At 57.8% G+C, this 135,021-nt stretch overlaps 2 long non-coding RNA genes across 4 annotated transcripts; both read left to right on the forward strand.

Moving 5' to 3' along the window:
• The first annotated feature begins 44,137 nt into the window (after window positions 1–44,137).
• Window positions 44,138–98,217, forward strand: LOC135310991 (uncharacterized). Its single transcript, XR_010370901.1, has 12 exons — window positions 44,138–44,290; window positions 44,407–44,516; window positions 51,881–51,990; window positions 64,602–64,935; window positions 65,052–65,161; window positions 72,526–72,635; window positions 80,134–80,243; window positions 92,043–92,234; window positions 92,313–92,376; window positions 92,493–92,602; window positions 97,623–97,981; window positions 98,073–98,217. It is a non-coding gene; the product is annotated as an uncharacterized LOC135310991 (long non-coding RNA).
• Window positions 98,218–119,140: 20,923 nt separating this feature from the next.
• On the forward strand, window positions 119,141–120,930 carry LOC135310992 (uncharacterized). 3 transcript variants are annotated; one of them, XR_010370904.1, is made up of 5 exons: window positions 119,141–119,170; window positions 120,206–120,365; window positions 120,587–120,655; window positions 120,745–120,800; window positions 120,886–120,930. It is a non-coding gene; the product is annotated as an uncharacterized LOC135310992 (long non-coding RNA). The 3 variants fall into 3 exon arrangements; XR_010370903.1 differs by lacking the exon at window positions 119,141–119,170 and adding an exon at window positions 119,452–119,600; XR_010370902.1 differs by lacking the exon at window positions 119,141–119,170 and having other exon boundaries at window positions 120,073–120,365.
• The last annotated feature ends 14,091 nt before the right edge of the window (window positions 120,931–135,021 follow it).

Consider the following 135,021-nt stretch of genomic DNA (forward strand, 5'->3'; position numbering starts at 1 on the left):
CGTCCGGTTTTTGCCCGGAGGCCCTTTCCGCGGGCCGGATCCGGTCCGGTTTTTGCGCGGCGGCCCGTTCCATGGGCCGGATCCGCTCCGGTTTTTGCGCGGCGGCACCGATACGGTCCGGTTTTTGCGCGGCGGCCCGTTCCGCGGGCCGGATCCGATCCGGTTTTTGCGCGGTGGCTCCGCTCCGGTCCGATATTTGCTCGGCGGAAGTTCCGCGGGCCGCATCCGCTCCGGTTTTTGCGCGGCGGCCCCGATCCGGTCCGGTTTTTGCGCGGTGGCCCGTTCCGCGGGCCGGATCCGGTCCGGTTTTTGCGCGGCGGCCCCGATCCCGTACGGTTTTTGTGCGGCAGCCCGTTCCGCGGCCCGGAGCCGCTCCGGTTTTTGCACGGCGGCCCCGATCCGCTCCGGTTTTTGCGCGGCGGCCCGTTCCGCGGGCCGGATCCGCTCCGCTTTTTGCGCGGCGGCCCCGATCCGCTCCGGTTTTTCCGCGGCGGCCCGTTCCGCTGGCCGGATCCGCTCCGGTTTTTGCGCGGCGGCCCCGAGCCGCTCCGGTTTTTGCGCGGCGGCCCGTTCCGCGGGCCGGATCCGCTCCGGTTTTTTCGCGGCGGCCCCGATCCCGTACGGTTTTTGTGCGGCAGCCCTTTCCGCGGGCCGGATCCGCTCCGGTTTTTGCGCGGCGGCCCCGAGCCGCTCCGGTTTTTGCGCAGTGGCCCGTTCCGCGGGCCGGATCCGGTCCGGTTTTTGCGCGGCGGCCCCGATCCCGTACGGTTTTTGTGCGGCAGCCCGTTCCGCGGGCCGGAGCCGGTCCGGTTTTTGCGCGGTGGCTCCGATCCGGTCCGGTTTTTGCATGGTGGCCCGTTCCGCGGGCCGCATCCAGTCCGGTTTTTGCGCGGCGGCCCCGATACGGTCCGGTTTTTGCGCGGCGGCCCGTTCCGCGGGCCGGATCCGCTCCGGTTTTTGCGCGGCGGCCCCGGGCCGCTCCGGTTTTTGCGCGGCGGCCCGTTCCGCGGGCCGGATCCGCTCCGGTTTTTGCGCGGTGGCTCCTATCCGGTCCGGTTTTTGCGCGGCGGCCCGTTCCGCGGGCCGGATCCGCTCCGGTTTTTGCGCGGCGGCCCCGATCCGCTCCGGTTTTTGTGCGGCAGCCCGTTCTGCGGGCCGGAGCCGGTCCGGTTTTTGCGCGGCGGCCCCGATCCTGTCCGGTTTTTGCGCGGCGGCCCGTTCCGTGGGCCGGATCCGCTCCGGTTTTTGCGCGGTGGCTCCGATCCGCTCCGGTTTTTGCCCGGCGGCCCGTTCCGTGGGCCGCATCCAGTCCGGTTTTTGCGCCGCGGCCCGTTCCGCGGGCCGGATCCGCTCCGGTTTTTGCGCGGCGGCCCCGATCCTGTCCGGTTTTTGCGCGGCGGCCCGTTCCGCGGGCCGGATCCGCTCCGGTTTTTGCGCGGCGGCCCCGAGCCGGTCCGGTTTTTGCGCGGCGGCCCGTTCCGCGGGCCGGATCCGCTCCGGTTTTTGCGCGGCGGCCCCGATCTGCTCCGGTTTTTGTGCGGCGGCCCGTTCCGCGGGCCAGAGCCGGTCCGGTTTTTGCGCGGCGGCCCCGATCCTGTCCGGTTTTTGCGCCGCGGCCCGTTCCGCGGGCCGGATCCGCTCCGGTTTTTGCGCGGCGGATCCGAGCCTGTCCGGTTTTTGCGCGGCGGCCCGTTCCGCGGGCCGGATCCGATCCGGTTTTTGCGCGGCGGCCCCCATCCTGTCCGGTTTTTGCGCGGCGGCCCGTTCCGCGGGCCGGATCCGCTCCGGTTTTTGCGCGGCGGCCCCGAGCCGGTCCGGTTTTTGCGCGGCGGCCCGTTCCGCGGGCCGGATCCGCTCCGGTTTTTGCGCGGCGGCCCCGATCCGCTCCGGTTTTTGCGCGGCGGCCCGTTCCGCGGGCCGGATCCGCTCCGGTTTTTGCGCGGCGGCCCCGAGCCGGTCCGGTTTTTGTGCCGCCGCCCTTTCCGCGGGCCGGATCCGGTCCGGTTTTTGCGCGGCAGCCCCGATCAGCTCCGGTTTTTGCGCGGCGGCCCGTTCCGCGGGCCGGATCCGGTCCGGTTTTTGCGCGGCGGCCCCGATCCGCTCCGGTTTTTGCGCCGCGGCCCGTTCCGTGGGCCGGATCCGCTCCGGTTTTTGCGCGGCGGCCCCGAGCCGGTCCGGTTTTTGCGCGGCGGCCCGTTCCGCGGGCCGGATCCGCTCCGGTTTTTGCGCGGCGGCCCCGATCCGCTCCGGTTTTTGCGCGGCGGCCCCTTCCGCGGGCCGGATCCGCTCCGGTTTTTGCGCGGCGGCACCGAGCCGGTGCGGTTTTTGCGCGGCGGCCCGTTCCGCGGGCCGGATCCGCTCCGGTTTTTGCGCGGCGGCCCCGGGCCGGTCCGGTTTTTGCGCGGCGGCCCGTTCCGCGGGCCGGATCCGCTCCGGTTTTTGCGCGGCGGCCCCGAGCCGGTCCGGTTTTTGCGCGGCGGCCCGTTCCGCGGGCTGGATCCGGTCTGGTTTTTGCGCGGCGGACACGATCCGCTCCGGTTTTTGCGCGGCGGCCCGTTCTGCGGGCCGGATCCGGTCCGGTTTTTGCGCGGCGGCCCCGATCCGGTCTGGTTTTTCCGCGGCGGCCCGTTCCGCGGGCTGGATCCGCTCCGGTTTTTGCACGGCGGCCCCGATCCTGTCCGGTTTTTGCGCGGCGGCCCGTTCCGCGGGCCGGATCCGGTCCGGTTTTTGCGCGGCGGCCTCGAGCCTGTCCGGTTTTTGCGCGGCGGCCCGTTCCGCGGGCCGGATCCGGTCCGGTTTTTGCGCGGCGGCCCCGATCCACTCCGGTTTTTGCGCGGCGGCCCGTTCCGCGGGCCGGATCCGCTCCGGTATTTGCGCGGTGGCTCCGATCCAGTCCGGTTTTTGCGAGGCGGCCCGTTCCGCGGGCCGGATCCGCTCCGGTTTTTGCGCGGCGGCACCGAGCCGGTCCGGTTTTTGCGCGGCGGCCCGTTCCGCGGGCCGGATCCGATCCGGTTTTTGCGCGGTGGCTCCGCTCCGGTCCGATATTTGCTCGGCGGAAGTTCCGCGGGCCGCATCCGGTCCGGTTTTTGCGCGGCGGCCCCGATCCGGTCCGGTTTTTGCGCGGTGGCCCCTTCCGCGGGCCGGATCCGGTCCGGTTTTTGCGCAGCGGCTCCTATCCGGTCCGGTTTTTGCCCGGAGGCCCTTTCCGCGGGCCGGATCCGGTCCGGTTTTTGCGCGGCGGCCCGTTCCGCGGGCCGGATCCGCTCCGGTTTTTGCGCGGCGGCACCGAGCCGGTCCGGTTTTTGCGCGGCGGCCCGTTCCGCGGGCCGGATCCGATCCGGTTTTTGCGCGGTGGCTCCGCTCCGGTCCGATATTTGCTCGGCGGAAGTTCCGCGGGCCGCATCCGGTCCGGTTTTTGCGCGGCGGCCCCGATCCGGTCCGGTTTTTGCGCGGTGGCCCCGAGCCGGTCCGGTTTTTGCGCGGCGGCCCGTTCCGCGGGCCGGATCCGCTCCGGTTTTTGCGCGGCGGCCCCGATCCGCTCCGGTTTTTGTGCGGCAGCCCGTTCCGCGGGCCGGATCCGGTCCGGTTTTTGCGCGGCGGCCCCGATCCGGTCCGGTTTTTCCGCGGCGGCCCGTTCCGCGGGCCGCATCCGCTCCGGTTTTTGCGCGGCGGCCCCGAGCCGGTCCGGTTTTTGCGCGGCGGCCCGTTCCGCGGGCCGGATCCGCTCCGGTTTTTGCGCGGCGGCCCCGATCCGCTCTGGTTTTTGCGCGGCGGCCCATTCCGCGGGCCGGATCCGGTCCGGTTTTTGCGCGGCGGCCCCGACCCGGTCCGGTTTTTGCGCGGCGGCCCGTTCCACGGGCCGGATCCGCTCCGGTTTTTGCGCGGCGGCCCCGATCCGCTCCGGTTTTTGCGCGGCGGCCCGTTCCGCGGGCTGGATCCGGTCCGGTTTTTGCGCGGCGGCCCCGATCCGCTCCGGTTTTTGCGCGGCGGCCCGTTCTGCGGGCCGGATCCAGTCCGGTTTTTGCGCGGCGGCCCCGATCCGGTCTGGTTTTTCCGCGGCGGCCCGTTCCGCGGGCTGCATCCGCTCCGGTTTTTGCGCGGCGGCCCTGATCCTGTCCGGTTTTTGCGCGGCGGCCCGTTCCGTGGGCCGCATCCAGTCCGGTTTTTGCGCCGCGGCCCGTTCCGCGGGCCGGATCCGCTCCGGTTTTTGCGCGGCGGCCCCGATCCTGTCCGGTTTTTGCGCGGCGGCCCGTTCCGCGGGCCGGATTCGCTCCGGTTTTTGCGCGGCGGCCCCGATCCGCTCCGGTTTTTGCGCGGCGGCCCATTCCGCGGGCCGCATCCGCTCCGGTTTTTGCGCGGCGGCCCCGAGCCGGTCCGGTTTTTGCGCGGCGGCCCGTTCCGCGGGCCGGATCCGGTCCGGTTTTTGCGCGGCGGCCCCGAGCCGGTCCGGTTTTTGCGCGGCGACCCGTTCCGCGGGCCGGATCCGCTCCAGTTTTTGCGCGGCGGCCCCGATCCTGTCCGGTTTTTGCGCGGCGGCCCGTTCCGTGGGCCGCATCACGTCCGGTTTTTGCGCGGCGGCTCCTATCCGGTCCGGTTTTTGCCCGGAGGCCCTTTCCGCGGGCCGGATCCGGTCCGGTTTTTGCGCGGCGGCCCGTTCCGCGGGCCGGATCCGCTCCGGTTTTTGCGCGGCGGCCCCGAGCCGGTCCGGTTTTTGCGCGGCGGCCCGTTCCGCGGGCCGGATCCGATCCGGTTTTTGCGCGGTGGCTCCGATCCGGTCCGATATTTGCGCGGCGGCCCGTTCCGCGGGCCGGAGCCGGTCCGGTTTTTGCGCGGCGGCCCCGATCCGGTCCGATTTTTGCGAGGCGGCCTGTTCCGCGGGCCGGATCCGCTCCGGTTTTTGCGCGGCGGCCCCGAGCCGGTCCGGTTTTTGTGCGCGGCAGCCCGTTCCGCGGGCCAGATCCGCTCCGGTTTTTGCGCGGCGGCCCCGAGCCGGTCCGGTTTTTGCGCGGCGGCCCGTTCCGCGGGCATCATCCGCTCCGGTTTTTGCGCGGTGGCCCGTTCCGCGGGCTGGATCCGGTCCGGTTTTTGCGCGGCGGCCCCGATCCGCTCCGGTTTTTGCGCGGCGGCCCGTTCCGCGGGCCGGATCCGCTCCGGTTTTTGCGCGGAGGCCCCGATCCGCTCCGGTTTTTGCGCGGCAGCCCCGATCCTGTCCGGTTTTTGTGCGGCGGCCCGTTCCGCGGGCCGGATCTGGTCCGGTTTTTGCGCGGCGGCCCCGATCCGCTCCGGTTTTTGCGCGGCGGCCCGTTCCGCGGGGCGGAGCCGGTCCCGTTTTTGCACGGCGGCCCCGATCCTGTCCGGTTTTTGCGCGGCGGGCCCATTCCGCGGGCCGGATCCTCTCCGGTTTTTGCGCGGCGGCCCCGATCCGCTCCGGTTTTTGCGCGGCGGCCCGTTCCGCGGGCCGGATCCGCTCCGGTTTTTGCGCGGTGGCCCCGATCCGCTCCGGTTTTTGCGCGGCGGCCCATTCCGCGGGCCGGATCCCGTCCGGTTTTTGCGCGGCGGCCCCGATCCGGTCCGATTTTTGCGCGGCGGCCCGTTCCGCGGGCCGGATCCGCTCCGGTTTTTGCGCGGCGGCCCCGATCCGCTCCGGTTTTTGCGCGGCGGCCCGTTCCGCGGGCCGGATCCGGTCCGGTTTTTGCGCGGTGGCCCTGATCCGCTCCCGTTTTTGCGCGGCGGCCCATTCCGCGGGCCGGATCCGGTCCGGTTTTTGCGCGGCGGCCCCGACCCGGTCCGATTTTTGCGCGGCGGCCCGTTCCGCGGGCCGGATCCGCTCCGGTTTTTGCGCGGCGGCCCGTTCTGCGGGCCGGATCCGCTCCGGTTTTTGCGCGGAGGCCCCGATCCGCTCCGGTTTTTGCGCGGCAGCCCCGATCCTGTCCGGATTTGTGCGGCGGCCCGTTCCGCGGGCCGGATCTGGTCCGGTTTTTGCGCGGCGGCCCCGATCCGGTCCGGTTTTTGCGCGGCGGCCCGTTCCGCGGGCCGGATCCGCTCCGGTTTTTGCACGGCGGCCCCGATCCGGTCCGGTTTTTGCGCGGCGGCCCGTTCCGCGGGCCGGATCCGCTCCGGTTTTTGCGCGGCGGCCCCGATCCGATCCGGTTTTTGCGCGGCGGCCCGTTCCGTGGGCCTCATCCGGTCCGGTTTTTGCGCGGCGGCCCGTTCCGCGGGACGGAGCCGGTCCGGTTTTTGCACGGCGGCCCCGATCCTGTCCGGTTTTTGCGCCGCGGCCCATTCCGCGGGCCGGATCCTCTCCGGTTTTTGCGCGGCGGCCCCGATCCGCTCCGGTTTTTGCGCGGCGGCCCGTTCCGCGGGCCGGATCCTCTCCGGTTTTTGCGCGGCGGCCCCGATCCGCTCCGGTTTTTGCGCGGCGGCCCATTCCGCGGGCCGGATCCGGTCCGGTTTTTGCGCGGCGGCCCCATTCCGGTCCGATTTTTGCGCGGCGGCCCGTTCCGCGGGCCGGATCCGGTCCGGTTTTTGCGCGGCGGCCCCGAGCCGGTCCGGTTTTTGTGCGGCGGCCCGTTCCGCGGGCCGGATCCGCTCCGGTTTTTGCGCGGCGGCCCCGATACGGTCCGGTTTTTGCGCGGCGGCCCGTTCCGCGGGCCGCATCCGCTCCGGTTTTTGCACGGCGGACCCAATCCGGTCCGGTTTTTGCGCGGTGGCCCCGAGCCGGTCCGGTTTTTGCGCGGCGGCCCGTTCCGCGGGCCGGATCCGCTCCGGTTTTTGCGCGGCGGCCCCGAGCCGGTCCGGTTTTTGCGCGGCGGCCTGTTCCGCGGGCCGCATCCGGTCCGGTTTTTGCGCGGTGGCCCCGAGCCGGTCCGGTTTTTGCGCGGCGGCCCGTTCCGCGGGCCGGATCCGCTCCGGTTTTTGCGCGGTGGCCCGTTCCGCGGGCCGGATCCGCTCCGGTTTTTGCGCGGCGGCCCCGATCCGCTCCGGTTTTTGTGCGGCAGCCCGTTCCGCGGGCCGGATCCGGTCCGGTTTTTGCGCGGCGGCCCCGATCCGGTCCGGTTTTTCCGCGGCGGCCCGTTCCGCGGGCCGCATCCGCTCCGGTTTTTGCGCGGCGGCCCCGAGCCGGTCCGGTTTTTGCGCGGCGGCCCGTTCCGCGGGCCGGATCCGCTCCGGTTTTTGCGCGGCGGCCCCGATCCGCTCTGGTTTTTGCGCGGCGGCCCATTCCGCGGGCCGGATCCGGTCCGGTTTTTGCGCGGCGGCCCCGACCCGGTCCGGTTTTTGCGCGGCGGCCCGTTCCACGGGCCGGATCCGCTCCGGTTTTTGCGCGGCGGCCCCGATCCGCTCCGGTTTTTGCGCGGCGGCCCGTTCCGCGGGCTGGATCCGGTCCGGTTTTTGCGCGGCGGACACGATCCGCTCCGGTTTTTGCGCGGCGGCCCGTTCTGCGGGCCGGATCCAGTCCGGTTTTTGCGCGGCGGCCCCGATCCGGTCTGGTTTTTCCGCGGCGGCCCGTTCCGCGGGCTGCATCCGCTCCGGTTTTTGCGCGGCGGCCCTGATCCTGTCCGGTTTTTGCGCGGCGGCCCGTTCCGTGGGCCGCATCCAGTCCGGTTTTTGCGCCGCGGCCCGTTCCGCGGGCCGGATCCGCTCCGGTTTTTGCGCGGCGGCCCCGATCCGCTCCGGTTTTTGCGCGGCGGCCCGTTCCGCGGGCCGGATTCGCTCCGGTTTTTGCGCGGCGGCCCCGATCCGCTCCGGTTTTTGCGCGGCGGCCCATTCCGCGGGCCGCATCCGCTCCGGTTTTTGCGCGGCGGCCCCGAGCCGGTCCGGTTTTTGCGCGGCGGCCCGTTCCGCGGGCCGGATCCGGTCCGGTTTTTGCGCGGCGGCCCCGAGCCGGTCCGGTTTTTGCGCGGCGACCCGTTCCGCGGGCCGGATCCGCTCCAGTTTTTGCGCGGCGGCCCCGATCCTGTCCGGTTTTTGCGCGGCGGCCCGTTCCGTGGGCCGCATCACGTCCGGTTTTTGCGCGGCGGCTCCTATCCGGTCCGGTTTTTGCCCGGAGGCCCTTTCCGCGGGCCGGATCCGGTCCGGTTTTTGCGCGGCGGCCCGTTCCGCGGGCCGGATCCGCTCCGGTTTTTGCGCGGCGGCCCCGAGCCGGTCCGGTTTTTGCGCGGCGGCCCGTTCCGCGGGCCGGATCCGATCCGGTTTTTGCGCGGTGGCTCCGATCCGGTCCGATATTTGCGCGGCGGCCCGTTCCGCGGGCCGGAGCCGGTCCGGTTTTTGCGCGGCGGCCCCGATCCGGTCCGATTTTTGCGAGGCGGCCTGTTCCGCGGGCCGGATCCGCTCCGGTTTTTGCGCGGCGGCCCCGAGCCGGTCCGGTTTTTGTGCGCGGCAGCCCGTTCCGCGGGCCAGATCCGCTCCGGTTTTTGCGCGGCGGCCCCGAGCCGGTCCGGTTTTTGCGCGGCGGCCCGTTCCGCGGGCATCATCCGCTCCGGTTTTTGCGCGGTGGCCCGTTCCGCGGGCTGGATCCGGTCCGGTTTTTGCGCGGCGGCCCCGATCCGCTCCGGTTTTTGCGCGGCGGCCCGTTCCGCGGGCCGGATCCGCTCCGGTTTTTGCGCGGAGGCCCCGATCCGCTCCGGTTTTTGCGCGGCGGCCCTGATCCTGTCCGGTTTTTGCGCGGCGGCCCGTTCCGTGGGCCGCATCCAGTCCGGTTTTTGCGCCGCGGCCCGTTCCGCGGGCCGGATCCGCTCCGGTTTTTGCGCGGCGGCCCCGATCCTGTCCGGTTTTTGCGCGGCGGCCCGTTCCGCGGGCCGGATTCGCTCCGGTTTTTGCGCGGCGGCCCCGATCCGCTCCGGTTTTTGCGCGGCGGCCCATTCCGCGGGCCGCATCCGCTCCGGTTTTTGCGCGGCGGCCCCGAGCCGGTCCGGTTTTTGCGCGGCGGCCCGTTCCGCGGGCCGGATCCGGTCCGGTTTTTGCGCGGCGGCCCCGAGCCGGTCCGGTTTTTGCGCGGCGACCCGTTCCGCGGGCCGGATCCGCTCCAGTTTTTGCGCGGCGGCCCCGATCCTGTCCGGTTTTTGCGCGGCGGCCCGTTCCGTGGGCCGCATCACGTCCGGTTTTTGCGCGGCGGCTCCTATCCGGTCCGGTTTTTGCCCGGAGGCCCTTTCCGCGGGCCGGATCCGGTCCGGTTTTTGCGCGGCGGCCCGTTCCGCGGGCCGGATCCGCTCCGGTTTTTGCGCGGCGGCCCCGAGCCGGTCCGGTTTTTGCGCGGCGGCCCGTTCCGCGGGCCGGATCCGATCCGGTTTTTGCGCGGTGGCTCCGATCCGGTCCGATATTTGCGCGGCGGCCCGTTCCGCGGGCCGGAGCCGGTCCGGTTTTTGCGCGGCGGCCCCGATCCGGTCCGATTTTTGCGAGGCGGCCTGTTCCGCGGGCCGGATCCGCTCCGGTTTTTGCGCGGCGGCCCCGAGCCGGTCCGGTTTTTGTGCGCGGCAGCCCGTTCCGCGGGCCAGATCCGCTCCGGTTTTTGCGCGGCGGCCCCGAGCCGGTCCGGTTTTTGCGCGGCGGCCCGTTCCGCGGGCATCATCCGCTCCGGTTTTTGCGCGGTGGCCCGTTCCGCGGGCTGGATCCGGTCCGGTTTTTGCGCGGCGGCCCCGATCCGCTCCGGTTTTTGCGCGGCGGCCCGTTCCGCGGGCCGGATCCGCTCCGGTTTTTGCGCGGAGGCCCCGATCCGCTCCGGTTTTTGCGCGGCAGCCCCGATCCTGTCCGGTTTTTGTGCGGCGGCCCGTTCCGCGGGCCGGATCTGGTCCGGTTTTTGCGCGGCGGCCCCGATCCGCTCCGGTTTTTGCGCGGCGGCCCGTTCCGTGGGCCGCATCCGGTCCGGTTTTTGCGCGGCGGCCCGTTCCGCGGGCCGGAGCCGGTCCCGTTTTTGCACGGCGGCCCCGATCCTGTCCGGTTTTTGCGCGGCGGGCCCATTCCGCGGGCCGGATCCTCTCCGGTTTTTGCGCGGCGGCCCCGATCCGCTCCGGTTTTTGCGCGGCGGCCCGTTCCGCGGGCCGGATCCGCTCCGGTTTTTGCGCGGTGGCCCCGATCCGCTCCAGTTTTTGCGCGGCGGCCCATTCCGCGGGCCGGATCCCGTCCGGTTTTTGCGCGGCGGCCCCGATCCGGTCCGATTTTTGCGCGGCGGCCCGTTCCGCGGGCCGGATCCGCTCCGGTTTTTGCGCGGCGGCCCCGATCCGCTCCGGTTTTTGCGCGGCGGCCCGTTCCGCGGGCCGGATCCGGTCCGGTTTTTGCGCGGTGGCCCTGATCCGCTCCCGTTTTTGCGCGGCGGCCCATTCCGCGGGCCGGATCCGGTCCGGTTTTTGCGCGGCGGCCCCGACCCGGTCCGATTTTTGCGCGGCGGCCCGTTCCGCGGGCCGGATCCGCTCCGGTTTTTGCGCGGCGGCCCGTTCTGCGGGCCGGATCCGCTCCGGTTTTTGCGCGGAGGCCCCGATCCGCTCCGGTTTTTGCGCGGCAGCCCCGATCCTGTCCGGATTTGTGCGGCGGCCCGTTCCGCGGGCCGGATCTGGTCCGGTTTTTGCCCGGAGGCCCCGATCCGGTCCGGTTTTTGCGCGGCGGCCCGTTCCGCGGGCCGGATCCGCTCCGGTTTTTGCACGGCGGCCCCGATCCGGTCCGGTTTTTGCGCGGCGGCCCGTTCCGCGGGCCGGATCCGCTCCGGTTTTTGCGCGGCGGCCCCGATCCGATCCGGTTTTTGCGCGGCGGCCCGTTCCGTGGGCCTCATCCGGTCCGGTTTTTGCGCGGCGGCCCGTTCCGCGGGCCGGATCCGCTCCGGTTTTTGCACGGCGGCCCCGATCCTGTCCGGTTTTTGCGCCGCGGCCCATTCCGCGGGCCGGATCCTCTCCGGTTTTTGCGCGGCGGCCCCGATCCGCTCCGGTTTTTGCGCGGCGGCCCGTTCCGCGGGCCGGATCCTCTCCGGTTTTTGCGCGGCGGCCCCGATCCGCTCCGGTTTTTGCGCGGCGGCCCATTCCGCGGGCCGGATCCGGTCCGGTTTTTGCGCGGCGGCCCCGAGCCGGTCCGGTTTTTGTGCGGCGGCCCGTTCCGCGGGCCGGATCCGCTCCGGTTTTTGCGCGGCGGCCCCGATACGGTCCGGTTTTTGCGCGGCGGCCCGTTCCGCGGGCCGCATCCGCTCCGGTTTTTGCACGGCGGACCCAATCCGGTCCGGTTTTTGCGCGGTGGCCCCGAGCCGGTCCGGTTTTTGCGCGGCGGCCCGTTCCGCGGGCCGGATCCGCTCCGGTTTTTGCGCGGCGGGCCCGAGCCGGTCCGGTTTTTGCGCGGCGGCCTGTTCCGCGGGCCGCATCCGGTCCGGTTTTTGCGCGGTGGCCCCGAGCCGGTCCGGTTTTTGCGCGGCGGCCCGTTCCGCGGGCCGGATCCGCTCCGGTTTTTGCGCGGTGGCCCGTTCCGCAGGCCGGATCCGCTCCGGTTTTTGCGCGGCAGCCCCGACCCGGTCCGGTTTTTGCGCGGCGGCCCCGATGCCGTACGGTTTTTGCGCCGCGGCCCGTTCCGTGGGCCGCATCCAGTCCGGTTTTTGCGCGGCGGCCCGTTCCGCGGGCCGGATCCGCTCCGGTTTTTGCGCGGCGGCCCCGAGCCGGTCCGATTTTTGCGCGGCGGCCCGTTCCGCGGGCCGGATCCGCTCCGGTTTTTGCGCGGCGGCCCCGATCCGCTCCGGTTTTTGCGCGGCGGCCCGTTCCGCGGGCTGGATCCGCTCCGGTTTTTGCGCGTCGGCCCCGATCCGCTCCGGTTTTTTTGCGGCAGCCCGTTCCGCGGGCCGGATCCGCTCCGGTTTTTGCGCGGCGGCCCCGAGCCGCTCCGGTTTTTGCGCGGCGGCCCGTTCCACGGGCCGGATCCGCTCCGGTTTTTGCGCGGCGGCCCCGATCCGCTCCGGTTTTTGCGCGGCGGCCCGTTCCGCGGGCCGGATCCGCTCCGGTTTTTGCGCGGCGGCCCGTTCCGCGGGCCGGATCCGGTCCGGTTTTTGCGCGGCGGCCCCGAGCCGGTCCGGTTTTTTGCGCGGCGGCCCGTTCCGCGGGCCGGATCCGCTCCGGTTTTTGCGCGGCGGCCCCGAGCCGGTCCGGTTTTTGCGCGGCGGCCCGTTTTGCGGGCCGGATCCGCTCCAGTTTTTGCGCGGCGGCCCCGATCCTGTCCGGTTTTTGCGCGGCGGCCCCTTCCGCGGGCCGGATCCGGTCCGGTTTTTGCGCGGCGGCTCCTATCCGGTCCGGTTTTTGCCCGGAGGCCCTTTCCGCGGGCCGGATCCGGTCCGGTTTTTGCGCGGCGGCCCGTTCCATGGGCCGGATCCGCTCCGGTTTTTGCGCGGCGGCACCAATACGGTCCGGTTTTTGCGCGGCGGCCCGTTCCGCGGGCCGGATCCGATATGGTTTTTGCGCGGTGGCTCCGCTCCGGTCCGATATTTGTTCGGCGGAAGTTCCGCGGGCCGCATCCGGTCCGGTTTTTGCGCGGCGGCCCCGATCCGGTCCGATTTTTGCGCGGCGGCCCGTTCCGCGGGCCGCATCCGCTCCGGTTTTTGCGCGGTGGCTCCTATCCGGTCCGGTTTTTGCGCGGTGGCCCGTTCCGCGGGCTGGATCCGCTCCGGTTTTTGCGCGGCGGCCCCGATCCCGTACGGTTTTTGTGCGGCAGCCCGTTCCGCGGGCCGGAGCCATGTCCGGTTTTTGCGCGGTGGCTCTGATCCGGTCCGGTTTTTGCGCGGTGGCCCGTTCCGCGGGCCGCATCCAGTCCGGTTTTTGCGCGGCGGCCCCGATACGGTCCGGTTTTTGCGCGGCGGCCCGTTCCGCGGGCCGGATCCGCTCCGGTTTTTGCGCGGCGGCCCCGAGCCGCTCCGGTTTTTGCGCGGCGGCCCGTTCCGCCGGCCGGATCCGCTCCGGTTTTTGCGCGGTGGCTCCTATCCGGTCCGGTTTTTGCGCGGCGGCCCGTTCCGCGGGCCGGATCCGCTCCGGTTTTTGCGCGGCGGCCCCGATCCGCTCCGGTTTTTTTGCGGCAGCCCGTTCCGCGGGCCGGATCCGCTCCGGTTTTTGCGCGGCGGCCCCGAGCCGCTCCGGTTTTTGCGCGGCGGCCCGTTCCACGGGCCGGATCCGCTCCGGTTTTTGCGCGGCGGCCCCGATCCGCTCCGGTTTTTGCGCGGCGGCCCATTCCGCGGGCCGGATCCGCTCCGGTTTTTGCGCGGCGGCCCGTTCCGCGGGCCGGATCCGGTCCGGTTTTTGCGCGGCGGCCCCGAGCCGGTCCGGTTTTTTGCGCGGCGGCCCGTTCCGCGGGCCGGATCCGCTCCGGTTTTTGCGCGGCGGCCCCGAGCCGGTCCGGTTTTTGCGCGGCGGCCCGTTTTGCGGGCCGGATCCGCTCCAGTTTTTGCGCGGCGGCCCCGATCCTGTCCGGTTTTTGCGCGGCGGCCCCTTCCGCGGGCCGGATCCGGTCCGGTTTTTGCGCGGCGGCTCCTATCCGGTCCGGTTTTTGCCCGGAGGCCCTTTCCGCGGGCCGGATCCGGTCCGGTTTTTGCGCGGCGGCCCGTTCCATGGGCCGGATCCGCTCCGGTTTTTGCGCGGCGGCACCAATACGGTCCGGTTTTTGCGCGGCGGCCCGTTCCGCGGGCCGGATCCGATCCGGTTTTTGCGCGGTGGCTCCGCTCCGGTCCGATATTTGTTCGGCGGAAGTTCCGCGGGCCGCATCCGGTCCGGTTTTTGCGCGGCGGCCCCGATCCGGTCCGATTTTTGCGCGGCGGCCCGTTCCGCTCCGGTTTTTGCGCGGCGGCCCGTTCCGCGGGCCGCATCCGGTCCAGTTTTTGCGCGGCGGCCCCGATCCGCTCCGGTTTTTTTTGCGGCGGCCCGTTCCGCGGGCCGGATCCGCTCCGGTTTTTGCGCGGCGGCTCCGAGCCGGTCCGGTTTTTGCGCGGCAGCCCGTTCCGCGGACCGGATCCGGTCCGGTTTTTGCGCGGCGGCCCCGATCCGGTCCGATTTTTGCGCGGCGGCCTGTTCCGCGGGCCGGATCCGCTCCGGTTTTTGCGCGGCGGCCCCGATCCGCTCCGGTTTTTGCGCGGCGGCCCGTTCCGCGGGCCGGATCCGCTCCGGTTTTTGCGCGGTGGCCCCGAGCCGCTCCGGTTTTTGCGCGGTGGCCCGTTCCGCGGGCTGGATCCGCTCCGGTTTTTGCGCGGCGGCCCCGATCCCGTACGGTTTTTGTGCGGCAGCCCGTTCCGCGGGCCGGAGCCATGTCCGGTTTTTGCGCGGTGGCTCCGATCCGGTCCGGTTTTTGCGCGGTGGCCCGTTCCGCGGGCCGCATCCAGTCCGGTTTTTGCGCGGCGGCCCCGATACGGTCCGGTTTTTGCGCGGCGGCCCGTTCCGCGGGCCGGATCCGCTCCGGTTTTTGCGCGGCGGCCCCGAGCCGCTCCGGTTTTTGCGCGGCGGCCCGTTCCGCCGGCCGGATCCGCTCCGGTTTTTGCGCGGTGGCTCCTATCCGGTCCGGTTTTTGCGCGGCGGCCCGTTCCGCGGGCCGGATCCGCTCCGGTTTTTGCACGGCGGCCCCGATCCGCTCCGGTTTTTGTGCGGCAGCCCGTTCTGCGGGCCGGAGCCGGTCCGGTTTTTGCGCGGCGGCCCCGATCCTGTCCGGTTTTTGCGCCGCGGCCCGTTCCGCGGGCCGGATCCGCTCCGGTTTTTGCGCGGTGGCTCCGATCCGCTCCGGTTTTTGCCCGGCGGCCCGTTCCGTGGGCCGCATCCAGTCCGGTTTTTGCGCCGCGGCCCGTTCCGCGGGCCGGATCCGCTCCGATTTTTGCGCGGCGGCCCCGATCCTGTCCGGTTTTTGCGCGGCGGCCCGTTCCGCGGGCCGGATCCGCTCCGGTTTTTGCGCGGCGGCCCCGATCCGGTCCGGTTTTTGCGCGGCGGCCCGTTCCGCGGGCCGCATCCGGTCCGGTTTTTGCGCGGCGGCCCCGATCCTGTCCGGTTTTTGTGCGGCGGCCCGTTCCGCGGGCCAGAGCCGGTCCGGTTTTTGCGCGGCGGCCCCGATCCTGTCCGGTTTTTTGCGCCGCGGCCCGTTCCGCGGGCCGGATCCGCTCCGGTTTTTGCGCGGCGGATCCGAGCCTGTCCGGTTTTTGCGCGGCGGCCCGTTCCGCGGGCCGGATCCGCTCCGGTTTTTGCGCGGCGGCCCCCATCCTGTCCGGTTTTTGCGCCGCGGCCCGTTCCGCGGGCCGGATCCGCTCCGGTTTTTGCGCGGCGGCCCCGAGCCGGTCCGGTTTTTGCGCGGCGGCCCGTTCCGCGGGCCGGATCTGGTCCGGTTTTTGCGCGGCGGCCCCGATCCGCTCCGGTTTTTGCGCGGCGGCCCGTTCCGTGGGCCGCATCCGGTCCGGTTTTTGCGCGGCGGCCCGTTCCGCGGGCCGGAGCCGGTCCCGTTTTTGCACGGCGGCCCCGATCCTGTCCGGTTTTTGCGCGGCGGGCCCATTCCGCGGGCCGGATCCTCTCCGGTTTTTGCGCGGCGGCCCCGATCCGCTCCGGTTTTTGCGCGGCGGCCCGTTCCGCGGGCCGGATCCGCTCCGGTTTTTGCGCGGCGGCCCCCATCCTGTCCGGTTTTTGCGCCGCGGCCCGTTCCGCGGGCCGGATCCGCTCCGGTTTTTGCGCGGCGGCCCCGAGCCGGTCCGGTTTTTGCGCGGCGGCCCGTTCCGCGGGCCGGATCCGGTCCGGTTTTTGCGCGGCGGCCCCGAGCCTGTCCGGTTTTTGCGCGGCGGCCCGTTCCGCGGGCCGGATCCGCTCCGGTTTTTGCTCGGCGGCCCCGAGCCGGTCCGGTTTTTGTGCCGCCGCCCTTTCCGCGGGCCGGATCCGGTCCGGTTTTTGCGCGGCGGCCCCGATCCGGTCCGGTTTTTGCGCGGCGGCCCGTTCCGCGGGCCGGATCCGGTCCGGTTTTTGCACGGCGGCCCCGATCCGCTCCGGTTTTTGCGCGGCGGCCCGTTCCGCGGGCCGGATCCGGTCCGGTTTTTGCGCGGCGGCCCCGAGCCGGTCCGGTTTTTGCGCGGCGGCCCGTTCCGCGGGCCGGATCCGCTCCGGTTTTTGCGCGGCGGCCCCGATCCGCTCCGGTTTTTGCGCGGCGGCCCGTTCCGCGGGCCGGATCCGGTCCGGTTTTTGCGCGGCGGCACCGAGCCGGTCCGGTTTTTGCGCGGCGGCCCGTTCCGCGGGCCGGATCCGCTCCGGTTTTTGCGCGGCGGCCCCGAGCCGGTCCGGTTTTTGCGCGGCGGCCCGTTCCGCGGGCCGGATCCGCTCCGGTTTTTGCGCGGCGGCCCCGATCCGCTCCGGTTTTTGCGCGGCGGCCCGTTCCGCGGGCTGGATCCGGTCTGGTTTTTGCGCGGCGGCCCCGAGCCGGTCCGGTTTTTGCGCGGCGGCCCGTTCTGCGGGCCGGATCCAGTCCGGTTTTTGCGCGGCGGCCCCGATCCGGTCCGGTTTTTGCGCGGCCCGTTCCGCGGGCCGCATCCGATCCGGTTTTTGCGCGGTGGCTCCGATCCGGTCCGATATTTGCGCGGCGGCCCGTTCCGCGGGCCGCATCCGCTCCGGTTTTTGCGCGGCGGCCCCGATCCGGTCCGATTTTTGCGCGGCGGCCCGTTCCGCGGGCCGGATCCGCTCCGGTTTTTGCGCGGCGGCCCCGATCCGCTCCGGTTTTTGCGCGGCGGCCCGTTCCGCGGGCCGGATCCGGTCCGGTTTTTGCGCGGCGGCCCCGATCCCATACGGTTTTTGTGCGGCAGCCCGTTCCGCGGGCCGGAGCCGGTCCGGTTTTTGCGCGGTGGCTCCGATCCGGTCCGGTTTTTGTGCGGCAGCCCGTTCTGCGGGCCGGATCCGGTCCGGTTTTTGCACGGCGGCCCCGATCCGCTCCGGTTTTTGCGCGGCGGCCCGTTCCGCGGGCCGCATCCGGTCCGGTTTTTGCGCAGTTGCCCCGTGCCGGTCCGGTTTTTGCGCGGCGGCCCGTTCCGCGGGCCGGATCCGCTCCGGTTTTTGCGCGGCGGCCCCGAGCCGGTCCGGTTTTTGCGCGGCGGCCCGTTCCGCGGACCGCATCCGGTCCGGTTTTTGCGCGGTGGCCCCGAGCCTGTCCGGTTTTTGCGCGGCGGCCCGTTCCGCGGGCCGGATCCGCTCCGGTTTTTGCGCGGCGGCCCCGATCCGCTCCGGTTTTTGCGCGGCGGCCCGTTCCGCGGGCCGGATCCGCTCCGGTTTTTGCGCGGCGGCCCCGATCCGCTCCGGTTTTTGCGCGGCGGCTCGTTCCGCGGGCCGGATCCGCTCCGCTTTTTGCGCGGCGGCCCCGATCCGCTCCGGTTTTTCCGCGGCGGCCCGTTCCGCTGGCAGGATCCGCTCCGGTTTTTGCGCGGCGGCCCCGATCCGGTCCGGTTTTTGCGCGGCCCGTTCCGCGGGCCGCATCCGATCCGGTTTTTGCGCGGTGGCTCCGATCCGGTCCGATATTTGCGCGGCGGCCCGTTCCGCGGGCCGCATCCGGTCCGGTTTTTGCGCGGCGGCCCCGATCCGGTCCGATTTTTGCGCGGCGGCCCGTTCCGCGGGCCGGATCCGCTCCGGTTTTTGCGCGGCGGCCCCGATCCGGTTTGGTTTTTGCGCGGTGGCCCGTTCCGCGGGCCGGATCCGGTCCGGTTTTTGCGCGGCGGCCCCGATCCCGTACGGTTTTTGTGCGGCAGCCCGTTCCGCGGGCCGGATCCGGTCCGGTTTTTGCGCGGTGGCTCCGATCCGGTCCGGTTTTTGCGCGGTGGCCCGTTCCGCGGGCCGCATCCAGTCCGGTTTTTGCGCGGCGGCCCCGATACAGTCCGGTTTTTGCGCGGCGGCCCGTTCCGCGGGCTGGATCCGCTCCGGTTTTTGCGCGGCGGCCCCGAGCCGCTCCGGTTTTTGCGCGGCGGCCCGTTCCGCGGGCCGGATCCGGTCCGGTTTTTGCGCGGTGGCCCCGAGCCTGTCCGGTTTTTGCGCGGCGGCCCGTTCCGCGGGCCGGAGCCGCTCCGGTTTTTGCGTGGTGGCCCCGAGCCGGTCCGGTTTTTGTGCCGCGGCCCTTTCCGCGGGCCGGATCCGCTCCGGTTTTTGCGCGGCGGCCCGTTCCGCGGGCCGGATCTGCTCCGGTTTTTGCGCGGCGGCCCCGATCCGCTCCGGTTTTTGTGCGGCGGCCCGTTCCGCGGGCCGGATCCGCTCCGGTTTTTGCGCGGCGGCCCCGATCCGCTCCGGTTTTTGCGCGGCGGCCCGTTCCGCGGGCCGGATCCGCTCCGGTTTTTGCGCGGCGGCCTCGAGCCTGTCCGGTTTTTGCGCGGCGGCCCGTTCCGCGGGCCGGATCCGCTCCGGTTTTTGCGCGGCGGCCCCGAGCCGGTCCGGTTTTTGTGCCGCGGCCCTTTCCGCGGGCCGGATCCGCTCCGGTTTTTGCGCGACGGCCCGTTCCGCGGGCCGGATCCGCTCCGGTTTTTGCACGGCGGCCCCGATCCGCTCCGGTTTTTGCGCGGCGGCCCGTTCCGCGGGCCGCATCCGCTCCGGTTTTTGCGCGGCAGCCCCGATCCGCTCCGGTTTTTGCGCCGCGGCCCGTTCCGCGGGCCGGATCCGCTCCGGTTTTTGCGCGGCGGCCCCGAGGCGGTCCGGTTTTTGCGCGGCGGCCCGTTCCGCGGGCCGGATCCGCTCCGGTTTTTGCGCGGTGGCTCCGATCCGCTCCGGTTTTTGCGCGGCGGCCCGTTCCGCGGGCCGGATCCGCTCCGGTTTTTGCGCGGCGGCCTCGAGCCTGTCCGGTTTTTGCGCGGCGGCCCGTTCCGCGGGCCGGATCCGCTCCGGTTTTTGCGCGGCGGCCCAGAGCCGGTCCGGTTTTTGTGCCGCGGCCCTTTCCGCGGGCCGGATCCGCTCCGGTTTTTGCGCGGCGGCCCGTTCCGCGGGCCGGATCCTCTCCGGTTTTTGCGCGGCGGCCCCGATCCTGTCCGGATTTTGCGCGGCGGCCCGTTCCGCGGGCCGGATCCGCTCCGGTTTTTGCGCGGTGGCTCCGATCCGCTCCGGTTTTTGCGCGGCGGCCCGTTCCGCGGGCCGGATCCGGTCCGGTTTTTGCGCGGCGGCCCCGAGCCGCTCCGGTTTTTGTGCGGCGGCCCGTTCCGCGGGCCGGATCCGCTCCGGTTTTTGCGTGGTGGCCCCGAGCCGGTCCGGTTTTTGTGCCGCGGCCCTTTCCGCGGGCCGGATCCGCTCCGGTTTTTGCGCGGCGGCCCGTTCTGCGGGCCGGATCTGCTCCGGTTTTTGCGCGGCGGCCCCGATCCGCTCCGGTTTTTGCGCCGCGGCCCGTTCCGCGGGCCGGATCCGCTCCGGTTTTTGCGCGGCGGCCCCGAGCCGGTCCGGTTTTTGCGCGGCGGCCCGTTCCGCGGGCCGGGTCCGCTCCGGTTTTTGCGCGGTGGCTCCGATCCGCTCCGGTTTTTGCGCGGCGGCCCGTTCCGCGGGCCGGATCCGCTCCGGTTTTTGCGCGGCGGCCTCGAGCCTGTCCGGTTTTTGCGCGGCGGCCCGTTCCGCGGGCCGGATCCGCTCCGGTTTTTGCGCGGCGGCCCCGAGCCGGTCCGGTTTTTGTGCCGCGGCCCTTTCCGCGGGCCCGATCCGCTCCGGTTTTTGCGCGGCGGCCCCGATCCGCTCCGGTTTTTGCGCCGCGGCCCGTTCCGCGGGCCGGATCCGCTCCGGTTTTTGCGCGGCGGCCCCGAGCCGGTCCGGTTTTTGCGCGGCGGCCCGTTCCGCGGGCCGCATCCCCTCCGGTTTTTGCGCGGTGGCTCTGATCCGGTCCGGTTTTTGCGCGGCGGCCCGTTCCGCGGGCCGCATCCGCTCCGGTTTTTAGGCGGTGGCTCCGATCCGGTCCGGTTTTTGCGCGGCGGCCCGTTCCGCGGGCCGGATCCGCTCCGGTTTTTGCGCGGCGGCCCCGAGCCGGTCCGGTTTTTGCGCGGCGGCCCTTTCCGCGGGCCGCATCCGCTCCGGTTTTTGCGCGGTGGCTCTGATCCGGTCCGGTTTTTGCGCGGCGGCCCGTTCCGCGGGCCGCATCCGCTCCGGTTTTTAGGCGGTGGCTCCGATCCGGTCCGGTTTTTGCGCCGCGGCCCGTTCCGCGGGCCGGATCCGCTCCGGTTTTTGCACGGCGGCCCCGATCCGCTCCGGTTTTTGCGCGGCGGCCCGTTCCGCGGGCCACATCCGCTCCGGTTTTTGCGCGGCAGCCCCGATCCAGTCCGATTTTTGCGCGGCGGCCCGTTCCGCGGGCCGGATCCGATCCGGTTTTTGCGCGGCGGCCCCGATCCGGTCCGATTTTTGCGCCGCGGCCCGTTCCGCGGGCCGGATCCGCTCCGGTTTTTGCGCGGCGGCCCCGAGCCTGTCCGGTTTTTGCGCGGTGGCCCGTTCCGCGGGCCGGATCCGCTCCGGTTTTTGCGCGGCGGCCCCGATCCGCTCCGGTTTTTGCGCGGCGGCCCGTTCCGTGGGCCGCATCCGCTCCGGTTTTTGTGCGGCGGCCCCGATACGGTCCGGTCTTTGCGTGGCGGCCCGTTCCGCGGGCCGCATCCGGTCCGGTTTTTGCGCGGTGGCTCCGATCCGGTCCGATATTTGCGCGGCGGCCCGTTCCGCGGGCCGCATCCGCTCCGGTTTTTGCGCGGCGGCCCCGATCCGCTCCGGTTTTTGTGCCGCGGCCTGTTCCGCGGGCCGGATCCGCTCCGGTTTTTGCGCGGTGGCTCCGATCCGGTCCGGTTTTTGCGCGGTGGCCCGTTCCGCGGGCCGCATCCAGTCCGGTTTTTGCGCGGCGGCCCCGATTCGGTCCGGTTTTTGCGCGGTGGCCCGTTCCGCGGGCCGGATCCGCTCCGGTTTTTGCGCGGCGGCCCCGAGCCGCTCCGGTTTTTGCGCGGCGGCCCGTTCCGCGGGCCGGATCCGGTCCGGTTTTTGCGCGGCGGGCCCGATCCGCTCCGGTTTTTGCGCGGCGGCCCGTTTCGCGGGCCGGATCCGCTCCGGTTTTTGTGCGGTGGCCCCGATCCTGTCCGGTTTTTGCGCGGCGGCCCGTTCTGCGGGCCGGATCTGCTCCGGTTTTTGCGCGGCGGCCCCGATCCGCTCCCGTTTTTGCGCGGCGGCCCGTTCCGCGGGCCGGATCCGCTCCGGTTTTTGCGCGGCGGCCCCGATACGGTCCGGTTTTTGCGCCGCGGCCCGTTCCGCGGGCCGGATCGCTCCGCTTTTTGCGCGGCGGCCCCGATCCGCTCCGGTTTTTGCGCGGCGGCCCGTTCCGCGGGCCGGATCCGCTCCGGTTTTTGCGCGGCGGGCCCGATCCGGTCCGGTTTTTGCGCGGCGGCCCGTTCCGCGGGCCGGATCCGCTCCGGTTTTTGCGCGGCGGCCCCGATCCTGTCCGGTTTTTGCGCGGCGGCCGTTCCGCGGGCCGGATCCGGTCCGGTTTTTGCGCGGCGGCCCCGAGCCTGTCCAGTTTTTGCGCGGCGGCCCGTTCCGCGGGCCGCATCCGCTCCGGTTTTTGCGCGGCGGCCCCGATCCGCTCCGGTTTTTGCGCGGCGGCCCGTTCCGCGGGCTGGATCCGCTCCGGTTTTTGCGCGGCGGCCCCGATCCGCTCCGGTTTTTGCGCGGCGGCCCGTTCTGCGGGCCGCATCCGCTCCGGTTTTTGCGCGGTGGTTCCGATCCGGTCCGGTTTTTGCGCGGCGGCCCGTTCCGCGGGCTGGATACGGTCCGGTTTTTGCGCGGCGGCCCCGAGCCTGTCCGGTTTTTGCGCGGCGGCCCGTTCCGCGGGCCGGATCCGCTCCGGTTTTTGCGCGGCGGCCCCGAGCCGGTCCGGTTTTTGTGCCGCTGCCCTTTCCGCGGGCCGGATCCTCTCCGGTTTTTGCGCGGCGGCCCGTTCCGCGGGCCGGATCCGCTCCGGTTTTTGCGCGGCGGCCCCGATCCGCTCCGGTTTTTGCGCGGCGGCCCGTTCCGCGGGCCGCATCCGCTCCGGTTTTTGCGCGGTGGCCCCGAGCCGGTCCGATTTTTGCGCGGCGGCCCGTTCCGCGGGCCGCATCTGCTCCGGTTTTTGCGCGGCGGCCCCGATCCGGTCCGGTTTTTGCGCGGCCCGTTCCGCGGGCCGCATCCGATCCGGTTTTTGCGCGGTGGCTCCGATCCGGTCCGATATTTGCGCGGCGGCCCGTTCCGCGGGCCGCATCCGGTCCGGTTTTTGCGCGGCGGCCCCGATCCGGTCCGATTTTTGCGCGGCGGCCCGTTCCGCGGGCCGGATCCGCTCCGGTTTTTGCGCGGCGGCCCCGATCCGGTTTGGTTTTTGCGCGGTGGCCCGTTCCGCGGGCCGGATCCGGTCCGGTTTTTGCGCGGCGGCCCCGATCCCGTACGGTTTTTGTGCGGCAGCCCGTTCCGCGGGCCGGAGCCGGTCCGGTTTTTGCGCGGTGGCTCCGATCCGGTCCGGTTTTTGCGCGGTGGCCCGTTCCGCGGGCCGCATCCAGTCCGGTTTTTGCGCGGCGGCCCCGATACAGTCCGGTTTTTGCGCGGCGGCCCGTTCCGCGGGCCGGATCCGCTCCGGTTTTTGCGCGGCGGCCCCGAGCCGCTCCGGTTTTTGCGCGGCGGCCCGTTCCGCGGGCCGGATCCGGTCCGGTTTTTGCGCGGTGGCCCCGAGCCTGTCCGGTTTTTGCGCGGCGGCCTGTTCCGCGGGCCGGAGCCGCTCCGGTTTTTGCGTGGTGGCCCCGAGCCGGTCCGGTTTTTGTGCCGCGGCCCTTTCCGCGGGCCGGATCCGCTCCGGTTTTTGCGCGGCGGCCCAGAGCCGGTCCGGTTTTTGTGCCGCGGCCCTTTCCGCGGGCCGGATCCGCTCCGGTTTTTGCGCGGCGGCCCGTTCCGCGGGCCGGATCCGCTCCGGTTTTTGCGCGGCGGCCCCGATCCTGTCCGGATTTTGCGCGGCGGCCCGTTCCGCGGGCCGGGTCCGCTCCGGTTTTTGCGCGGTGGCTCCGATCCGCTCCGGTTTTTGCGCGGCGGCCCCGAGCCGCTCCGGTTTTTGTGCGGCGGCCCGTTCCGCGGGCCGGATCCGCTCCGGTTTTTGCGTGGTGGCCCCGAGCCGGTACGGTTTTTGTGCCGCGGCCCTTTCCGCGGGCCGGATCCGCTCCGGTTTTTGCGCGGCGGCCCGTTCTGCGGGCCGGATCTGCTCCGGTTTTTGCGCGGCGGCCCCGATCCGCTCCGGTTTTTGCGCCGCGGCCCGTTCCGCGGGCCGGATCCGCTCCGGTTTTTGCGCGGCGGCCCCGAGCCGGTCCGGTTTTTGCGCGGCGGCCCGTTCCGCGGGCCGGGTCCGCTCCGGTTTTTGCGCGGTGGCTCCGATCCGCTCCGGTTTTTGCGCGGCGGCCCGTTCCGCGGGCCGGATCCGCTCCGGTTTTTGCGCGGCGGCCTCGAGCCTGTCCGGTTTTTGCGCGGCGGCCCGTTCCGCGGGCCGGATCCGCTCCGGTTTTTGCGCGGCGGCCCCGAGCCGGTCCGGTTTTTGTGCCGCGGCCCTTTCCGCGGGCCCGATCCGCTCCGGTTTTTGCGCGGCGGCCCGTTCCGCGGGCCGGATCCGCTCCGGTTTTTGCACGGCGGCCCCGATCCGCTCCGGTTTTTGCGCGGCGGCCCGTTCCGCGGGCCGCATCCGCTCCGGTTTTTGCGCGGCAGCCCCGATCCGGTCCGATTTTTGCGCGGCGGCCCGTTCCGCGGGCCGGATCCGATCCGGTTTTTGCGCGGCGGCCCCGATCCGCTCCGGTTTTTGCGCGGCGGCCCGTTCCGTGGGCCGGATCCGGTCCGGTTTTTGCGCGGCGGCCTCGAGCCTGTCCGGTTTTTGCGCGGCGGCCCGTTCCGCGGGCCGGATCCGCTCCGGTTTTTGTGCTGCAGCCCCGATCCGGTCCGATTTTTGCGTGGCGGCCCGTTCCGCGGGCTGGATCCGATCCGGTTTTTGCGCGGCGGCCCCGATCCGCTCCGGTTTTTGCGCGGCGGCCCGTTCCGCGGGCCGGATCCGCTCCGGTTTTTGCGCGGCGGCCCCGATCCTGTCCGGTTTTTGTGCGGCGGCCCGTTCCGCGGGCTGGATCCGCTCCGGTTTTTGCGCGGTGGCTCCGATCCGGTCCGGTTTTTGCGCGGCGGCCCGTTCCGCGGGCCGGATCCGCTCCGGTTTTTGCGTGGCGGCCCCGAGCCGGTCCGGTTTTTGTGCCGCGGCCCTTCCGCGGGCCGGATCCGCTCCGGTTTTTGCGCGGCGGCCCGTTCCGCGGGCCGGATCCACTCCGGTTTTTGCGCGGCGGCCCCGATCCGCTCCGGTTTTTGCGCCGCGGCCCGTTCCGCGGGCCGGATCCGCTCCGGTTTTTGCGCGGCGGCCCCGAGCCGGTCCGGTTTTTGCGCGGCGGCCCGTTCCGCGGGCCGCATCCGCTCCGGTTTTTGCGCGGTGGCTCTGATCCGGTCCGGTTTTTGCGCGGCGGCCCGTTCCGCGGGCCGCATCCGCTCCGGTTTTTAGGCGGTGGCTCCGATCCGGTCCGGTTTTTGCGCGGCGGCCCGTTCCGCGGGCCGGATCCGCTCTGGTTTTTGCGCGGCGGCCCCGATCCGGTCCGATTTTTGCGCGGTGGCCCGTTCCGCGGGCCGGATCCGCTCCGGTTTTTGCGCGGCGGCCCCGATCCCGTACAGTTTTTGCGCGGCAGCCCGTTCCGCGGGCCGGATCCGGTCCGGTTTTTGCGCGGCGGCCCCGATCCACTCTGGTTTTTGCGCGGTGGCCCGTTCCGCGGGCCGCATCCAGTCCGGTTTTTGCGCGGCGGCCCCGTTTCGGTCCGGTTTTTGCGCCGTGGCCCGTTCCGCGGGCCGGATCCGCTCCGCTTTTTGCGCGGCGGCCCCGATCCGCTCCGGTTTTTGCGCGGCGGCCCGTTCCGCGGGCCAGATCTGCTCCGGTTTTTGCGCAGCGGCCCCGATCCGATCCGGTTTTTGCGCGGCGGCCCGTTCCGCGGGCCGGATCCGCTCCGGTTTTTGCGCGGCGGCCCCAATCCTGTCCGGTTTTTCTGTGTCACTGCATTCTGGGGGTGAGGTTTTTCATCGCTGGCCATTCCAGGTCCGCTTTTACGCCTAATTCATGGCAAGTGTGAACACTTAAAGTTATTTCCAGGTGTCTGCATTCATCGCCCTACAGCACTTTGCCTCGTCGAAAGCTTACTCTTTTACGTGTTTTATCATTATCAGACTTTCCTGACTGGATCTTCCTAAGGACTACAGAGACGACCGGAAGTGCTCGGCTGTAGCCATATTAAGAGTTCCACTGACTCATGTAGGTGTCTGTCCGGGTGACACTGTCTTCCAAATACCGGAAGTACCTTGTAGGATCCTTTTAACTTCTGCGTCGTCTCCGGAAAAGCCCGGTAGGACACCATTAGCTGTTGCCTACGTGAAATAATGTCGCGAAAGCGACTAAATTTTGCGCAGGTGACTGCAGATACCCTGCAGGAAGGCATTAATTTCTGCACCACGTAGTAGAAGAGCGTATCCAAATGACAGCAAGTGTTGACTTACAACGGGAAGATCCCGGCGGGATGACATTAGTTGTCGCATTGACTACCGGAAATGCCAGGCCGGACCCTTTTACTTGTTTTGCCGCCTAACAAAAGTGCCTGGTAGGATCCCGTTAAATGTTTCTGCGGCGAACAGATGTGCCTGGCCGAACCCCGTTAAGTGTTTCACCGACACAGGCGGGTTAACGCATAACCTACCATGTTTGCTCCCACAACTAAGTGGCCATGCCATGACACATTGCCGGGACTCTCCGTCCTCCAGGGACACACGAGCACACACAGGTTGGATCTCTGAACCTGCATAGCCTCCCACTAAGCAAAACCTTCTTATTCCGGGCTACTGCATTTTTCTGTTATATTAGTGCCCCATAGGCCAGATTTTACCCACACCAAAAGGCAATGTCCAAAGTTGTAACTGGGTCTCTGCGACATCTGGTGGAGCAAGCGCATGCAAAAGAATACTTGTGCTTTGCTCCTTGCTCTATGCTAAAGGCGCCTCTTCTAGGGTAAGAGTATTTTTTGCAATAAACACTCAGAACATGGAGCTGCAGAAAAGAAATGGAGTAGAGAAGGGGAAAGAAGCATCTGAACGGCTAAATTGTGGCAGCAGCGCTGAGAGCCAGAGTCACGGTGAGTCCTGGGCCACTGGGGCCCCATTGCCTCTATGTGCGTCCTGGCCCCTCCCTCTCTCCCCTGGCCCCCTCTCTTTACCCGCACCGTCTTTCTCCATCTAGCTCTGAGTGGCTGCATGCCTCCCTGTCTTTTCAGTCCTCCCTCTCTCTGTCCTGTCGCTACTTTTTCTTTCTCTGCCTCTCTCTGCCTGGCTCTGGCTCTGTTTTTTTGTATTCCTCCTGCTCTGTCCTGTAGCCTGTCGGTATTTTGTCTTTCTCTGGCTCTCTTGGTGTGACTCCCTGTGTTACTGAAAAACGTGGTAAAATTGGAAACAACTCTGTAACTCCAATTTAGTATTAAAGAGCAGGGATTCTTTATTCACGGCGCCAGATGCACGGGGGATCGCTCCTCCTAACGTGCGTACCTCACGCACCTTTCCCCTACAATTTATAGCTCAAAATTTTACGTAGTCAGACATATTCATTATTGTCCTGTCTACTGATTGGTACAAACTTGCTCTTTCCTTATGTAAATTACTGCGCAGGCTCGGTTGTCCTCTTCTGAGTAGGTGGTGTTACTTGAGTCGGTGGTGGTCCGTGAGTCGGTGGTCGCGATCTTCCCCCTGCCGGAATTACCTTTTGCCGTCTTGGCTCTTAATCTTGCCAGTCTTGGCTAGTTTTCTCAGTCCGCTACACGAAACCGCGTTTTGTCATCCTTTTCTGACAGAAGCACATTGCCTATTGTTCTGTTCACATTAATGATTACCTAGGGACTAAAATGCAGATCAACAGATACACTGATTCGTACGCTCCATGTTCCCATAGTGTAACAACGTCTCTGGTTGATTGATTTCATCGCTTTGGTTACACTTGTTCCTGTTGTTCTGTTTCTTCTTTTTTGGCTTTGTGTGATCCTGTTTTTCTCTGCCTCTCGCTTTTCCCAGCTCCCCGTCCCTCACTTTTAATGCCCGTTATCCTTCACCAACTCACTCTTCCTTGGTTCCCGTCCCCGTTTCTGAATTCCTCCTGCTTTGCCACGTAGCCCGTGACATTTTCTTAATCTCTCTGTCTGCCTCAACGCTCCCCCCGCGCTTTTTATTCGTCTTCTCTGCTCTGTACCCTGCTACTGTTCTTGCCTTTCTGAGTTCTTCTCTGTCCAGCTCCCTTTCCCTATTCTTGAATTCCTGCTCTTCCTGCACCCACCGCTGTTTCCTGTGATCTCCATCTCTCTGTCCAGCTCCCTGTCCCTAGGTTTTAATTCCTGCCTCTGCCCACTGTAGCCTATCTAGATTTCTCTCGGCCCCTCTCAGTCCGGCTCTCTCTGTGTTCTAATTCCACGTAGACCCGTCCCTATTTAGAATTGTTTTTCTTTTCTTTCTGTACGCATTGCAATTCCTTTTGCTCTCCATCTCCCTTTTGGTGTATTTTCTTTTTCCTCTGGCTCCCTGTCCCTAAATGTTAATTCCCTCCCTGCTCATGCTCTGTACCACGTTGCCCCGTCGTTCGTTTTGTGGTGTTCCCTTCCCTGCCCCTTCCCTCCATCGTGGCTGTCTCGCCTACCTGCCCCTGTGGCTTATTCTTCCCTCTCTGCCCTGTTCTTGTCGCTTTTCTTGTCTTTCTCCGTCTTGCTTTGTCAGCTTTCTGCCCCTATTCTTCATTCCTCCTTCGCTGTCGTGCTGCCTGCCCCAGGTTCTTTGTGTGTTTCCAGTATGATCCACATCGTTCTTTCTTGGTCTCTGTCCTGCTCTTCCCTCTTTCTGCTGCCTCTCTTCCCCTCTCTGCTGCTTTTATCTCCACCTCTGACACGCTCCCTCTCTGTGTTCTAATTCCAAGTTCTCTGTCACGTAGACCCGTGCTGTTTGTTTGTCCTCATCTCTCTGTCCAGCTCCTTGCTGCTATGATTTATTGCCCAATTTCCTCCCTCTCTGTCTTGCTAGCCCATTGCTGTTGGTTTGTTTTCACTTGTTTCTTCGTTTGTCTCTGTCTGCCTCCCAGTGCCTGATCTTTAATTCCTCCTTCCCCCTAGGCCGCTGTTCCTTTTTTCCATACTACATTGTGTTCTCTTTGGCCTCTTTCTCATTCCTCGGTTCCCTCCTCGCTGCCCTGTGGCCCGTCCCCATTTTATTGTTGCCTCTCCCTCCCTCTCTCTGGCTTCTTGCCCCTGTTTTTTAAATTCCTCCCTCTCTTCCCTGGTGGCCGTGTGATCTTTAGCCTTTCTCCGTCTCTTTCTGCCCAGCTCTCTGTGTTTATTCGTTAATTCTTCCCTCTCTGCCCTGTAGCCTGTAGCTTCTGTCCTTTCTGGCTTCCCCATGTCCCTATTTTAGAACTGGTTCTCTCGTCTTTCTGTACGCATTGCGATTCCTTTTGCTCTCCATCTCCCTTTTGGTGTATTTTCTTTTTATCCTCTGGCTCCCTGTCCCTAATTGTTAATTCCCTCCCTGCTCATGCTCTGTACCACGTAGCCCCGTGGTTTGTTTTGTGGTGTTCCCTCCCCGGCCCCTTCCCTCCGTCGTTGCCTGTCTCGGCTCCCTGTCCCTGTGGCTTCTTTCTTCCCTCTCTGCCCTGTTCTTGTCGCTTTTCTTGTCTTTCTCCATCTTGCTCTGTCAGCTTTCTGCCTCTAGTCTTCATTCCTCCCTCGCTGTCGTGCTGCCTGCCCCAGGTTCTTTGTGTGTTTCCAGCCTGCTCCTCATCGTTCTTTCTTGGTCTCTGTCCTGCTCTTCCCTCTTTCTGCTGCCTCTCTTCCCCTCTCTGCTGCTTTTATCTCCACCTCTGACAGGCTCCCTCTCTGTGTTCTAATTCCACGTTCTCTGTCACGTAGACCCGTGCTGTTTGTTTGTCCTCATCTCTCTCTGTCCAGCTCCTTGCTGCTATGATTTATTGCCCAATTTCCTCCCTCTCTGTCTTGCTAGCCCATTGCTGTTGGTTTTTCTTCGTTTGTCTCTGTCTGACTCCCAGTGCCTGATCTTTAATTCCTCCTTCCCCATAGGCCGCTGTTCCTTTTTTCCATACTACATTGTGTTCTCTTTGGCCTCTTTCTCATTCCTCGGTTCCCTCCTCGCTGCCCTGTGGACCGTCCCCATTTATTGTTGCCTCTCCCTCCCTCTCTCTGGCTTCTTACCCCTGTTTTTTAAATTCCTCCCTCTCTTCCCTGGTGGCCGTGAGATCTTTAGCCTTTCTCCGTCTCTTTCTGCCCAGCTCTCTGTGTCTATTCGTTAATTCTTCCCTCTCTGCCCTGTAGCCTGTAGCTTATGTCCTTTCTGGCTTCCCCATGTCCCTATTTTAGAATTGGTTCTCTCTTCTTTCTGTACGCATTGCGATTCCTTTTGCTCTCCATCTCCCTTTTGGTGTATTTTCTTTTTCCTCTGGCTCCCTGTCCCTAATTGTTAATTCTCTCCCCGCTCATGCTCTGTACCACGTTGCGCCGTGGTTCGTTTTGCGGTGTTCCCTTCCCGGCCCCTTCCCTCCGCCGTTGCCTGTCTCGGTTCCCTGTCCCTGTGGCTTCTTTCTTCCCTCTCTGCCCTGTTCTTGTCGCTTTTCTTGTCTTTCTCCATCTTGCTCTGTCAGCTTTCTGCCCCAGTCTTCATTCCTCCCTCGCTGTCGTGCTGCCTGCCCCAGGTTCTTTGTGTGTTTCCAGCCTGCTCCACATCGTTCTTTCTTGGTCTCTGTCCTGCTCTTCCCTCTTTCTGCTGCCTCTCTTCCCCTCTCTGCTGCTTTTATCTCCACCTCTGACAGGCTCCCTCTCTGTGTTCTAATTCCACGGTCTCTGTCACGTAGACCCGTGCTGTTTGTTTGTCCTCATCTCTCTCTGTCCAGCTCCTTGCTGCTATGATTTATTGCCCAATTTCCTCCCTCTCTGTCTTGCTAGCCCATTGCTGTTGGTTTTTCTTCGTTTGTCTCTGTCTGACTCCCAGTGCCTGATCTTTAATTCCTCCTTCCCCATAGGCCGCTGTTCCTTTTTTCCATACTACATTGTGTTCTCTTTGGCCTCTTTCTCATTCCTCGGTTCCCTCCTCGCTGCCCTGTGGACCGTCCCCATTTATTGTTGCCTCTCCCTCCCTCTCTCTGGCTTCTTACCCCTGTTTTTTAAATTCCTCCCTCTCTTCCCTGGTGGCCGTGAGATCTTTAGCCTTTCTCCGTCTCTTTCTGCCCAGCTCTCTGTGTCTATTCGTTAATTCTTCCCTCTCTGCCCTGTAGCCTGTAGCTTATGTCCTTTCTGGCTTCCCCATGTCCCTATTTTAGAATTGGTTCTCTCTTCTTTCTGTACGCATTGCGATTCCTTTTGCTCTCCATCTCCCTTTTGGTGTATTTTCTTTTTCCTCTGGCTCCCTGTCCCTAATTGTTAATTCTCTCCCCGCTCATGCTCTGTACCACGTTGCGCCGTGGTTCGTTTTGCGGTGTTCCCTTCCCGGCCCCTTCCCTCCGCCGTTGCCTGTCTCGGTTCCCTGTCCCTGTGGCTTCTTTCTTCCCTCTCTGCCCTGTTCTTGTCGCTTTTCTTGTCTTTCTCCATCTTGCTCTGTCAGCTTTCTGCCCCAGTCTTCATTCCTCCCTCGCTGTCGTGCTGCCTGCCCCAGGTTCTTTGTGTGTTTCCAGCCTGCTCCACATCGTTCTTTCTTGGTCTCTGTCCTGCTCTTCCCTCTTTCTGCTGCCTCTCTTCCCCTCTCTGCTGCTTTTATCTCCACCTCTGACAGGCTCCCTCTCTGTGTTCTAATTCCACGTTCTCTGTCACGTAGACCCGTGCTGTTTGTTTGTCCTCATCTCTCTGTCCAGCTCCTTGCTGCTATGTTTTATTGCCCAATTTCCTCCCTCTCTGTCTTGCTAGCCCATTGCTGTTGGTTTTTCTTCGTTTGTCTCTGTCTGCCTCCCAGTGCCTGATCTTTAATTCCTCCTTCCCCATAGGCCGCTGTTCCTTTTTTCCATACTACATTGTGTTCTCTTTGGCATCTTTTCCTTATTCCTCGGTTCCCTCCTCGCTGCCCTGTGGACCGTCCCCATTTTATTGTTGCCTCTCCCTCCCTCTCTCTGGCTTCTTACCCCTGTTTTTTAAATTCCTCCCTCTCTTCCCTGGTGGCCGTGAGATCTTTAGCCTTTCTCCGTCTCTTTCTGCCCAGCTCTCTGTGTCTATTCGTTAATTCTTCCCTCTCTGCCCTGTAGCCTGTAGCTTTTGTCCTTTCTGGCTTCCCCATGTCCCTATTTTAGAATTGGTTCTCTCTCTTCTTTCTGTACGCATTGCGATTCCTGTTGCTCTCCATCTCCCTTTTGGTGTATTTTCTTTTTCCTCTGGCTCCCTGTCCCTAATTGTTAATTCTCTCCCTGCTCATGCTCTGTACCACGTAGCCCCGTGGTTCGTTTTGTGGTGTTCCCTTCCCTCCGTCGTTGCCTGTCTCGGCTCCCTGTCCCTGTGGCTTCTTACTTCCCTCTCTGCCCTGTTCTTGTCGCTTTTCTTGTCTTTCTCCATCTTGCTCTGTCAGCTTTCTGCCCCTAGTCTTCATTCCTCCCTCGCTGTCGTGCTGCCTGCCCCAGGTTCTTTGTGTGTTTCCAGCCTGCTCCACATCGTTCTTTCTTGGTCTCTGTCCTGCTCTTCCCTCTTTCTGCTGCCTCTCTTCCCCTCTCTGCTGCTTTTATCTCCACCTCTGACAGGCTCCCTCTCTGTGTTCTAATTCCACGTTCTCTGTCACGTAGACCCGTGCTGTTTGTTTGTCCTCATCTCTCTCTGTCCAGCTCCTTGCTGCTATGATTTATTGCCCAATTTCCTCCCTCTCTGTCTTGCTAGCCCATTGCTGTTGGTTTGTTTTCACTTGTTTCTTCGTTTGTCTCTGTCTGCCTCCCAGTGCCTGATCTTTAATTCCTCCTTCCCCCTAGGCCGCTGTTCCTTTTTTCCATACTACATTGTGTTCTCTTTGGCCTCTTTCTCATTCCTCGGTTCCCTCCTCGCTGCCCTGTGGACCGTCCCCATTTTATTGTTGCCTCTCCCTCCCTCTCTCTGGCTTCTTACCCCTGTTTTTTAAATTCCTCCCTCTCTTCCCTGGTGGCCGTGAGATCTTTAGCCTTTCTCCGTCTCTTTCTGCCCAGCTCTCTGTGTCTATTCGTTAATTCTTCCCTCTCTGCCCTGTAGCCTGTAGCTTTTGTCCTTTCTGGCTTCCCCATGTCCCTATTTTAGAATTGGTTCTCTCTCTTCTTTCTGTACGCATTGCGATTCCTGTTGCTCTCCATCTCCCTTTTGGTGTATTTTCTTTTTCCTCTGGCTCCCTGTCCCTAATTGTTAATTCTCTCCCCGCTCATGCTCTGTACCACGTAGCCCCGTGGTTCGTTTTGTGGTGTTCCCTTCCCTCCGTCGTTGCCTGTCTCGGCTCCCTGTCCCTGTGGCTTCTTACTTCCCTCTCTGCCCTGTTCTTGTCGCTTTTCTTGTCTTTCTCCATCTTGCTCTGTCAGCTTTCTGCCCCTAGTCTTCATTCCTCCCTCGCTGTCGTGCTGCCTGCCCCAGGTTCTTTGTGTGTTTCCAGCCTGCTCCTCATCGTTCTTTCTTGGTCTCTGTCCTGCTCTTCCCTCTTTCTGCTGCCTCTCTTCCCCTCTCTGCTGCTTTTATCTCCACCTCTGACAGGCTCCCTCTCTGAGTTCTAATTCCACGGTCTCTGTCACGTAGACCCGTGCTGTTTGTTTGTCCTCATCTCTCTCTGTCCAGCTCCTTGCTGCTATGATTTATTGCCCAATTTCCTCCCTCTCTGTCTTGCTAGCCCATTGCTGTTGGTTTTTCTTCGTTTGTCTCTGTCTGCCTCCCAGTGCCTGATCTTTAATTCCTCCTTCCCCCTATGCCGCTGTTCCTTTTTTCCATACTACATTGTGTTCTCTTTGGCATCTTTTCCTTATTCCTCGGTTCCCTCCTCGCTGCCCTGTGGCCCGTCCCCATTTTATTGTTGCCTCTCCCTCCCTCTCTCTGGCTTCTTACCCCTGTTTTTTAAATTCCTCCCTCTCTTCCCTGGTGGCCGTGAGATCTTTAGCCTTTCTCCGTCTCTTTCTGCCCAGCTCTCTGTGTCTATTCGTTAATTCTTTCCTCTCTGCCCTGTAGCCTGTAGCTTTTGTCCTTTCTGGCTTCCCCATGTCCCTATTTTAGAATTGGTTCTCTCTTCTTTCTGTACGCATTGCGATTCCTGTTGCTCTCCGTCTCCCTTTTGGTGTATTTTCTTTTTCCTCTGGCTCCCTGTCCCTAATTGTTAATTCTCTCCCCGCTCATGCTCTGTACCACGTAGCCCCGTGGTTCGTTTTGTGGTGTTCCCTTCCCTCCGTCGTTGCCTGTCTCGGCTCCCTGTCCCTGTGGCTTCTTACTTCCCTCTCTGCCCTGTTCTTGTCGCTTTTCTTGTCTTTCTCCATCTTGCTCTGTCAGCTTTCTGCCCCTAGTCTTCATTCCTCCCTCGCTGTCGTGCTGCCTGCCCCAGGTTCTTTGTGTGTTTCCAGCCTGCTCCACATCGTTCTTTCTTGGTCTCTGTCCTGCTCTTCCCTCTTTCTGCTGCCTCTCTTCCCCTCTCTGCTGCTTTTATCTCCACCTCTGACAGGCTCCCTCTCTGTGTTCTAATTCCACGTTCTCTGTCACGTAGACCCGTGCTGTTTGTTTGTCCTCATCTCTCTCTGTCCAGCTCCTTGCTGCTATGATTTATTGCCCAATTTCCTCCCTCTCTGTCTTGCTAGCCCATTGCTGTTGGTTTGTTTTCACTTGTTTCTTCGTTTGTCTCTGTCTGCCTCCCAGTGCCTGATCTTTAATTCCTCCTTCCCCATAGGCCGCTGTTCCTTTTTTCCATACTACATTGTGTTCTCTTTGGCCTCTTTCTCATTCCTCGGTTCCCTCCTCGCTGCCCTGTGGACCGTCCCCATTTTATTGTTGCCTCTCCCTCCCTCTCTCTGGCTTCTTACCCCTGTTTTTTAAATTCCTCCCTCTCTTCCCTGGTGGCCGTGAGATCTTTAGCCTTTCTCCGTCTCTTTCTGCCCAGCTCTCTGTGTCTATTCGTTAATTCTTCCCTCTCTGCCCTGTAGCCTGTAGCTTTTGTCCTTTCTGGCTTCCCCATGTCCCTATTTTAGAATTGGTTCTCTCTCTTCTTTCTGTACGCATTGCGATTCCTGTTGCTCTCCATCTCCCTTTTGGTGTATTTTCTTTTTCCTCTGGCTCCCTGTCCCTAATTGTTAATTCTCTCCCCGCTCATGCTCTGTACCACGTAGCCCCGTGGTTCGTTTTGTGGTGTTCCCTTCCCTCCGTCGTTGCCTGTCTCGGCTCCCTGTCCCTGTGGCTTCTTACTTCCCTCTCTGCCCTGTTCTTGTCGCTTTTCTTGTCTTTCTCCATCTTGCTCTGTCAGCTTTCTGCCCCTAGTCTTCATTCCTCCCTCGCTGTCGTGCTGCCTGCCCCAGGTTCTTTGTGTGTTTCCAGCCTGCTCCACATCGTTCTTTCTTGGTCTCTGTCCTGCTCTTCCCTCTTTCTGCTGCCTCTCTTCCCCTCTCTGCTGCTTTTATCTCCACCTCTGACAGGCTCCCTCTCTGAGTTCTAATTCCACGTTCTCTGTCACGTAGACCCGTGCTGTTTGTTTGTCCTCATCTCTCTCTGTCCAGCTCCTTGCTGCTATGATTTATTGCCCAATTTCCTCCCTCTCTGTCTTGCTAGCCCATTGCTGTTGGTTTTTCTTCGTTTGTCTCTGTCTGCCTCCCAGTGCCTGATCTTTAATTCCTCCTTCCCCCTATGCCGCTGTTCCTTTTTTCCATACTACATTGTGTTCTCTTTGGCATCTTTTCCTTATTCCTCGGTTCCCTCCTCGCTGCCCTGTGGCCCGTCCCCATTTTATTGTTGCCTCTCCCTCCCTCTCTCTGGCTTCTTACCCCTGTTTTTTAAATTCCTCCCTCTCTTCCCTGGTGGCCGTGAGATCTTTAGCCTTTCTCCGTCTCTTTCTGCCCAGCTCTCTGTGTCTATTCGTTAATTCTTTCCTCTCTGCCCTGTAGCCTGTAGCTTTTGTCCTTTCTGGCTTCCCCATGTCCCTATTTTAGAATTGGTTCTCTCTTCTTTCTGTACGCATTGCGATTCCTGTTGCTCTCCATCTCCCTTTTGGTGTATTTTCTTTTTCCTCTGGCTCCCTGTCCCTAATTGTTAATTCTCTCCCCGCTCATGCTCTGTACCACGTAGCCCCGTGGTTCGTTTTGTGGTGTTCCCTTCCCTCCGTCGTTGCCTGTCTCGGCTCCCTGTCCCTGTGGCTTCTTACTTCCCTCTCTGCCCTGTTCTTGTCGCTTTTCTTGTCTTTCTCCATCTTGCTCTGTCAGCTTTCTGCCCCTAGTCTTCATTCCTCCCTCGCTGTCGTGCTGCCTGCCCCAGGTTCTTTGTGTGTTTCCAGCCTGCTCCACATCGTTCTTTCTTGGTCTCTGTCCTGCTCTTCCCTCTTTCTGCTCCCTCTCTTCCCCTCTCTGCTGCTTTTATCTCCACCTCTGACAGGCTCCCTCTCTGTGTTCTAATTCCACGTTCTCTGTCACGTAGACCCGTGCTGTTTGTTTGTCCTCATCTCTCTCTGTCCAGCTCCTTGCTGCTATGATTTATTGCCCAATTTCCTCCCTCTCTGTCTTGCTAGCCCATTGCTGTTGGTTTGTTTTCACTTGTTTCTTCGTTTGTCTCTGTCTGCCTCCCAGTGCCTGATCTTTAATTCCTCCTTCCCCATAGGCCGCTGTTCCTTTTTTCCATACTACATTGTGTTCTCTTTGGCCTCTTTCTCATTCCTCGGTTCCCTCCTCGCTGCCCTGTGGACCGTCCCCATTTTATTGTTGCCTCTCCCTCCCTCTCTCTGGCTTCTTACCCCTGTTTTTTAAATTCCTCCCTCTCTTCCCTGGTGGCCGTGAGATCTTTAGCCTTTCTCCGTCTCTTTCTGCCCAGCTCTCTGTGTCTATTCGTTAATTCTTCCCTCTCTGCCCTGTAGCCTGTAGCTTTTGTCCTTTCTGGCTTCCCCATGTCCCTATTTTAGAATTGGTTCTCTCTCTTCTTTCTGTACGCATTGCGATTCCTGTTGCTCTCCATCTCCCTTTTGGTGTATTTTCTTTTTCCTCTGGCTCCCTGTCCCTAATTGTTAATTCTCTCCCCGCTCATGCTCTGTACCACGTAGCCCCGTGGTTCGTTTTGTGGTGTTCCCTTCCCTCCGTCGTTGCCTGTCTCGGCTCCCTGTCCCTGTGGCTTCTTACTTCCCTCTCTGCCCTGTTCTTGTCGCTTTTCTTGTCTTTCTCCATCTTGCTCTGTCAGCTTTCTGCCCCTAGTCTTCATTCCTCCCTCGCTGTCGTGCTGCCTGCCCCAGGTTCTTTGTGTGTTTCCAGCCTGCTCCTCATCGTTCTTTCTTGGTCTCTGTCCTGCTCTTCCCTCTTTCTGCTGCCTCTCTTCCCCTCTCTGCTGCTTTTATCTCCACCTCTGACAGGCTCCCTCTCTGTGTTCTAATTCCACGGTCTCTGTCACGTAGACCCGTGCTGTTTGTTTGTCCTCATCTCTCTCTGTCCAGCTCCTTGCTGCTATGATTTATTGCCCAATTTCCTCCCTCTCTGTCTTGCTAGCCCATTGCTGTTGGTTTGTTTTCACTTGTTTCTTCGTTTGTCTCTGTCTGCCTCCCAGTGCCTGATCTTTAATTCCTCCTTCCCCCTAGGCCGCTGTTCCTTTTTTCCATACTACATTGTGTTCTCTTTGGCATCTTTTCCTTATTCCTCGGTTCCCTCCTCGCTGCCCTGTGGACCGTCCCCATTTTATTGTTGCCTCTCCCTCCCTCTCTCTGGCTTCTTGCCCCTGTTTTTTAAATTCCTCCCTCTCTTCCCTGGTGGCCGTGAGATCTTTAGCCTTTCTCCGTCTCTTTCTGCCCAGCTCTCTGTGTCTATTCGTTAATTCTTCCCTCTCTGCCCTGTAGCCTGTAGCTTGTGTCCTTTCTGGCTTCCCCATGTCCCTATTTTAGAACTGGTTCTCTCGTCTTTCTGTACGCAATGCGATTCCTTTTGCTCTCCGTCTCCCTTTTGGTGTATTTTCTTTTTCCTCTGGCTCCCTGTCCCTAATTGTTAATTCCCTCCCTGCTCATGCTCTGTACCACGTAGCCCCGTTGTTTGTTTTGTGGTGTTCCCTCCCCGGCCCCTTCCCTCCGTCGTTGCCTGTCTCGGCTCCCTGTCCCTGTGGCTTCTTTCTTCCCTCTCTGCCCTGTTCTTGTCGCTTTTCTTGTCTTTCTCCATCTTGCTCTGTCAGCTTTCTGCCCCTATTCTTCATTCCTCCCTCGCTGTCGTGCTGCCTGCCCCAGGTTCTTTGTGTGTTTCCAGCCTGCTCCTCATCGTTCTTTCTTGGTCTCTGTCCTGCTCTTCCCTCTTTCTGCTGCCTCTCTTCCCCTCTCTGCTGCTTTTATCTCCACCTCTGACAGGCTCCCTCTCTGTGTTCTAATTCCACGTTCTCTGTCACGTAGACCCGTGCTGTTTGTTTGTCCTCATCTCTCTCTGTCCAGCTCCTTGCTGCTATGATTTATTGCCCAATTTCCTCCCTCTCTGTCTTGCTAGCCCATTGCTGTTGGTTTGTTTTCACTTGTTTCTTCGTTTGTCTCTGTCTGCCTCCCAGTGCCTGATCTTTAATTCCTCCTTCCCCCTATGCCGCTGTTCCTTTTTTCCATACTACATTGTGTTCTCTTTGGCATCTTTTCCTTATTCCTCGGTTCCCTCCTCGCTGCCCTGTGGACCGTCCCCATTTTATTGTTGCCTCTCCCTCCCTCTCTCTGGCTTCTTGCCCCTGTTTTTTAAATTCCTCCCTCTCTTCCCTGGTGGCCGTGAGATCTTTAGCCTTTCTCCGTCTCTTTCTGCCCAGCTCTCTGTGTCTATTCGTTAATTCGTCCCTCTCTGCCCTGTAGCCTGTAGCTTTTGTCCTTTCTGGCTTCCCCATGTCCCTATTTTAGAATTGGTTCTCTCTCTTCTTTCTGTACGCATTGCGATTCCTGTTGCTCTCCATCTCCCTTTTGGTGTATTTTCTTTTTCCTCTGGCTCCCTGTCCCTAATTGTTAATTCTCTCCCCGCTCATGCTCTGTACCACGTAGCCCCGTGGTTCGTTTTGTGGTGTTCCCTTCCCTCCGTCGTTGCCTGTCTCGGCTCCCTGTCCCTGTGGCTTCTTACTTCCCTCTCTGCCCTGTTCTTGTCGCTTTTCTTGTCTTTCTCCATCTTGCTCTGTCAGCTTTCTGCCCCTAGTCTTCATTCCTCCCTCGCTGTCGTGCTGCCTGCCCCAGGTTCTTTGTGTGTTTCCAGCCTGCTCCACATCGTTCTTTCTTGGTCTCTGTCCTGCTCTTCCCTCTTTCTGCTGCCTCTCTTCCCCTCTCTGCTGCTTTTATCTCCACCTCTGACAGGCTCCCTCTCTGTGTTCTAATTCCACGGTCTCTGTCACGTAGACCCGTGCTGTTTGTTTGTCCTCATCTCTCTCTGTCCAGCTCCTTGCTGCTATGATTTATTGCCCAATTTCCTCCCTCTCTGTCTTGCTAGCCCATTGCTGTTGGTTTGTTTTCACTTGTTTCTTCGTTTGTCTCTGTCTGCCTCCCAGTGCCTGATCTTTAATTCCTCCTTCCCCCTAGGCCGCTGTTCCTTTTTTCCATACTACATTGTGTTCTCTTTGGCCTCTTTCTCATTCCTCGGTTCCCTCCTCGCTGCCCTGTGGCCCGTCCCCATTTTATTGTTGCCTCTCTCTCCCTCTCTCTGGCTTCTTGCCCCTGTTTTTTAAATTCCTCCCTCTCTTCCCTGGTGGCCGTGTGATCTTTAGCCTTTCTCCGTCTCTTCCTGCCCAGCTCTCTGTGTCTATTCGTTAATTCTTCCCTCTCTGCCCTGTAGCCTGTAGCTTGTGTCCTTTCTGGCTTCCCCATGTCCCTATTTTAGAACTGGTTCTCTCTCTTCTTTCTGTACGCAATGCGATTCCTTTTGCTCTCCGTCTCCCTTTTGGTGTATTTTCTTTTTCCTCTGGCTCCCTGTCCCTAATTGTTAATTCTCTCCCTGCTCATGCTCTGTACCACGTAGCCCCGTGGTTTGTTTTGTGGTGTTCCCTCCCCCGCCCCTTCCCTCCGTCGTTGCCTGTCTCGGCTCCCTGTCCCTGTGGCTTCTTTCTTCCCTCTCTGCCCTGTTCTTGTCGCTTTTCTTGTCTTTCTCCATCTTGCTCTGTCAGCTTTCTGCCCCTAGTCTTCATTCCTCCCTCGCTGTCGTGCTGCCTGCCCCAGGTTCTTTGTGTGTTTCCAGCCTGCTCCTCATCGTTCTTTCTTGGTCTCTGTCCTGCTCTTCCCACTTTCTGCTGCCTCTCTTCCCCTCTCTCTGCTGCTTTTATCTCCACCTCTGACAGGCTCCCTCTCTGTGTTCTAATTCCACGTTCTCTGTCACGTAGACCCGTGCTGTTTGTTTGTCCTCATCTCTCTCTGTCCAGCTCCTTGCTGCTATGATTTATTGCCCAATTTCCTCCCTCTCTGTCTTGCTAGCCCATTGCTGTTGGTTTTTCTTCGTTTGTCTCTGTCTGCCTCCCAGTGCCTGATCTTTAATTCCTCCTTCCCCATAGGCCGCTGTTCCTTTTTTCCATACTACATTGTGTTCTCTTTGGCATCTTTTCCTTATTCCTCGGTTCCCTCCTCGCTGCCCTGTGGACAGTCCCCATTTATTGTTGCCTCTCCCTCCCTCTCTCTGGCTTCTTACCCCTGTTTTTTAAATTCCTCCCTCTCTTCCCTGGTGGCCGTGAGATCTTTAGCCTTTCTCCGTCTCTTTCTGCCCAGCTCTCTGTGTCTATTCGTTAATTCTTCCCTCTCTGCCCTGTAGCCTGTAGCTTGTGTCCTTTCTGGCTTCCCCATGTCCCTATTTTAGAATTGTTTCTCTCTCTTCTTTCTGTATGCATTGCGATTCCTTTTGCTCTCCATCTCCCTTTTGGTGTATTTTCTTTTTCCTCTGGCTCCCTGTCCCTAATTGTTAATTCTCTCCCCGCTCATGCTCTGTACCACGTAGCCCCGTGGTTCGTTTTGTGGTGTTCCCTTCCCTCCGTCGTTGCCTGTCTCGGCTCCCTGTCCCTGTGGCTTCTTACTTCCCTCTCTGCCCTGTTCTTGTCGCTTTTCTTGTCTTTCTCCATCTTGCTCTGTCAGCTTTCTGCCCCTAGTCTTCATTCCTCCCTCGCTGTCGTGCTGCCTGCCCCAGGTTCTTTGTGTGTTTCCAGCCTGCTCCTCATCGTTCTTTCTTGGTCTCTGTCCTGCTCTTCCCTCTTTCTGCTGCCTCTCTTCCCCTCTCTGCTGCTTTTATCTCCACCTCTGACAGGCTCCCTCTCTGTGTTCTAATTCCACGGTCTCTGTCACGTAGACCCGTGCTGTTTGTTTGTCCTCATCTCTCTCTGTCCAGCTCCTTGCTGCTATGATTTATTGCCCAATTTCCTCCCTCTCTGTCTTGCTAGCCCATTGCTGTTGGTTTGTTTTCACTTGTTTCTTCGTTTGTCTCTGTCTGCCTCCCAGTGCCTGATCTTTAATTCCTCCTTCCCCCTAGGCCGCTGTTCCTTTTTTCCATACTACATTGTGTTCTCTTTGGCCTCTTTCTCATTCCTCGGTTCCCTCCTCGCTGCCCTGTGGACCGTCCCCATTTTATTGTTGCCTCTCCCTCCCTCTCTCTGGCTTCTTGCCCCTGTTTTTTAAATTCCTCCCTCTCTTCCCTGGTGGCCGTGTGATCTTTAGCCTTTCTCCGTCTCTTCCTGCCCAGCTCTCTGTGTCTATTCGTTAATTCTTTCCTCTCTGCCCTGTAGCCTGTAGCTTGTGTCCTTTCTGGCTTCCCCATGTCCCTATTTTAGAATTGGTTCTCTCTCTTCTTTCTGTACGCATTGCGATTCCTTTTGCTCTCCATCTCCCTTTTGGTGTATTTTCTTTTTCCTCTGGCTCCCTGTCCCTAATTGTTAATTCTCTCCCTGCTCATGCTCTGTACCACGTAGCCCCGTGGTTCGTTTTGTGGTGTTCCCTTCCCTCCGTCGTTGCCTGTCTCGGCTCCCTGTCCCTGTGGCTTCTTACTTCCCTCTCTGCCCTGTTCTTGTCGCTTTTCTTGTCTTTCTCCATCTTGCTCTGTCAGCTTTCTGCCCCTAGTCTTCATTCCTCCCTCGCTGTCGTGCTGCCTGCCCCAGGTTCTTTGTGTGTTTCCAGCCTGCTCCTCATCGTTCTTTCTTGGTCTCTGTCCTGCTCTTCCCACTTTCTGCTGCCTCTCTTCCCCTCTCTCTGCTGCTTTTATCTCCACCTCTGTCAGGCTCCCTGTCCTTCTCTGGCTGTCCTGTTCCCTGCCTTGTGCCTTCTCACTACATGCACACACCCCCCCCGCCCCGTCCAGCCGCATGCCGCTTTTCTCTTCTCTCTTCCTACTGTCCTGTGCCCTGCTCCTCACCTTTGGTGGCCTCCCCCTCTGCCCAGCAGCCCGTCGCTCCAGGAGCCAGGCAATGGACGGTCCGCTCCCTGCCAAACGAGGACAAGCGTGTGCCGTGGTTTAGCCCCAGCTGGCAACTCTGCACCAGGGAGCTGCTTGCTCACTCCACCCTCAGTGGGCTGGGGGAGAGAGCTGGAAGGGTAAAAGTGAGAAAAATCATGGGTGTTTAATAGGTAGAGCAACAGCTGTGCGTGAAAGCAAAGCAAGGAATTAATTCACTCCTCCTTTTCGGTGGGCAGGTGTTGAGCCTTCTCTGGGAAAGCAGGGCTCTGTCAAGTGTAATGGTTACTTAGGGAGTGAAATGCCGTAGCCCCTAAGGACTCCCCCTTCTTCCCCAGCTGCATGTACTCAGCGTGATGTCAAATGGTATTGAATATCCCTTTGGTCAGTTAGCTGGGAAAGCTTTCCCAGCTGTGTCCTCTCCCAGCTTACTTGCTGGTGGGGCACTGAGAGAACCAGAAGAGGCTCTGACTGTGGAAGCAGTGCTCAGCACATCTCTACATTGTTAACGCTGTTTTGAACATAAATCCAAAACTTATCCTTTCCTAGCTACTATGGAGAAAATGAGCACTATCCTAGCCAAAACCAGCTCCGTGCGGCTCTGGCAATGGCGGCCGAGGTGGCCTGGGGGCAGGGGGAGCTTTGGGGACCCTGAGCCACGAATCGCTCCTGGGACTTGTTACATGCGCGCTGCCTGCACAAACACCTGCCCTCTCCTTTGCCCTCGGGGCTGCGTTTGCGCTCCCTTTGCGTGGGGCAAGGGGCTGTGATGGAGCCCGGGGAGGAGGTGGTGCACTGTGGGGGTGAGGGGAGGGGGCCCCCCGTTGCTGCTGCGCCTCAGCTGTGGGCGGGGTCTGGATGGAGGAGCCCCAGGTGCGGGCAGTGGGGCTGCCGGTGCCGGCTCCTACCTGGAAAAGGGGTGGTGCCCTGCTCCGGGGGGCCAGTGCGAGCCGAGGGCGGGACGGGGCGGAGCTGTGGCCGAGCGTCAGCGGGCTGCGAGTGTAGCGAGGGAGGAGGTGAGCGGGGGCTGGGTGGGGGGCCGCTGCGTGCCGGGTCAAGCCCCGAGGAGGGCTGCGGCGGGGCAGCGGCGGGTCGGAGCGGGCGGTGGGGAGAGCGAGGCTGTGCTGAGGGCTCGGTGGGGCTTCCGGGTGGATCGGCGGGAAGGACGGTGCCCCGCAGGGTGAGAGAGCGGGGAGGGCGGGCTCGCGGCGTGCCGGGAGCTGTAGTCCTTGTGGCGCGCGGCCGCCGGCCCTGTCACGTGGTTCGCCGGGGCGCGGCGGGAGGCGCGGTGTTCCGGCGCTCGGGTGGCGGGCGGCCGTGCCGCGTACGGACCGCGAGGTGCATTTTTGGGGTTGGATTCGTGTTGATTTCTGGGGGCTTCCAGGTGCGGCCGCTCCCCGAGAAGCGGTGAGTTCCCCGAGAGCTGACAGAAGGGAGGAGGATGATGCTCTTTTCCCCTGCCCAGGACGCCTAAGATGGCCGCCTCCCCGGCTCACCGGAGCTCCCCCTCAGCCTCCCCTGGCCCGCCTTGCCCGCGCGCCTGCCCCCCCCGCCCCGCGCGCTTGCCCCCCCTCCCTCGCCCCGCGCGCCTGCCCCCCCCACCCCCTCCCCCGCGCGCCTGCCCCCCCTCCGGCGCCTGCCCCCCCCACCCCGTCGCCCCGCGCGCCTGCCCCCCCTCCGGCGCCTGCCCCCCCTCCGGCGCCTGCCCCCCCCCACCCCCTCGCCCCGCGCGCCTGCCCCCCCCTCCGGCGCCTGCCCCCCCCACCCCCTCGCGCCTGCCCCCCCTCCGGCGCCTGCCCCCCCCACCCCATCGCGCCTGCCCCCCCTCCGGCGCCTGCCCCCCCCCACCCCCTCGCGCCTGCCCCCCCTCCGGCGCCTGCCCCCCCCACCCCCTCGCCCTGCGCTTGGCCCCCCTCCGGCGCCTGCCCCCCCCCCCCACCCCCTCTCCCCGCGCGCCTGCCCCCCCTCCGGCGCCTGCCCCCCCCCCACCCCCTCGCCCCGCGCGCCTGCCCCCCTTCCGGCGCCTGCCCCCCCCCCCACCCCCTCACCCCGCGCGCCTGCCCCCCCTCCGGCGCCTGCCCCCCCCTCCGGCGCCTGCCCCCCCCCCCCGCGCACCTGCCCCTGCCCCCCCTCCGGCGCCTGCCCCTTCCCCCCCTCCCCGCGCGCCTGCCCCCCCCCCGCCCTCGCCCCACGCGCCTGCCCCCAGCCCCGGCACCTCTCCTGAAGCGTGCTGCGTAGGCCTAGGCCGTCCCCAGGCCCTGTCGTGAAGGCAGCGAGCCGGCCCTCAAGCGCACTGGATTCCCCCTCGGCGCAGGGGCCCTTAGCACTAGCGCAGGGAAGGAGCGGGGGGTCCAGAAGCCCCCTGCGCAAGGAGAGGCTTTGGCCAGGGTCGATCGACGGTAATGATGGTCGCTCTTTCTTCTTTCCCTCTCCCAGAGACCTTGCTGCGGACGTGGTTGTCTGTCCTTCCCCCGGGGATGCCGTTGACTGTGGCCATCTCAGGCTCGCGTGGCTTCTCTCTGCCCGGCCTCGCCGTCCTCGCAGCGCGGGGCTCAAAAGGGATAGACAAAGCCCTTCCCGGCTGTGGACAGGACCTGCCTCAGCTGAAGCTGGAGACACCAACGAAAGGTAAAGAAGAAGAAATTGAAGGCGCTCTGGCTGACAGCTGCCTTCCTGCCGCAGGCAAGAGAGAGCCTGTCCCTGCAGGTGAGGGAGGAAGGATCCCCCTTCGTAGTCCGCAGCGGGCCAGGCCACCGACGTGCACCGCAGGGTCTGTACGCGTAACCCGGAGTTCGGTACGGGCGTGTAGTGCACGAGCGAGCTAGGCCACGTGCCTAGGAAGCCTCATCTTGTAAGAGCTGTAAGACACCCATGTATTCTCTTTAGGTGGAGGATGGCCTAGAGTCTGGAGCTGCAGAAGAGGCAGGGAGGAGAGAAGGGGAAACAAGCATCTGAACGGCTAAATTGTGCCAGCAGCGCTGAGAGCGAGAGTCACGGTGAGTCCTGGGCCACTGGGGCCCCATTGCCTCTCTTGTGCATCCTGGGCCCTCCCTGTCTCTCCCCTGGCCCCCTCTCTTTCCTTACCTGCTGCAAAATTTTTTTTTTTGCGCTCCCCCCCCCGCACAGTCTTTCTCCATCTCGCTCTGAGTGGCTCCCTGCCTCCCTGTCTTTTCAGTCCTCCCTCTCTCTGTCCTGTAGCCTGTGGCTACTTTTTCTTTCTCTCCCTCTCTCTCCCTGGCTCTGGCTCTGTTTTTTTGTATTCCTCCTGCTCTGTCCTGTAGCCTGTCGGTATTTTGTCTTTCTCTGGCTCTCTTGGTGTGACTCCCTGTGTTACTGAAAAACGTGGTAAAATTGGAAACAACTCTGTAACTCCAATTTAGTATTAAAGAGCAGGCATTCTTTATTCACGGCGCCAGATGCACGGGGGATCGCTCCTCCTAACGTGCGTACCTCACGCACCTTTCCCCTACAATTTATAGCTCAAAATTTTACGTAGTCAGACATATTCATTATTGTCCTGTCTACTGATTGGTACAAACTTGCTCTTTCCTTATGTAAATTACTGCGCAGGCTCGGTTGTCCTCTTCTGAGTAGGTGGTGTTACTTGAGTCGGTGGTGGTCCGTGAGTCGGTGGTCGCGATCTTCCCCCTGCCGGAATTACCTTTTACCTTCTTGGCTCTTAATCTTGCCAGTCTTGGCTAGTTTTCTCAGTCCGCTACACGAAACCGCGTTTTGTCATCCTTTTCTGACAGAAGCACATTGCCTATTGTTCTGTTCACATTAATGATTACCTAGGGACTAAAATGCAGATCAACAGATACACTGATTCGTACGCTCCATGTTCCCATAGTGTAACAACGTCTCTGGTTGATTGATTTCATCGCTTTGGTTACACTTGTTCCTGTTGTTCTGTTTCTTCTTTTTTGGCTTTGTGTGATCCTGTTTTTCTCTGCCTCTCGCTTTTCCCAGCTCCCCGTCCCTCACTTTTAATGCCCGTTATCCTTCACCAACTCACTCTTCCTTGGTTCCCGTCCCCGTTTCTGAATTCCTCCTGCTTTGCCACGTAGCCCGTGACATTTTCTTAATCTCTCTGTCTGCCTCAACGCTCCCCCCGCGCTTTTTATTCGTCTTCTCTGCTCTGTACCCTGCTACTGTTCTTGCCTTTCTGAGTTCTTCTCTGTCCAGCTCCCTTTCCCTATTCTTGAATTCTTGCTCTTCCTGCACCCGCCGCTGTTCCCTGTGATCTCCATCTCCCTCTGTCCAGCTCCCTGTCCCTAGGTTTTAATTCCTGCCTCTGCCCGCCGTAGCCCGTCTAGATTTTTCTCTCGGCCCCTCTCTGTCCGGCTCCCTCTCTCTGTGTTCTAATTCCACGTTCTCTGTCACGTAGACCCGTGCTGTTTGTTTGTCCTCATCTCTCTCTGTCCAGCTCCTTGCTGCTATGATTTATTGCCCAATTTCCTCCCTCTCTGTCTTGCTAGCCCATTGCTGTTGGTTTGTTTTCACTTGTTTCTTCGTTTGTCTCTGTCTGCCTCCCAGTGCCTGATCTTTAATTCCTCCTTCCCCCTAGGCCGCTGTTCCTTTTTTCCATACTACATTGTGTTCTCTTTGGCCTCTTTCTCATTCCTCGGTTCCCTCCTCGCTGCCCTGTGGCCCGTCCCCATTTTATTGTTGCCTCTCTCTCCCTCTCTCTGGCTTCTTGCCCCTGTTTTTTAAATTCCTCCCTCTCTTCCCTGGTGGCCGTGTGATCTTTAGCCTTTCTCCGTCTCTTTCTGCCCAGCTCTCTGTGTCTATTCGTTAATTCTTCCCTCTCTGCCCTGTAGCCTGTAGCTTTTGTCCTTTCTGGCTTCCCCATGTCCCTATTTTAGAATTGGTTCTCTCTCTTCTTTCTGTACGCATTGCGATTCCTGTTGCTCTCCGTCTCCCTTTTGGTGTATTTTCTTTTTCCTCTGGCTCCCTGTCCCTAATTGTTAATTCCCTCCCTGCTCATGCTCTGTACCACGTAGCCCCGTGGTTCGTTTTGTGGTGTTCCCTCCCCGGCCCCTTCCCTCTGTCGTTGGCTGTCTAGGCTCCCTGTCCCTGTGGCTTCTTTCTTCCCTCTCTGCCCTGTTCTTGTCGCTTTTCTTGTCTTTCTCCATCTTGCTCTGTCAGCTTTCTGCCCCTAGTCTTCATTCCTCCCTCGCTGTCGTGCTGCCTGCCCCAGGTTCTTTGTGTGTTTCCAGCCTGCTCCTCATCGTTCTTTCTTGGTCTCTGTCCTGCTCTTCCCACTTTCTGCTGCCTCTCTTCCCCTCTCTCTGCTGCTTTTATCTCCACCTCTGACAGGCTCCCTCTCTGTGTTCTAATTCCACGTTCTCTGTCACGTAGACCCGTGCTGTTTGTTTGTCCTCATCTCTCTCTGTCCAGCTCCTTGCTGCTATGATTTATTGCCCAGTTTCCTCCCTCTCTGTCTTGCTAGCCCATTGCTGTTGGTTTGTTTTCACTTGTTTCTTCGTTTGTCTCTGTCTGCCTCCCAGTGCCTGATCTTTAATTCCTCCTTCCCCCTAGGCCGCTGTTCCTTTTTTCCATACTACATTGTGTTCTCTTTGGCATCTTTCTCATTCCTCGGTTCCCTCCTCGCTGCCCTGTGGCCCGTCCCCATTTTATTGTTGCCTCTCTCTCCCTCTCTCTGGCTTCTTGCCCCTGTTTTTTAAATTCCTCCCTCTCTTCCCTGGTGGCCGTGTGATCTTTAGCCTTTCTCCGTCTCTTCCTGCCCAGCTCTCTGTGTCTATTCGTTAATTCTTCCCTCTCTGCCCTGTAGCCTGTAGCTTTTGTCCTTTCTGGCTTCCCCATGTCCCTATTTTAGAATTGTTTCTCTCTCTTCTTTCTGTACGCATTGCGATTCCTTTTGCTCTCCGTCTCCCTTTTGGTGTATTTTCTTTTTCCTCTGGCTCCCTGTCCCTAATTGTTAATTCCCTCCCTGCTCATGCTCTGTACCACGTAGCCCCGTGGTTCGTTTTGTGGTTTTCCCTCCCCGGCCCCTTCCCTCTGTCGTTGGCTGTCTAGGCTCCCTGTCCCTGTGGCTTCTTTCTTCCCTCTCTGCCCTGTTCTTGTCGCTTTTCTTGTCTTTCTCCATCTTGCTCTGTCAGCTTTCTGCCCCTATTCTTCATTCCTCCCTCGCTGTCGTGCTGCCTGCCCCAGGTTCTTTGTGTGTTTCCAGCCTGCTCCTCATCGTTCTTTCTTGGTCTCTGTCCTGCTCTTCCCACTTTCTGCTGCCTCTCTTCCCCTCTCTCTGCTGCTTTTATCTCCACCTCTGACAGGCTCCCTCTCTGTGTTCTAATTCCACGTTCTCTGTCACGTAGACCCGTGCTGTTTGTTTGTCCTCATCTCTCTCTGTCCAGCTCCTTGCTGCTATGATTTATTGCCCAATTTCCTCCCTCTCTGTCTTGCTAGCCCATTGCTGTTGGTTTGTTTTCACTTGTTTCTTCGTTTGTCTCTGTCTGCCTCCCAGTGCCTGATCTTTAATTCCTCCTTCCCCCTAGGCCGCTGTTCCTTTTTTCCATACTACATTGTGTTCTCTTTGGCCTCTTTTCCTTATTCCTCGGTTCCCTCCTCGCTGCCCTGTGGCCCGTCCCCATTTTATTGTTGCCTCTCTCTCCCTCTCTCTGGCTTCTTGCCCCTGTTTTTTAAATTCCTCCCTCTCTTCCCTGGTGGCCGTGTGATCTTTAGCCTTTCTCCGTCTCTTTCTGCCCAGCTCTCTGTGTCTATTCGTTAATTCTTCCCTCTCTGCCCTGTAGCCTGTAGCTTTTGTCCTTTCTGGCTTCCCCATGTCCCTATTTTAGAATTGGTTCTCTTTTCTTTCTGTACGCATTGCGATTCCTTTTGCTCTCCGTCTCCCTTTTGGTGTATTTTCTTTTTCCTCTGGCTCCCTGTCCCTAATTGTTAATTCCCTCCCTGCTCATGCTCTGTACCACGTAGCCCCGTGGTTCGTTTTGTGGTTTTCCCTCCCCGGCCCCTTCCCTCTGTCGTTGGCTGTCTCGGCTCCCTGTCCCTGTGGCTTCTTTCTTCCCTCTCTGCCCTGTTCTTGTCGCTTTTCTTGTCTTTCTCCATCTTGCTCTGTCAGCTTTCTGCCCCTAGTCTTCATTCCTCCCTCGCTGTCGTGCTGCCTGCCCCAGGTTCTTTGTGTGTTTCCAGCCTGCTCCTCATCGTTCTTTCTTGGTCTCTGTCCTGCTCTTCCCACTTTCTGCTGCCTCTCTTCCCCTCTCTCTGCTGCTTTTATCTCCACCTCAGTCAGGCTCCCTGTCCTTCTCTGGCTGTCCTGTTCCCTGCCTTGTGCCTTCTCACTACATGCACACACCCCCCGCCCCGTCCAGCCGCATGCCGCTTTTCTCTTCTCTCTTCCTACTGTCCTGTGCCCTGCTCCTTACCTTTGGTGGCCTCCCCCTCTGCCCAGCAGCCCGTCGCTCCAGGAGCCAGGCAATGGACGGTCCGCTCCCTGCCAAACGAGGACAAGCGTGTGCCGTGCTTTAGCCCCAGCTGGCAACTCTGCACCAGGGAGCTGCTTGCTCACTCCACCCTCAGTGGGCTGGGGGAGAGAGCTGGAAGGGTAAAAGTGAGAAAAATCATGGGTGTTTAATAGGTAGAGCAACAGCTGTGCGTGAAAGCAAAGCAAGGAATTAATTCACTCCTCCTTTTCGGTGGGCAGGTGTTGAGCCTTCTCTGGGAAAGCAGGGCTCTGTCAAGTGTAATGGTTACTTAGGGAGTGAAATGCCGTAGCCCCTAAGGACTCCCCCTTCTTCCCCAGCTGCATGTACTCAGCGTGATGTCAAATGGTATTGAATATCCCTTTGGTCAGTTAGCTGGGAAAGCTTTCCCAGCTGTGTCCTCTCCCAGCTTACTTGCTGGTGGGGCACTGAGAGAACCAGAAGAGGCTCTGACTGTGGAAGCAGTGCTCAGCACATCTCTACATTGTTAACGCTGTTTTGAACATAAATCCAAAACTTATCCTTTCCTAGCTACTATGGAGAAAATGAGCACTATCCTAGCCAAAACCAGCTCCGTGCGGCTCTGGCAATGGCGGCCGAGGTGGCCTGGGGGCAGGGGGAGCTTTGGGGACCCTGAGCCACGAATCGCTCCTGGGACTTGTTACATGCGCGCTGCCTGCACAAACACCTGCCCTCTCCTTTGCCCTCGGGGCTGCGTTTGCGCTCCCTTTGCGTGGGGCAAGGGGCTGTGATGGAGCCCGGGGAGGAGGTGGTGCACTGTGGGGGTGAGGGGAGGGGGCCCCCCGTTGCTGCTGCGCCTCAGCTGTGGGCGGGGTCTGGATGGAGGAGCCCCAGGTGCGGGCAGTGGGGCTGCCGGTGCCGGCTCCTACCTGGAAAAGGGGTGGTGCCCTGCTCCGGGGGGCCAGTGCGAGCCGAGGGCGGGACGGGGCGGAGCTGTGGCCGAGCGTCAGCGGGCTGCGAGTGTAGCGAGGGAGGAGGTGAGCGGGGGCTGGGTGGGGGGCCGCTGCGTGCCGGGTCAAGCCCCGAGGAGGGCTGCGGCGGGGCAGCGGCGGGTCGGAGCGGGCGGTGGGGAGAGCGAGGCTGTGCTGAGGGCTCGGTGGGGCTTCCGGGTGGATCGGCGGGAAGGACGGTGCCCCGCAGGGTGAGAGAGCGGGGAGGGCGGGCTCGCGGCGTGCCGGGAGCTGTAGTCCTTGTGGCGCGCGGCCGCCGGCCCTGTCACGTGGTTCGCCGGGGCGCGGCGGGAGGCGCGGTGTTCCGGCGCTCGGGTGCCGGGCGGCCGTGCCGCGTACGGACCGCGAGGTGTATTTTTGGGGTTGGATTCGTGTTGATTTCTGGGGGCTTCCAGGTGCGGCCGCTCCCCGAGAAGCGGTGAGTTCCCCGAGAGCTGACAGAAGGGAGGAGGATGATGCTCTTTTCCCCTGCCCAGGACGCCTAAGATGGCCGCCTCCCCGGCTCACCGGAGCTCCCCCTCAGCCTCCCCTGGCCCGCCTTGCCCGCGCGCCTGCCCCCCCCCCCTCGCCCCGCGCGCTTGCCCCCCCTCCCTCGCCCCGCGCGCCTGCACCCCCCTCCGGCGCCTGCCCCCCCACCCCCTCCCCCGCGCGCCTGCCCCCCCCTCCGGCGCCTGCCCCCCCCCCCCCCTCGCCCCGCGCGCCTGCCCCCCCTCCGGCGCCTGCCCCCCCTCCGGCGCCTGCCCCCCCTCCGGCGCCTGCCCCCCCACACCCCCTCGCGCCTGCCCCCCCTCCGGCGCCTGCCCCCCCCACCCCCTCCCCCGCGCGCCTGCCCCCCCTCCGGCGCCTGCCCCCCCCCCCACCCCCTCGCCCCGCGCGCCTGCCCCCCCTCCGGCGCCTGCCCCCCCCCCACCCCCTCGCCCCGCGCGCCTGCCCCCCCCCCCCCCCTCGCCCTGCGCGCCTGCCCCCCCTCCGGCGCCTGCCCCCCCCCCACCCCCTCGCCCCGCGCGCCTGCCCCCCCTCCGGCGCCTGCCCCCCTCGCCCCGCGCGCCTGCCCCCCTTCCGGCGCCTGCCCCCCCCCCCACCCCCTCACCCCGCGCGCCTGCCCCCCCTCCGGCGCCTGCCCCCCCCCCCCCCTCGCCCCGCGCGCCTGCCCCCCCTCCGGCGCCTGTCCCCCCCCCCCCCGCGCGCCTGCCCCTTCCCCCCCTCCCCGCGCGCCTGCCCCCCCCCGCCCTCGCCCCACGCGCCTGCCCCCAGCCCCGGCACCTCTCCTGAAGCGTGCTGCGTAGGCCTAGGCCGTCCCCAGGCCCTGTCGTGAAGGCAGCGAGCCGGCCCTCAAGCGCACTGATTCCCCCTCGGCGCAGGGGCCCTTAGCACTAGCGCAGGGAAGGAGCGGGGGGTCCAGAAGCCCCTGCGCAAGGAGAGGCTTTGGCCAGGGTCGATCGACGGTAATGATGGTCGCTCTTTCTTCTTTCCCTCTCCCAGAGACCTTGCTGCGGACATGGTTGTCTGTCCTTCCCCCGGGGATGCCGTTGACTGTGGCCGTCTCAGGCTCGCGTGGCTTCTCTCTGCCCGGCCTCACCGTCCTCGCAGCGCGGGGGCGAAAAGGGACACACAGAGCCCTTCCCGGCTGTGGACAGGAGCTGCCTCGGCTGAAGCTGGAGACACCAACGAAAGGTAAAGAAGAAGAAATTGAAGGCGCTCTGGCTGACAGCTGCCTTCCTGCCGCAGGCAAGAGAGAGCCTGTCCCTGCAGGTGAGGGAGGGAGGATCCCCCTTCGTAGTCCGCAGCGGGCCAGGCCACCGACGTGCACCGCAGGGTCTGTACGCGTAACCGGGAGTTGGGTACAGGCGTGTAGTGCACGAGCGAGCTAGGCCACGTGCCTAGGAAGCCTCATCTTGTAAGAGCTGTAAGACACCCATGTATTCTCTTTAGGTGGAGGACGGCCTAGAGTCTGGAGCTGCAGAAGAGGCAGGGAGGAGAGAAGGGGAAACAAGCATCTGAACGGCTAAATTGTGCCAGCAGCGCTGAGAGCGAGAGTCACGGTGAGTCCTGGGCCACTGGGGCCCCATTGCCTCTCTTGTGCGTCCTGGGCCCTCCCTGTCTCTCCCCTGGCCCCCTCTCTTTCCTTACCTGCCGCAAAATTTTTTTTTTTGCGCTCCCCCCCCCGCACCGTCTTTCTCCATCTCGCTCTGAGTGGCTCCCTGCCTCCCTGTCTTTTCAGTCCTCCCTCTCTCTGTCCTGTAGCCTGTGGCTACTTTTTCTTTCTCTGCCTCTCTCTGCCTGGCTCTGGCTCTGTTTTTTTGTATTCCTCCTGCTCTGTCCTGTAGCCTGTCGGTATTTTGTCTTTCTCTGGCTCTCTTGGTGTGGCTCCCTGTGTTACTGAAAAACGTGGTAAAATTGGAAACAACTCTGTAACTCCAATTTAGTATTAAAGAGCAGGCATTCTTTATTCACGGCGCCAGATGCACGGGGGATCGCTCCTCCTAACGTGCGTACCTCACGCACCTTTCCCCTACAATTTATAGCTCAAAATTTTACGTAGTCAGACATATTCATTATTGTCCTGTCTACTGATTGGTACAAACTTGCTCTTTCCTTATGTAAATTACTGCGCAGGCTCGGTTGTCCTCTTCTGAGTAGGTGGTGTTACTTGAGTCGGTGGTGGTCCGTGAGTCGGTGGTCGCGATCTTCCCCCTGCCGGAATTACCTTTTACCTTCTTGGCTCTTAATCTTGCCAGTTTTGGCTAGTTTTCTCAGTCCGCTACACGAAACCGCGTTTTGTCATCCTTTTCTGACAGAAGCACATTGCCTATTGTTCTGTTCACATTAATGATTACCTAGGGACTAAAATGCAGATCAACAGATACACTGATTCGTACGCTCCATGTTCCCATAGTGTAACAACGTCTCTGGTTGATTGATTTCATCGCTTTGGTTACACTTGTTCCTGTTGTTCTGTTTCTTCTTTTTTGGCTTTGTGTGATCCTGTTTTTCTCTGCCTCTCGCTTTTCCCAGCTCCCCGTCCCTCACTTTTAATGCCCGTTATCCTTCACCAACTCACTCTTCCTTGGTTCCCGTCCCCGTTTCTGAATTCCTCCTGCTTTGCCACGTAGCCCGTGACATTTTCTTAATCTCTCTGTCTGCCTCAACGCTCCCCCCGCGCTTTTTATTCGTCTTCTCTGCTCTGTACCCTGCTACTGTTCTTGCCTTTCTGAGTTCTTCTCTGTCCAGCTCCCTTTCCCTATTCTTGAATTCTTGCTCTTCCTGCACCCGCCGCTGTTCCCTGTGATCTCCATCTCCCTCTGTCCAGCTCCCTGTCCCTAGGTTTTAATTCCTGCCTCTGCCCGCCGTAGCCCGTCTAGATTTTTCTCTCGGCCCCTCTCTGTCCGGCTCCCTCTCTCTGTGTTCTAATTCCACGTTCTCTGTCACGTAGACCCGTGCTGTTTGTTTGTCCTCATCTCTCTCTGTCCAGCTCCTTGCTGCTATGATTTATTGCCCAATTTCCTCCCTCTCTGTCTTGCTAGCCCATTGCTGTTGGTTTGTTTTCACTTGTTTCTTCGTTTGTCTCTGTCTGCCTCCCAGTGCCTGATCTTTAATTCCTCCTTCCCCCTAGGCCGCTGTTCCTTTTTTCCATACTACATTGTGTTCTCTTTGGCCTCTTTCTCATTCCTCGGTTCCCTCCTCGCTGCCCTGTGGCCCGTCCCCATTTTATTGTTGCCTCTCCCTCCCTCTCTCTGGCTTCTTACCCCTGTTTTTTAAATTCCTCCCTCTCTTCCCTGGTGGCCGTGAGATCTTTAGCCTTTCTCCGTCTCTTTCTGCCCAGCTCTCTGTGTCTATTCGTTAATTCTTTCCTCTCTGCCCTGTAGCCTGTAGCTTTTGTCCTTTCTGGCTTCCCCATGTCCCTATTTTAGAATTGGTTCTCTCTTCTTTCTGTACGCATTGCGATTCCTGTTGCTCTCCGTCTCCCTTTTGGTGTATTTTCTTTTTCCTCTGGCTCCCTGTCCCTAATTGTTAATTCTCTCCCCGCTCATGCTCTGTACCACGTAGCCCCGTGGTTCGTTTTGTGGTGTTCCCTTCCCTCCGTCGTTGCCTGTCTCGGCTCCCTGTCCCTGTGGCTTCTTACTTCCCTCTCTGCCCTGTTCTTGTCGCTTTTCTTGTCTTTCTCCATCTTGCTCTGTCAGCTTTCTGCCCCTAGTCTTCATTCCTCCCTCGCTGTCGTGCTGCCTGCCCCAGGTTCTTTGTGTGTTTCCAGCCTGCTCCACATCGTTCTTTCTTGGTCTCTGTCCTGCTCTTCCCTCTTTCTGCTGCCTCTCTTCCCCTCTCTGCTGCTTTTATCTCCACCTCTGACAGGCTCCCTCTCTGTGTTCTAATTCCACGTTCTCTGTCACGTAGACCCGTGCTGTTTGTTTGTCCTCATCTCTCTCTGTCCAGCTCCTTGCTGCTATGATTTATTGCCCAATTTCCTCCCTCTCTGTCTTGCTAGCCCATTGCTGTTGGTTTGTTTTCACTTGTTTCTTCGTTTGTCTCTGTCTGCCTCCCAGTGCCTGATCTTTAATTCCTCCTTCCCCATAGGCCGCTGTTCCTTTTTTCCATACTACATTGTGTTCTCTTTGGCCTCTTTCTCATTCCTCGGTTCCCTCCTCGCTGCCCTGTGGACCGTCCCCATTTTATTGTTGCCTCTCCCTCCCTCTCTCTGGCTTCTTACCCCTGTTTTTTAAATTCCTCCCTCTCTTCCCTGGTGGCCGTGAGATCTTTAGCCTTTCTCCGTCTCTTTCTGCCCAGCTCTCTGTGTCTATTCGTTAATTCTTCCCTCTCTGCCCTGTAGCCTGTAGCTTTTGTCCTTTCTGGCTTCCCCATGTCCCTATTTTAGAATTGGTTCTCTCTCTTCTTTCTGTACGCATTGCGATTCCTGTTGCTCTCCATCTCCCTTTTGGTGTATTTTCTTTTTCCTCTGGCTCCCTGTCCCTAATTGTTAATTCTCTCCCCGCTCATGCTCTGTACCACGTAGCCCCGTGGTTCGTTTTGTGGTGTTCCCTTCCCTCCGTCGTTGCCTGTCTCGGCTCCCTGTCCCTGTGGCTTCTTACTTCCCTCTCTGCCCTGTTCTTGTCGCTTTTCTTGTCTTTCTCCATCTTGCTCTGTCAGCTTTCTGCCCCTAGTCTTCATTCCTCCCTCGCTGTCGTGCTGCCTGCCCCAGGTTCTTTGTGTGTTTCCAGCCTGCTCCACATCGTTCTTTCTTGGTCTCTGTCCTGCTCTTCCCTCTTTCTGCTGCCTCTCTTCCCCTCTCTGCTGCTTTTATCTCCACCTCTGACAGGCTCCCTCTCTGAGTTCTAATTCCACGTTCTCTGTCACGTAGACCCGTGCTGTTTGTTTGTCCTCATCTCTCTCTGTCCAGCTCCTTGCTGCTATGATTTATTGCCCAATTTCCTCCCTCTCTGTCTTGCTAGCCCATTGCTGTTGGTTTTTCTTCGTTTGTCTCTGTCTGCCTCCCAGTGCCTGATCTTTAATTCCTCCTTCCCCCTATGCCGCTGTTCCTTTTTTCCATACTACATTGTGTTCTCTTTGGCATCTTTTCCTTATTCCTCGGTTCCCTCCTCGCTGCCCTGTGGCCCGTCCCCATTTTATTGTTGCCTCTCCCTCCCTCTCTCTGGCTTCTTACCCCTGTTTTTTAAATTCCTCCCTCTCTTCCCTGGTGGCCGTGAGATCTTTAGCCTTTCTCCGTCTCTTTCTGCCCAGCTCTCTGTGTCTATTCGTTAATTCTTTCCTCTCTGCCCTGTAGCCTGTAGCTTTTGTCCTTTCTGGCTTCCCCATGTCCCTATTTTAGAATTGGTTCTCTCTTCTTTCTGTACGCATTGCGATTCCTGTTGCTCTCCATCTCCCTTTTGGTGTATTTTCTTTTTCCTCTGGCTCCCTGTCCCTAATTGTTAATTCTCTCCCCGCTCATGCTCTGTACCACGTAGCCCCGTGGTTCGTTTTGTGGTGTTCCCTTCCCTCCGTCGTTGCCTGTCTCGGCTCCCTGTCCCTGTGGCTTCTTACTTCCCTCTCTGCCCTGTTCTTGTCGCTTTTCTTGTCTTTCTCCATCTTGCTCTGTCAGCTTTCTGCCCCTAGTCTTCATTCCTCCCTCGCTGTCGTGCTGCCTGCCCCAGGTTCTTTGTGTGTTTCCAGCCTGCTCCACATCGTTCTTTCTTGGTCTCTGTCCTGCTCTTCCCTCTTTCTGCTCCCTCTCTTCCCCTCTCTGCTGCTTTTATCTCCACCTCTGACAGGCTCCCTCTCTGTGTTCTAATTCCACGTTCTCTGTCACGTAGACCCGTGCTGTTTGTTTGTCCTCATCTCTCTCTGTCCAGCTCCTTGCTGCTATGATTTATTGCCCAATTTCCTCCCTCTCTGTCTTGCTAGCCCATTGCTGTTGGTTTGTTTTCACTTGTTTCTTCGTTTGTCTCTGTCTGCCTCCCAGTGCCTGATCTTTAATTCCTCCTTCCCCATAGGCCGCTGTTCCTTTTTTCCATACTACATTGTGTTCTCTTTGGCCTCTTTCTCATTCCTCGGTTCCCTCCTCGCTGCCCTGTGGACCGTCCCCATTTTATTGTTGCCTCTCCCTCCCTCTCTCTGGCTTCTTACCCCTGTTTTTTAAATTCCTCCCTCTCTTCCCTGGTGGCCGTGAGATCTTTAGCCTTTCTCCGTCTCTTTCTGCCCAGCTCTCTGTGTCTATTCGTTAATTCTTCCCTCTCTGCCCTGTAGCCTGTAGCTTTTGTCCTTTCTGGCTTCCCCATGTCCCTATTTTAGAATTGGTTCTCTCTCTTCTTTCTGTACGCATTGCGATTCCTGTTGCTCTCCATCTCCCTTTTGGTGTATTTTCTTTTTCCTCTGGCTCCCTGTCCCTAATTGTTAATTCTCTCCCCGCTCATGCTCTGTACCACGTAGCCCCGTGGTTCGTTTTGTGGTGTTCCCTTCCCTCCGTCGTTGCCTGTCTCGGCTCCCTGTCCCTGTGGCTTCTTACTTCCCTCTCTGCCCTGTTCTTGTCGCTTTTCTTGTCTTTCTCCATCTTGCTCTGTCAGCTTTCTGCCCCTAGTCTTCATTCCTCCCTCGCTGTCGTGCTGCCTGCCCCAGGTTCTTTGTGTGTTTCCAGCCTGCTCCTCATCGTTCTTTCTTGGTCTCTGTCCTGCTCTTCCCTCTTTCTGCTGCCTCTCTTCCCCTCTCTGCTGCTTTTATCTCCACCTCTGACAGGCTCCCTCTCTGTGTTCTAATTCCACGGTCTCTGTCACGTAGACCCGTGCTGTTTGTTTGTCCTCATCTCTCTCTGTCCAGCTCCTTGCTGCTATGATTTATTGCCCAATTTCCTCCCTCTCTGTCTTGCTAGCCCATTGCTGTTGGTTTGTTTTCACTTGTTTCTTCGTTTGTCTCTGTCTGCCTCCCAGTGCCTGATCTTTAATTCCTCCTTCCCCCTAGGCCGCTGTTCCTTTTTTCCATACTACATTGTGTTCTCTTTGGCATCTTTTCCTTATTCCTCGGTTCCCTCCTCGCTGCCCTGTGGACCGTCCCCATTTTATTGTTGCCTCTCCCTCCCTCTCTCTGGCTTCTTGCCCCTGTTTTTTAAATTCCTCCCTCTCTTCCCTGGTGGCCGTGAGATCTTTAGCCTTTCTCCGTCTCTTTCTGCCCAGCTCTCTGTGTCTATTCGTTAATTCTTCCCTCTCTGCCCTGTAGCCTGTAGCTTGTGTCCTTTCTGGCTTCCCCATGTCCCTATTTTAGAACTGGTTCTCTCGTCTTTCTGTACGCAATGCGATTCCTTTTGCTCTCCGTCTCCCTTTTGGTGTATTTTCTTTTTCCTCTGGCTCCCTGTCCCTAATTGTTAATTCCCTCCCTGCTCATGCTCTGTACCACGTAGCCCCGTTGTTTGTTTTGTGGTGTTCCCTCCCCGGCCCCTTCCCTCCGTCGTTGCCTGTCTCGGCTCCCTGTCCCTGTGGCTTCTTTCTTCCCTCTCTGCCCTGTTCTTGTCGCTTTTCTTGTCTTTCTCCATCTTGCTCTGTCAGCTTTCTGCCCCTATTCTTCATTCCTCCCTCGCTGTCGTGCTGCCTGCCCCAGGTTCTTTGTGTGTTTCCAGCCTGCTCCTCATCGTTCTTTCTTGGTCTCTGTCCTGCTCTTCCCTCTTTCTGCTGCCTCTCTTCCCCTCTCTGCTGCTTTTATCTCCACCTCTGACAGGCTCCCTCTCTGTGTTCTAATTCCACGTTCTCTGTCACGTAGACCCGTGCTGTTTGTTTGTCCTCATCTCTCTCTGTCCAGCTCCTTGCTGCTATGATTTATTGCCCAATTTCCTCCCTCTCTGTCTTGCTAGCCCATTGCTGTTGGTTTGTTTTCACTTGTTTCTTCGTTTGTCTCTGTCTGCCTCCCAGTGCCTGATCTTTAATTCCTCCTTCCCCCTATGCCGCTGTTCCTTTTTTCCATACTACATTGTGTTCTCTTTGGCATCTTTTCCTTATTCCTCGGTTCCCTCCTCGCTGCCCTGTGGACCGTCCCCATTTTATTGTTGCCTCTCCCTCCCTCTCTCTGGCTTCTTGCCCCTGTTTTTTAAATTCCTCCCTCTCTTCCCTGGTGGCCGTGAGATCTTTAGCCTTTCTCCGTCTCTTTCTGCCCAGCTCTCTGTGTCTATTCGTTAATTCGTCCCTCTCTGCCCTGTAGCCTGTAGCTTTTGTCCTTTCTGGCTTCCCCATGTCCCTATTTTAGAATTGGTTCTCTCTCTTCTTTCTGTACGCATTGCGATTCCTGTTGCTCTCCATCTCCCTTTTGGTGTATTTTCTTTTTCCTCTGGCTCCCTGTCCCTAATTGTTAATTCTCTCCCCGCTCATGCTCTGTACCACGTAGCCCCGTGGTTCGTTTTGTGGTGTTCCCTTCCCTCCGTCGTTGCCTGTCTCGGCTCCCTGTCCCTGTGGCTTCTTACTTCCCTCTCTGCCCTGTTCTTGTCGCTTTTCTTGTCTTTCTCCATCTTGCTCTGTCAGCTTTCTGCCCCTAGTCTTCATTCCTCCCTCGCTGTCGTGCTGCCTGCCCCAGGTTCTTTGTGTGTTTCCAGCCTGCTCCACATCGTTCTTTCTTGGTCTCTGTCCTGCTCTTCCCTCTTTCTGCTGCCTCTCTTCCCCTCTCTGCTGCTTTTATCTCCACCTCTGACAGGCTCCCTCTCTGTGTTCTAATTCCACGGTCTCTGTCACGTAGACCCGTGCTGTTTGTTTGTCCTCATCTCTCTCTGTCCAGCTCCTTGCTGCTATGATTTATTGCCCAATTTCCTCCCTCTCTGTCTTGCTAGCCCATTGCTGTTGGTTTGTTTTCACTTGTTTCTTCGTTTGTCTCTGTCTGCCTCCCAGTGCCTGATCTTTAATTCCTCCTTCCCCCTAGGCCGCTGTTCCTTTTTTCCATACTACATTGTGTTCTCTTTGGCCTCTTTCTCATTCCTCGGTTCCCTCCTCGCTGCCCTGTGGCCCGTCCCCATTTTATTGTTGCCTCTCTCTCCCTCTCTCTGGCTTCTTGCCCCTGTTTTTTAAATTCCTCCCTCTCTTCCCTGGTGGCCGTGTGATCTTTAGCCTTTCTCCGTCTCTTCCTGCCCAGCTCTCTGTGTCTATTCGTTAATTCTTCCCTCTCTGCCCTGTAGCCTGTAGCTTGTGTCCTTTCTGGCTTCCCCATGTCCCTATTTTAGAACTGGTTCTCTCTCTTCTTTCTGTACGCAATGCGATTCCTTTTGCTCTCCGTCTCCCTTTTGGTGTATTTTCTTTTTCCTCTGGCTCCCTGTCCCTAATTGTTAATTCTCTCCCTGCTCATGCTCTGTACCACGTAGCCCCGTGGTTTGTTTTGTGGTGTTCCCTCCCCCGCCCCTTCCCTCCGTCGTTGCCTGTCTCGGCTCCCTGTCCCTGTGGCTTCTTTCTTCCCTCTCTGCCCTGTTCTTGTCGCTTTTCTTGTCTTTCTCCATCTTGCTCTGTCAGCTTTCTGCCCCTAGTCTTCATTCCTCCCTCGCTGTCGTGCTGCCTGCCCCAGGTTCTTTGTGTGTTTCCAGCCTGCTCCTCATCGTTCTTTCTTGGTCTCTGTCCTGCTCTTCCCACTTTCTGCTGCCTCTCTTCCCCTCTCTCTGCTGCTTTTATCTCCACCTCTGACAGGCTCCCTCTCTGTGTTCTAATTCCACGTTCTCTGTCACGTAGACCCGTGCTGTTTGTTTGTCCTCATCTCTCTCTGTCCAGCTCCTTGCTGCTATGATTTATTGCCCAATTTCCTCCCTCTCTGTCTTGCTAGCCCATTGCTGTTGGTTTTTCTTCGTTTGTCTCTGTCTGCCTCCCAGTGCCTGATCTTTAATTCCTCCTTCCCCATAGGCCGCTGTTCCTTTTTTCCATACTACATTGTGTTCTCTTTGGCATCTTTTCCTTATTCCTCGGTTCCCTCCTCGCTGCCCTGTGGACAGTCCCCATTTATTGTTGCCTCTCCCTCCCTCTCTCTGGCTTCTTACCCCTGTTTTTTAAATTCCTCCCTCTCTTCCCTGGTGGCCGTGAGATCTTTAGCCTTTCTCCGTCTCTTTCTGCCCAGCTCTCTGTGTCTATTCGTTAATTCTTCCCTCTCTGCCCTGTAGCCTGTAGCTTGTGTCCTTTCTGGCTTCCCCATGTCCCTATTTTAGAATTGTTTCTCTCTCTTCTTTCTGTATGCATTGCGATTCCTTTTGCTCTCCATCTCCCTTTTGGTGTATTTTCTTTTTCCTCTGGCTCCCTGTCCCTAATTGTTAATTCTCTCCCCGCTCATGCTCTGTACCACGTAGCCCCGTGGTTCGTTTTGTGGTGTTCCCTTCCCTCCGTCGTTGCCTGTCTCGGCTCCCTGTCCCTGTGGCTTCTTACTTCCCTCTCTGCCCTGTTCTTGTCGCTTTTCTTGTCTTTCTCCATCTTGCTCTGTCAGCTTTCTGCCCCTAGTCTTCATTCCTCCCTCGCTGTCGTGCTGCCTGCCCCAGGTTCTTTGTGTGTTTCCAGCCTGCTCCTCATCGTTCTTTCTTGGTCTCTGTCCTGCTCTTCCCTCTTTCTGCTGCCTCTCTTCCCCTCTCTGCTGCTTTTATCTCCACCTCTGACAGGCTCCCTCTCTGTGTTCTAATTCCACGGTCTCTGTCACGTAGACCCGTGCTGTTTGTTTGTCCTCATCTCTCTCTGTCCAGCTCCTTGCTGCTATGATTTATTGCCCAATTTCCTCCCTCTCTGTCTTGCTAGCCCATTGCTGTTGGTTTGTTTTCACTTGTTTCTTCGTTTGTCTCTGTCTGCCTCCCAGTGCCTGATCTTTAATTCCTCCTTCCCCCTAGGCCGCTGTTCCTTTTTTCCATACTACATTGTGTTCTCTTTGGCCTCTTTCTCATTCCTCGGTTCCCTCCTCGCTGCCCTGTGGACCGTCCCCATTTTATTGTTGCCTCTCCCTCCCTCTCTCTGGCTTCTTGCCCCTGTTTTTTAAATTCCTCCCTCTCTTCCCTGGTGGCCGTGTGATCTTTAGCCTTTCTCCGTCTCTTCCTGCCCAGCTCTCTGTGTCTATTCGTTAATTCTTTCCTCTCTGCCCTGTAGCCTGTAGCTTGTGTCCTTTCTGGCTTCCCCATGTCCCTATTTTAGAATTGGTTCTCTCTCTTCTTTCTGTACGCATTGCGATTCCTTTTGCTCTCCATCTCCCTTTTGGTGTATTTTCTTTTTCCTCTGGCTCCCTGTCCCTAATTGTTAATTCTCTCCCTGCTCATGCTCTGTACCACGTAGCCCCGTGGTTCGTTTTGTGGTGTTCCCTTCCCTCCGTCGTTGCCTGTCTCGGCTCCCTGTCCCTGTGGCTTCTTACTTCCCTCTCTGCCCTGTTCTTGTCGCTTTTCTTGTCTTTCTCCATCTTGCTCTGTCAGCTTTCTGCCCCTAGTCTTCATTCCTCCCTCGCTGTCGTGCTGCCTGCCCCAGGTTCTTTGTGTGTTTCCAGCCTGCTCCTCATCGTTCTTTCTTGGTCTCTGTCCTGCTCTTCCCACTTTCTGCTGCCTCTCTTCCCCTCTCTCTGCTGCTTTTATCTCCACCTCTGTCAGGCTCCCTGTCCTTCTCTGGCTGTCCTGTTCCCTGCCTTGTGCCTTCTCACTACATGCACACACCCCCCCCGCCCCGTCCAGCCGCATGCCGCTTTTCTCTTCTCTCTTCCTACTGTCCTGTGCCCTGCTCCTCACCTTTGGTGGCCTCCCCCTCTGCCCAGCAGCCCGTCGCTCCAGGAGCCAGGCAATGGACGGTCCGCTCCCTGCCAAACGAGGACAAGCGTGTGCCGTGGTTTAGCCCCAGCTGGCAACTCTGCACCAGGGAGCTGCTTGCTCACTCCACCCTCAGTGGGCTGGGGGAGAGAGCTGGAAGGGTAAAAGTGAGAAAAATCATGGGTGTTTAATAGGTAGAGCAACAGCTGTGCGTGAAAGCAAAGCAAGGAATTAATTCACTCCTCCTTTTCGGTGGGCAGGTGTTGAGCCTTCTCTGGGAAAGCAGGGCTCTGTCAAGTGTAATGGTTACTTAGGGAGTGAAATGCCGTAGCCCCTAAGGACTCCCCCTTCTTCCCCAGCTGCATGTACTCAGCGTGATGTCAAATGGTATTGAATATCCCTTTGGTCAGTTAGCTGGGAAAGCTTTCCCAGCTGTGTCCTCTCCCAGCTTACTTGCTGGTGGGGCACTGAGAGAACCAGAAGAGGCTCTGACTGTGGAAGCAGTGCTCAGCACATCTCTACATTGTTAACGCTGTTTTGAACATAAATCCAAAACTTATCCTTTCCTAGCTACTATGGAGAAAATGAGCACTATCCTAGCCAAAACCAGCTCCGTGCGGCTCTGGCAATGGCGGCCGAGGTGGCCTGGGGGCAGGGGGAGCTTTGGGGACCCTGAGCCACGAATCGCTCCTGGGACTTGTTACATGCGCGCTGCCTGCACAAACACCTGCCCTCTCCTTTGCCCTCGGGGCTGCGTTTGCGCTCCCTTTGCGTGGGGCAAGGGGCTGTGATGGAGCCCGGGGAGGAGGTGGTGCACTGTGGGGGTGAGGGGAGGGGGCCCCCCGTTGCTGCTGCGCCTCAGCTGTGGGCGGGGTCTGGATGGAGGAGCCCCAGGTGCGGGCAGTGGGGCTGCCGGTGCCGGCTCCTACCTGGAAAAGGGGTGGTGCCCTGCTCCGGGGGGCCAGTGCGAGCCGAGGGCGGGACGGGGCGGAGCTGTGGCCGAGCGTCAGCGGGCTGCGAGTGTAGCGAGGGAGGAGGTGAGCGGGGGCTGGGTGGGGGGCCGCTGCGTGCCGGGTCAAGCCCCGAGGAGGGCTGCGGCGGGGCAGCGGCGGGTCGGAGCGGGCGGTGGGGAGAGCGAGGCTGTGCTGAGGGCTCGGTGGGGCTTCCGGGTGGATCGGCGGGAAGGACGGTGCCCCGCAGGGTGAGAGAGCGGGGAGGGCGGGCTCGCGGCGTGCCGGGAGCTGTAGTCCTTGTGGCGCGCGGCCGCCGGCCCTGTCACGTGGTTCGCCGGGGCGCGGCGGGAGGCGCGGTGTTCCGGCGCTCGGGTGGCGGGCGGCCGTGCCGCGTACGGACCGCGAGGTGCATTTTTGGGGTTGGATTCGTGTTGATTTCTGGGGGCTTCCAGGTGCGGCCGCTCCCCGAGAAGCGGTGAGTTCCCCGAGAGCTGACAGAAGGGAGGAGGATGATGCTCTTTTCCCCTGCCCAGGACGCCTAAGATGGCCGCCTCCCCGGCTCACCGGAGCTCCCCCTCAGCCTCCCCTGGCCCGCCTTGCCCGCGCGCCTGCCCCCCCCGCCCCGCGCGCTTGCCCCCCCTCCCTCGCCCCGCGCGCCTGCCCCCCCCACCCCCTCCCCCGCGCGCCTGCCCCCCCTCCGGCGCCTGCCCCCCCCACCCCGTCGCCCCGCGCGCCTGCCCCCCCTCCGGCGCCTGCCCCCCCTCCGGCGCCTGCCCCCCCCCACCCCCTCGCCCCGCGCGCCTGCCCCCCCCTCCGGCGCCTGCCCCCCCCACCCCCTCGCGCCTGCCCCCCCTCCGGCGCCTGCCCCCCCCACCCCATCGCGCCTGCCCCCCCTCCGGCGCCTGCCCCCCCCCACCCCCTCGCGCCTGCCCCCCCTCCGGCGCCTGCCCCCCCCACCCCCTCGCCCTGCGCTTGGCCCCCCTCCGGCGCCTGCCCCCCCCCCCCACCCCCTCTCCCCGCGCGCCTGCCCCCCCTCCGGCGCCTGCCCCCCCCCCACCCCCTCGCCCCGCGCGCCTGCCCCCCTTCCGGCGCCTGCCCCCCCCCCCACCCCCTCACCCCGCGCGCCTGCCCCCCCTCCGGCGCCTGCCCCCCCCTCCGGCGCCTGCCCCCCCCCCCCGCGCACCTGCCCCTGCCCCCCCTCCGGCGCCTGCCCCTTCCCCCCCTCCCCGCGCGCCTGCCCCCCCCCCGCCCTCGCCCCACGCGCCTGCCCCCAGCCCCGGCACCTCTCCTGAAGCGTGCTGCGTAGGCCTAGGCCGTCCCCAGGCCCTGTCGTGAAGGCAGCGAGCCGGCCCTCAAGCGCACTGGATTCCCCCTCGGCGCAGGGGCCCTTAGCACTAGCGCAGGGAAGGAGCGGGGGGTCCAGAAGCCCCCTGCGCAAGGAGAGGCTTTGGCCAGGGTCGATCGACGGTAATGATGGTCGCTCTTTCTTCTTTCCCTCTCCCAGAGACCTTGCTGCGGACGTGGTTGTCTGTCCTTCCCCCGGGGATGCCGTTGACTGTGGCCATCTCAGGCTCGCGTGGCTTCTCTCTGCCCGGCCTCGCCGTCCTCGCAGCGCGGGGCTCAAAAGGGATAGACAAAGCCCTTCCCGGCTGTGGACAGGACCTGCCTCAGCTGAAGCTGGAGACACCAACGAAAGGTAAAGAAGAAGAAATTGAAGGCGCTCTGGCTGACAGCTGCCTTCCTGCCGCAGGCAAGAGAGAGCCTGTCCCTGCAGGTGAGGGAGGAAGGATCCCCCTTCGTAGTCCGCAGCGGGCCAGGCCACCGACGTGCACCGCAGGGTCTGTACGCGTAACCCGGAGTTCGGTACGGGCGTGTAGTGCACGAGCGAGCTAGGCCACGTGCCTAGGAAGCCTCATCTTGTAAGAGCTGTAAGACACCCATGTATTCTCTTTAGGTGGAGGATGGCCTAGAGTCTGGAGCTGCAGAAGAGGCAGGGAGGAGAGAAGGGGAAACAAGCATCTGAACGGCTAAATTGTGCCAGCAGCGCTGAGAGCGAGAGTCACGGTGAGTCCTGGGCCACTGGGGCCCCATTGCCTCTCTTGTGCATCCTGGGCCCTCCCTGTCTCTCCCCTGGCCCCCTCTCTTTCCTTACCTGCTGCAAAATTTTTTTTTTTGCGCTCCCCCCCCCGCACAGTCTTTCTCCATCTCGCTCTGAGTGGCTCCCTGCCTCCCTGTCTTTTCAGTCCTCCCTCTCTCTGTCCTGTAGCCTGTGGCTACTTTTTCTTTCTCTCCCTCTCTCTCCCTGGCTCTGGCTCTGTTTTTTTGTATTCCTCCTGCTCTGTCCTGTAGCCTGTCGGTATTTTGTCTTTCTCTGGCTCTCTTGGTGTGACTCCCTGTGTTACTGAAAAACGTGGTAAAATTGGAAACAACTCTGTAACTCCAATTTAGTATTAAAGAGCAGGCATTCTTTATTCACGGCGCCAGATGCACGGGGGATCGCTCCTCCTAACGTGCGTACCTCACGCACCTTTCCCCTACAATTTATAGCTCAAAATTTTACGTAGTCAGACATATTCATTATTGTCCTGTCTACTGATTGGTACAAACTTGCTCTTTCCTTATGTAAATTACTGCGCAGGCTCGGTTGTCCTCTTCTGAGTAGGTGGTGTTACTTGAGTCGGTGGTGGTCCGTGAGTCGGTGGTCGCGATCTTCCCCCTGCCGGAATTACCTTTTACCTTCTTGGCTCTTAATCTTGCCAGTCTTGGCTAGTTTTCTCAGTCCGCTACACGAAACCGCGTTTTGTCATCCTTTTCTGACAGAAGCACATTGCCTATTGTTCTGTTCACATTAATGATTACCTAGGGACTAAAATGCAGATCAACAGATACACTGATTCGTACGCTCCATGTTCCCATAGTGTAACAACGTCTCTGGTTGATTGATTTCATCGCTTTGGTTACACTTGTTCCTGTTGTTCTGTTTCTTCTTTTTTGGCTTTGTGTGATCCTGTTTTTCTCTGCCTCTCGCTTTTCCCAGCTCCCCGTCCCTCACTTTTAATGCCCGTTATCCTTCACCAACTCACTCTTCCTTGGTTCCCGTCCCCGTTTCTGAATTCCTCCTGCTTTGCCACGTAGCCCGTGACATTTTCTTAATCTCTCTGTCTGCCTCAACGCTCCCCCCGCGCTTTTTATTCGTCTTCTCTGCTCTGTACCCTGCTACTGTTCTTGCCTTTCTGAGTTCTTCTCTGTCCAGCTCCCTTTCCCTATTCTTGAATTCTTGCTCTTCCTGCACCCGCCGCTGTTCCCTGTGATCTCCATCTCCCTCTGTCCAGCTCCCTGTCCCTAGGTTTTAATTCCTGCCTCTGCCCGCCGTAGCCCGTCTAGATTTTTCTCTCGGCCCCTCTCTGTCCGGCTCCCTCTCTCTGTGTTCTAATTCCACGTTCTCTGTCACGTAGACCCGTGCTGTTTGTTTGTCCTCATCTCTCTCTGTCCAGCTCCTTGCTGCTATGATTTATTGCCCAATTTCCTCCCTCTCTGTCTTGCTAGCCCATTGCTGTTGGTTTGTTTTCACTTGTTTCTTCGTTTGTCTCTGTCTGCCTCCCAGTGCCTGATCTTTAATTCCTCCTTCCCCCTAGGCCGCTGTTCCTTTTTTCCATACTACATTGTGTTCTCTTTGGCCTCTTTCTCATTCCTCGGTTCCCTCCTCGCTGCCCTGTGGCCCGTCCCCATTTTATTGTTGCCTCTCTCTCCCTCTCTCTGGCTTCTTGCCCCTGTTTTTTAAATTCCTCCCTCTCTTCCCTGGTGGCCGTGTGATCTTTAGCCTTTCTCCGTCTCTTTCTGCCCAGCTCTCTGTGTCTATTCGTTAATTCTTCCCTCTCTGCCCTGTAGCCTGTAGCTTTTGTCCTTTCTGGCTTCCCCATGTCCCTATTTTAGAATTGGTTCTCTCTCTTCTTTCTGTACGCATTGCGATTCCTGTTGCTCTCCGTCTCCCTTTTGGTGTATTTTCTTTTTCCTCTGGCTCCCTGTCCCTAATTGTTAATTCCCTCCCTGCTCATGCTCTGTACCACGTAGCCCCGTGGTTCGTTTTGTGGTGTTCCCTCCCCGGCCCCTTCCCTCTGTCGTTGGCTGTCTAGGCTCCCTGTCCCTGTGGCTTCTTTCTTCCCTCTCTGCCCTGTTCTTGTCGCTTTTCTTGTCTTTCTCCATCTTGCTCTGTCAGCTTTCTGCCCCTAGTCTTCATTCCTCCCTCGCTGTCGTGCTGCCTGCCCCAGGTTCTTTGTGTGTTTCCAGCCTGCTCCTCATCGTTCTTTCTTGGTCTCTGTCCTGCTCTTCCCACTTTCTGCTGCCTCTCTTCCCCTCTCTCTGCTGCTTTTATCTCCACCTCTGACAGGCTCCCTCTCTGTGTTCTAATTCCACGTTCTCTGTCACGTAGACCCGTGCTGTTTGTTTGTCCTCATCTCTCTCTGTCCAGCTCCTTGCTGCTATGATTTATTGCCCAGTTTCCTCCCTCTCTGTCTTGCTAGCCCATTGCTGTTGGTTTGTTTTCACTTGTTTCTTCGTTTGTCTCTGTCTGCCTCCCAGTGCCTGATCTTTAATTCCTCCTTCCCCCTAGGCCGCTGTTCCTTTTTTCCATACTACATTGTGTTCTCTTTGGCATCTTTCTCATTCCTCGGTTCCCTCCTCGCTGCCCTGTGGCCCGTCCCCATTTTATTGTTGCCTCTCTCTCCCTCTCTCTGGCTTCTTGCCCCTGTTTTTTAAATTCCTCCCTCTCTTCCCTGGTGGCCGTGTGATCTTTAGCCTTTCTCCGTCTCTTCCTGCCCAGCTCTCTGTGTCTATTCGTTAATTCTTCCCTCTCTGCCCTGTAGCCTGTAGCTTTTGTCCTTTCTGGCTTCCCCATGTCCCTATTTTAGAATTGTTTCTCTCTCTTCTTTCTGTACGCATTGCGATTCCTTTTGCTCTCCGTCTCCCTTTTGGTGTATTTTCTTTTTCCTCTGGCTCCCTGTCCCTAATTGTTAATTCCCTCCCTGCTCATGCTCTGTACCACGTAGCCCCGTGGTTCGTTTTGTGGTTTTCCCTCCCCGGCCCCTTCCCTCTGTCGTTGGCTGTCTAGGCTCCCTGTCCCTGTGGCTTCTTTCTTCCCTCTCTGCCCTGTTCTTGTCGCTTTTCTTGTCTTTCTCCATCTTGCTCTGTCAGCTTTCTGCCCCTATTCTTCATTCCTCCCTCGCTGTCGTGCTGCCTGCCCCAGGTTCTTTGTGTGTTTCCAGCCTGCTCCTCATCGTTCTTTCTTGGTCTCTGTCCTGCTCTTCCCACTTTCTGCTGCCTCTCTTCCCCTCTCTCTGCTGCTTTTATCTCCACCTCTGACAGGCTCCCTCTCTGTGTTCTAATTCCACGTTCTCTGTCACGTAGACCCGTGCTGTTTGTTTGTCCTCATCTCTCTCTGTCCAGCTCCTTGCTGCTATGATTTATTGCCCAATTTCCTCCCTCTCTGTCTTGCTAGCCCATTGCTGTTGGTTTGTTTTCACTTGTTTCTTCGTTTGTCTCTGTCTGCCTCCCAGTGCCTGATCTTTAATTCCTCCTTCCCCCTAGGCCGCTGTTCCTTTTTTCCATACTACATTGTGTTCTCTTTGGCCTCTTTTCCTTATTCCTCGGTTCCCTCCTCGCTGCCCTGTGGCCCGTCCCCATTTTATTGTTGCCTCTCTCTCCCTCTCTCTGGCTTCTTGCCCCTGTTTTTTAAATTCCTCCCTCTCTTCCCTGGTGGCCGTGTGATCTTTAGCCTTTCTCCGTCTCTTTCTGCCCAGCTCTCTGTGTCTATTCGTTAATTCTTCCCTCTCTGCCCTGTAGCCTGTAGCTTTTGTCCTTTCTGGCTTCCCCATGTCCCTATTTTAGAATTGGTTCTCTTTTCTTTCTGTACGCATTGCGATTCCTTTTGCTCTCCGTCTCCCTTTTGGTGTATTTTCTTTTTCCTCTGGCTCCCTGTCCCTAATTGTTAATTCCCTCCCTGCTCATGCTCTGTACCACGTAGCCCCGTGGTTCGTTTTGTGGTTTTCCCTCCCCGGCCCCTTCCCTCTGTCGTTGGCTGTCTCGGCTCCCTGTCCCTGTGGCTTCTTTCTTCCCTCTCTGCCCTGTTCTTGTCGCTTTTCTTGTCTTTCTCCATCTTGCTCTGTCAGCTTTCTGCCCCTAGTCTTCATTCCTCCCTCGCTGTCGTGCTGCCTGCCCCAGGTTCTTTGTGTGTTTCCAGCCTGCTCCTCATCGTTCTTTCTTGGTCTCTGTCCTGCTCTTCCCACTTTCTGCTGCCTCTCTTCCCCTCTCTCTGCTGCTTTTATCTCCACCTCAGTCAGGCTCCCTGTCCTTCTCTGGCTGTCCTGTTCCCTGCCTTGTGCCTTCTCACTACATGCACACACCCCCCGCCCCGTCCAGCCGCATGCCGCTTTTCTCTTCTCTCTTCCTACTGTCCTGTGCCCTGCTCCTTACCTTTGGTGGCCTCCCCCTCTGCCCAGCAGCCCGTCGCTCCAGGAGCCAGGCAATGGACGGTCCGCTCCCTGCCAAACGAGGACAAGCGTGTGCCGTGCTTTAGCCCCAGCTGGCAACTCTGCACCAGGGAGCTGCTTGCTCACTCCACCCTCAGTGGGCTGGGGGAGAGAGCTGGAAGGGTAAAAGTGAGAAAAATCATGGGTGTTTAATAGGTAGAGCAACAGCTGTGCGTGAAAGCAAAGCAAGGAATTAATTCACTCCTCCTTTTCGGTGGGCAGGTGTTGAGCCTTCTCTGGGAAAGCAGGGCTCTGTCAAGTGTAATGGTTACTTAGGGAGTGAAATGCCGTAGCCCCTAAGGACTCCCCCTTCTTCCCCAGCTGCATGTACTCAGCGTGATGTCAAATGGTATTGAATATCCCTTTGGTCAGTTAGCTGGGAAAGCTTTCCCAGCTGTGTCCTCTCCCAGCTTACTTGCTGGTGGGGCACTGAGAGAACCAGAAGAGGCTCTGACTGTGGAAGCAGTGCTCAGCACATCTCTACATTGTTAACGCTGTTTTGAACATAAATCCAAAACTTATCCTTTCCTAGCTACTATGGAGAAAATGAGCACTATCCTAGCCAAAACCAGCTCCGTGCGGCTCTGGCAATGGCGGCCGAGGTGGCCTGGGGGCAGGGGGAGCTTTGGGGACCCTGAGCCACGAATCGCTCCTGGGACTTGTTACATGCGCGCTGCCTGCACAAACACCTGCCCTCTCCTTTGCCCTCGGGGCTGCGTTTGCGCTCCCTTTGCGTGGGGCAAGGGGCTGTGATGGAGCCCGGGGAGGAGGTGGTGCACTGTGGGGGTGAGGGGAGGGGGCCCCCCGTTGCTGCTGCGCCTCAGCTGTGGGCGGGGTCTGGATGGAGGAGCCCCAGGTGCGGGCAGTGGGGCTGCCGGTGCCGGCTCCTACCTGGAAAAGGGGTGGTGCCCTGCTCCGGGGGGCCAGTGCGAGCCGAGGGCGGGACGGGGCGGAGCTGTGGCCGAGCGTCAGCGGGCTGCGAGTGTAGCGAGGGAGGAGGTGAGCGGGGGCTGGGTGGGGGGCCGCTGCGTGCCGGGTCAAGCCCCGAGGAGGGCTGCGGCGGGGCAGCGGCGGGTCGGAGCGGGCGGTGGGGAGAGCGAGGCTGTGCTGAGGGCTCGGTGGGGCTTCCGGGTGGATCGGCGGGAAGGACGGTGCCCCGCAGGGTGAGAGAGCGGGGAGGGCGGGCTCGCGGCGTGCCGGGAGCTGTAGTCCTTGTGGCGCGCGGCCGCCGGCCCTGTCACGTGGTTCGCCGGGGCGCGGCGGGAGGCGCGGTGTTCCGGCGCTCGGGTGCCGGGCGGCCGTGCCGCGTACGGACCGCGAGGTGTATTTTTGGGGTTGGATTCGTGTTGATTTCTGGGGGCTTCCAGGTGCGGCCGCTCCCCGAGAAGCGGTGAGTTCCCCGAGAGCTGACAGAAGGGAGGAGGATGATGCTCTTTTCCCCTGCCCAGGACGCCTAAGATGGCCGCCTCCCCGGCTCACCGGAGCTCCCCCTCAGCCTCCCCTGGCCCGCCTTGCCCGCGCGCCTGCCCCCCCCCCCTCGCCCCGCGCGCTTGCCCCCCCTCCCTCGCCCCGCGCGCCTGCACCCCCCTCCGGCGCCTGCCCCCCCACCCCCTCCCCCGCGCGCCTGCCCCCCCCCTCCGGCGCCTGCCCCCCCCCCCCCCTCGCCCCGCGCGCCTGCCCCCCCTCCGGCGCCTGCCCCCCCTCCGGCGCCTGCCCCCCCTCCGGCGCCTGCCCCCCCACACCCCCTCGCGCCTGCCCCCCCTCCGGCGCCTGCCCCCCCCACCCCCTCCCCCGCGCGCCTGCCCCCCCTCCGGCGCCTGCCCCCCCCCCCACCCCCTCGCCCCGCGCGCCTGCCCCCCCTCCGGCGCCTGCCCCCCCCCCACCCCCTCGCCCCGCGCGCCTGCCCCCCCCCCCCCCCTCGCCCTGCGCGCCTGCCCCCCCTCCGGCGCCTGCCCCCCCCCCACCCCCTCGCCCCGCGCGCCTGCCCCCCCTCCGGCGCCTGCCCCCCTCGCCCCGCGCGCCTGCCCCCCTTCCGGCGCCTGCCCCCCCCCCCACCCCCTCACCCCGCGCGCCTGCCCCCCCTCCGGCGCCTGCCCCCCCCCCCCCTCGCCCCGCGCGCCTGCCCCCCCTCCGGCGCCTGTCCCCCCCCCCCCCGCGCGCCTGCCCCTTCCCCCCCTCCCCGCGCGCCTGCCCCCCCCCGCCCTCGCCCCACGCGCCTGCCCCCAGCCCCGGCACCTCTCCTGAAGCGTGCTGCGTAGGCCTAGGCCGTCCCCAGGCCCTGTCGTGAAGGCAGCGAGCCGGCCCTCAAGCGCACTGATTCCCCCTCGGCGCAGGGGCCCTTAGCACTAGCGCAGGGAAGGAGCGGGGGGTCCAGAAGCCCCTGCGCAAGGAGAGGCTTTGGCCAGGGTCGATCGACGGTAATGATGGTCGCTCTTTCTTCTTTCCCTCTCCCAGAGACCTTGCTGCGGACATGGTTGTCTGTCCTTCCCCCGGGGATGCCGTTGACTGTGGCCGTCTCAGGCTCGCGTGGCTTCTCTCTGCCCGGCCTCACCGTCCTCGCAGCGCGGGGGCGAAAAGGGACACACAGAGCCCTTCCCGGCTGTGGACAGGAGCTGCCTCGGCTGAAGCTGGAGACACCAACGAAAGGTAAAGAAGAAGAAATTGAAGGCGCTCTGGCTGACAGCTGCCTTCCTGCCGCAGGCAAGAGAGAGCCTGTCCCTGCAGGTGAGGGAGGGAGGATCCCCCTTCGTAGTCCGCAGCGGGCCAGGCCACCGACGTGCACCGCAGGGTCTGTACGCGTAACCGGGAGTTGGGTACAGGCGTGTAGTGCACGAGCGAGCTAGGCCACGTGCCTAGGAAGCCTCATCTTGTAAGAGCTGTAAGACACCCATGTATTCTCTTTAGGTGGAGGACGGCCTAGAGTCTGGAGCTGCAGAAGAGGCAGGGAGGAGAGAAGGGGAAACAAGCATCTGAACGGCTAAATTGTGCCAGCAGCGCTGAGAGCGAGAGTCACGGTGAGTCCTGGGCCACTGGGGCCCCATTGCCTCTCTTGTGCGTCCTGGGCCCTCCCTGTCTCTCCCCTGGCCCCCTCTCTTTCCTTACCTGCCGCAAAATTTTTTTTTTTGCGCTCCCCCCCCCGCACCGTCTTTCTCCATCTCGCTCTGAGTGGCTCCCTGCCTCCCTGTCTTTTCAGTCCTCCCTCTCTCTGTCCTGTAGCCTGTGGCTACTTTTTCTTTCTCTGCCTCTCTCTGCCTGGCTCTGGCTCTGTTTTTTTGTATTCCTCCTGCTCTGTCCTGTAGCCTGTCGGTATTTTGTCTTTCTCTGGCTCTCTTGGTGTGGCTCCCTGTGTTACTGAAAAACGTGGTAAAATTGGAAACAACTCTGTAACTCCAATTTAGTATTAAAGAGCAGGCATTCTTTATTCACGGCGCCAGATGCACGGGGGATCGCTCCTCCTAACGTGCGTACCTCACGCACCTTTCCCCTACAATTTATAGCTCAAAATTTTACGTAGTCAGACATATTCATTATTGTCCTGTCTACTGATTGGTACAAACTTGCTCTTTCCTTATGTAAATTACTGCGCAGGCTCGGTTGTCCTCTTCTGAGTAGGTGGTGTTACTTGAGTCGGTGGTGGTCCGTGAGTCGGTGGTCGCGATCTTCCCCCTGCCGGAATTACCTTTTACCTTCTTGGCTCTTAATCTTGCCAGTTTTGGCTAGTTTTCTCAGTCCGCTACACGAAACCGCGTTTTGTCATCCTTTTCTGACAGAAGCACATTGCCTATTGTTCTGTTCACATTAATGATTACCTAGGGACTAAAATGCAGATCAACAGATACACTGATTCGTACGCTCCATGTTCCCATAGTGTAACAACGTCTCTGGTTGATTGATTTCATCGCTTTGGTTACACTTGTTCCTGTTGTTCTGTTTCTTCTTTTTTGGCTTTGTGTGATCCTGTTTTTCTCTGCCTCTCGCTTTTCCCAGCTCCCCGTCCCTCACTTTTAATGCCCGTTATCCTTCACCAACTCACTCTTCCTTGGTTCCCGTCCCCGTTTCTGAATTCCTCCTGCTTTGCCACGTAGCCCGTGACATTTTCTTAATCTCTCTGTCTGCCTCAACGCTCCCCCCGCGCTTTTTATTCGTCTTCTCTGCTCTGTACCCTGCTACTGTTCTTGCCTTTCTGAGTTCTTCTCTGTCCAGCTCCCTTTCCCTATTCTTGAATTCTTGCTCTTCCTGCACCCGCCGCTGTTCCCTGTGATCTCCATCTCCCTCTGTCCAGCTCCCTGTCCCTAGGTTTTAATTCCTGCCTCTGCCCGCCGTAGCCCGTCTAGATTTTTCTCTCGGCCCCTCTCTGTCCGGCTCCCTCTCTCTGTGTTCTAATTCCACGTTCTCTGTCACGTAGACCCGTGCTGTTTGTTTGTCCTCATCTCTCTCTGTCCAGCTCCTTGCTGCTATGATTTATTGCCCAATTTCCTCCCTCTCTGTCTTGCTAGCCCATTGCTGTTGGTTTGTTTTCACTTGTTTCTTCGTTTGTCTCTGTCTGCCTCCCAGTGCCTGATCTTTAATTCCTCCTTCCCCCTAGGCCGCTGTTCCTTTTTTCCATACTACATTGTGTTCTCTTTGGCCTCTTTCTCATTCCTCGGTTCCCTCCTCGCTGCCCTGTGGCCCGTCCCCATTTTATTGTTGCCTCTCTCTCCCTCTCTCTGGCTTCTTGCCCCTGTTTTTTAAATTCCTCCCTCTCTTCCCTGGTGGCCGTGTGATCTTTAGCCTTTCTCCGTCTCTTTCTGCCCAGCTCTCTGTGTCTATTCGTTAATTCTTCCCTCTCTGCCCTGTAGCCTGTAGCTTTTGTCCTTTCTGGCTTCCCCATGTCCCTATTTTAGAATTGGTTCTCTCTCTTCTTTCTGTACGCATTGCGATTCCTGTTGCTCTCCGTCTCCCTTTTGGTGTATTTTCTTTTTCCTCTGGCTCCCTGTCCCTAATTGTTAATTCCCTCCCTGCTCATGCTCTGTACCACGTAGCCCCGTGGTTCGTTTTGTGGTGTTCCCTCCCCGGCCCCTTCCCTCTGTCGTTGGCTGTCTAGGCTCCCTGTCCCTGTGGCTTCTTTCTTCCCTCTCTGCCCTGTTCTTGTCGCTTTTCTTGTCTTTCTCCATCTTGCTCTGTCAGCTTTCTGCCCCTAGTCTTCATTCCTCCCTCGCTGTCGTGCTGCCTGCCCCAGGTTCTTTGTGTGTTTCCAGCCTGCTCCTCATCGTTCTTTCTTGGTCTCTGTCCTGCTCTTCCCACTTTCTGCTGCCTCTCTTCCCCTCTCTCTGCTGCTTTTATCTCCACCTCTGACAGGCTCCCTCTCTGTGTTCTAATTCCACGTTCTCTGTCACGTAGACCCGTGCTGTTTGTTTGTCCTCATCTCTCTCTGTCCAGCTCCTTGCTGCTATGATTTATTGCCCAGTTTCCTCCCTCTCTGTCTTGCTAGCCCATTGCTGTTGGTTTGTTTTCACTTGTTTCTTCGTTTGTCTCTGTCTGCCTCCCAGTGCCTGATCTTTAATTCCTCCTTCCCCCTAGGCCGCTGTTCCTTTTTTCCATACTACATTGTGTTCTCTTTGGCCTCTTTCTCATTCCTCGGTTCCCTCCTCGCTGCCCTGTGGCCCGTCCCCATTTTATTGTTGCCTCTCTCTCCCTCTCTCTGGCTTCTTGCCCCTGTTTTTTAAATTCCTCCCTCTCTTCCCTGGTGGCCGTGTGATCTTTAGCCTTTCTCCGTCTCTTCCTGCCCAGCTCTCTGTGTCTATTCGTTAATTCTTCCCTCTCTGCCCTGTAGCCTGTAGCTTTTGTCCTTTCTGGCTTCCCCATGTCCCTATTTTAGAATTGTTTCTCTCTCTTCTTTCTGTACGCATTGCGATTCCTTTTGCTCTCCGTCTCCCTTTTGGTGTATTTTCTTTTTCCTCTGGCTCCCTGTCCCTAATTGTTAATTCCCTCCCTGCTCATGCTCTGTACCACGTAGCCCCGTGGTTCGTTTTGTGGTTTTCCCTCCCCGGCCCCTTCCCTCTGTCGTTGGCTGTCTCGGCTCCCTGTCCCTGTGGCTTCTTTCTTCCCTCTCTGCCCTGTTCTTGTCGCTTTTCTTGTCTTTCTCCATCTTGCTCTGTCAGCTTTCTGCCCCTATTCTTCATTCCTCCCTCGCTGTCGTGCTGCCTGCCCCAGGTTCTTTGTGTGTTTCCAGCCTGCTCCTCATCGTTCTTTCTTGGTCTCTGTCCTGCTCTTCCCACTTTCTGCTGCCTCTCTTCCCCTCTCTCTGCTGCTTTTATCTCCACCTCTGACAGGCTCCCTCTCTGTGTTCTAATTCCACGTTCTCTGTCACGTAGACCCGTGCTGTTTGTTTGTCCTCATCTCTCTCTGTCCAGCTCCTTGCTGCTATGATTTATTGCCCAATTTCCTCCCTCTCTGTCTTGCTAGCCCATTGCTGTTGGTTTGTTTTCACTTGTTTCTTCGTTTGTCTCTGTCTGCCTCCCAGTGCCTGATCTTTAATTCCTCCTTCCCCCTAGGCCGCTGTTCCTTTTTTCCATACTACATTGTGTTCTCTTTGGCCTCTTTTCCTTATTCCTCGGTTCCCTCCTCGCTGCCCTGTGGCCCGTCCCCATTTTATTGTTGCCTCTCTCTCCCTCTCTCTGGCTTCTTGCCCCTGTTTTTTAAATTCCTCCCTCTCTTCCCTGGTGGCCGTGTGATCTTTAGCCTTTCTCCGTCTCTTTCTGCCCAGCTCTCTGTGTCTATTCGTTAATTCTTCCCTCTCTGCCCTGTAGCCTGTAGCTTTTGTCCTTTCTGGCTTCCCCATGTCCCTATTTTAGAATTGGTTCTCTTTTCTTTCTGTACGCATTGCGATTCCTTTTGCTCTCCGTCTCCCTTTTGGTGTATTTTCTTTTTCCTCTGGCTCCCTGTCCCTAATTGTTAATTCCCTCCCTGCTCATGCTCTGTACCACGTAGCCCCGTGGTTCGTTTTGTGGTTTTCCCTCCCCGGCCCCTTCCCTCTGTCGTTGGCTGTCTCGGCTCCCTGTCCCTGTGGCTTCTTTCTTCCCTCTCTGCCCTGTTCTTGTCGCTTTTCTTGTCTTTCTCCATCTTGCTCTGTCAGCTTTCTGCCCCTAGTCTTCATTCCTCCCTCGCTGTCGTGCTGCCTGCCCCAGGTTCTTTGTGTGTTTCCAGCCTGCTCCTCATCGTTCTTTCTTGGTCTCTGTCCTGCTCTTCCCACTTTCTGCTGCCTCTCTTCCCCTCTCTCTGCTGCTTTTATCTCCACCTCAGTCAGGCTCCCTGTCCTTCTCTGGCTGTCCTGTTCCCTGCCTTGTGCCTTCTCACTACATGCACACACCCCCCGCCCCGTCCAGCCGCATGCCGCTTTTCTCTTCTCTCTTCCTACTGTCCTGTGCCCTGCTCCTTACCTTTGGTGGCCTCCCCCTCTGCCCAGCAGCCCGTCGCTCCAGGAGCCAGGCAATGGACGGTCCGCTCCCTGCCAAACGAGGACAAGCGTGTGCCGTGCTTTAGCCCCAGCTGGCAACTCTGCACCAGGGAGCTGCTTGCTCACTCCACCCTCAGTGGGCTGGGGGAGAGAGCTGGAAGGGTAAAAGTGAGAAAAATCATGGGTGTTTAATAGGTAGAGCAACAGCTGTGCGTGAAAGCAAAGCAAGGAATTAATTCACTCCTCCTTTTCGGTGGGCAGGTGTTGAGCCTTCTCTGGGAAAGCAGGGCTCTGTCAAGTGTAATGGTTACTTAGGGAGTGAAATGCCGTAGCCCCTAAGGACTCCCCCTTCTTCCCCAGCTGCATGTACTCAGCGTGATGTCAAATGGTATTGAATATCCCTTTGGTCAGTTAGCTGGGAAAGCTTTCCCAGCTGTGTCCTCTCCCAGCTTACTTGCTGGTGGGGCACTGAGAGAACCAGAAGAGGCTCTGACTGTGGAAGCAGTGCTCAGCACATCTCTACATTGTTAACGCTGTTTTGAACATAAATCCAAAACTTATCCTTTCCTAGCTACTATGGAGAAAATGAGCACTATCCTAGCCAAAACCAGCTCCGTGCGGCTCTGGCAATGGCGGCCGAGGTGGCCTGGGGGCAGGGGGAGCTTTGGGGACCCTGAGCCACGAATCGCTCCTGGGACTTGTTACATGCGCGCTGCCTGCACAAACACCTGCCCTCTCCTTTGCCCTCGGGGCTGCGTTTGCGCTCCCTTTGCGTGGGGCAAGGGGCTGTGATGGAGCCCGGGGAGGAGGTGGTGCACTGTGGGGGTGAGGGGAGGGGGCCCCCCGTTGCTGCTGCGCCTCAGCTGTGGGCGGGGTCTGGATGGAGGAGCCCCAGGTGCGGGCAGTGGGGCTGCCGGTGCCGGCTCCTACCTGGAAAAGGGGTGGTGCCCTGCTCCGGGGGGCCAGTGCGAGCCGAGGGCGGGACGGGGCGGAGCTGTGGCCGAGCGTCAGCGGGCTGCGAGTGTAGCGAGGGAGGAGGTGAGCGGGGGCTGGGTGGGGGGCTGCTGCGTGCCGGGTCAAGCCCCGAGGAGGGCTGCGGCGGGGCAGCGGCGGGTCGGAGCGGGCGGTGGGGAGAGCGAGGCTGTGCTGAGGGCTCGGTGGGGCTTCCGGGTGCATCGGCGGGAGGGACGGTGCCCCGCAGGGTGAGAGAGCGGGGAGGGCGGGCTCGCGGCGTGCCGGGAGCTGTAGTCCTTGTGGCGCGCGGCCGCCGGCCCTGTCACGTGGTTCGCCGGGGCGCGGCGGGAGGCGCGGTGTTCCGGCGCTCGGGTGCCGGGCGGCCGTGCCGCGTACGGACCGCGAGGTGTATTTTTGGGGTTGGATTCGTGTTGATTTCTGGGGGCTTCCAGGTGCGGCCGCTCCCCGAGAAGCGGTGAGTTCCCCGAGAGCTGACAGAAGGGAGGAGGATGATGCTCTTTTCCCCTGCCCAGGACGCCTAAGATGGCCGCCTCCCCGGCTCACCGGAGCTCCCCCTCAGCCTCCCCTGGCCCGCCTTGCCCGCGCGCCTGCCCCCCCCCCCTCGCCCCGCGCGCTTGCCCCCCCTCCCTCGCCCCGCGCGCCTGCACCCCCCTCCGGCGCCTGCCCCCCCCACCCCCTCCCCCGCGCGCCTGCCCCCCCCTCCGGCGCCTGCCCCCCCCCCCCCCCTCGCCCCGCGCGCCTGCCCCCCCTCCGGCGCCTGCCCCCCCTCCGGCGCCTGCCCCCCCACACCCCCTCGCGCCTGCCCCCCCTCCGGCGCCTGCCCCCCCCACCCCCTCCCCCGCGCGCCTGCCCCCCCTCCGGCGCCTGCCCCCCCCCACCCCCTCGCCCCGCGCGCCTGCCCCCCCCCCCCTCGCCCCGCGCGCCTGCCCCCCCTCCGGCGCCTGCCCCCCCCCCACCCCCTCGCCCCGCGCGCCTGCCCCCCCCCCCCCCCTCGCCCTGCGCGCTTGGCCCCCCTCCGGCGCCTGCCCCCCCCCCCACCCCCTCGCCCCGCGCACCTGCCCCCCCTCCGGCGCCTGCCCCCCTCGCCCCGCGCGCCTGCCCCCCTTCCGGCGCCTGCCCCCCCCCCCACCCCCTCACCCCGCGCGCCTGCCCCCCCTCCGGCGCCTGCCCCCCCCCCCCCCTCGCCCCGCGCGCCTGCCCCCCCTCCGGCGCCTGTCCCCCCCCCCCCCGCGCGCCTGCCCCTTCCCCCCCTCCCCGCGCGCCTGCCCCCCCCCGCCCTCGCCCCGCGCGCCTGCCCCCCCTCCGGCGCCTGTCCCCCCCCCCCCCGCGCGCCTGCCCCTTCCCCCCCCCCCGCGCGCCTGCCCCTTCCCCCCCTCCCCGCGCGCCTGCCCCCCCCCGCCCTCGCCCCACGCGCCTGCCCCCAGCCCCGGCACCTCTCCTGAAGCGTGCTGCGTAGGCCTAGGCCGTCCCCAGGCCCTGTCGTGAAGGCAGCGAGCCGGCCCTCAAGCGCACTGATTCCCCCTCGGCGCAGGGGCCCTTAGCACTAGCGCAGGGAAGGAGCGGGGGGTCCAGAAGCCCCTGCGCAAGGAGAGGCTTTGGCCAGGGTCGATCGACGGTAATGATGGTCGCTCTTTCTTCTTTCCCTCTCCCAGAGACCTTGCTGCGGACATGGTTGTCTGTCCTTCCCCCGGGGATGCCGTTGACTGTGGCCGTCTCAGGCTCGCGTGGCTTCTCTCTGCCCGGCCTCACCGTCCTCGCAGCGCGGGGGCGAAAAGGGACACACAGAGCCCTTCCCGGCTGTGGACAGGAGCTGCCTCGGCTGAAGCTGGAGACACCAACGAAAGGTAAAGAAGAAGAAATTGAAGGCGCTCTGGCTGACAGCTGCCTTCCTGCCGCAGGCAAGAGAGAGCCTGTCCCTGCAGGTGAGGGAGGGAGGATCCCCCTTCGTAGTCCGCAGCGGGCCAGGCCACCGACGTGCACCGCAGGGTCTGTACGCGTAACCGGGAGTTGGGTACAGGCGTGTAGTGCACGAGCGAGCTAGGCCACGTGCCTAGGAAGCCTCATCTTGTAAGAGCTGTAAGACACCCATGTATTCTCTTTAGGTGGAGGACGGCCTAGAGTCTGGAGCTGCAGAAGAGGCAGGGAGGAGAGAAGGGGAAACAAGCATCTGAACGGCTAAATTGTGCCAGCAGCGCTGAGAGCGAGAGTCACGGTGAGTCCTGGGCCACTGGGGCCCCATTGCCTCTCTTGTGCGTCCTGGGCCCTCCCTGTCTCTCCCCTGGCCCCCTCTCTTTCCTTACCTGCCGCAAAATTTTTTTTTTTGCGCTCCCCCCCCCGCACCGTCTTTCTCCATCTCGCTCTGAGTGGCTCCCTGCCTCCCTGTCTTTTCAGTCCTCCCTCTCTCTGTCCTGTAGCCTGTGGCTACTTTTTCTTTCTCTGCCTCTCTCTGCCTGGCTCTGGCTCTGTTTTTTTGTATTCCTCCTGCTCTGTCCTGTAGCCTGTCGGTATTTTGTCTTTCTCTGGCTCTCTTGGTGTGGCTCCCTGTGTTACTGAAAAACGTGGTAAAATTGGAAACAACTCTGTAACTCCAATTTAGTATTAAAGAGCAGGCATTCTTTATTCACGGCGCCAGATGCACGGGGGATCGCTCCTCCTAACGTGCGTACCTCACGCACCTTTCCCCTACAATTTATAGCTCAAAATTTTACGTAGTCAGACATATTCATTATTGTCCTGTCTACTGATTGGTACAAACTTGCTCTTTCCTTATGTAAATTACTGCGCAGGCTCGGTTGTCCTCTTCTGAGTAGGTGGTGTTACTTGAGTCGGTGGTGGTCCGTGAGTCGGTGGTCGCGATCTTCCCCCTGCCGGAATTACCTTTTACCTTCTTGGCTCTTAATCTTGCCAGTTTTGGCTAGTTTTCTCAGTCCGCTACACGAAACCGCGTTTTGTCATCCTTTTCTGACAGAAGCACATTGCCTATTGTTCTGTTCACATTAATGATTACCTAGGGACTAAAATGCAGATCAACAGATACACTGATTCGTACGCTCCATGTTCCCATAGTGTAACAACGTCTCTGGTTGATTGATTTCATCGCTTTGGTTACACTTGTTCCTGTTGTTCTGTTTCTTCTTTTTTGGCTTTGTGTGATCCTGTTTTTCTCTGCCTCTCACTTTTCCCAGCTCCCCGTCCCTCACTTTTAATGCCCGTTATCCTTCACCAACTCACTCTTCCTTGGTTCCCGTCCCCGTTTCTGAATTCCTCCTGCTTTGCCACGTAGCCCGTGACATTTTCTTAATCTCTCTGTCTGCCTCAACGCTCCCCCCGCGCTTTTTATTCGTCTTCTCTGCTCTGTACCCTGCTACTGTTCTTGCCTTTCTGAGTTCTTCTCTGTCCAGCTCCCTTTCCCTATTCTTGAATTCTTGCTCTTCCTGCACCCGCCGCTGTTCCCTGTGATCTCCATCTCCCTCTGTCCAGCTCCCTGTCCCTAGGTTTTAATTCCTGCCTCTGCCCGCCGTAGCCCGTCTAGATTTTTCTCTCGGCCCCTCTCTGTCCGGCTCCCTCTCTCTGTGTTCTAATTCCACGTTCTCTGTCACGTAGACCCGTGCTGTTTGTTTGTCCTCATCTCTCTCTGTCCAGCTCCTTGCTGCTATGATTTATTGCCCAATTTCCTCCCTCTCTGTCTTGCTAGCCCATTGCTGTTGGTTTGTTTTCACTTGTTTCTTCGTTTGTCTCTGTCTGCCTCCCAGTGCCTGATCTTTAATTCCTCCTTCCCCCTAGGCCGCTGTTCCTTTTTTCCATACTACATTGTGTTCTCTTTGGCCTCTTTCTCATTCCTCGGTTCCCTCCTCGCTGCCCTGTGGCCCGTCCCCATTTTATTGTTGCCTCTCTCTCCCTCTCTCTGGCTTCTTGCCCCTGTTTTTTAAATTCCTCCCTCTCTTCCCTGGTGGCCGTGTGATCTTTAGCCTTTCTCCGTCTCTTTCTGCCCAGCTCTCTGTGTCTATTCGTTAATTCTTCCCTCTCTGCCCTGTAGCCTGTAGCTTTTGTCCTTTCTGGCTTCCCCATGTCCCTATTTTAGAATTGGTTCTCTCTTCTTTCTGTACGCATTGCGATTCCTTTTGCTCTCCGTCTCCCTTTTGGTGTATTTTCTTTTTCCTCTGGCTCCCTGTCCCTAATTGTTAATTCTCTCCCTGCTCATGCTCTGTACCACGTAGCCCCGTGGTTCGTTTTGTGGTGTTCCCTCCCCCGCCCCTTCCCTCTGTCGTTGGCTGTCTCGGCTCCCTGTCCCTGTGGCTTCTTTCTTCCCTCTCTGCCCTGTTCTTGTCGCTTTTCTTGTCTTTCTCCATCTTGCTCTGTCAGCTTTCTGCCCCTAGTCTTCATTCCTCCCTCGCTGTCGTGCTGCCTGCCCCAGGTTCTTTGTGTGTTTCCAGCCTGCTCCTCATCGTTCTTTCTTGGTCTCTGTCCTGCTCTTCCCACTTTCTGCTGCCTCTCTTCCCCTCTCTGCTGCTTTTATCTCCACCTCTGACAGGCTCCCTCTCTGTGTTCTAATTCCACGTTCTCTGTCACGTAGACCCGTGCTGTTTGTTTGTCCTCATCTCTCTCTGTCCAGCTCCTTGCTGCTATGATTTATTGCCCAATTTCCTCCCTCTCTGTCTTGCTAGCCCATTGCTGTTGGTTTGTTTTCACTTGTTTCTTCGTTTGTCTCTGTCTGCCTCCCAGTGCCTGATCTTTAATTCCTCCTTCCCCCTAGGCCGCTGTTCCTTTTTTCCATACTACATTGTGTTCTCTTTGGCCTCTTTCTCATTCCTCGGTTCCCTCCTCGCTGCCCTGTGGCCCGTCCCCATTTTATTGTTGCCTCTCTCTCCCTCTCTCTGGCTTCTTGCCCCTGTTTTTTAAATTCCTCCCTCTCTTCCCTGGTGGCCGTGTGATCTTTAGCCTTTCTCCGTCTCTTTCTGCCCAGCTCTCTGTGTCTATTCGTTAATTCTTCCCTCTCTGCCCTGTAGCCTGTAGCTTTTGTCCTTTCTGGCTTCCCCATGTCCCTATTTTAGAATTGTTTCTCTCTCTTCTTTCTGTACGCATTGCGATTCCTTTTGCTCTCCGTCTCCCTTTTGGTGTATTTTCTTTTTCCTCTGGCTCCCTGTCCCTAATTGTTAATTCCCTCCCTGCTCATGCTCTGTACCACGTAGCCCCATGGTTCGTTTTGTGGTGTTCCCTCCCCGGCCCCTTCCCTCTGTCGTTGGCTGTCTCAGCTCCCTGTCCCTGTGGCTTCTTTCTTCCCTCTCTGCCCTGTTCTTGTCGCTTTTCTTGTCTTTCTCCATCTTGCTCTGTCAGCTTTCTGCCCCTAGTCTTCATTCCTCCCTCGCTGTCGTGCTGCCTGCCCCAGGTTCTTTGTGTGTTTCCAGCCTGCTCCTCATCGTTCTTTCTTGGTCTCTGTCCTGCTCTTCCCTCTTTCTGCTGCCTCTCTTCCCCTCTCTGCTGCTTTTATCTCCACCTCTGACAGGCTCCCTCTCTGTGTTCTAATTCCACGTTCTCTGTCACGTAGACCCGTGCTGTTTGTTTGTCCTCATCTCTCTCTGTCCAGCTCCTTGCTGCTATGATTTATTGCCCAATTTCCTCCCTCTCTGTCTTGCTAGCCCATTGCTGTTGGTTTGTTTTCACTTGTTTCTTCGTTTGTCTCTGTCTGCCTCCCAGTGCCTGATCTTTAATTCCTCCTTCCCCCTAGGCCGCTGTTCCTTTTTTCCATACTACATTGTGTTCTCTTTGGCCTCTTTCTCATTCCTCGGTTCCCTCCTCGCTGCCCTGTGGCCCGTCCCCATTTTATTGTTGCCTCTCTCTCCCTCTCTCTGGCTTCTTGCCCCTGTTTTTTAAATTCCTCCCTCTCTTCCCTGGTGGCCGTGTGATCTTTAGCCTTTCTCCGTCTCTTTCTGCCCAGCTCTCTGTGTCTATTCATTAATTCTTCCCTCTCTGCCCTGTAGCCTGTAGCTTTTGTCCTTTCTGGCTTCCCCATGTCCCTATTTTAGAATTGTTTCTCTCTTCTTTCTGTACGCATTGCGATTCCTGTTGCTCTCCGTCTCCCTTTTGGTGTATTTTCTTTTTCCTCTGGCTCCCTGTCCCTAATTGTTAATTCCCTCCCTGCTCATGCTCTGTACCACGTAGCCCCATGGTTCGTTTTGTGGTTTTCCCTCCCCGGCCCCTTCCCTCTGTCGTTGGCTGTCTAGGCTCCCTGTCCCTGTGGCTTCTTTCTTCCCTCTCTGCCCTGTTCTTGTCGCTTTTCTTGTCTTTCTCCATCTTGCTCTGTCAGCTTTCTGCCCCTATTCTTCATTCCTCCCTCGCTGTCGTGCTGCCTGCCCCAGGTTCTTTGTGTGTTTCCAGCCTGCTCCTCATCGTTCTTTCTTGGTCTCTGTCCTGCTCTTCCCACTTTCTGCTGCCTCTCTTCCCCTCTCTGCTGCTTTTATCTCCACCTCTGACAGGCTCCCTCTCTGTGTTCTAATTCCACGTTCTCTGTCACGTAGACCCGTGCTGTTTGTTTGTCCTCATCTCTCTCTGTCCAGCTCCTTGCTGCTATGATTTATTGCCCAATTTCCTCCCTCTCTGTCTTGCTAGCCCATTGCTGTTGGTTTGTTTTCACTTGTTTCTTCGTTTGTCTCTGTCTGCCTCCCAGTGCCTGATCTTTAATTCCTCCTTCCCCCTAGGCCGCTGTTCCTTTTTTCCATACTACATTGTGTTCTCTTTGGCCTCTTTCTCATTCCTCGGTTCCCTCCTCGCTGCCCTGTGGCCCGTCCCCATTTTATTGTTGCATCTCTCTCCCTCTCTCTGGCTTCTTGCCCCTGTTTTTTAAATTCCTCCCTCTCTTCCCTGGTGGCCGTGTGATCTTTAGCCTTTCTCCGTCTCTTTCTGCCCAGCTCTCTGTGTCTATTCGTTAATTCTTCCCTCTCTGCCCTGTAGCCTGTAGCTTTTGTCCTTTCTGGCTTCCCCATGTCCCTATTTTAGAATTGGTTCTCTCTTCTTTCTGTACGCATTGCGATTCCTTTTGCTCTCCGTCTCCCTTTTGGTGTATTTTCTTTTTCCTCTGGCTCCCTGTCCCTAATTGTTAATTCTCTCCCTGCTCATGCTCTGTACCACATAGCCCCGTGGTTCGTTTTGTGGTGTTCCCTCCCCCGCCCCTTCCCTCTGTCGTTGGCTGTCTCGGCTCCCTGTCCCTGTGGCTTCTTTCTTCCCTCTCTGCCCTGTTCTTGTCGCTTTTCTTGTCTTTCTCCATCTTGCTCTGTCAGCTTTCTGCCCCTAGTCTTCATTCCTCCCTCGCTGTCGTGCTGCCTGCCCCAGGTTCTTTGTGTGTTTCCAGCCTGCTCCTCATCGTTCTTTCTTGGTCTCTGTCCTGCTCTTCCCTCTTTCTGCTGCCTGTCTTCCCCTCTCTGCTGCTTTTATCTCCACCTCTGACAGGCTCCCTCTCTGTGTTCTAATTCCACGTTCTCTGTCACGTAGACCCGTGCTGTTTGTTTGTCCTCATCTCTCTCTGTCCAGCTCCTTGCTGCTATGATTTATTGCCCAATTTCCTCCCTCTCTGTCTTGCTAGCCCATTGCTGTTGGTTTGTTTTCACTTGTTTCTTCGTTTGTCTCTGTCTGCCTCCCAGTGCCTGATCTTTAATTCCTCCTTCCCCCTAGGCCGCTGTTCCTTTTTTCCATACTACATTGTGTTCTCTTTGGCATCTTTTCCTTATTCCTCGGTTCCCTCCTCGCTGCCCTGTGGACCGTCCCCATTTTATTGTTGCCTCTCTCTCCCTCTCTCTGGCTTCTTGCCCCTGTTTTTTAAATTCCTCCCTCTCTTCCCTGGTGGCCGTGTGATCTTTAGCCTTTCTCCGTCTCTTTCTGCCCAGCTCTCTGTGTCTATTCGTTAATTCTTCCCTCTCTGCCCTGTAGCCTGTAGCTTGTGTCCTTTCTGGCTTCCCCATGTCCCTATTTTAGAACTGGTTCTCTCGTCTTTCTGTACGCAATGCGATTCCTTTTGCTCTCCGTCTCCCTTTTGGTGTATTTTCTTTTTCCTCTGGCTCCCTGTCCCTAATTGTTAATTCCCTCCCTGCTCATGCTCTGTACCACGTAGCCCCGTTGTTTGTTTTGTGGTGTTCCCTCCCCGGCCCCTTCCCTCCGTCGTTGCCTGTCTCGGCTCCCTGTCCCTGTGGCTTCTTTCTTCCCTCTCTGCCCTGTTCTTGTCGCTTTTCTTGTCTTTCTCCATCTTGCTCTGTCAGCTTTCTGCCCCTAGTCTTCATTCCTCCCTCGCTGTCGTGCTGCCTGCCCCAGGTTCTTTGTGTGTTTCCAGCCTGCTCCTCATCGTTCTTTCTTGGTCTCTGTCCTGCTCTTCCCTCTTTCTGCTGCCTCTCTTCCCCTCTCTGCTGCTTTTATCTCCACCTCTGACAGGCTCCCTCTCTGTGTTCTAATTCCACGTTCTCTGTCACGTAGACCCGTGCTGTTTGTTTGTCCTCATCTCTCTCTGTCCAGCTCCTTGCTGCTATGATTTATTGCCCAATTTCCTCCCTCTCTGTCTTGCTAGCCCATTGCTGTTGGTTTGTTTTCACTTGTTTCTTCGTTTGTCTCTGTCTGCCTCCCAGTGCCTGATCTTTAATTCCTCCTTCCCCCTAGGCCGCTGTTCCTTTTTTCCATACTACATTGTGTTCTCTTTGGCCTCTTTCTCATTCCTCGGTTCCCTCCTCGCTGCCCTGTGGCCCGTCCCCATTTTATTGTTGCCTCTCTCTCCCTCTCTCTGGCTTCTTGCCCCTGTTTTTTAAATTCCTCCCTCTCTTCCCTGGTGGCCGTGTGATCTTTAGCCTTTCTCCGTCTCTTCCTGCCCAGCTCTCTGTGTCTATTCGTTAATTCTTCCCTCTCTGCCCTGTAGCCTGTAGCTTGTGTCCTTTCTGGCTTCCCCATGTCCCTATTTTAGAACTGGTTCTCTCTCTTCTTTCTGTACGCAATGCGATTCCTTTTGCTCTCCGTCTCCCTTTTGGTGTATTTTCTTTTTCCTCTGGCTCCCTGTCCCTAATTGTTAATTCTCTCCCTGCTCATGCTCTGTACCACGTAGCCCCGTGGTTTGTTTTGTGGTGTTCCCTCCCCCGCCCCTTCCCTCCGTCGTTGCCTGTCTCGGCTCCCTGTCCCTGTGGCTTCTTTCTTCCCTCTCTGCCCTGTTCTTGTCGCTTTTCTTGTCTTTCTCCATCTTGCTCTGTCAGCTTTCTGCCCCTAGTCTTCATTCCTCCCTCGCTGTCGTGCTGCCTGCCCCAGGTTCTTTGTGTGTTTCCAGCCTGCTCCTCATCGTTCTTTCTTGGTCTCTGTCCTGCTCTTCCCACTTTCTGCTGCCTCTCTTCCCCTCTCTCTGCTGCTTTTATCTCCACCTCTGACAGGCTCCCTCTCTGTGTTCTAATTCCACGTTCTCTGTCACGTAGACCCGTGCTGTTTGTTTGTCCTCATCTCTCTCTGTCCAGCTCCTTGCTGCTATGATTTATTGCCCAATTTCCTCCCTCTCTGTCTTGCTAGCCCATTGCTGTTGGTTTTTCTTCGTTTGTCTCTGTCTGCCTCCCAGTGCCTGATCTTTAATTCCTCCTTCCCCATAGGCCGCTGTTCCTTTTTTCCATACTACATTGTGTTCTCTTTGGCATCTTTTCCTTATTCCTCGGTTCCCTCCTCGCTGCCCTGTGGACAGTCCCCATTTATTGTTGCCTCTCCCTCCCTCTCTCTGGCTTCTTACCCCTGTTTTTTAAATTCCTCCCTCTCTTCCCTGGTGGCCGTGAGATCTTTAGCCTTTCTCCGTCTCTTTCTGCCCAGCTCTCTGTGTCTATTCGTTAATTCTTCCCTCTCTGCCCTGTAGCCTGTAGCTTGTGTCCTTTCTGGCTTCCCCATGTCCCTATTTTAGAATTGTTTCTCTCTCTTCTTTCTGTACGCATTGCGATTCCTTTTGCTCTCCATCTCCCTTTTGGTGTATTTTCTTTTTCCTCTGGCTCCCTGTCCCTAATTGTTAATTCTCTCCCCGCTCATGCTCTGTACCACGTAGCCCCGTGGTTCGTTTTGTGGTGTTCCCTTCCCTCCGTCGTTGCCTGTCTCGGCTCCCTGTCCCTGTGGCTTCTTACTTCCCTCTCTGCCCTGTTCTTGTCGCTTTTCTTGTCTTTCTCCATCTTGCTCTGTCAGCTTTCTGCCCCTAGTCTTCATTCCTCCCTCGCTGTCGTGCTGCCTGCCCCAGGTTCTTTGTGTGTTTCCAGCCTGCTCCTCATCGTTCTTTCTTGGTCTCTGTCCTGCTCTTCCCTCTTTCTGCTGCCTCTCTTCCCCTCTCTGCTGCTTTTATCTCCACCTCTGACAGGCTCCCTCTCTGTGTTCTAATTCCACGGTCTCTGTCACGTAGACCCGTGCTGTTTGTTTGTCCTCATCTCTCTCTGTCCAGCTCCTTGCTGCTATGATTTATTGCCCAATTTCCTCCCTCTCTGTCTTGCTAGCCCATTGCTGTTGGTTTGTTTTCACTTGTTTCTTCGTTTGTCTCTGTCTGCCTCCCAGTGCCTGATCTTTAATTCCTCCTTCCCCCTAGGCCGCTGTTCCTTTTTTCCATACTACATTGTGTTCTCTTTGGCCTCTTTCTCATTCCTCGGTTCCCTCCTCGCTGCCCTGTGGACCGTCCCCATTTTATTGTTGCCTCTCCCTCCCTCTCTCTGGCTTCTTGCCCCTGTTTTTTAAATTCCTCCCTCTCTTCCCTGGTGGCCGTGTGATCTTTAGCCTTTCTCCGTCTCTTCCTGCCCAGCTCTCTGTGTCTATTCGTTAATTCTTTCCTCTCTGCCCTGTAGCCTGTAGCTTGTGTCCTTTCTGGCTTCCCCATGTCCCTATTTTAGAATTGGTTCTCTCTCTTCTTTCTGTACGCATTGCGATTCCTTTTGCTCTCCATCTCCCTTTTGGTGTATTTTCTTTTTCCTCTGGCTCCCTGTCCCTAATTGTTAATTCTCTCCCTGCTCATGCTCTGTACCACGTAGCCCCGTGGTTCGTTTTGTGGTGTTCCCTTCCCTCCGTCGTTGCCTGTCTCGGCTCCCTGTCCCTGTGGCTTCTTACTTCCCTCTCTGCCCTGTTCTTGTCGCTTTTCTTGTCTTTCTCCATCTTGCTCTGTCAGCTTTCTGCCCCTAGTCTTCATTCCTCCCTCGCTGTCGTGCTGCCTGCCCCAGGTTCTTTGTGTGTTTCCAGCCTGCTCCTCATCGTTCTTTCTTGGTCTCTGTCCTGCTCTTCCCACTTTCTGCTGCCTCTCTTCCCCTCTCTCTGCTGCTTTTATCTCCACCTCTGTCAGGCTCCCTGTCCTTCTCTGGCTGTCCTGTTCCCTGCCTTGTGCCTTCTCACTACATGCACACACCCCCCCCGCCCCGTCCAGCCGCATGCCGCTTTTCTCTTCTCTCTTCCTACTGTCCTGTGCCCTGCTCCTCACCTTTGGTGGCCTCCCCCTCTGCCCAGCAGCCCGTCGCTCCAGGAGCCAGGCAATGGACGGTCCGCTCCCTGCCAAACGAGGACAAGCGTGTGCCGTGGTTTAGCCCCAGCTGGCAACTCTGCACCAGGGAGCTGCTTGCTCACTCCACCCTCAGTGGGCTGGGGGAGAGAGCTGGAAGGGTAAAAGTGAGAAAAATCATGGGTGTTTAATAGGTAGAGCAACAGCTGTGCGTGAAAGCAAAGCAAGGAATTAATTCACTCCTCCTTTTCGGTGGGCAGGTGTTGAGCCTTCTCTGGGAAAGCAGGGCTCTGTCAAGTGTAATGGTTACTTAGGGAGTGAAATGCCGTAGCCCCTAAGGACTCCCCCTTCTTCCCCAGCTGCATGTACTCAGCGTGATGTCAAATGGTATTGAATATCCCTTTGGTCAGTTAGCTGGGAAAGCTTTCCCAGCTGTGTCCTCTCCCAGCTTACTTGCTGGTGGGGCACTGAGAGAACCAGAAGAGGCTCTGACTGTGGAAGCAGTGCTCAGCACATCTCTACATTGTTAACGCTGTTTTGAACATAAATCCAAAACTTATCCTTTCCTAGCTACTATGGAGAAAATGAGCACTATCCTAGCCAAAACCAGCTCCGTGCGGCTCTGGCAATGGCGGCCGAGGTGGCCTGGGGGCAGGGGGAGCTTTGGGGACCCTGAGCCACGAATCGCTCCTGGGACTTGTTACATGCGCGCTGCCTGCACAAACACCTGCCCTCTCCTTTGCCCTCGGGGCTGCGTTTGCGCTCCCTTTGCGTGGGGCAAGGGGCTGTGATGGAGCCCGGGGAGGAGGTGGTGCACTGTGGGGGTGAGGGGAGGGGGCCCCCCGTTGCTGCTGCGCCTCAGCTGTGGGCGGGGTCTGGATGGAGGAGCCCCAGGTGCGGGCAGTGGGGCTGCCGGTGCCGGCTCCTACCTGGAAAAGGGGTGGTGCCCTGCTCCGGGGGGCCAGTGCGAGCCGAGGGCGGGACGGGGCGGAGCTGTGGCCGAGCGTCAGCGGGCTGCGAGTGTAGCGAGGGGAGGAGGTGAGCGGGGGCTGGGTGGGGGGCCGCTGCGTGCCGGGTCAAGCCCCGAGGAGGGCTGCGGCGGGGCAGCGGCGGGTCGGAGCGGGCGGTGGGGAGAGCGAGGCTGTGCTGAGGGCTCGGTGGGGCTTCCGGGTGGATCGGCGGGAGGGACGGTGCCCCGCAGGGTGAGAGAGCGGGGAGGGCGGGCTCGCGGCGTGCCGGGAGCTGTAGTCCTTGTGGCGCGCGGCCGCCGGCCCTGTCACGTGGTTCGCCGGGGCGCGGCGGGAGGCGCGGTGTTCCGGCGCTCGGGTGCCGGGCGGCCGTGCCGCGTACGGACCGCGAGGTGCATTTTTGGGGTTGGATTCGTGTTGATTTCTGGGGGCTTCCAGGTGCGGCCGCTCCCCGAGAAGCGGTGAGTTCCCCGAGAGCTGACAGAAGGGAGGAGGATGATGCTCTTTTCCCCTGCCCAGGACGCCTAAGATGGCCGCCTCCCCGGCTCACCGGAGCTCCCCCTCAGCCTCCCCTGGCCCGCCTTGCCCGCGCGCCTGCCCCCCCCGCCCCGCGCGCTTGCCCCCCCTCCCTCGCCCCGCGCGCCTGCCCCCCCCACCCCCTCCCCCGCGCGCCTGCCCCCCCCTCCGGCGCCTGCCCCCCCCCACCCCCTCGCCCCGCGCGCCTGCCCCCCCTCCGGCGCCTGCGCCCCACCGTCGCCCCTCGCGCCTGCCCCCCCTCCGGCGCCTGCCCCCCCCACCCCGTCGCCCCGCGCGCCTGCCCCCCCTCCGGCGCCTGCCCCCCCCTCCGGCGCCTGCCCCCCCCCACCCCCCTCGCCCCGCGCGCCTGCCCCCCCCTCCGGCGCCTGCCCCCCCCACCCCCTCGCGCCTGCCCCCCCTCCGGCGCCTGCCCCCCCCACCCCATCGCGCCTGCCCCCCCTCCGGCGCCTGCCCCCCCCCACCCCCTCGCGCCTGCCCCCCCTCCGGCGCCTGCCCCCCCCCCACCCCCTCGCCCTGCGCTTGGCCCCCCTCCGGCGCCTGCCCCCCCCCCCACCCCCTCTCCCCGCGCGCCTGCCCCCCCTCCGGCGCCTGCCCCCCCCCCACCCCCTCGCCCCGCGCGCCTGCCCCCCTTCCGGCGCCTGCCCCCCCCCCCACCCCCTCACCCCGCGCGCCTGCCCCCCCTCCGGCGCCTGCCCCCCCCTCCGGCGCCTGCCCCCCCCCCCCCGCGCACCTGCCCCTGCCCCCCCTCCGGCGCCTGCCCCTTCCCCCCCTCCCCGCGCGCCTGCCCCCCCCCCGCCCTCGCCCCACGCGCCTGCCCGCAGCCCCGGCACCTCTCCTGAAGCGTGCTGCGTAGGCCTAGGCCGTCCCCAGGCCCTGTCGTGAAGGCAGCGAGCCGGCCCTCAAGCGCACTGGATTCCCCCTCGGCGCAGGGGCCCTTAGCACTAGCGCAGGGAAGGAGCGGGGGGTCCAGAAGCCCCCTGCGCAAGGAGAGGCTTTGGCCAGGGTCGATCGACGGTAATGATGGTCGCTCTTTCTTCTTTCCCTCTCCCAGAGACCTTGCTGCGGACGTGGTTGTCTGTCCTTCCCCCGGGGATGCCGTTGACTGTGGCCGTCTCAGGCTCGCGTGGCTTCTCTCTGCCCGGCCTCGCCGTCCTCGCAGCGCGGGGCTCAAAAGGGATAGACAAAGCCCTTCCCGGCTGTGGACAGGACCTGCCTCAGCTGAAGCTGGAGACACCAACGAAAGGTAAAGAAGAAGAAATTGAAGGCGCTCTGGCTGACAGCTGCCTTCCTGCCGCAGGCAAGAGAGAGCCTGTCCCTGCAGGTGAGGGAGGAAGGATCCCCCTTCGTAGTCCGCAGCGGGCCAGGCCACCGACGTGCACCGCAGGGTCTGTACGCGTAACCCGGAGTTCGGTACGGGCGTGTAGTGCACGAGCGAGCTAGGCCACGTGCCTAGGAAGCCTCATCTTGTAAGAGCTGTAAGACACCCATGTATTCTCTTTAGGTGGAGGATGGCCTAGAGTCTGGAGCTGCAGAAGAGGCAGGGAGGAGAGAAGGGGAAACAAGCATCTGAACGGCTAAATTGTGCCAGCAGCGCTGAGAGCGAGAGTCACGGTGAGTCCTGGGCCACTGGGGCCCCATTGCCTCTCTTGTGCATCCTGGGCCCTCCCTGTCTCTCCCCTGGCCCCCTCTCTTTCCTTACCTGCTGCAAAATTTTTTTTTTTGCGCTCCCCCCCCCGCACAGTCTTTCTCCATCTCGCTCTGAGTGGCTCCCTGCCTCCCTGTCTTTTCAGTCCTCCCTCTCTCTGTCCTGTAGCCTGTGGCTACTTTTTCTTTCTCTCCCTCTCTCTCCCTGGCTCTGGCTCTGTTTTTTTGTATTCCTCCTGCTCTGTCCTGTAGCCTGTCGGTATTTTGTCTTTCTCTGGCTCTCTTGGTGTGACTCCCTGTGTTACTGAAAAACGTGGTAAAATTGGAAACAACTCTGTAACTCCAATTTAGTATTAAAGAGCAGGCATTCTTTATTCACGGCGCCAGATGCACGGGGGATCGCTCCTCCTAACGTGCGTACCTCACGCACCTTTCCCCTACAATTTATAGCTCAAAATTTTACGTAGTCAGACATATTCATTATTGTCCTGTCTACTGATTGGTACAAACTTGCTCTTTCCTTATGTAAATTACTGCGCAGGCTCGGTTGTCCTCTTCTGAGTAGGTGGTGTTACTTGAGTCGGTGGTGGTCCGTGAGTCGGTGGTCGCGATCTTCCCCCTGCCGGAATTACCTTTTACCTTCTTGGCTCTTAATCTTGCCAGTCTTGGCTAGTTTTCTCAGTCCGCTACACGAAACCGCGTTTTGTCATCCTTTTCTGACAGAAGCACATTGCCTATTGTTCTGTTCACATTAATGATTACCTAGGGACTAAAATGCAGATCAACAGATACACTGATTCGTACGCTCCATGTTCCCATAGTGTAACAACGTCTCTGGTTGATTGATTTCATCGCTTTGGTTACACTTGTTCCTGTTGTTCTGTTTCTTCTTTTTTGGCTTTGTGTGATCCTGTTTTTCTCTGCCTCTCGCTTTTCCCAGCTCCCCGTCCCTCACTTTTAATGCCCGTTATCCTTCACCAACTCACTCTTCCTTGGTTCCCGTCCCCGTTTCTGAATTCCTCCTGCTTTGCCACGTAGCCCGTGACATTTTCTTAATCTCTCTGTCTGCCTCAACGCTCCCCCCGCGCTTTTTATTCGTCTTCTCTGCTCTGTACCCTGCTACTGTTCTTGCCTTTCTGAGTTCTTCTCTGTCCAGCTCCCTTTCCCTATTCTTGAATTCTTGCTCTTCCTGCACCCGCCGCTGTTCCCTGTGATCTCCATCTCCCTCTGTCCAGCTCCCTGTCCCTAGGTTTTAATTCCTGCCTCTGCCCGCCGTAGCCCGTCTAGATTTTTCTCTCGGCCCCTCTCTGTCCGGCTCCCTCTCTCTGTGTTCTAATTCCACGTTCTCTGTCACGTAGACCCGTGCTGTTTGTTTGTCCTCATCTCTCTCTGTCCAGCTCCTTGCTGCTATGATTTATTGCCCAATTTCCTCCCTCTCTGTCTTGCTAGCCCATTGCTGTTGGTTTGTTTTCACTTGTTTCTTCGTTTGTCTCTGTCTGCCTCCCAGTGCCTGATCTTTAATTCCTCCTTCCCCCTAGGCCGCTGTTCCTTTTTTCCATACTACATTGTGTTCTCTTTGGCCTCTTTCTCATTCCTCGGTTCCCTCCTCGCTGCCCTGTGGCCCGTCCCCATTTTATTGTTGCCTCTCTCTCCCTCTCTCTGGCTTCTTGCCCCTGTTTTTTAAATTCCTCCCTCTCTTCCCTGGTGGCCGTGTGATCTTTAGCCTTTCTCCGTCTCTTTCTGCCCAGCTCTCTGTGTCTATTCGTTAATTCTTCCCTCTCTGCCCTGTAGCCTGTAGCTTTTGTCCTTTCTGGCTTCCCCATGTCCCTATTTTAGAATTGGTTCTCTCTCTTCTTTCTGTACGGATTGCGATTCCTTTTGCTCTCCATCTCCCTTTTGGTGTATTTTCTTTTTCCTCTGGCTCCCTGTCCCTAATTGTTAATTCTCTCCCTGCTCATGCTCTGTACCACGTAGCCCCGTGGTTCGTTTTGTGGTGTTCCCTTCCCTCCGTCGTTGCCTGTCTCGGCTCCCTGTCCCTGTGGCTTCTTACTTCCCTCTCTGCCCTGTTCTTGTCGCTTTTCTTGTCTTTCTCCATCTTGCTCTGTCAGCTTTCTGCCCCTAGTCTTCATTCCTCCCTCGCTGTCGTGCTGCCTGCCCCAGGTTCTTTGTGTGTTTCCAGCCTGCTCCTCATCGTTCTTTCTTGGTCTCTGTCCTGCTCTTCCCACTTTCTGCTGCCTCTCTTCCCCTCTCTCTGCTGCTTTTATCTCCACCTCTGTCAGGCTCCCTGTCCTTCTCTGGCTGTCCTGTTCCCTGCCTTGTGCCTTCTCACTACATGCACACACCCCCCCCGCCCCGTCCAGCCGCATGCCGCTTTTCTCTTCTCTCTTCCTACTGTCCTGTGCCCTGCTCCTCACCTTTGGTGGCCTCCCCCTCTGCCCAGCAGCCCGTCGCTCCAGGAGCCAGGCAATGGACGGTCCGCTCCCTGCCAAACGAGGACAAGCGTGTGCCGTGGTTTAGCCCCAGCTGGCAACTCTGCACCAGGGAGCTGCTTGCTCACTCCACCCTCAGTGGGCTGGGGGAGAGAGCTGGAAGGGTAAAAGTGAGAAAAATCATGGGTGTTTAATAGGTAGAGCAACAGCTGTGCGTGAAAGCAAAGCAAGGAATTAATTCACTCCTCCTTTTCGGTGGGCAGGTGTTGAGCCTTCTCTGGGAAAGCAGGGCTCTGTCAAGTGTAATGGTTACTTAGGGAGTGAAATGCCGTAGCCCCTAAGGACTCCCCCTTCTTCCCCAGCTGCATGTACTCAGCGTGATGTCAAATGGTATTGAATATCCCTTTGGTCAGTTAGCTGGGAAAGCTTTCCCAGCTGTGTCCTCTCCCAGCTTACTTGCTGGTGGGGCACTGAGAGAACCAGAAGAGGCTCTGACTGTGGAAGCAGTGCTCAGCACATCTCTACATTGTTAACGCTGTTTTGAACATAAATCCAAAACTTATCCTTTCCTAGCTACTATGGAGAAAATGAGCACTATCCTAGCCAAAACCAGCTCCGTGCGGCTCTGGCAATGGCGGCCGAGGTGGCCTGGGGGCAGGGGGAGCTTTGGGGACCCTGAGCCACGAATCGCTCCTGGGACTTGTTACATGCGCGCTGCCTGCACAAACACCTGCCCTCTCCTTTGCCCTCGGGGCTGCGTTTGCGCTCCCTTTGCGTGGGGCAAGGGGCTGTGATGGAGCCCGGGGAGGAGGTGGTGCACTGTGGGGGTGAGGGGAGGGGGCCCCCCGTTGCTGCTGCGCCTCAGCTGTGGGCGGGGTCTGGATGGAGGAGCCCCAGGTGCGGGCAGTGGGGCTGCCGGTGCCGGCTCCTACCTGGAAAAGGGGTGGTGCCCTGCTCCGGGGGGCCAGTGCGAGCCGAGGGCGGGACGGGGCGGAGCTGTGGCCGAGCGTCAGCGGGCTGCGAGTGTAGCGAGGGAGGAGGTGAGCGGGGGCTGGGTGGGGGGCCGCTGCGTGCCGGGTCAAGCCCCGAGGAGGGCTGCGGCGGGGCAGCGGCGGGTCGGAGCGGGCGGTGGGGAGAGCGAGGCTGTGCTGAGGGCTCGGTGGGGCTTCCGGGTGGATCGGCGGGAGGGACGGTGCCCCGCAGGGTGAGAGAGCGGGGAGGGCGGGCTCGCGGCGTGCCGGGAGCTGTAGTCCTTGTGGCGCGCGGCCGCCGGCCCTGTCACGTGGTTCGCCGGGGCGCGGCGGGAGGCGCGGTGTTCCGGCGCTCGGGTGCCGGGCGGCCGTGCCGCGTACGGACCGCGAGGTGCATTTTTGGGGTTGGATTCGTGTTGATTTCTGGGGGCTTCCAGGTGCGGCCGCTCCCCGAGAAGCGGTGAGTTCCCCGAGAGCTGACAGAAGGGAGGAGGATGATGCTCTTTTCCCCTGCCCAGGACGCCTAAGATGGCCGCCTCCCCGGCTCACCGGAGCTCCCCCTCAGCCTCCCCTGGCCCGCCTTGCCCGCGCGCCTGCCCCCCCCGCCCCGCGCGCTTGCCCCCCCTCCCTCGCCCCGCGCGCCTGCCCCCCCCACCCCCCTCCCCCGCGCGCCTGCCCCCCCTCCGGCGCCTGCCCCCCCCCCACCCCCTCGCCCCGCGCGCCTGCCCCCCCTCCGGCGCCTGCGCCCCACCGTCGCCCCTCGCGCCTGCCCCCCCTCCGGCGCCTGCCCCCCCCACCCCGTCGCCCCGCGCGCCTGCCCCCCCTCCGGCGCCTGCCCCCCCTCCGGCGCCTGCCCCCCCCCCACCCCCTCGCCCCGCGCGCCTGCCCCCCCTCCGGCGCCTGCCCCCCCCCCACCCCCTCGCCCCGCGCGCCTGCCCCCCCCTCCGGCGCCTGCCCCCCCCCACCCCCTCGCGCCTGCCCCCCCTCCGGCGCCTGCCCCCCCCACCCCATCGCGCCTGCCCCCCCTCCGGCGCCTGCCCCCCCCCACCCCCTCGCGCCTGCCCCCCCTCCGGCGCCTGCCCCCCCCCACCCCCTCGCCCTGCGCTTGGCCCCCCTCCGGCGCCTGCCCCCCCCCCCACCCCCTCGCCCCGCGCGCCTGCCCCCCTTCCGGCGCCTGCCCCCCCCCCCACCCCCTCACCCCGCGCGCCTGCCCCCCCTCCGGCGCCTGCCCCCCCCTCCGGCGCCTGCCCCCCCCCCCCCGCGCACCTGCCCCTGCCCCCCCTCCGGCGCCTGCCCCTTCCCCCCCTCCCCGCGCGCCTGCCCCCCCCCCGCCCTCGCCCCACGCGCCTGCCCGCAGCCCCGGCACCTCTCCTGAAGCGTGCTGCGTAGGCCTAGGCCGTCCCCAGGCCCTGTCGTGAAGGCAGCGAGCCGGCCCTCAAGCGCACTGGATTCCCCCTCGGCGCAGGGGCCCTTAGCACTAGCGCAGGGAAGGAGCGGGGGGTCCAGAAGCCCCCTGCGCAAGGAGAGGCTTTGGCCAGGGTCGATCGACGGTAATGATGGTCGCTCTTTCTTCTTTCCCTCTCCCAGAGACCTTGCTGCGGACGTGGTTGTCTGTCCTTCCCCCGGGGATGCCGTTGACTGTGGCCGTCTCAGGCTCGCGTGGCTTCTCTCTGCCCGGCCTCGCCGTCCTCGCAGCGCGGGGCTCAAAAGGGATAGACAAAGCCCTTCCCGGCTGTGGACAGGACCTGCCTCAGCTGAAGCTGGAGACACCAACGAAAGGTAAAGAAGAAGAAATTGAAGGCGCTCTGGCTGACAGCTGCCTTCCTGCCGCAGGCAAGAGAGAGCCTGTCCCTGCAGGTGAGGGAGGAAGGATCCCCCTTCGTAGTCCGCAGCGGGCCAGGCCACCGACGTGCACCGCAGGGTCTGTACGCGTAACCCGGAGTTCGGTACGGGCGTGTAGTGCACGAGCGAGCTAGGCCACGTGCCTAGGAAGCCTCATCTTGTAAGAGCTGTAAGACACCCATGTATTCTCTTTAGGTGGAGGATGGCCTAGAGTCTGGAGCTGCAGAAGAGGCAGGGAGGAGAGAAGGGGAAACAAGCATCTGAACGGCTAAATTGTGCCAGCAGCGCTGAGAGCGAGAGTCACGGTGAGTCCTGGGCCACTGGGGCCCCATTGCCTCTCTTGTGCATCCTGGGCCCTCCCTGTCTCTCCCCTGGCCCCCTCTCTTTCCTTACCTGCTGCAAAATTTTTTTTTTTGCGCTCCCCTCTTTTCAGTCCTCCCTCTCTCTGTCCTGTAGCCTGTGGCTACTTTTTCTTTCTCTCCCTCTCTCTCCCTGGCTCTGGCTCTGTTTTTTTGTATTCCTCCTGCTCTGTCCTGTAGCCTGTCGGTATTTTGTCTTTCTCTGGCTCTCTTGGTGTGACTCCCTGTGTTACTGAAAAACGTGGTAAAATTGGAAACAACTCTGTAACTCCAATTTAGTATTAAAGAGCAGGCATTCTTTATTCACGGCGCCAGATGCACGGGGGATCGCTCCTCCTAACGTGCGTACCTCACGCACCTTTCCCCTACAATTTATAGCTCAAAATTTTACGTAGTCAGACATATTCATTATTGTCCTGTCTACTGATTGGTACAAACTTGCTCTTTCCTTATGTAAATTACTGCGCAGGCTCGGTTGTCCTCTTCTGAGTAGGTGGTGTTACTTGAGTCGGTGGTGGTCCGTGAGTCGGTGGTCGCGATCTTCCCCCTGCCGGAATTACCTTTTACCTTCTTGGCTCTTAATCTTGCCAGTCTTGGCTAGTTTTCTCAGTCCGCTACACGAAACCGCGTTTTGTCATCCTTTTCTGACAGAAGCACATTGCCTATTGTTCTGTTCACATTAATGATTACCTAGGGACTAAAATGCAGATCAACAGATACACTGATTCGTACGCTCCATGTTCCCATAGTGTAACAACGTCTCTGGTTGATTGATTTCATCGCTTTGGTTACACTTGTTCCTGTTGTTCTGTTTCTTCTTTTTTGGCTTTGTGTGATCCTGTTTTTCTCTGCCTCTCGCTTTTCCCAGCTCCCCGTCCCTCACTTTTAATGCCCGTTATCCTTCACCAACTCACTCTTCCTTGGTTCCCGTCCCCGTTTCTGAATTCCTCCTGCTTTGCCACGTAGCCCGTGACATTTTCTTAATCTCTCTGTCTGCCTCAACGCTCCCCCCGCGCTTTTTATTCGTCTTCTCTGCTCTGTACCCTGCTACTGTTCTTGCCTTTCTGAGTTCTTCTCTGTCCAGCTCCCTTTCCCTATTCTTGAATTCTTGCTCTTCCTGCACCCGCCGCTGTTCCCTGTGATCTCCATCTCCCTCTGTCCAGCTCCCTGTCCCTAGGTTTTAATTCCTGCCTCTGCCCGCCGTAGCCCGTCTAGATTTTTCTCTCGGCCCCTCTCTGTCCGGCTCCCTCTCTCTGTGTTCTAATTCCACGTTCTCTGTCACGTAGACCCGTGCTGTTTGTTTGTCCTCATCTCTCTCTGTCCAGCTCCTTGCTGCTATGATTTATTGCCCAATTTCCTCCCTCTCTGTCTTGCTAGCCCATTGCTGTTGGTTTGTTTTCACTTGTTTCTTCGTTTGTCTCTGTCTGCCTCCCAGTGCCTGATCTTTAATTCCTCCTTCCCCCTAGGCCGCTGTTCCTTTTTTCCATACTACATTGTGTTCTCTTTGGCCTCTTTCTCATTCCTCGGTTCCCTCCTCGCTGCCCTGTGGCCCGTCCCCATTTTATTGTTGCCTCTCTCTCCCTCTCTCTGGCTTCTTGCCCCTGTTTTTTAAATTCCTCCCTCTCTTCCCTGGTGGCCGTGTGATCTTTAGCCTTTCTCCGTCTCTTTCTGCCCAGCTCTCTGTGTCTATTCATTAATTCTTCCCTCTCTGCCCTGTAGCCTGTAGCTTTTGTCCTTTCTGGCTTCCCCATGTCCCTATTTTAGAATTGGTTCTCTCTTCTTTCTGTACGCATTGCGATTCCTGTTGCTCTCCGTCTCCCTTTTGGTGTATTTTCTTTTTCCTCTGGCTCCCTGTCCCTAATTGTTAATTCCCTCCCTGCTCATGCTCTGTACCACATAGCCCCGTGGTTCGTTTTGTGGTGTTCCCTCCCCCGCCCCTTCCCTCTGTCGTTGGCTGTCTCGGCTCCCTGTCCCTGTGGCTTCTTTCTTCCCTCTCTGCCCTGTTTTTGTCGCTTTTCTTGTCTTTCTCCATCTTGCTCTGTCAGCTTTCTGCCCCTATTCTTCATTCCTCCCTCGCTGTCGTGCTGCCTGCCCCAGGTTCTTTGTGTGTTTCCAGCCTGCTCCTCATCGTTCTTTCTTGGTCTCTGTCCTGCTCTTCCCACTTTCTGCTGCCTCTCTTCCCCTCTCTCTGCTGCTTTTATCTCCACCTCTGACAGGCTCCCTCTCTGTGTTCTAATTCCACGTTCTCTGTCACGTAGACCCGTGCTGTTTGTTTGTCCTCATCTCTCTCTGTCCAGCTCCTTGCTGCTATGATTTATTGCCCAATTTCCTCCCTCTCTGTCTTGCTAGCCCATTGCTGTTGGTTTGTTTTCACTTGTTTCTTCGTTTGTCTCTGTCTGCCTCCCAGTGCCTGATCTTTAATTCCTCCTTCCCCCTAGGCCGCTGTTCCTTTTTTCCATACTACATTGTGTTCTCTTTGGCCTCTTTCTCATTCCTCGGTTCCCTCCTCGCTGCCCTGTGGCCCGTCCCCATTTTATTGTTGCCTCTCTCTCCCTCTCTCTGGCTTCTTGCCCCTGTTTTTTAAATTCCTCCCTCTCTTCCCTGGTGGCCGTGTGATCTTTAGCCTTTCTCCGTCTCTTTCTGCCCAGCTCTCTGTGTCTATTCGTTAATTCTTCCCTCTCTGCCCTGTAGCCTGTAGCTTTTGTCCTTTCTGGCTTCCCCATGTCCCTATTTTAGAATTGTTTCTCTCTCTTCTTTCTGTACGCATTGCGATTCCTTTTGCTCTCCGTCTCCCTTTTGGTGTATTTTCTTTTTCCTCTGGCTCCCTGTCCCTAATTGTTAATTCTCTCCCTGCTCATGCTCTGTACCACGTAGCCCCGTCGTTCGTTTTGTGGTGTTCCCTCCCCGGCCCCTTCCCTCTGTCGTTGGCTGTCTCGGCTCCCTGTCCCTGTGGCTTCTTTCTTCCCTCTCTGCCCTGTTCTTGTCGCTTTTCTTGTCTTTCTCCATCTTGCTCTGTCAGCTTTCTGCCCCTAGTCTTCATTCCTCCCTCGCTGTCGTGCTGCCTGCCCCAGGTTCTTTGTGTGTTTCCAGCCTGCTCCTCATCGTTCTTTCTTGGTCTCTGTCCTGCTCTTCCCTCTTTCTGCTGCCTCTCTTCCCCTCTCTGCTGCTTTTATCTCCACCTCTGACAGGCTCCCTCTCTGTGTTCTAATTCCACGTTCTCTGTCACGTAGACCCGTGCTGTTTGTTTGTCCTCATCTCTCTCTGTCCAGCTCCTTGCTGCTATGATTTATTGCCCAATTTCCTCCCTCTCTGTCTTGCTAGCCCATTGCTGTTGGTTTGTTTTCACTTGTTTCTTCGTTTGTCTCTGTCTGCCTCCCAGTGCCTGATCTTTAATTCCTCCTTCCCCCTAGGCCGCTGTTCCTTTTTTCCATACTACATTGTGTTCTCTTTGGCCTCTTTCTCATTCCTCGGTTCCCTCCTCGCTGCCCTGTGGCCCGTCCCCATTTTATTGTTGCCTCTCTCTCCCTCTCTCTGGCTTCTTGCCCCTGTTTTTTAAATTCCTCCCTCTCTTCCCTGGTGGCCGTGTGATCTTTAGCCTTTCTCCGTCTCTTTCTGCCCAGCTCTCTGTGTCTATTCATTAATTCTTCCCTCTCTGCCCTGTAGCCTGTAGCTTTTGTCCTTTCTGGCTTCCCCATGTCCCTATTTTAGAATTGTTTCTCTCTTCTTTCTGTACGCATTGCGATTCCTGTTGCTCTCCGTCTCCCTTTTGGTGTATTTTCTTTTTCCTCTGGCTCCCTGTCCCTAATTGTTAATTCCCTCCCTGCTCATGCTCTGTACCACGTAGCCCCATGGTTCGTTTTGTGGTGTTCCCTCCCCGGCCCCTTCCCTCTGTCGTTGGCTGTCTAGGCTCCCTGTCCCTGTGGCTTCTTTCTTCCCTCTCTGCCCTGTTCTTGTCGCTTTTCTTGTCTTTCTCCATCTTGCTCTGTCAGCTTTCTGCCCCTATTCTTCATTCCTCCCTCGCTGTCGTGCTGCCTGCCCCAGGTTCTTTGTGTGTTTCCAGCCTGCTCCTCATCGTTCTTTCTTGGTCTCTGTCCTGCTCTTCCCACTTTCTGCTGCCTCTCTTCCCCTCTCTGCTGCTTTTATCTCCACCTCTGACAGGCTCCCTCTCTGTGTTCTAATTCCACGTTCTCTGTCACGTAGACCCGTGCTGTTTGTTTGTCCTCATCTCTCTCTGTCCAGCTCCTTGCTGCTATGATTTATTGCCCAATTTCCTCCCTCTCTGTCTTGCTAGCCCATTGCTGTTGGTTTGTTTTCACTTGTTTCTTCGTTTGTCTCTGTCTGCCTCCCAGTGCCTGATCTTTAATTCCTCCTTCCCCCTAGGCCGCTGTTCCTTTTTTCCATACTACATTGTGTTCTCTTTGGCCTCTTTCTCATTCCTCGGTTCCCTCCTCGCTGCCCTGTGGCCCGTCCCCATTTTATTGTTGCATCTCTCTCCCTCTCTCTGGCTTCTTGCCCCTGTTTTTTAAATTCCTCCCTCTCTTCCCTGGTGGCCGTGTGATCTTTAGCCTTTCTCCGTCTCTTTCTGCCCAGCTCTCTGTGTCTATTCGTTAATTCTTCCCTCTCTGCCCTGTAGCCTGTAGCTTTTGTCCTTTCTGGCTTCCCCATGTCCCTATTTTAGAATTGGTTCTCTCTTCTTTCTGTACGCATTGCGATTCCTTTTGCTCTCCGTCTCCCTTTTGGTGTATTTTCTTTTTCCTCTGGCTCCCTGTCCCTAATTGTTAATTCTCTCCCTGCTCATGCTCTGTACCACATAGCCCCGTGGTTCGTTTTGTGGTGTTCCCTCCCCCGCCCCTTCCCTCTGTCGTTGGCTGTCTCGGCTCCCTGTCCCTGTGGCTTCTTTCTTCCCTCTCTGCCCTGTTCTTGTCGCTTTTCTTGTCTTTCTCCATCTTGCTCTGTCAGCTTTCTGCCCCTAGTCTTCATTCCTCCCTCGCTGTCGTGCTGCCTGCCCCAGGTTCTTTGTGTGTTTCCAGCCTGCTCCTCATCGTTCTTTCTTGGTCTCTGTCCTGCTCTTCCCACTTTCTGCTCCCTCTCTTCCCCTCTCTCTGCTGCTTTTATCTCCACCTCTGACAGGCTCCCTCTCTGTGTTCTAATTCCACGTTCTCTGTCACGTAGACCCGTGCTGTTTGTTTGTCCTCATCTCTCTCTGTCCAGCTCCTTGCTGCTATGATTTATTGCCCAATTTCCTCCCTCTCTGTCTTGCTAGCCCATTGCTGTTGGTTTGTTTTCACTTGTTTCTTCGTTTGTCTCTGTCTGCCTCCCAGTGCCTGATCTTTAATTCCTCCTTCCCCCTAGGCCGCTGTTCCTTTTTTCCATACTACATTGTGTTCTCTTTGGCCTCTTTCTCATTCCTCGGTTCCCTCCTCGCTGCCCTGTGGCCCGTCCCCATTTTATTGTTGCCTCTCTCTCCCTCTCTCTGGCTTCTTGCCCCTGTTTTTTAAATTCCTCCCTCTCTTCCCTGGTGGCCGTGTGATCTTTAGCCTTTCTCCGTCTCTTTCTGCCCAGCTCTCTGTGTCTATTCGTTAATTCTTCCCTCTCTGCCCTGTAGCCTGTAGCTTTTGTCCTTTCTGGCTTCCCCATGTCCCTATTTTAGAATTGTTTCTCTCTCTTCTTTCTGTATGCATTGCGATTCCTTTTGCTCTCCGTCTCCCTTTTGGTGTATTTTCTTTTTCCTCTGGCTCCCTGTCCCTAATTGTTAATTCTCTCCCTGCTCATGCTCTGTACCACGTAGCCCCATGGTTCGTTTTGTGGTGTTCCCTCCCCGGCCCCTTCCCTCTGTCGTTGGCTGTCTCGGCTCCCTGTCCCTGTGGCTTCTTTCTTCCCTCTCTGCCCTGTTCTTGTCGCTTTTCTTGTCTTTCTCCATCTTGCTCTGTCAGCTTTCTGCCCCTAGTCTTCATTCCTCCCTCGCTGTCGTGCTGCCTGCCCCAGGTTCTTTGTGTGTTTCCAGCCTGCTCCTCATCGTTCTTTCTTGGTCTCTGTCCTGCTCTTCCCTCTTTCTGCTGCCTCTCTTCCCCTCTCTGCTGCTTTTATCTCCACCTCTGACAGGCTCCCTCTCTGTGTTCTAATTCCACGTTCTCTGTCACGTAGACCCGTGCTGTTTGTTTGTCCTCATCTCTCTCTGTCCAGCTCCTTGCTGCTATGATTTATTGCCCAATTTCCTCCCTCTCTGTCTTGCTAGCCCATTGCTGTTGGTTTGTTTTCACTTGTTTCTTCGTTTGTCTCTGTCTGCTTCCCAGTGCCTGATCTTTAATTCCTCCTTCCCCCTAGGCCGCTGTTCCTTTTTTCCATACTACATTGTGTTCTCTTTGGCCTCTTTCTCATTCCTCGGTTCCCTCCTCGCTGCCCTGTGGCCCGTCCCCATTTTATTGTTGCCTCTCTCTCCCTCTCTCTGGCTTCTTGCCCCTGTTTTTTAAATTCCTCCCTCTCTTCCCTGGTGGCCGTGTGATCTTTAGCCTTTCTCCGTCTCTTTCTGCCCAGCTCTCTGTGTCTATTCATTAATTCTTCCCTCTCTGCCCTGTAGCCTGTAGCTTTTGTCCTTTCTGGCTTCCCCATGTCCCTATTTTAGAATTGGTTCTCTCTTCTTTCTGTACGCATTGCGATTCCTTTTGCTCTCCGTCTCCCTTTTGGTGTATTTTCTTTTTCCTCTGGCTCCCTGTCCCTAATTGTTAATTCTCTCCCTGCTCATGCTCTGTACCACATAGCCCCGTGGTTCGTTTTGTGGTGTTCCCTCCCCCGCCCCTTCCCTCTGTCGTTGGCTGTCTCGGCTCCCTGTCCCTGTGGCTTCTTTCTTCCCTCTCTGCCCTGTTCTTGTCGCTTTTCTTGTCTTTCTCCATCTTGCTCTGTCAGCTTTCTGCCCCTAGTCTTCATTCCTCCCTCGCTGTCGTGCTGCCTGCCCCAGGTTCTTTGTGTGTTTCCAGCCTGCTCCTCATCGTTCTTTCTTGGTCTCTGTCCTGCTCTTCCCACTTTCTGCTGCCTCTCTTCCCCTCTCTCTGCTGCTTTTATCTCCACCTCTGACAGGCTCCCTCTCTGTGTTCTAATTCCACGTTCTCTGTCACGTAGACCCGTGCTGTTTGTTTGTCCTCATCTCTCTCTGTCCAGCTCCTTGCTGCTATGATTTATTGCCCAATTTCCTCCCTCTCTGTCTTGCTAGCCCATTGCTGTTGGTTTGTTTTCACTTGTTTCTTCGTTTGTCTCTGTCTGCCTCCCAGTGCCTGATCTTTAATTCCTCCTTCCCCCTAGGCCGCTGTTCCTTTTTTCCATACTACATTGTGTTCTCTTTGGCCTCTTTCTCATTCCTCGGTTCCCTCCTCGCTGCCCTGTGGCCCGTCCCCATTTTATTGTTGCCTCTCTCTCCCTCTCTCTGGCTTCTTGCCCCTGTTTTTTAAATTCCTCCCTCTCTTCCCTGGTGGCCGTGTGATCTTTAGCCTTTCTCCGTCTCTTTCTGCCCAGCTCTCTGTGTCTATTCGTTAATTCTTCCCTCTCTGCCCTGTAGCCTGTAGCTTTTGTCCTTTCTGGCTTCCCCATGTCCCTATTTTAGAATTGTTTCTCTCTCTTCTTTCTGTACGCATTGCGATTCCTTTTGCTCTCCGTCTCCCTTTTGGTGTATTTTCTTTTTCCTCTGGCTCCCTGTCCCTAATTGTTAATTCTCTCCCTGCTCATGCTCTGTACCACGTAGCCCCATGGTTCGTTTTGTGGTGTTCCCTCCCCGGCCCCTTCCCTCTGTCGTTGGCTGTCTCGGCTCCCTGTCCCTGTGGCTTCTTTCTTCCCTCTCTGCCCTGTTCTTGTCGCTTTTCTTGTCTTTCTCCATCTTGCTCTGTCAGCTTTCTGCCCCTAGTCTTCATTCCTCCCTCGCTGTCGTGCTGCCTGCCCCAGGTTCTTTGTGTGTTTCCAGCCTGCTCCTCATCGTTCTTTCTTGGTCTCTGTCCTGCTCTTCCCTCTTTCTGCTGCCTCTCTTCCCCTCTCTGCTGCTTTTATCTCCACCTCTGACAGGCTCCCTCTCTGTGTTCTAATTCCACGTTCTCTGTCACGTAGACCCGTGCTGTTTGTTTGTCCTCATCTCTCTCTGTCCAGCTCCTTGCTGCTATGATTTATTGCCCAATTTCCTCCCTCTCTGTCTTGCTAGCCCATTGCTGTTGGTTTGTTTTCACTTGTTTCTTCGTTTGTCTCTGTCTGCCTCCCAGTGCCTGATCTTTAATTCCTCCTTCCCCCTAGGCCGCTGTTCCTTTTTTCCATACTACATTGTGTTCTCTTTGGCCTCTTTCTCATTCCTCGGTTCCCTCCTCGCTGCCCTGTGGCCCGTCCCCATTTTATTGTTGCCTCTCTCTCCCTCTCTCTGGCTTCTTGCCCCTGTTTTTTAAATTCCTCCCTCTCTTCCCTGGTGGCCGTGTGATCTTTAGCCTTTCTCCGTCTCTTTCTGCCCAGCTCTCTGTGTCTATTCATTAATTCTTCCCTCTCTGCCCTGTAGCCTGTAGCTTTTGTCCTTTCTGGCTTCCCCATGTCCCTATTTTAGAATTGGTTCTCTCTTCTTTCTGTACGCATTGCGATTCCTGTTGCTCTCCGTCTCCCTTTTGGTGTATTTTCTTTTTCCTCTGGCTCCCTGTCCCTAATTGTTAATTCCCTCCCTGCTCATGCTCTGTACCACGTAGCCCCATGGTTCGTTTTGTGGTTTTCCCTCCCCGGCCCCTTCCCTCTGTCGTTGGCTGTCTAGGCTCCCTGTCCCTGTGGCTTCTTTCTTCCCTCTCTGCCCTGTTCTTGTCGCTTTTCTTGTCTTTCTCCATCTTGCTCTGTCAGCTTTCTGCCCCTATTCTTCATTCCTCCCTCGCTGTCGTGCTGCCTGCCCCAGGTTCTTTGTGTGTTTCCAGCCTGCTCCTCATCGTTCTTTCTTGGTCTCTGTCCTGCTCTTCCCACTTTCTGCTGCCTCTCTTCCCCTCTCTGCTGCTTTTATCTCCACCTCTGACAGGCTCCCTCTCTGTGTTCTAATTCCACGTTCTCTGTCACGTAGACCCGTGCTGTTTGTTTGTCCTCATCTCTCTCTGTCCAGCTCCTTGCTGCTATGATTTATTGCCCAATTTCCTCCCTCTCTGTCTTGCTAGCCCATTGCTGTTGGTTTGTTTTCACTTGTTTCTTCGTTTGTCTCTGTCTGCCTCCCAGTGCCTGATCTTTAATTCCTCCTTCCCCCTAGGCCGCTGTTCCTTTTTTCCATACTACATTGTGTTCTCTTTGGCCTCTTTCTCATTCCTCGGTTCCCTCCTCGCTGCCCTGTGGCCCGTCCCCATTTTATTGTTGCCTCTCTCTCCCTCTCTCTGGCTTCTTGCCCCTGTTTTTTAAATTCCTCCCTCTCTTCCCTGGTGGCCGTGTGATCTTTAGCCTTTCTCCGTCTCTTTCTGCCCAGCTCTCTGTGTCTATTCGTTAATTCTTCCCTCTCTGCCCTGTAGCCTGTAGCTTTTGTCCTTTCTGGCTTCCCCATGTCCCTATTTTAGAATTGGTTCTCTCTTCTTTCTGTACGCATTGCGATTCCTGTTGCTCTCCGTCTCCCTTTTGGTGTATTTTCTTTTTCCTCTGGCTCCCTGTCCCTAATTGTTAATTCCCTCCCTGCTCATGCTCTGTACCACGTAGCCCCGTCGTTCGTTTTGTGGTTTTCCCTCCCCGGCCCCTTCCCTCTGTCGTTGGCTGTCTCGGCTCCCTGTCCCTGTGGCTTCTTTCTTCCCTCTCTGCCCTGTTCTTGTCGCTTTTCTTGTCTTTCTCCATCTTGCTCTGTCAGCTTTCTGCCCCTAGTCTTCATTCCTCCCTCGCTGTCGTGCTGCCTGCCCCAGGTTCTTTGTGTGTTTCCAGCCTGCTCCTCATCGTTCTTTCTTGGTCTCTGTCCTGCTCTTCCCACTTTCTGCTGCCTCTCTTCCCCTCTCTGCTGCTTTTATCTCCACCTCTGACAGGCTCCCTCTCTGTGTTCTAATTCCACGTTCTCTGTCACGTAGACCCGTGCTGTTTGTTTGTCCTCATCTCTCTCTGTCCAGCTCCTTGCTGCTATGATTTATTGCCCAATTTCCTCCCTCTCTGTCTTGCTAGCCCATTGCTGTTGGTTTGTTTTCACTTGTTTCTTCGTTTGTCTCTGTCTGCCTCCCAGTGCCTGATCTTTAATTCCTCCTTCCCCCTAGGCCGCTGTTCCTTTTTTCCATACTACATTGTGTTCTCTTTGGCCTCTTTCTCATTCCTCGGTTCCCTCCTCGCTGCCCTGTGGCCCGTCCCCATTTTATTGTTGCCTCTCTCTCCCTCTCTCTGGCTTCTTGCCCCTGTTTTTTAAATTCCTCCCTCTCTTCCCTGGTGGCCGTGTGATCTTTAGCCTTTCTCCGTCTCTTTCTGCCCAGCTCTCTGTGTCTATTCGTTAATTCTTCCCTCTCTGCCCTGTAGCCTGTAGCTTTTGTCCTTTCTGGCTTCCCCATGTCCCTATTTTAGAATTGTTTCTCTCTCTTCTTTCTGTACGCATTGCGATTCCTGTTGCTCTCCGTCTCCCTTTTGGTGTATTTTCTTTTTCCTCTGGCTCCCTGTCCCTAATTGTTAATTCCCTCCCTGCTCATGCTCTGTACCACGTAGCCCCGTGGTTCGTTTTGTGGTTTTCCCTCCCCGGCCCCTTCCCTCTGTCGTTGGCTGTCTAGGCTCCCTGTCCCTGTGGCTTCTTTCTTCCCTCTCTGCCCTGTTCTTGTCGCTTTTCTTGTCTTTCTCCATCTTGCTCTGTCAGCTTTCTGCCCCTATTCTTCATTCCTCCCTCGCTGTCGTGCTGCCTGCCCCAGGTTCTTTGTGTGTTTCCAGCCTGCTCCTCATCGTTCTTTCTTGGTCTCTGTCCTGCTCTTCCCTCTTTCTGCTCCCTCTCTTCCCCTCTCTGCTGCTTTTATCTCCACCTCTGACAGGCTCCCTCTCTGTGTTCTAATTCCACGTTCTCTGTCACGTAGACCCGTGCTGTTTGTTTGTCCTCATCTCTCTCTGTCCAGCTCCTTGCTGCTATGATTTATTGCCCAATTTCCTCCCTCTCTGTCTTGCTAGCCCATTGCTGTTGGTTTGTTTTCACTTGTTTCTTCGTTTGTCTCTGTCTGCCTCCCAGTGCCTGATCTTTAATTCCTCCTTCCCCCTAGGCCGCTGTTCCTTTTTTCCATACTACATTGTGTTCTCTTTGGCCTCTTTCTCATTCCTCGGTTCCCTCCTCGCTGCCCTGTGGCCCGTCCCCATTTTATTGTTGCCTCTCTCTCCCTCTCTCTGGCTTCTTGCCCCTGTTTTTTAAATTCCTCCCTCTCTTCCCTGGTGGCCGTGTGATCTTTAGCCTTTCTCCGTCTCTTTCTGCCCAGCTCTCTGTGTCTATTCGTTAATTCTTCCCTCTCTGCCCTGTAGCCTGTAGCTTTTGTCCTTTCTGGCTTCCCCATGTCCCTATTTTAGAATTGGTTCTCTCTTCTTTCTGTACGCATTGCGATTCCTTTTGCTCTCCGTCTCCCTTTTGGTGTATTTTCTTTTTCCTCTGGCTCCCTGTCCCTAATTGTTAATTCCCTCCCTGCTCATGCTCTGTACCACGTAGCCCCGTCGTTCGTTTTGTGGTTTTCCCTCCCCGGCCCCTTCCCTCTGTCGTTGGCTGTCTCGGCTCCCTGTCCCCGTGGCTTCATTCTTCCCTTTCTGCCCTGTTCTTGTCGCTTGTCTTGTCTTTCTCCATCGCGCTCGGTCCAGCTTCCTGCCCCTATTCTTCTTTCCTCCCTCGCTGTCGTGCTGCCTGCCCCAGGTTCTTTGTGCGTCTCCAGCCTGCTCCTCTTCCTTCTTTGTTGGTCTGTGTCCTGCTCTTCCCCCCTCTTTCTGCTGCCTCTCTTCCCCTCTCTCTACTGCTTTTATCTCCACCTCAGTCAGGCTCCCTGTCCTTCTCTGGCCGTCCTGTTCCCTGCCTCATGCTTTCTCACTACACGTACACACGTCCCCCCCGCCCCATCCAGCCGCATGCCACTTTTCTCTTCTCTCTTCCTACTGTCCTGTGCCCTGCTCCTTATCTTTGGTGGCCTCCCCCTCTGCCCAGCAGCCTGCTGCTCCAGGAGCCAGGCGACCGACGGTCCGCTCCCGGCCAAACCAGGACAAGCGCGTGCCGTGGTTTAGCCCCAGCTGGCAACTCTGCACCAGGGAGTTGCTTGCTCACTCCACCCGCTATGCTTTTCCCAGTCTCTGTCTGCCTCCTTGCCTGTCCCTGCCTCTGTCTCCTTTTCGGGCTGCACAGTTCTCCAAAGCTTTTTGGTCTTCTGCCAATACTGCCCTGCACCCCGTCGCCTTCTATGTGGCCTTCCTATACCTCTCCTTTTCTGGCTCCACACCTGCTATTATTTCTTTCTTCCCTATTACTTGTAAAAATTGCATTTCCAGGTCTGCCTCTACCCAGCGACCTATCTCCATTGAAGTGACTCCCTCTGCTCTGCCCCGGTTTGCTCTTCCTACGTCCTTTCTCTGTGGCCATCTATCCATCTCCCTCTCTTGATATTTCACTTCTACCCATGTGGCCAGAACCCCGTTGATTTCTACATTTGTGCTGTCTGTCTACGTTGATTTCCACATCCACGTTTGTTTCTTCCTGCCTGTCCTCAACTAAATCACTTTTTCAGTTTTGTTTGTCTTCACTGATTTAGTTTGCGGACCTTATTTCTTACTTTTTCCTGTCTGTCCCTTACCCCATTGCTTTTAAAATTCTCTTTCTAGGTTTAGTTTTACGAAGCTGCCAATCCCTAATTTTAAGGGTTATTTGTTGTCCGTGCACCCCATTGCTTTTAAAATATTTTATCAAGGTCACTGTTTATTTTTTTAATAGACCTAAGGTTGGAAGAGACCTGTGATATCATTGAGTCCAGTCATCAACCCCATACTACCATGGCTCCTAAAGCACGTCCTCAAGTGCCACGTGTACGCATCTTTCTAACGCCTCCAGGGAGGGCAACTGCACCACCTCTCTGGGCAGCCTGTTCCAATACCTGATGACTCTTCAGGTAAAGAAATTTTTCCTAATACCCTATCTGATCATTCCCTGATGGAACTCGACACCATTTCCTCTTGTCCAATCGCTAGCTCATTGGGAAAAGAAACCTACACCCAGTTCACTACAACCTCCTTTGAGCCTTCTCTTCTGCAGATTTAAACCACCCCAGTTCCCTCAGCCGCTCTTCATAAGGCTTGTTTTCCAGACCCTTCCCCAAGCTTTGTTGCCCTTCTCTGGACATACTCCAACTACTCAATGTCCTTTTTGTACTGAAGGGCCCAAAAGGGAACACGATACTCAAGGTACGGCCTCACCAGTGCCAAGTCAGGGGTACAATCACTTCCCTACTCCTGCTGGCCACACTATTTTTGATACAAGGCAGGACCCCATCGGCCTCCTTCCCAACCCAGGCGGACTGCTGCCTCACGTTCAGCCGGCTGTCAACTGGCACCCCCGGGTCCTTCTCTGCCACACAGTTTTCCAGCCGCTATTCCCCAAGCCTATTGCATCGGGTCGTTGTGACCCGAGCACGGGACCTGGCACTCAGCCTTGTTAATTCTCATAGAACTGATGTCAGGCCATGGGTCCAGCCTGTCCAGATCCCTCTGCAGAGCCTTCCTACCCTCAGACAGATGAACACTCCCGGCCAACTTGGTATCATCTGCAAACTTACTGAAGGCACACTGTCCCCTCATTCAGATCATTGATAAAGACATGGAACAAGACTAGTCCTAAAGTTGACCCCTGGGGAACAGCGCTCATGACCAGCCACAAATTTGATTTAACTTCTTTCACCACTACTCTTGGGGCTCAGCCATCCAGCTAGTTTTGTACTCAGCAAAGAGTACACCTGTCCAAGCTAGGAACCACCAGCTTCTCCAGCAAAATGCTGTGGGAGACAGTGTCAAAGGCTTTACTGAAGTACAGGTAGATAACATCCACGGCCCTTCCCTCATCCACTGGGTGGGTCACCTGGTCATAGAAGGAGACTGGGTTGGTCAGGCAGAACCTGCCTTTCAAGAACCTGTGGTGTCTGGGCCTGATCCCCTGGTCATCCTGTACATGCCTGGTGAATGCACTGAAGGTGACCCATTACTACCCTGGTGATAAACAGCCAGTCTACTAGAGACTGAGGCCAAGAAGGCATCAAGTACCTCAGTCTATTCCTCAGTGGCAGCATTCCCCACCCCGGCCCCAGTAGAGGATGGAGATTCTCTTTGGCTCTCTTTCTGCTGTTAGCATATGTGTAAAAGCATGTTTTGTCATCTCTAACAACAGTGGCCAGTTGAGTTCTAGCTGGGCTTTTGCCTTCCTGGTTTGCTCTCCGATTGGCATAACAAGCTCTGTGTTCTGTTCTTGACTTGCCTACCCAGTCTTCAAAAGCAGTAAACTCTCCTTTCCCCTCACCCCCCACCGAGCCACCACAAAAGCTCTCTGTTCAGCCAGGCCTGTCATCTTCCTGCCCGTTTGTCTTACTACACACGGGGACAACCTGGTTCTGTACCTTCCAGATTTCCTTCTTGAACGTCCAGCCTTCCAGGACCCCTTAGCCCTTCAGGACTTCCTCCCAAGGAACCCTTTTAACCAGCGTCCCGAAGAGTCCAAAGCCTGCCCTCCGCAAGTCCACGGTATAGATTTTGCCAGCCCCCCTTCCTTATTTTGCCAGGCATCAGGAATTCCATCAGGGTGCAGTCGCTAGGCACAAAATGGCTTCCAACCCCCACATCTCCCACCAGTTCTTCTGTTTCCAAAGAGCAGGTCAGTCGAGGCACCTCCCCAGTAGGCTCATTTACCAGCTGCATCAGGAAGTTACCTTCCACGTGCTCCACGAACCTCCTAGACAGTTTCCTCTGCTGCGTTTTCTTTCCAGCAGACATCTGGTAAGTTCAAGTGCCCTGTGAAAATAAGGGGTAGCAATTGGGAGAGTTCTGCCAGCTGCCTGTAGAATTCTTCAGCTACTTCTTCATTACAGTCAGGTGGTCTACAGCAGACCCCCAGCTGGATACCTGCCTCGTTGGCCTTTCCCCTCATCCTTACCCATAAGCCATCAACCTCATCCTCCCAATCATTGAGCTCTCTACAGCCAAAACAGTACGTAACATACAGAGCCACCCCACCACATCTCCTTCCTTGCCTAACCTTTCGTAAGAGATTAGAGCCATCCGTCACAGCACTGGAATCATACGAGGCATCCCACCGCATGTGGTGAGAAACCGTACTAGGAGCAGCTAAAGTCACTTGGTTTATTAAGCCTAGAGACAGGGAGACCTCATCTCCCCTCTGCAGCTTCCTCACAAGGGGTGGAGGGGGTGCCAATCATTTTTCTCCGGTGACCAACAATAGGACCTGAGGGAACGGCAGGAGGATGGGCCAGGGGAGGTTTAGGGTGGGTATTAGGAAAAGGTTTTTCACTCAGAGGGCCACAGAACATGGAACAGGCTCCCCAGGGAAGCAGGCACAACGCCAAGCCTGACAATAATCAAGCAGCACTAGGGCAACACCATTGGAGGCGTGGGGTGAATTTTGGGTTGTCCTGTGCAGGGAAAGGAGTTGGACTCTAATCCTCGTGGGTCCCTTCTGACCCAGAATGTTCTATGATTCTGCGATGTCTACGACGGCAAGAAAACCAAAGCTATCCCGCTGCACAACAGCTTCTATCTCCCGGCTTACGGCATCCGTGCTGCGTGCACCAGGATAGACACGCTCAAGCTGGGATATCGATTTCACCCTCGAGCTCGGCACGCCGCCCCTAGGCTCTTCTTTAGCGAGCCTGGCTATATCCCTTCCCCTCCAAGTCTCCCTTAAAGCCGCCTCCCCGAGCCCTGCAAATTCCCAAGGAAGAATGCTTTTCCCCCTTTGAGATAGCGGAACTCCTTATTCAATCCCTTTTAATTTTTTTCCATTGGTACCGTAACCACCCTTGCTTTTATCGTGTTCTCTTTGTGTACTATTATCACCTTTGCTGTGGTCACTTGTTCATTTTCAGCATTTTCCTTAGCACCATCACTTTTTAAATTTTATGTCTGTGTTTTAATTCTGTTACTATTTTTTAGTTATTATTGTCTCTTAATCCCTTGGCTTTTAAAGTTTTCTCCTTTTGTCTCTTTCGCTGGTGTTACTTCTCAATTATTTTTCTTTTTCATAGCGCTCTCGCTTTTTACATTTCCTTTTCATGTCTTTTTTGGGGTCGCTGTCCCTATTTCATAAGATTGTCTTTATTTCCTAATACTCACTGCTTGCTAAGCATTCTTTCTACAGCAACCTCCGTTCCCTTTGCTGTCTTTGCAAAATTATTTCTCGTCTCTCTCTAGCGCCCTCGCTTTTTCCATTTTCTTTCTACCTCTCTTCTAGGTTACCGTCTCTGTTTTAATTTTTTTCTTTTATTTCCCTATAAGCCCTTCCTTGTTAAATGTTATTTGTAAGTTAACTCTCATTCCTTTGGAAGTTTTAAAAAATTATTTCTTCTCTTTCACTAATGACCTTGCTTTTTCCACTTTCTACATTTCCATTTTACTTGACCTTTGCTATTTTTAAATCTTTTGCCTCATTTCTTGAATTGTATTTGCCTCTAAAATTTTGTATAATTTTATCTGGTGTCTTTATGTTTTAGAGTTATTTCTTGTCTTTAGTAGCAGTACCTTTGCTTTTATAATATTTTTCTATTTTTCATCCCTATTATTAATAGTTTGCTCTCGGTTTCCCTAATCCCCGTCATTTTTCAGATTTCTTCCTTTAGCCAGTGTCCTGTGCTTATTTTGCTCTGTTTTCTTTAAAGTATATGTCTTCCCTTAACACCATCACTTTACCAGTTTTCTTTATCCATCTCTGTTTGCTGTCCCTATGGGTTAAATTTTATCTTTATTTCCATAATCCCCCTTGCTTTTTAAACCTTTTCTATGCCAATTTTAACCCCCTTTGCTGTCTTATTTTAAAATTACTTCTTCTCTTCCCTTAGTGTCACAGATTTAAAAATTTGCTTTCTCTTTTAGATTGCGGTCCCTGTTTATTTTTGCCCTTCCCATTCCTAATGTCTTGCTTCCTAAGTGTTCTGTCTACTGTTATTCCCTTTGCTGTTTCTCAGAATTATTTCTTATCTTTCATTAGTACCGCTGCATTTTAACTTTCTTTTCGCTCCCGTTTCAGTTTGCTGTCTCTGTCTTTTCATTTTTCTCTTTGTTTTTTTAACATCCCTCAGTGTTTAATTTTTTTTTTCTACATCTCCAATTCAATTGCCCTTGGGTATTTATGTTTTTCCCTATTTCTTTACTATCAGTTTTTAACCTTTCTGCCTCATGTTATCCATTGGCTGTATTAGCACTTGAATCATTTCTTGTCTTTTGTTAGTGTCACAGCTTTTTAAATTTCTTCTTTTACCTCATCGTCCTTTTACCTCACCGTCTTAGACGTTCCCCAGCGGCACATTGTTGTCACAATCGCACCTCTCCCGAGACATCTGTTCCCAAAAAAGAGCAATCTTTTTCTTTTCTATGCCATCTAGGATGCCTCCCGAGACCTTCCCTGTGCTCCACAGTATTTTGGTAGCATTTACTCTCCTTTTCAATCTCTTACCCCGCGAGCCTTTCGTGACCCCTCCGCTCCCAGTCGCCGTGCGTCCAGAGAGCCCCTTTGCGTCCCACAACCCTGTTTTAGCTCAGTAGCGGACTTTGGTCTTCCCTTGTTATCTCTGAACCCAGTCTTCGGGTTTGCTTGTGCCTCGGAGCACTCTTAGCATACCGTCTGCTGACTACGGTACCTCCAGCCGGTCCCCGGCTCCTGAGGAGATCTGTAATTTGGTCACACCCCTCCAGACCGTATCCTCATTTCCCAGAGCATTCTTTTGTCTCTGCGCCTCATCCGGGACCCCTCAGGGCGCCGCAACACCTACCGGTCCCTTTGAGGTCGCATTCTGCGCGCTTTTAGCTTTGCCGCGGCACTCGCACCCCTCTCTCACCATCTGAAGATTTCCCGAGTCTGTATATGCTGCGCACAGCAGTCATTCTGTCCTTTCTTCTTCCCGTTTGTGCCTCCATTTGTTCCCTGGCTTTCTCACGTTGCGTTTACTGAGCTCAGATGCCCTCTGGATGTAATTGTCACATCCCCAAATATTTTTCTGTCTCTCTGCCTTCCTCAGGACATCTTCTATCCTAGTCACGGTCCTTTCCTAGACTTCCCTCAGGCTCCCGCTCCAAGGGTTCTTTGGTGTCTCGGGCTCCCTCGGCACTCCTCTGCTCCGTTTGCTGAGTTCCCGTGAGACATCCCCTATAGCCCAGGACTCTGTTCTAGCTCAGAAGGGCACTCTGCACCCCTCTTTACCCTCCAGCTCTATTCCTGAGTCGGTATCTGTTACCCCGATCCCCATTTTGTTTTCTCAATTCTTTGCCGCCCCCCTGTTCCGGCTCCCCCGAGAATATCTGTTAGTTTGGTGAATTCCCTTTTGAGCTTCCTGCATTCTCACCACTGCTTTAGTTTCTCTGGTCCATTAGAAACTATTTCTATCCCTGTGACAACGCCTCTTGTTCTGCCAGAACCTTTCCTAAAGCCATCTTTGTACTCTGCAGTAATTAATTTGTTTTCTGTCTTATTGTATGTTTCTCTTTGGTATCTGGTACCCCAAAAATGTCTACGGGTGGCTCTGATCTTCTCTCGAGGTTCTCGGAGAATCAATAGCGTGGATCTATTTTTAGCAACACACGTCTCAATGAGTTTTTATTGCACTTCCCCATTTATTCTTTATTTAGCTGCTTATATGCTCATTAGGACTCTTCATATAACTTTTGATACCATTCCTGTATTTCCCTTTCGTAATTTTTGTCCTTTGAGACTGCTATCAATCTCTTAAGGAAATCAGTCAGAGAGTGTCAAAATTACTCTGAATTATCAGTGATTTATACAAAATAATTTTGTTTGAACCAGAGATTTAATTCACTTTGCCATTCAGTCATAGCTAGACTATAGCTCTGCTAGTATGTAGATAGTATGTGTGGTTTTGCTAGAAGTGAACCATAACTGTATAACTCTTCTGTTTTACAGAAAAGTAAAACATGCAACTAACGGTCATAATAGTGTTGTTATAATCCAGGAGCTGTTCCTCTCTATAAATTAGTAAGACATGGTTTTTCCCTGTATGCATCCCAAGAAAATGAAATGTAATTTCTTACCTGGCTACGTTGCTGCTGCAATACACGTAGGTGAAGAAAAACAAACGGTAGTATAATTGCAGTAAGAACCACTCTTTTAGTTTTCTTCCATGCTGTAAACATAAAGTACTTGAGAAAACTCCCTGCTGTTCCTTCAGCTGCCTTTATACCCTGTGGTGGTTCACCCCTCCCCTTTCCCAGGTGATTGTGGGAAGGGTGGTGGGCAGGGCCCGGGGTATATGAGCCACAGCCTCTGGTGAGGGAGCTCACTTTCCTCCTGGGTTTCTCCAGTGTGGGTGCTTTAGTGTTCGTGCACTTAATTGTAAGTTTTGAGCTGTTTAAATCTTTTGGATAGGTATGTTTTGATATTTAAAGAAATGCAGATGTTTGTGGGAGGTAAGGCTTTTAGAACTCGATAAGGGTTGGTGGCATTTAAATTTGAAAGATCATTTGTGTCTAAACTTATATGTTTTTCCTTATCTAATACTGCATTGGAGGTTCAGGTGTGGTAAGATGGCTTGATAGTATGCTGTTCTGTTATTTTTTTCTTTTTAGTTTTAAGTATGTTTCTTTTTATTATTGGAATTCTCAACTTTATTGAATCTTAAAATTATTTTCATTAACTCTCTTGTGTAATCTGGAAGGTGTCGACATTAACTGTTAAGGGTATTGATAAGATGCGGTAGGGGTTAGGGTGAGTGTTCCGTATGCTTTTACGTATGGGAATTTATATATGCTGTTTCTTTAGAAAAAGAAGAGCGATACAAGTGGATAGTTAATATCCATAGACTTCTGTAAAACCCTGCGTAGCCTTGTGCAGAGCCGAGAGCCAAAAGCAATGGGAAAGGTCAGTAACATTAGTAGTATTTTGTAGATGTTAAGGGGATGAATGTAGCTGGCAGCTAGAGTGCTAGCTGAGAGTACATCCTAACGGTCTTCAGGTTTGTACGTGTATAGGGTGTAATGCTTGAGTTACCGTATGTCTTTTAACGGCAGGTGGTAGTTGGGCTCTACATGGTATTCCTACGTGGGAGCAAAACCTATGGATCGGTTAAGCTATTGCTGTGCATCCAGGTGACTTCCACCATGTCCTTTTTTTCCAGAGGCGGCGGAGGAGTTGTTCAGGGTGACAGAGGAAAGCCGGGGAAATGCTGTAAGAAGGTAGGCCGGTGTGTGGTATATAGAAGGAAGATGTGACTGACGGCTGAATGAGTCTGCAGTGTGTTTTGGGGGGTTAGAAGGCGGTAGGAACGAGCCAAGTGTGAGCTGGACACGGGAGGGGAGTGGATCAAGGTGAGAGGTGATTGGTGTGCTGAAGTAGCGGTTCTTTCTGAGGTGTTGTGTTGATAGCGAAGGTAAAAGTGACCTGTGTTACTTGTGTGTTACAGGTGATGGGTGAGCCTCAAAGTGGCAGCTGGAACTGACAGAGGCTGGGCAGGCAAGCTGTCAAAGAAAAGATGTGTGAGAACGGGATTCGGCGTGGGTAGGTTGCTGTTGTGGGTAATACCGTAGCATGTATCTTCTTCCTTAAGTTCTTGCACATGCTCCATGTAGGCTTTGTGGGAGAGACACAGTGTGGTGATGAGACCTCAGCGAAGGCTACGGTAAGCGGTGATGGGTGGGCTGAAGCGTAGCGATTCGTCCCGAGGGGTCGCGTTGCAGGTGGTTGTGAGCAACATGCGTTTGGCTCTTGCAGGTGGTGGGCGAGCCGTATCTGAAGGATGGGCAGACCGAGACTCTCGGCCCCTTGAAAGCTAAGTTGAGGCAACGGTGCTGAGGAAGGGGTTGCGGGAGGGAGGGGTTTTAAAGATGGCGCAGCGGAGCGGGCTGTCCGGGAAGCGGTCCCCTTTGGGAGCAGGGAAAAGGAGCAGGTTCCTCTTCAATGTGACGGGAGCGTGTGCCGGGCAGGGCGGCTCCAGGCTGTGTGTGTTACTGTGCAGCGTGTGTGTTTTGTGTTGGGTGTCTCCGACCTTCCTCGGGTCTCGGTTGTTCTCTTTGTTCTTTAGGAGCCAGACAGGTGCCTCGGCAGCGTTACTAGGGCCCGGCGAGGCCCTAGTCGTGGGCTCGGCGCCCATCGGGCGCTTCTCTTCTGGCGTCGCAAGCTTCAGGCGTGGATTGTTTTGGCGTCTCGGACGGTCGTCTTGGGCGTCGTCGTTCCCGGCTGCGTGAGCGGCGCCGCTCTGTCGCTGTGAGTTTTTTGAGGACTGGCATTTCTTCCTCGCGTCCTTAGGCGGTTAGGTCTTGAAGCTGGGCTGCGTGCGCGTCTGTCGTCTCGGTTGTGAGAGGAAGCTCTTGTCACGGTCCGCGAAGCTGTTGGCGTTCTCTGGTGTTGCCGTAGGGCCTGCCGACGTCACCGTCGGGGTCCCGCAGGCGGTCTTGCCGGACGGGGGGTTCCGTCTGGGTGTCGTCGTTCTCTCCGAGAGCTGCCTCTCATCCTTCGGGGTCCGTTGCTTGTAGCGTTCTGCGTAGCGTTGTTCTGCGTTTGTCTTGGAGCCGCCCCGCCCGGGGATGTAGAGTCAGGGCGAGGTGGGTGGTGCTGGCATCTAGGGATGCGCCCAGGCTTTGCGGGGGTGGGGGAGGAGGGGAAGGAATTTTGCAGCCGTCTCGGATCGACTGGCTGTTGTCGGTGGGTGAGGGAAGTAATTCCTGTTGGGTTTTGTGGGCCCCCAGGGAACAACCGTAGGTGTCTGTGGGAGGGAGCTAGAGTCTTAGCCGAGCAGGTAGCATGTCAAGGGTGTTCTGGCTTGTCTGTGTGCTGGGCTTAATGTTTGATGTATTGTGCTCATGTTTAAGAGCCGCCCTAGTTGGGCTCTCGAGGGGTGTTCCTGCATGCGATTGAGACCTGTGTCGTGTTTCAGCTGTCGCCGTGCATGCAGGTGACTTGTTTGACATCGGTTTGGCAGGTGCCGAGGGAGGAGTCGTGCAGGGTGATGGAGGACGGCGCTGTCAGCAGGTGAGTTGGTGTGCGATGTATCTAGAGGGAAGATGCGGCTGTTGGCTCTATGAGCCCATTATGGTGTTTTTCTTTGGGCGCGTGCGAGGAGCCGAGCGGGATCCGGGCACAGGAGGGGAATCGCACAGGGCGAGCCGTGACGGGTGGGCTGAAGCGTAGCGATTCGTCCTGAGGGGTCGCGTTGCAGGTGTTTGTGAACAACATGCGTTTGGCTCTTGCAGGTGGTGGGCGAGCCTCAAGATGGCGACCGTATCTGATGGAGGCCAGGCAGGTGAGCTGTCGAGGAAAAGGTGCGTGTCTGAGATGGGGGGGTTGGTGCGGGTATCCTGAGACTCCCGCAGCACCTGAGCGGGTCCTTTTTTTGCTTGGGTTCCTGCAGGTGCCGCACGCAGGCTTCGGAGGGGAGACGCCGCATGGCGACGAGAGGTCCGAGAGGTGAGGGGCTTGAAGGCCAGGCTGTTGTCTGAGAGCAAGGTGTCGTACGGCCACCCAATTGAAGCGTTTGTCTTTGGCGTTGCAGGTTGTGCGCCGGCTGCCTTTGGGCCTGGATGCGCATTTGAGGTGAGCTGGGTCGCAGAGGGGAGGGGCGTGGGGCTGGTGTGGTTCGTTCTTCCTTTTTTGGCAGAGCGATGGTAACTTTGTGTATCCTGTGGTATCTCTAGGGGCTGCAGGGGGTGGCGTTCATCCTCGTCCGGAATGGGCACGGAGCAGCCGGGTGAGCGGAGCAGCTGGGCGCATCTGAGGTAGGCGGATGCAGCGGCCTAGGTCTTTGTAGAGCGATGGGATGCTGACTGACAGGGCTGTTGTGTGGGGCTTGTGATAGTTTTTGTTTTTCAGATGACGAAGAGGCAGCTGGTGACTGGAGGAGTGATGTGTGCTTGTCCTTCAGAAGGAAGGGAAGAGGGAGACTCTCGGCCCCTTGAAAGCTAAGTTGAGGCAACGGTGCTGGGGAAGGGGTTGGGGGAGCGAGGGGGGCACGGTTGGCTGTGGCAGGAAGGGGTTTTAAAGAGAGCGTAGGGGAGAGGGTTGTCTAGGAAGCGGTCCCCTTTGAGCAGGGGAATGGAGCGGGTTCCTCTGAAATATGACAGGAACGTGTGCCCTGGGCAGGGCGGTTCCAGGCTGTGCATGTTGTTGCGTAGTGCGTCTGTGTGTTTGGTGTTGGGTGTGTTTGACCTTCCTCGGGTCTCGGTTGTTCGTTCTTCCGTAGGATCGAGGCAGGTGCCTCGGCAGCGTTAGTAGGGCCCGGCGAGGCCCTAGTTGTGGGCACGGCGCCCATCGGGCGCTTCTCTTTTGGCGTCGCAAGCTTCCAGCGTGGATCGTTTTGGCGTCTCGGGTGGTTCTGGCCGGTGGTCTTGTGCTGCGCCGTTCCCAGCCGCATGAGTGGCTCTGCTCGCTAGCTGTCGCTTTTAGGGAGTGGCGCTTCTTCCTTGCATCTTCAGGGGCTGAGGTCTTGAAGGCGGGCTGCTTGTGCATCCATCTTGTCAGTTTTGAGAGGAAGCGCTTGTCCCCGCCCACGAAGGTCTCGTCGTTTTCTGCCGTGGCGCTAGGAGCACGCTAGGGTTCTGCGCGTGCTCTTCCCGGATGGAGGTTTTCTGTCTGTGCGTCGTCGCTCTCGCCGACCAACTTGGCTTGTTTTTTTAAGACGTGTTGTTGTTGGCGTTCTGTGTAGGGTTCGCCTGTGGTTGTGGTGTCTTGGCTTGGAGCTGCCCTGCCTGGGGGTGTAGAGTCAGGGTGAGGCGGCACAGAAGCCACAGCCTCTCATCGCTCATGTGTCAAAGTGCCTTGCTTCTTTGGGGGAAAAGATGTGTGGCCCTTTTAGATCGAGCGGCCGTTGTCAGTGGGTGAGAAGAAGAATTCCCATGGTGTTTTGTGGCCTCCCAGGGGATGACGGTAGCTGTCTGGGAGAGGGAGCTCCTGCTTCAGCGGAGCAGAGAGCATCTCAGGGGCATTCCGGCTTGGATGTGGGTCGGGTGTAATGCTTGGTTTACGGTGTTTAGATGGCAGAGCAGGCCTAGCTGGGCTCTCGATGGGCTTGCTACCTGGGAACAAGGCCTGTGGAATGGCTAAGCTATTGCTGTTCATTGATGGGGACTTGTTTGATATTTTTGCAGATGCCGAGGGAGGAGTCGTGCAGGGCGACGGAGGAGGGCCGAGGATAGCGCTGTAAGCAGGTGAGTTGGTGCGTGGTGTATGTAGAAGGAAATGGTGACTGATGGCTCTGTGAGTGCAATATGGCATTAATATTTGAGGGTGCATGTGGTGGGCCAAGCGGGATCCGGGCACCGGAGGGGAACTGCACGGGGTGAGCAATGTTAGGTGCGCTGAAGTAGCGATGTGTCTCTTTGGGGCTTTGCAGTTAGTCATGAATAACCCCTGTTTGGGTCTTGCAGGTGGTGGTCGAGCTTGAACATGGCAGTTGGATCTGATGGCGTCCAGGTAGGTGAGCTGGTGAGGAAAAGGTGCGAGTCTTAAACGGGGATTGGTGTGGGTAGCTTGTCAGTTCTGCAGCCTCTCAGCAGGTGCCTTTCTGCTTGGATTTTTGCAGGTGCCGCAATCAGCCTTCAGAGGGGAGACGACGCATGGCGACGAGAGGTCCGAGAAGGTGAGGCGATTGCGGTCAGGGCGGCGGTTCCGTACCAAGGTGTTGTGCGGCAAGCGGGTTGAAGCATTTCTGTTTGGTTTTTTAGATGGTGTGCGGCTGCCCTTGGGACTGGATGCGCGTTTGAGGTGAGCTGGGTTGCAGGGAGGAGGGGCGTGGGGCTGGGGAGAACTTCCTTTGGAAGGGCAGTGGTAACATGGTCTCCTGGTATCCCTAGGGGCCACAAGGGAGGACAACAGTGTGAGTTGGGCACGGCCACAGAGCAAGTGAGCAGAGCAGCTGGGCGCATCTGAGGTAGACGGATGCAGCGGCCTAGGTCTTTGTAGAGCGACGGGATGCTGACTGACAGGGCTGTTGTGTGGGGCTTGTGATAGTTTTTGTTTTTCAGATGACGAAGAGGCAGCTGGTGACTGGAGGAGTGACGTGTGCTTGTCCTTCAGAAGGAAGGGAAGAGGGAGACTCTCGGCCCCTTGAAAGCTAAGTTGAGGCAACGGTGCTGGGGAAGGGGTTGGGGGAGCGAGGGGGGCACGGTTGGCTGTGGCAGGAAGGGGTTTTAAAGAGAGCGTAGGGGAGAGGGTTGTCTAGGAAGCGGTCCCCTTTGAGCAGGGGAATGGAGCGGGTTCCTCTGAAATATGACAGGAACGTGTGCCCTGGGCAGGGCGGTTCCAGGCTGTGCATGTTGTTGCGTAGTGCGTCTGTGTGTTTGGTGTTGGGTGTGTTTGACCTTCCTCGGGTCTCGGTTGTTCGTTCTTCCGTAGGATCGAGGCAGGTGCCTCGGCAGCGTTAGTAGGGCCCGGCGAGGCCCTAGTTGTGGGCTCGGCGCCCATCGGGCGCTTCTCTTTTGGCGTCGCAAGCTTCCAGCGTGGATCATTTTGGCGTCTCGGGTGGTTCTGGCCGGTGGTCTTGTGCCGCGCCGTTCCCGGCCGCGTGAGTGGCTCTGCTCGCTAGCTGTCGCTTTTAGGGAGTGGCGCTTCTTCCTTGCATCTTCAGGGGCTGAGGTCTTGAAGGCGGGCTGCTTGTGCATCCATCTTGTCAGTTTTGAGAGGAAGCGCTTGTCCCCGCCCACGAAGGTCTCGTCGTTTTCTGCCGTGGCGCTAGGAGCACGCTAGGGTTCTGCGCGTGCTCTTCCTGGATGGAGGTTTTCTGTCTGTGCGTCGTCGCTCTCGCCGACCAACTTGGCTTGTTTTTTAAGACGTGTTGTTGTTGGCGTTCTGTGTAGGGTTCGCCTGTGGTTGTGGTGTCTTGGCTGGGAGCCGCCCTGCCCGGGGGTGTCGAGTCAGGGCAAGGTGGCACAGGAACGATGAGAGGCTATGGCTTATGTGTCAAAGTGCTTTGCTTCTTTGGGGGAAATGATGTGTGGCCCTCTTAGATCGAGCAGCCGTTGTCAGTGGGTGAGAAGAAGAATTCCCATGGTGTTTTGTGGCTTCCCAGGGGATGACGGTAGCTGTCTGGGAGAGGGAGCTCCTGCTTCAGCGGAGCAGAGAGCATCTCAAGGGCATTCCGGCTTGGATGTGGGTCGGGCGTAATGCTTGGTCTACGGTGTTCAGATGGCAGAGCAGGCCTAGCTGGGCTCTCGATGGGCTTGCTACCTGGGAACAAGGCCTGTGGAATGGCTAAGCTATTGCTGTTCATTGAGGGGACTTGTTTGATATTTTTGCAGATGCCGAGGGAGGAGTCGTGCAGGGCGACGGAGGAGGGCCGAGGATAGCGCTGTAAGCAGGTGAGTTGGTGCGTGGTGTATGTAGAAGGAAATGGTGACTGATGGCTCTGTGAGTGCGATATGGCATTAATATTTGAGGGTGCATGTGGTGGGCCAAGCGGGATCCGGGCACCGGAGGGGAACTGCACGGGGTGAGCAATGTTAGGTGCGCTGAAGTAGCGATGTGTCTCTTTGGGGCTTTGCAGTTAGAGTCATGAACAACCCCTGTTTGGGTCTTGCAGGTGGTGGTCGAGCTTGAACGTGGCAGTTGGATCTGATGGCGTCCAGGTAGGTGAGCTGGTGAGGAAAAGGTGCGAGTCTTAGACGGGGATTGGTGTGGGTAGCTTGTCAGTTCTGCAGCCTCTCAGCAGGTGCCTTTCTGCTTGGATTTTTGCAGGTGCCGCAATCAGCCTTCAGAGGGGAGACGACGCATGGCGACGAGGTGTCTGAGAAGGTGAGGCGATTGCGGTCAGGGCGGCGGTTCCGTACCAAGGTGTTGTGCGGCAAGCGGGTCGAAGCATTTCTGTTTGGTTTTTTAGATGGTGTGCGGCTGCCCTTGGGACTGGATGCGCGTTTGAGGTGAGCTGGGTTGCAGGGAGGAGGGGCGTGGGGCTGGGGAGAACTTCCTTTGGAAGGGCAGTGGTAACATGGTCTCCTGGTATCCCTAGGGGCCACAAGGGAGGACAACAGTGTGAGTTGGGCACGGCCACAGAGCAAGTGAGCAGAGCAGCTGGGCGCATCTGAGGTAGACGGATGCAGCGGCCTAGGTCTTTGTAGAGCGACGGGATGCTGACTGACAGGGCTGTTGTGTGGGGCTTGTGATAGTTTTTGTTTTTCAGATGACGAAGAGGCAGCTGGTGACTGGAGGAGTGACGTGTGCTTGTCCTTCAGAAGGAAGGGAAGAGGGAGACTCTCGGCCCCTTGAAAGCTAAGTTGAGGCAACGGTGCTGGGGAAGGGGTTGGGGGAGCGAGGGGGGCACGGTTGGCTGTGGCAGGAAGGGGTTTTAAAGAGAGCGTAGGGGAGAGGGTTGTCTAGGAAGCGGTCCCCTTTGAGCAGGGGAATGGAGCGGGTTCCTCTGAAATATGACAGGAACGTGTGCCCTGGGCAGGGCGGTTCCAGGCTGTGCATGTTGTTGCGTAGTGCGTCTGTGTGTTTGGTGTTGGGTGTGTTTGACCTTCCTCGGGTCTCGGTTGTTCGTTCTTCCGTAGGATCGAGGCAGGTGCCTCGGCAGCGTTAGTAGGGCCCGGCGAGGCCCTAGTTGTGGGCACGGCGCCCATCGGGCGCTTCTCTTTTGGCGTCGCAAGCTTCCAGCGTGGATCGTTTTGGCGTCTCGGGTGGTTCTGGCCGGTGGTCTTGTGCCGCGCCGTTCCTGGCTGAATGAGCGGCTCTGCTCGCTAGCTGTCGCTTTTAGGGAGTGGCGCTTCTTCCTTGCATCTTCAGGGGCTGAGGTCTTGATGGCGGGCTGCTTGTGCATCCATCTTGTCAGTTTTGAGAGGAAGCGCTTGTCCCCGCCCACGAAGGTCTCGTCGTTTTCTGGCGTGGCGCTAGGAGCACGCTAGGGTTCTGCGCGTGCTCTTCCTGGATGGAGGTTTTCTGTCTGTGCGTCGTCGCTCTCGCCGACCAGCTTGGCTTGTTTTTTGAGGCGTGTTGTTGTTGGCGTTCTGTGTAGGGTTCGCCTGTGGTTTTGGTGTCTTGGCTTGGAGCCGCCCTGCCCGGGGGTGTCGAGTCAGGGCAAGGTGATACAGGAGCGTTTGAGGTGAACTGGGTTGCAGAGAAGGGGGTGGTGTAGCTGGTGATTTTTTTAGGAATTGCAGTGGCAACTCTGTGCTTTTATCTCCAGGGGGCCGCAAAGGATGGTGACCATCCAAGTCCAGCACGGGTAAGGAGCAAGTGAGAGGAGAAGCCAGGTGCATGTGAGGTGGGGGATGTTGCGCGGTAGGTCCTTGTGGAGCGATGTGATTGTGACATCGCTATTGAGTGTGAATTGTTGTGGTCTTTTTTTTTAGGTGAAGGAATATGTGTTCCTCCCTCTGGTAACCATCATCTGTGGGTGACTGCACGCTACTAAATTTCCTCCGACACTTGTACGGTTGAGTTCACGTACTGTTGTATTGGTGTATGTATATGTCTGCACAGATTCCTCCAGCTCTTGTTTGTTGGAACATATCTATGTAGTTTCCATTGTGCAGTTCTTTATTGTTGTGTATCTGTATAGCTGTCCTGTGTGACTCGTGTGGCTGAGTGTGTGTACCTAGGCACTTACCTCCGCTGTCTTGTACGGTTGCACATATGTAGTGCTTGTTGTACCCTCTTTGCCTGTTGTAGGTGAGTGAATGTCCATAGTTAATCTACCACTGCGGCGTGGCGGAAGTATCCGCCCGTGTACATCATTGCTGCGTGTGATTGATTAGAGCCGGTGTGGTATCGTTGGATGTACATTCACACATCCTTGCGTAGTGAGGTTGAGTGAATGCGGAAGTCAATATTGGCTGCCTGTGTTCTATGGGTGAATGTAGTTTGAAATGAACCAGGGCCATGGGTAGTTACATATATTTTGTAGAAACTGTCTTTGATAGGGTTGTGCAGTGTGGGGTGTTCACGGTGTTTTGAGGGTTGGGTTTGGTGGTGGTAACTAACAGCAAACTTGTTACTCCTGTGGAAAAACAAAAATCACAATAAAAAAACCCCAGCTGGGGGATTTTTTTTTTTCTCCCCCGGCTGGGGTTTTTTTTCCCCGGTCCCGGCCACTCTGCGAGGCGACGTTCATCGCCAACGTTTGGGCGGAGGTCAGGCTCTGGGACGGGGTTTTGGCAGGCAGGGCAATTTTTTGAGGCGCCTGGGAGCAGAGTTCCCAGGGAGTGCCGGAGGAGCAGGGCGACAGGCGGCGGAACGGCTCGGTGGAGAGGAAGGGGCGATGGACCCGGTGGGCGGATGAGCGGTCTGTTTGCAACCTTTGTGAGGTTGCCGGGTTGAATGCGTGCTTCGGTAGGGTTGTGAGGCTTGGTGATATGGGTTTTTTGCAGGCAGGGCCTTTCTTGAGGCCCTGGGTTGTGTGGGTGAATGTAGGTATGGGACTACATGCGTCCCTGGTATGTGGCAGTCCTTTGCATCTACCTCCTTTGATAGGGTTGTGCGGCGTGGGGTGTTCATGGTGTTTTGAGGGTTGGGTTTGGTGGTGGTAGCTAACAGCAAACTTTTTCCACAGGAGTAAAAATAAAATTAGAATAAAAAAACCCCAGCTGGGGGATTTTTTTTTTCTCCCCCGGCTGGGGTTTTTTTTCCCCGGTCCCGGCCACTCTGCGAGGCGACGTTCATCGCCAATGTTTGGGCGGAGGTCAGGCTCTGGGACGGGGTTTTGGCAGGCAGGGCAATTTTTTGAGGCGCCTGGGAGCGGAGTTCCCAGGGAGTGCCGGAGGAGCAGGGCGACAGGCGGCGGAACGGCTCGGTGGAGAGGAAGGGGCGATGGACCCGGTGGGCGGATGAGCGGTCTGTTTGAAACCTTTGTGAGGTTGCCGGGTTGAATGTGTGCTTCGGTAGGGTTGTTGAGGCTTGGTGATGTGGGTTTTTTGCAGGCAGGGCCCTTTCTTGAGGCCCTGGGTTGTGTGGGTGAATGTAGGTATGGGACTACATGCGTCCCTGGTATGTGGCAGTCCTTTGCATCTACCTCCTTTGATAGGGTTGTGCGGCGTGGGGTGTTCATGGTGTTTTGAGGGTTGGGTTTGGTGGTGGTAGCTAACAGCAAACTTTTTCCACAGGAGTAAAAATAAAATTAGAATAAAAAAACCCCAGCTGGGGGATTTTTTTTTTTCTCCCCCGGCTGGGGTTTTTTTTCCCCGGTCCCGGCCACTCTGCGAGGCGACGTTCATCGCCAATGTTTAGGCGGAGGTCAGGCTCTGGGACGGGGTTTTGGCAGGCAGGGCAATTTTTTGAGGCACCTGGGAGCGGAGTTCCCAGGGAGTGCCGGAGGAGCAGGGCGACAGGCGGCGGAACGGCTCGGTGGAGAGGAAGGGGCGATGGACCCGGCGGGCGGATGAGCGGTCTGTTTGAAACCTTTGTGAGGTTGCCGGGTTGAATGTGTGTGTCAGTAGAGGTCTGATGTTTGGTGGTGTGGGGTGTTGTTGGAGATGTTCTTGTGGGGCTGAGATGCAGTCTTTGAAGAGGCTTAGAGATGGGGGATTTCTGAATCTGGGTTTTGTCTTCCATGGCCGGTGCTGGTTTCCTGAAGCGTTTATAGGCATTCTACAGCCAGTGTGTCAGGCAATGCGTAATAGGCACGTTTGGGTAGCTGTCCCGCTAGGCATAGGGTTTTGTGTGCTGTCTGGGTATATGGCATTGAAGGGTTGATGTTGGGATGTACGATACGATAGGTCTGGCTCGGTGTTGATGAAATTGCATACGGTGGGTTTTGGGTATGGGGAGTTGGAGTAGGTGTCCATCGTTTAGGTGGGGCAGCTTGAGAATGATGTGGGTTTATGGTAATTGTGTATGCCTAGGGTGTAGGGAAGTACCTTTTGTGCGGTTAGTGTATGTTATAAGGATGCCGGTTTGTCTGTCATAGGGGCATTGAAGTCTAAGGTCCGCAGAGATGCGAGGAGGCATGTCGTCATCACAGAGGCAGTGTGGTTTGGGAGAGGAAAAGGTATATTAGCAGAGCAGTAAGTGGACTACGTAATGAGAGCGAGCTTTGTGCCTAAGGTAACAGGGTCTGAGGCTCGGGTGGTAAGCGCTTGCTAGGAGCCTAAAGGAGTTACAGTTGTAGTACAATTAGAGGACTATTGAGTAAGAGTTGACCCAATTAGTAGGGATGGGAAGTGTCGGACCTAGGGAGGTAATGTTATCCTTGCAGGAGAAGTGAATTATGGCAATGAGAGGAGACAGGTACCGCTCGGTAGATGAATGAACAGCGGAAATGGATTTATCCAGGGGGAAAAAGGGGTTTAAGCGTAGGAGATGTTGTCTAGTACAGTGATTGTATTAGTAACAGCAAATAACTGCACGGGCCTAAGCGCTACCACTCGGCCTCAGTGCAAGGATGAGATCGAAGCGTGGATGTGGAGATGTGTACAAGCACGTAGAGGTGTTGCCGGGGAGCTAGGTAAGGAACGACTCGATGCATCAAGGGTAATGATGAAGCTGGTATCGGAGGGAGAGGAGCGAGGCAGGCCGAGTAAACGTAGTTGTGTGAGGAGGAAAAGAAATGTTGCCGCAGTAGGTATTGTAAGTATCGTAAGTTGTGGAAACACATGTTGTTTACATGCAGTGAGGGGGGGTTAGGTGGGGGGAGGCGGGGCACTTTGAGGTTTTCCCATGCTAACGATATGGTAACAATGTGGTGTAGTAACAGAAATGAAGGCTGTTAGGAGTTGTGCTTATCATGCCTCTGTTCCATTGCAGGTGGAGAGGTCCTAGAGGAATGCGACAGGTGGAAAAGCACGCTTTGTGTCCAGTGTTTCCCAAAACTGGAGGCATAATAAAAGAGCATTACTCATACAATAATAAAGGAAATGAAAACACGTGTCTCACTGTTTTATTCAGGCTTCCTGTGCGTTATTTGTGGGCGGGGTGTAATTTCCAGTGGGTGGGATTTAATGACAGGGCTCTGTGTAGCCCTTAAACTCTATGGGAGGTAATTAAAGGAAAAAAAGCAGCAGTAGGGAACAGCTTTTGGCTCTTTGAGTAAATTAAAAAAACTTAAATGTTATCAATCAAAATAAAAAAATTTACTCCCAGAGCCAAAAGCCGTTCCCTACTGCTGCACCACTCTTATTATTTTTCATTTTTTTCTTTCCCTAATGACATTAATACCAAATAAAAAAAGCAATCCCCCCAACCTGAAACACCTGACACACCAATCAACAACAAAAAAACCAAAACCACACCAGAGACACAGTAAATGAAAGAAAAAACTACACAAAAATAACCACTCAAGAACCAAAACCACCACACAAAACAACCACTACCCACCAGAAGCAGCCCTGCAACAACTACACAGACCACAACAATCACCAATACACAGCCTTCACAAAGAACACCACCTACCGGAACTCTCTACCAGACGCACATCTAGGCACCAAACAGAAAACAACCACACAGACCCAGTTATATGTTGCACCACCTACCAGAACTACCCAGCAGAACACAGCAACCACAACATACTCTACCAGAAACACACACAGCACCAAAAACACACACAGCAGACAAAACTACTAACACTCAAACCAACCAACCAGTACAACACACACCACCTACAAACCCCAATACAGGAGAATGCTTTACAACTTCACATAATACAAAGCAGCTACCATTTCCACTTCCAGGGTTGAGGATTTACACATCAGCGGTCAGATGACAGCTACAGCTGAAGGCCTGGGGGTTACAGTTGGGGTTAATAGTTGAGGTTGGGGGTGACAGCTGACGGGTGAGGGGTTAGGGTCATTAGACGTTGCGGGGTTAGGGGTTGCGGGGTTAGGGGTTAGGGGTTAGGGTCATTAGGGTTAGGGTTGTTGGTTAGGGTTAGGGTTGTTGGTTAGGGTTAGGGTTGTTGGTTAGGGTTGTTGGTTAGGGTTGTTGGTTAGGGTTGTTGGTTAGGGTTGTTGGTTAGGGTTGTTGGTTAGGGTTGTTGGTTAGGGTTGTTGGTTAGGGTTGTTGGTTAGGGTTAGGGTTAGGGTTAGGGTTAGGGTTAGGGTTAGGGTTAGGGTTAGGGTTAGGGTTAGGGTTAGGGTTAGGGTTAGGGTTAGGGTTAGGGTTAGGGTTAGGGTTAGGGTTAGGGTTAGGGTTAGGGTTAGGGTTAGGGTTAGGGTTAGGGTTAGGGTTAGGGTTAGGGTTAGGGTTAGGGTTAGGGTTAGGGTTAGGGTTAGGGTTAGGGTTAGGGTTAGGGTTAGGGTTAGGGTTAGGGTTAGGGTTAGGGTTAGGGTTAGGGTTAGGGTTAGGGTTAGGGTTAGGGTTAGGGTTAGGGTTAGGGTTAGGGTTAGGGTTAGGGTTAGGGTTAGGGTTAGGGTTAGGGTTAGGGTTAGGGTTAGGGTTAGGGTTAGGGTTAGGGTTAGGGTTAGGGTTAGGGTTAGGGTTAGGGTTAGAGGGTTAGGGTTAGGGTTAGGGTTAGGGTTAGGGTTAGGGTTAGGGTTAGGGTTAGGGTTAGGGTTAGGGTTAGGGTTAGGGTTAGGGTTAGGGTTAGGGTTAGGGTTAGGGTTAGGGTTAGGGTTAGGGTTAGGGTTAGGGTTAGGGTTAGGGTTAGGGTTAGGGTTAGGGTTAGGGTTAGGGTTAGGGTTAGGGTTAGGGTTAGGGTTAGGGTTAGGGTTAGGGTTAGGGTTAGGGTTAGGGTTAGGGTTAGGGTTAGGGTTAGGGTTAGGGTTAGGGTTAGGGTTAGGGTTAGGGTTAGGGTTAGGGTTAGGGTTAGGGTTAGGGTTAGGGTTAGGGTTAGGGTTAGGGTTAGGGTTAGGGTTAGGGTTAGGGTTAGGGTTAGGGTTAGGGTTAGGGTTAGGGTTAGGGTTAGGGTTAGGGTTAGGGTTAGGGTTAGGGTTAGGGTTAGGGTTAGGGTTAGGGTTAGGGTTAGGGTTAGGGTTAGGGTTAGGGTTAGGGTTAGGGTTAGGGTTAGGGTTAGGGTTAGGGTTAGGGTTAGGGTTAGGGTTAGGGTTAGGGTTAGGGTTAGGGTTAGGGTTAGGGTTAGGGTTAGGGTTAGGGTTAGGGTTAGGGTTAGGGTTAGGGTTAGGGTTAGGGTTAGGGTTAGGGTTAGGGTTAGGGTTAGGGTTAGGGTTAGGGTTAGGGTTAGGGTTAGGGTTAGGGTTAGGGTTAGGGTTAGGGTTAGGGTTAGGGTTAGGGTTAGGGTTAGGGTTAGGGTTAGGGTTAGGGTTAGGGTTAGGGTTAGGGTTAGGGTTAGGGTTAGGGTTAGGGTTAGGGTTAGGGTTAGGGTTAGGGTTAGGGTTAGGGTTAGGGTTAGGGTTAGGGTTAGGGTTAGGGTTAGGGTTAGGGTTAGGGTTAGGGTTAGGGTTAGGGTTAGGGTTAGGGTTAGGGTTAGGGTTAGGGTTAGGGTTAGGGTTAGGGTTAGGGTTAGGGTTAGGGTTAGGGTTAGGGTTAGGGTTAGGGTTAGGGTTAGGGTTAGGGTTAGGGTTAGGGTTAGGGTTAGGGTTAGGGTTAGGGTTAGGGTTAGGGTTAGGGTTAGGGTTAGGGTTAGGGTTAGGGTTAGGGTTAGGGTTAGGGTTAGGGTTAGGGTTAGGGTTAGGGTTAGGGTTAGGGTTAGGGTTAGGGTTAGGGTTAGGGTTAGGGTTAGGGTTAGGGTTAGGGTTAGGGTTAGGGTTAGGGTTAGGGTTAGGGTTAGGGTTAGGGTTAGGGTTAGGGTTAGGGTTAGGGTTAGGGTTAGGGTTAGGGTTAGGGTTAGGGTTAGGGTTAGGGTTAGGGTTAGGGTTAGGGTTAGGGTTAGGGTTAGGGTTAGGGTTAGGGTTAGGGTTAGGGTTAGGGTTAGGGTTAGGGTTAGGGTTAGGGTTAGGGTTAGGGTTAGGGTTAGGGTTAGGGTTAGGGTTAGGGTTAGGGTTAGGGTTAGGGTTAGGGTTAGGGTTAGGGTTAGGGTTAGGGTTAGGGTTAGGGTTAGGGTTAGGGTTAGGGTTAGGGTTAGGGTTAGGGTTAGGGTTAGGGTTAGGGTTAGGGTTAGGGTTAGGGTTAGGGTTAGGGTTAGGGTTAGGGTTAGGGTTAGGGTTAGGGTTAGGGTTAGGGTTAGGGTTAGGGTTAGGGTTAGGGTTAGGGTTAGGGTTAGGGTTAGGGTTAGGGTTAGGGTTAGGGTTAGGGTTAGGGTTAGGGTTAGGGTTAGGGTTAGGGTTAGGGTTAGGGTTAGGGTTAGGGTTAGGGTTAGGGTTAGGGTTAGGGTTAGGGTTAGGGTTAGGGTTAGGGTTAGGGTTAGGGTTAGGGTTAGGGTTAGGGTTAGGGTTAGGGTTAGGGTTAGGGTTAGGGTTAGGGTTAGGGTTAGGGTTAGGGTTAGGGTTAGGGTTAGGGTTAGGGTTAGGGTTAGGGTTAGGGTTAGGGTTAGGGTTAGGGTTAGGGTTAGGGTTAGGGTTAGGGTTAGGGTTAGGGTTAGGGTTAGGGTTAGGGTTAGGGTTAGGGTTAGGGTTAGGGTTAGGGTTAGGGTTAGGGTTAGGGTTAGGGTTAGGGTTAGGGTTAGGGTTAGGGTTAGGGTTAGGGTTGTTAGGGTTAGGGTTAGGGTTAGGGTTAGGGTTAGGGTTAGGGTTAGGGTTAGGGTTAGGGTTAGGGTTAGGGTTAGGGTTAGGGTTAGGGTTAGGGTTAGGGTTAGGGTTAGGGTTAGGGTTAGGGTTAGGGTTAGGGTTAGGGTTAGGGTTAGGGTTAGGGTTAGGGTTAGGGTTAGGGTTAGGGTTAGGGTTAGGGTTAGGTTAGGGTTAGGGTTAGGGTTAGGGTTAGGGTTAGGGTTAGGGTTAGGGTTAGGGTTAGGGTTAGGGTTAGGGTTAGGGTTAGGGTTAGGGTTAGGGTTAGGGTTAGGGTTAGGGTTAGGGTTAGGGTTAGGGTTAGGGTTAGGGTTAGGGTTAGGGTTAGGGTTAGGGTTAGGGTTAGGGTTAGGGTTAGGGTTAGGGTTAGGGTTAGGGTTAGGGTTAGGGTTAGGGTTAGGGTTAGGGTTAGGGTTAGGGTTAGGGTTAGGGTTAGGGTTAGGGTTAGGGTTAGGGTTAGGGTTAGGGTTAGGGTTAGGGTTAGGGTTAGGGTTAGGGTTAGGGTTAGGGTTAGGGTTAGGGTTAGGGTTAGGGTTAGGGTTAGGGTTAGGGTTAGGGTTAGGGTTAGGGTTAGGGTTAGGGTTAGGGTTAGGGTTAGGGTTAGGGTTAGGGTTAGGGTTAGGGTTAGGGTTAGGGTTAGGGTTAGGGTTAGGGTTAGGGTTAGGGTTAGGGTTAGGGTTAGGGTTAGGGTTAGGGTTAGGGTTAGGGTTAGGGTTAGGGTTAGGGTTAGGGTTAGGGTTAGGGTTAGGGTTAGGGTTAGGGTTAGGGTTAGGGTTAGGGTTAGGGTTAGGGTTAGGGTTAGGGTTAGGGTTAGGGTTAGGGTTAGGGTTAGGGTTAGGGTTAGGGTTAGGGTTAGGGTTAGGGTTAGGGTTAGGGTTAGGGTTAGGGTTAGGGTTAGGGTTAGGGTTAGGGTTAGGGTTAGGGTTAGGGTTAGGGTTAGGGTTAGGGTTAGGGTTAGGGTTAGGGTTAGGGTTAGGGTTAGGGTTAGGGTTAGGGTTAGGGTTAGGGTTAGGGTTAGGGTTAGGGTTAGGGTTAGGGTTAGGGTTAGGGTTAGGGTTAGGGTTAGGGTTAGGGTTAGGGTTAGGGTTAGGGTTAGGGTTAGGGTTAGGGTTAGGGTTAGGGTTAGGGTTAGGGTTAGGGTTAGGGTTAGGGTT

This window comes from Phalacrocorax carbo, unplaced genomic scaffold, assembly GCF_963921805.1.
Source record: "Phalacrocorax carbo unplaced genomic scaffold, bPhaCar2.1 SCAFFOLD_77, whole genome shotgun sequence".
NCBI lineage: Eukaryota > Metazoa > Chordata > Aves > Suliformes > Phalacrocoracidae > Phalacrocorax > Phalacrocorax carbo.